Source organism: Ursus americanus, chromosome 26, assembly GCF_024610735.1.
Source record: "Ursus americanus isolate L20-20 chromosome 26, mUrsAme1.1.p, whole genome shotgun sequence".
Classification (NCBI taxonomy): domain Eukaryota; kingdom Metazoa; phylum Chordata; class Mammalia; order Carnivora; family Ursidae; genus Ursus; species Ursus americanus.
The window spans coordinates 38027137-38171315 of record NC_142152.1 but is presented as its reverse complement, the minus strand read 5'-3'; the positions used below and the strand labels follow the sequence as shown (position 1 = coordinate 38171315).

At 43.0% G+C, this 144179-nt stretch overlaps 1 protein-coding gene across 2 annotated transcripts; it reads right to left on the bottom strand.

Annotated features, from left to right (window-relative positions):
* Positions 1–45743: 45743 nt before the first annotated feature.
* VRK1 (VRK serine/threonine kinase 1) lies at positions 45744–122868 on the bottom strand. 2 transcript variants are annotated; one of them, XM_045815773.2, is made up of 13 exons: positions 122778–122868; positions 89161–89325; positions 83684–83739; positions 75503–75572; positions 74617–74704; positions 70510–70618; positions 70299–70391; positions 67909–68041; positions 66994–67114; positions 66637–66695; positions 62603–62781; positions 50607–50694; positions 45744–45910 (listed from the first exon to the last, which is right to left on the bottom strand). In XM_045815773.2, exons 2-13 carry the CDS (start codon positions 89318–89320, stop codon positions 45879–45881), a joined length of 1188 nt encoding a protein of 395 aa, XP_045671729.1. In that variant the 5' UTR covers positions 89321–89325; positions 122778–122868; the 3' UTR covers positions 45744–45878. The 2 variants fall into 2 exon arrangements, with proteins under 2 accessions (XP_045671729.1, XP_087712340.1); XM_087856214.1 differs by lacking the exons at positions 45744–45910; positions 50607–50694; positions 62603–62781 and adding an exon at positions 65490–65742.
* Between the last annotated feature and the right edge of the window lie 21311 nt (positions 122869–144179).

Here is a 144179-nt window from a genome sequence, read left to right as displayed (position 1 = left end):
TCGAAGAAGGCCTGTGACAGTCCAGGTGGGTCCAGGGCCCACAACCGGCCGGCCGGGCCCCAGAGCCTCTGTCCTCGCCCTGCCTTGCTCAGCGAACTTTGCGGATCAGTTCACGTGTCTTTGGGGCGTGCTTTCCTCCCGACACTCAGCCTTCCAGAACACAGGCTTCCTGAAAGGGAGCTCCCGAGTCTGTGTGGAACATCAGAATCAGAGTGGGGGGGCTTCAGAACCTGGTAAAAGCACCACTATGACCTCATGATGTGAGGATCAAGGCTTGGGGGGGGGGTCACATCTTGAGTGAACCCATGGCCCTTACTGGGCCTCACTCCCTTCACTTCTGAAATGGGAATAATGGGCTCTTGGGACAATGGAATGAATGGGAAAGTGTATACACGTGTCAGCTTTCCATTACTTTTGCCCCAGCATGCTCTTGGGGAGGGTGTGTGTGTGTGTGTGTGTGTGTGTGTGTGTGTGTGTGTGTGAATGCACCTGTGTGTATTCAGTGCCTACAGGACACCAGCCACTAAAAGCATCAATGTCCCTATTCTGAACACGGGCATGTGGGGACTCAGAATGGCTACAGTCAAAGGTCCAAGCCCATGCTCTGCCTCCCTCGGGAGAAATAGCCCCTTTCCCGGCCAAGGCAAGCGCCACGCTTGCCGGAGATGGTGGGAGGAGTCAGCCTTCCCCAGGTGCCCCCGAGGGCTTTCTTGGGGTGCTCGGGCAGACACAGGCAGGAGCCCACATGCAAAATGCTTACATGACACAGCTTATCCCACAACTGGGGTCCCACGGCTTCCCACACCACACAAAAAGACATCGTGCTGGGGCACACCCAACTGGCTTTTTCTCTCCTCGTTCAGGGAAGAAATTGCCTCGTGAAAGCCAGTGGCCTTTCTGATTTTCTCTAAATGGTTGGAAGGGTTTTTTGCCTTCTGGTTGACAACGTGGACGATGGAGATGGATTTTCAGAGCATGTATTCGTGTTGTTTGGGACCGTGTTTGTGCAGCAGGGAGCAGGCAGCTGGATAATGGAGCCCCTTTGGGAGAGGGGCTGAGAACCGTGTTTTTTGCACCTTGGTCCTTTTGGGCCATGCCACTAATTGGAACTTACTGTCCCATTAATGAGTTCTCTCTCCAGAGATTCATCTGGCCATTTTGACTCTCAGGTCCCTGCCTAATGGACTATTGAACGACAGAAAACCCACACAGCTTTGTCTCAGAAGCTCTCCATTAAATATACAGCAGTCCCCAATTAACCCCAGGCTTAAAAAACAGAGTGGCAAAGCAACTCTCAGGCCAGCTCTTGGAAAGAGGGCTAAATTGGCGTGATGTAATCACTCTCCCTCCCTGGAAAAGGCCAGTGTGGCCACCATCTGAGCAGTGGACACCAGGCCCCTCAGTGGCCAAGAATCAATTTCCATCCTCAAGATGCCACCTGTCCCTTCCAAGTCACTCGGGGCCCTGATGGTGACCCTGGAGGGTGAGGCTCACAGGACCAGAGTCTTCAGACAGTCCCCTGGCTGGCTGGCTAGAAAGTGGGTCTATGGTAAGAGTGGGGCCAAGCCAAAAAAGGGTCCCCAGGGATACCCACGGAGAGATGCAAAGAAATGAGCCCCTCCCGGCAGGGCTGGCATAAGGGTTACTTTTCCTGAACACCCTTGTTACATCATGAGTGCAGGGCAACAATTCCTAAGACCTCTCAGGCTAGCTAAATGCACATCTGATGGCAGCCTTCCCTGCTCACAGTCCTTCAATGACTCCCTATTGCCCTCGGCATAAAGCTCAAGCTCCTCCAGCTGTAATAGAGGCCTCAGTCTCCACGCCCAGTCTCAGCACCCCCACGTGCCTCCTAAAACTTGATCTCAGGAAATGCTGAGCTGTGGTGATCCTCACCTCCCTTCCCCTTTCACACGCTTGGCCTTGGCTCGGCCACACCCTCTCTCATATCCTTCTGCTCCTTTCTCCCCAGTCCCCAGGTCTCACTGCAGATTCAGCCCCTTAAGGAAAGCTTCCCCCACTGAACCTTCTCCCCCCCAAGTACAGCCCCAGGCCGGGGTTTAAGTCCCTTCACTCCGTCCCCACAACAGCCCATACTGACACCACGTCCACTGCAGAGACCTGACCTCCTTGTTGTGGGGTCTCTCTAGCAGGAACTGGGTTTCTCCACCTTGGCTCTACTGACATTCTGGGCTGCATGTTCATTTGCTGTGAGTGTGCTTCCCGGGCATTATGACCACCAAAATGTCCCCCTCCATTGCCACACGTCCCCCCGAGGGCAGAATGGCTCCTGAGCGAGCATCACTGGGCTAGACTGTTAGCATCTTGAGGGTGCACTGAACAAGGGCAGGAGACCATGGAGCCAGAGACAGGAGGGTGAGATCCTTGCTGCCCCCCCTTGCCAGCTGAGTGTGCCCAAGCAAGCTGCTTCCCCTCCTGAGCCTCAGTTTCTTTGCCTGTGAAATGGGGATCCTGGCACCCAGTATGTACAGCAGCTTGCTGTAGTGGCTGATGTTCGCAACCAGTGCATACTGCTCTGCCATTGGACTGGACGCCATATTTCAAATACATAGAAGGTTTAGTGTTAGATTCAGGCTCCCCTGACTATCACTGAGCCCTGCCATATACCAGGTTCTTTGTCACCTGTGCCATCCCGTTCAGCTCTTACCATTATTCCTGTCATCATTCTACAGATAAGGAAACTGAGGCCCCAGTGTCAGCTGACTCACTCAGGATCAGCTACGTTTTAGAGTTCAGATTGGAAGCCTGTCTTCTGTCACCAAGATTGTCAGGGTCCCTTTCCTCTCCAGAACCTGGGAGATGCTCTCCTCTCCACCTGCCAAGATCCCATCCCACCCTGTCTGGTGACCCCTGTGTGTCCTGAGGCTTCAGTTTCGTGTCAATTCCTCTAGGATTTTGTGCCCACAGTATCTGTATTTCTTATTATGACACCATCACATACCTGCACTAAGATGTAAGCTTCAGGAAGGCTCAGTTAGTGACCGAGTATCAACCACTAGCCTAGCACAGCACTGGCACTTTCTATGTGATGAATGAATGAATGAATGAATGAATGAATGAATGAATGAATGAATTAATAAAAAATAGTTAAGAAAGGTGAGCTTACAGGACTGAACAACCAGGAACATGGCGGCCAGCAGACCAGGGAGAGCCCCTCAGCTCTTGAATTGTCTTTTTCCTTGCAGGTGTCTCCAACTTCTTCCAGGACATTGCTTCTTTATGATGAACCCAACACACCACATAAAATGGGGACAGTCATATACAGGTGATACCAGAGCCGGCATTTTTTAGAAGTGTGGCTTAGGCTCATTGACATATAGTCAAGGAGAGGCCTGCCAGTGGTCAACTCCATTGGTAAAGCCTCCCACAGCCCGTGAGGTCAGTGGATATGGGGGAGCTTCGCCTGAATGCCTGGTCCCTCTTACCTCATCCAGTTTCTCTACTACCCCTGTGGACACCGAGCACCTAGCCTTGCCTCCTACTGTTCCAGCTTATCCCAAACACCCCAGGTGTTTTCATACATCTGTGCTCTCCTACCTATGCTTGAAGTCTCCATCTAGATGTGGCTTCCTGGAAATGCTGTCCTGCCCTCCTACTCTGACTGGGCTCCCATAATGCCTTGCACTTCCCTGGCATCAAACTCCTTCATCTGCCGAACGACACCAACCCTACTCAGTTCTCAGCCCTTTCCTGCAGCATCCCCAGCACTCTGCACTGCACAGGTGCTCACCACATATTTGGTGCATGAATAAATGCATTTTGCACAGGTACTCTCATTTGGGCTGTGGTGCTCTGATGCCACTGGACATTGAATTTCTGTAGGTCCCTTGCTTGGTTCCATGATCACCAAGCAACCCTCTGATGATGATTCTGCCTCTCCCATGAGGTCTGCCCATGAGAGAGAACATCTTGGTCAGAACCCAAGAATTCTGATCCACATGGCTGTTTATGATTCTTACTGTAAACTAGCAAATTGGATTCTGGCTTCCTAAAAACAGAACCAAGTACAGAGGGACCCTCTTGCAGGGCATTGTCTCCTTGTTTGCCTGCTATGATCCTCTCTCCCAGGACAAATATGGAAATTGTTCTCCCTTTGTCTCCTCCCATTCCCAAGAAAGGCAGGCCAGGTGGGAAGGAGAGAAAATCTGCACTAACCTTCCATCTCGTTCTCATCTCTTTTGCAATAGGAAAGCAGTGTTTTTAAAATATTGTACAAAAGGAACTCTCCCCACAGGAAAGAAAATATAATCATCTCTTTGGGGGGAAAAATACAGTTCCTTAAAAACCCAACCATACCCTGCATATGTTCTGTTTAAGTGCATTTTATTAAGTTTTATACCATTTAATGATGGCTTAAAGAAGCACTACATAAACAATACTATTTTAGTGCGAGAGGGTTGGAATATTTCTAATTCAAGCCAGTAAAACCTCACTCCTCGGTGGTTTATAAAACTCGAGTACATTGATGTGGCAGCGCTCAATTAATGTCAGGCCGTATGGATTTCAATCTGGCTTGAAATATATTTAAACAAATGAAGTAGATACAAATGTTGGCTCTTTGGCCAGCCAGAGCTGAAAAATCCATTTTCTATCTCATTTATAATAAGAACTAATTTGAATGTAATTTATCTAAAGCACAATGTTTCCTAATTTTTACATGCGACCATTACTTATAGTTTAAGTAATAGTTATATCCATGGATCTTAGTGCACTTAATTGAAAATGCATGTTATTAAAACGCAAGACTTAATCCTTCAAAAATAAAAGCATTATCCTAAAGAATAATGGAATACTCAGACTCAGAGCAAGAGAGAAGAGGGGGCAAAAAGCTTTAAAAAAAAAAAACCCTCCCCTTTAAATACAGCACTTCTCTCTCTTTACATGGTATTAGAATTATGTCAGAGTGAAATTAGCCACTCTCGACCCGTTATTTCAATTCAGATTACTACTGCCTCTCATCCGAGTGTCAGACTTGGCATCGGAGTCAAATCCGTCTGCCGAGGAGTGACATGTCAAGGGTGACAGTGACAAATTGTCACTAAGTGAGGAATAACACATGACAGGGCATGTGTCCGTAATGAGGCATATGCATGCCAGTAAGCCTCGGGACGCGCGAGGCTGAGGGCGGAATGCTGGGAGCGCTCCTGATGCTGGGAGTTCTCATTAGGGCTCCTTGGATGGGGGTTTCCATCATTAAAATAAATAAATAATAAATAAGCTTAAAATAAAATGAGGCCTTTCTTTGTGACCTCTTCTTCCACATTCATGATTTGCTTCTTTCTTTCTCTTTCTTTCTTTCTTTCTTTCTTTCTTTCTTTCTTTCTTTCTTTCTTTCTTTCTTTCTTTTCTTTCTTTCTCTTCACCAAGATCAAGGAAAGCCACACTGCAGAATGAAATGATTCTACCTCTGTGTGTTTGTACAAATATTTCTATGAGCACTTTGAGAGACGGTCCGATTTACCAAGCGGAGGCCATCACACAGACGTTTCACGAGAGCACCAAAAGAGCAGATTTCATATTGGTCTCCAGTGCAAATGACTGTATTTTTACCCCAAGCAAAATGCAAACTGTTAGAGAGAGAGTGGGTAAGAAGTATCATTATGAAAAATTAACTCAAGAGGCCACAAAAATAGGAAGCATTAAGAAAGGGAGAGAGAATCCCATAATTGTTTCGTTTTGTTGTCTTTAATTTCACACATGGGATTTCCAGAATTGTTTGTCCGGATGAACAGTGATGTTTTTATACCCCAAGTCATGTGGTTACATAAAGACATGCTATTGGATTTTATTGGATAGTTGGATAGATGGGAGGGATGTGAATGGGGATCCAGTGATCCAGATGGGGGGATGCATGAATGAGGGAATGGGGGATGAGGGGATGGATGGGGGGATGGGTGGGGGGATGGAGGGATGGGGAAATGGATGGATGGTGAGATGGATGGGGGATGGATGGATGTGGGGGGATGAAGGATGGGGGATGGATGGATAGTTGGATGGATGGGGGGATGGATGGGTGGCACAGAGGTAAGATAAGAAGCGATGAGTCCACAGGTATGGCTGGGGCAGCTCAAATGACATGTAAGAGCTTGGACTGTCCAAGGTGGTCAATAACTATTGGAAGGTTTCAAGCTGAGAGTGAGTGGCCAGGTCTGCATCGTGGTTTCAGTGTGTGCAATCAATGGGGGCAGATGAGAATGGAGGCAGGTGACCAGAGAGGGAGCTGCTGCACTCTTCCAGGTATGAAACAGTAAGTAGGGGCCAAGATAAGGTGGTGAAAGTGATCCAGAGCAGGAACAGATACAAGCAATGTTAGAGAGAAATAACCACAGAATATACTCAGAAATAACCACAGAAATTGGCTAACTGGTTAGATTTACAAAATGGAGAGACCCTGGATGATTCCCAGGTGTTGGTGGAATCGTGGAACCAGTGGCCAAAGCAGTAGCACAGAGAAGGAGCAGGTGTGAGAAGGCAGTGATCGAGTGACCACTTGGCAAATGCTGAAATCTTAGCGAGGAGCCCGGGTGGGGAGCCCTCAGCACATTGGTGGGAATTGAAGCTGCAAGAGAGGAAGAGAACTGTAATCAAAGACTTTATTTCAGCAAAACTGGAGAGGACCCAAGGGGCAGGGTTCGCACGTTCCTAGAGTACACATTTTCTACACACAGATCTATATTTGTAAGTGGGATTACACGTTAAGTCCTAGTTTGTAATTGCTTTATTTTTTCTCTTAATAAAACTATCATGGACCCATTCCTTTATTTTTTTTCTTTGACCTCATTTTTAGTGGCTGTTTCAACTCATGTCATAAATTCCTGAATATATTCCCTATTGTGGGCATTCAGATTATTTCTGGGTTTTCGCGATTATATACACTCTCCTGTGATTTTGACTCTAATACAACTGATCATCTTGGCAAGAGCTCAGAGCTCCACTGTAATCAAAGGGAGAGAGAGGACGAGAACAGGGGTGCGCGACACGTAGGTGCTCTCAGTGAGGCCGGGGATCAGAGGTCTGGTGGTGAGGGGTCATTTAGGCACCATACTCCCCCTGGGTGGAGTAGGAAGGGGGAAGAAGCAGATGCCCAGGGGCAGCTCTAAGAATTCCTGTCTGCATCCACAGCTCCCTGGGTTCCATGGAACCTTTCTAGAAAACTTCTTGATAAACCATTCATTTAAAAGTCACTTACTAAATTCGACATCACCAATACCTGTATACTGATCCTCGCTGTGAATCAGGCCAGAGCAAACTACCTAAATGCCTAGTGTCTGAGTACCACACAGTTTACTTTCTGCTCATGCAAAATACGACCATGTTCACTGTGGGTCTGCAGGAGACTCTGCTCCACAGGGTCTCTCAGGGGCCCAGGCTGACAGAGCCTCCACCCTCGTGTCATTTCACCATCTAGAACATTCCACGTTTTCAGTCGCCGTGGTGGAGGGAAAGAGATTACGGAATCCCACGTGGGCTTTCCAGGGCTCCTGCTCCAAGTTGTGCACATGGCTCTACTCACAGCCCCTGGGACAGAATGGTCACGTGACCACACCCAACTACAGGGAGCTCGGGCGGGTGGGAAGACCAGCAGATTATCAGGTGAGTTTCGCCAGCTCTGCCACAGCCTACCCTGTAATGACAAAATAAGGCCCCTCTTCTGTTCAATGCCCACTGTATCATGACAAAAGATGAGGAAGAGCCTAAATGCTGCCACAGGGAACTGATGAAGCTGATTGCTAGACTCACCAACAGATTCTTTTTTAATCAGAAAAAAAGAGAAAGCACTTACACATCAATATGAGATCATCTCAAAATATATGATGGAGACATTAAAGCGCCGAGCAGAAGGTACGGAACACTGCCATCAGGTAGAGGGGATCTATACAGCTGACTGTATATTCGTCAAACGTTTCTGACGCAGGAAGCTGGGGACATTGCTTGACTTTAAGAAGAGGCTGCATGGCCAACAAATCGGAGAGGGGAGGGCAAACTTCCCTCTACCCTTCTCCAGCTTTTGAATGTGGAACCACTGGAAACACATGACCTGTTCCAAAACAATCTCTAAATTATTTTATAAAAATCGTCATTAAAATCGACTTTGGGCCCACATATACACATGCGGGAACTTGTACACACACCATGAGCATGCCCCAGCAATTCTGACAAGCTCCCAGCTGCTATGTCATGCATCTTTGGCGTGCACGGGAAGCCACCATGTCACCGCTGTGACTGCCAATAGCACTAAGGAGGTCACTTTCCTCCAGGCAGATGTTTTCCCCTGGTGGCCACTGCTCACAGTGCCCTCTGGCCTCGGGGAGGGGCTCCTGTCTTCATTCCATCTGACACAGCTAATTCCAGGTTTTCGGCTCTTTCGAGGTGTCAGGGAAGCCCCAGGCAAAACAGAGACAACTGAACATCTGCTACGAGATAGCGGGACCTTGGTGCCACAGACCCTGCTGAGTGCTGCTCCCATCTGCAAGCCCAGGGGCCACTCAGCCCACACAAGGGGAGTGCACGCCGGACCTCCAAGGCCAGCCCAACCTCCCAGAAAACCCAGGGAGAGCCAACACCTCAGTGGGCAGCCCACTTCTCCAGCCCTCATGTCCTCCCCAAGGCGAGGGGGAACATCTCAGCAGGATTGCCTGGCTGTGGGAATAGCCACTCCCACCAGGGACACAGCCCTGCCCTCTGGCCCCAGAAGGACGGGAGCCCAGAATCGCCCAACATCTGTACATCTGGCAGGTGTGCGCACACAGGAAGCCTTCCATAGAAGGCTCTCTCCAGCTCCGCAGAAGTGTGGCGAGGAGCCGGCAGACTCACAAGACAGACCAGGGCAGTGTGAGAAATCCCGGGACTCCTGCAGTAGGCTTGCCAAACTCAACCCTGGCAGGGGTGAGACTCCAACCGAGAGAGGCTCGCAGAGGCTCCAGTCCACCTAATTAATTTCAAGTGTTTGGGGAAATCAGAGAAAATTTGCTGAAGACAAATCCCAGACCTCCAATTGGACAACTGCTCCCCCTGCTCATTTCCCCCTTATGCCTAGTTCTCATGCAAATGTACCCCCAGCCAGCCCGTCTCCTCCTGTGGGGGGGCACTCAATCTCCCCTCCCTGCCACCAGCCCGCCCCTGGAGGAGGTCTCCCCTGCCAGGCCTCAGACGTGAAAAGCACAGGGCCCCGGGCTACCCATTCCTCCCCCTCGGCAACAAGGGAGTTGATGTATTTCTGTTGTGTGCCCTGGGGTGGGATGGGATTTACTGGCTTGGAGGCTGAGAACCCGGCAGGACACTGGGGCGTGGGGCTGCCCCTGGGCAACTGGTCCCAGTGGTGATGGGGGATGGGGCGGGCTGTGCCAGGGGCCCAGGGCAAACACAAGCTGCATGCTGGGCACTCTTCTGGGCACTGGGGAAAGAGCAGTGGGCAGACAAAATGGTCCCTTATCCTGGAGCTGGTGGAGGAGACACGCTTTGGAAAACAAGTAACAAGCAACACTAATCACGAGGATGGTGACAAACTATGATGACAGAGAGGCCAGGAGTCACCAGGGGCTGCAGTGGAGGGTAAAGGGCCAAGAGGGTTAGGAGGAGGGTGTGGGCAGAGGTGAGCTCCCAGGAGGAGCGGACCCAGGGGAGAGGGAGCAGGGGAGGAAGGTGGGGAGGAGGGGGGTGCATTGTGCAGGGGCCATAGATGAAAGTGGGCTGGGGCTTCCAGAAACTGAACAAGCCCAGCATGCCCAGGGCAGAGCGAGCCATAGGAGGGAGGAACCGGAGAGATGGGAGAGGTGAGGAGAGTCAGCACAGAGGGGCTTTAGCACGGGACAACCTGATCACGGGGGCAAGTGTGGGCAGAGCGAACTCAGACTGCATTCGGATTTGACATTGCCGGCCATGGAAACATGAAAAGACAAAGCAGACTGGGAGAAGGTATTTGCCACGCATACGACCAGCAAAGGCGAGAATCAGAACTTATATAAAGAACACCTTCAGATCAGTAAGGAAAAGACAGAAACAATCCAAGAGGGAAGACTTTGAACAGGCTTTCCACGAAAGAAGAAACACCAAGAAGCTGCAAGCCTATCAAAAGATGTTCTGCCTCGCTAATAATTAGGCGATGCAAATTTGGTGCCCACGGGGCTTGGCACATGGTGCGGGGAGGACAGGCACACAGTCCGTTAGGAAGCATTTGTGATTATTTAAGAATAAAATAAGAATATATATATATATTTTTTTAATTTACATGTATTATTTCTTTCAAATGATTACTAAGTCGTTAGGACATGAATATGTATCAGGTCGTCTGGACCTAATACTTAATAACCAGAACGGTGGGGTGTTTCTTTGGTGGAAGGGTCTGTGAAGGAGTCCTGAGACACGGAGGGTGCCATGAGCTGAGGCAGTCTGGGGACCTCAGGGTGAGAGAAGGCGGGGCTGTCCCAGAACTGGTCTAAGAGGCTGCCCCTGAATCATGGAGGTGCGGGGAAGGCAGGTGGAGCGCTGTGGAGGGGGCCTCTCGGAAGCGCAGTCTTTTCCCTCGGGGGCCATAAGAGTTCCTCTAAATGATTTGCGTCCCACACCTTCTTGTCCCTGTTTCAGGAGGGTGTGGTGGTATGATTGGACATCGGATGGGCTCAGGAGCAAGGGTCCACGCCCTGTGTGGTGGACTGAATTGTGTCCCCAAAGGGATGTCCAAGTCCTAACCCCCAGAACCCATGAATAGGACCTTGCTTAGAATTAGGGGTCCTCACAGATGTAATTAGGTTGAGACTCTCAATGTGAGAGCATCCTGGATTTGGGGCCCAGCCTAAATCCAGGATTGGGGTCCTTATAAGAGAAAGGCTGAGGGAGAGGCCTGAGACCCAGTGAGGCATGGGGAGAGGGCCATCCTGCGCGGACAGAGACAGATTGGAGAGATGCCACTCTAAGCTGGGGAAGGCCGGGAGCTCCCAGAGTCTGGAAGACATAAGGTGGCCCTCCCCCAGAGCCCTTGTTAGGGAGCTTGGCCCCTGCTGACACCTCAATTTAGGACTTGTAGCCTCCAGGGCCGTGAGAACAAATTCTTGTCGTTTAAAGCCACCCAGTCTGTGGTAAGTTGTGGTGGAAGCCACGGGAAATGAATACACCCTGTCCGACCATTGCAGCGGGCCAGCCAACACGGGACCCACCTGCCACCCAGAAGTGGGGACTGGGCTTTGCCCACCATTCAGAGCTGGCTGTCACGTCGTAACTGCCAGGAAGAGGAAAACCCACCCACTGGACCCAGCCGTTTCTGTGCACCACCGACTCTGACCTTGGCATAGTGGCCTCCCCATGCGGCTTCCCCCTCACGGGAGGGAGGAAGGGGCAGACACACAGCCCGTGAGGCACCAGGAGACAAACAGCGGCCGCTGGGGAGAGCGAGGCTGGTTCCCACCCAGGTCCCCCCATTCTGTGCTGTGCAGTCATGGGTCTGTCATTTCCCCCTCTGGGTGCCTGTTGGCCACGTGTCAGACATCCTGTTGAGAAATGAGTTAGCGTTGGGCCCTTAAAAACCATCTACGAAGGGCCTGTGTGTGTGTGTGTGTGTGTGTTCGGCAAGACGCTCTGAGTCAAGCCACCACTGGGACGACGTTTCCCTCCTTGGCGGGTGGGGCAGGTCCCCGGATGTCCTGGTCAGTTCGCACTGCTCTAGCCACGTCCCACACACCGCGGCTTCAACAACAGAAATGTATTGTCTCCCGGTCCTGGAGGCCAGAGGTGGGAGGTCCAGGTGTCAGTAGGGCTGGTTCCTTCTGAAAGCGGTGGAGGGAGAAAGTATTCCAGGCCTCTCTCCCAGCTTCTGGAAGCCTCCCATCCCTTGGTTTATGGACAGCTGTCTTCTCTATGTGTCTTCACATTGTCTTCCCTCTGTGGACATCTCTCAGTTCGACCTTCTCCTTTTTATAAGGACACCAGTCATATTGGATGAGGGGCCACTGGAAGGACCTCATTTCAGCTCAGTTACTTCTGTAAAGACCCTATCTCCAAACGAAGCTGCCTCCGAGGTCCAGGAGGTTCAGATTTGAGGGGACACAATTCAACCCACACACTGGAACAGCAACCGGAGGGCATGGATCCTTCCAGAAGGCAGTCACCCATTTATCGTTGGGGTGGGTGGTGCGGGATAAAGCGGAATCGGCGGTGGCATTTGTTGGGAGGTCAAGTGCACGGATACTCGGCCTGGGGTTGAAGCGCCAGCTTTGTTCTTTACTTACTCTGTGAACTTAGGTGATTGTCTTAAACCCTGTGAGCCCCAGTTGCTTCCTCTATAAAATGAGAATAAAATCTCAGTAGTTGGCCCACAGGGTGTCCGCGACAATTAAAGGAGACAACCCGTGAAGTGTGTGTGCACATGCCCTCGGCAAGCAGTGCGCGTTATGACTGTCTTATGTCCCCACTTTCTGGCACATCGTGGGCATTTAATTCATGTGTGGGGAGTGAGTGAGGGAATCAGAATATATAAAAACAAACCAATAAGTGAGCATACTTTTGACAGACTTAGGAATAACCACTAAGCTTCCCCCTTTTGGAAAAAAAAAAGTGCCCAGTGAGTTGAAAAGCCAGCCAATGTCCCTGCGTGTCCCCACCAGGGCGTCTTCCATGGGAGAAGGCAGCTTCACAGTTTCTCCCACTGTCGAGACTGGTAAATGTTTTATACTTATTTACAAGGCAGAGCAATTATGTATAATTATTCCATAATGCAAACACATTATGAATACTTACAGCACCATTTTCCCCCCTCCTCCTAAGGAATCTGGCGGAACTGTGTGTTAAAGATATTTTGTGTAATTGAAATTTGGAACAGGTGTAGAAAGGAAAAAAGAGCCTTCCTGACAGAGGTGAGGGAAAGTGCCAGACGCTCTCTTGTTAGAGTAAGAAAGCCATTCCAGGAAGGACTGCGGAGGCGCTCTGCTGCGGGAGGTCCCACAGATTAGACATCAGACTCCCCAGAAGAGGCCAGGTGCCAGCCCTCTCTAACGCAGCACCATTTCTCACCCCCCCAGCCCTCACCACCTCCAAGTACCCTCACCTGCTCACTTGTCCCTGGCCTGCCTCCCCCACGGAAGGGGAGAATTTTTGGTCTTGTGCACCGGTGTGTCCCTGCAGTCAGGCACACAGTTGGCACGTGATAAATTCCTGTTGAATAAGCAAGTGCAAACATGAATACATCACTCCCCGAGGGGAAGGAGTGGGGGGAAAAGGAATTAGCATTCGATGAGCACTTACTATCTGGGACAGTCACAGGACAGCACTTAGCCCTCAGGAGCTCCCGGGGCTCGGTGTTTTACCCCCCAAAGCCCAGATGGCGAGATCACGCAGGGACAGAGCTGTGGAGACGAGCTTGTCGCTCAGGCCCCGCTCCCAGCCCTCCAGGACAGAGGCCGTCTTCTGCATTGAACACCAGCACCCTGATAAAAGGAGCATTTTGTATGGGCAGCCGGGACATCATAAATCACCCCACTGAACAGTGCCGCTGTGATCAAAAAGGAGCCATCAGACACAAAAACTGTTTTTAAAAAATGAAAAGAGAAACCTAGTGGCCGGCGGGGGGGGGGGGGGACCATTCATTAGGCAAGTTCATTTTCCTGACAGCTGAATGGAAACTTGAACCACAGTCTCTCAACCTGAACTTCGACTTGGCCTAATTCCGTATCAAGTGACAAGTTTGCCACCTGCCCTGGGTCTGGCCCGCGGAAGACCTCAAAGGGCACCTCTCCCCTCACTTGGCCTTGACGTACAAATCCTATCTGTTCTTATTTAAGAAACAATAACAGCATTTATACCCCATCCCCGCACAGATGGCTGGACAGTCCCCGGCTCCCATGTCTGCCCCTCCATCTGCGAGAGTCAGCGGTGGCGACGGCCACTTTAACGTGCGGGTGAGGCTGACAAAACCACTGGCAGGCAGAGAAACCACTTTAATGGGAAAAACAGATAAGTGTCGCCCACCTTGGCCCTGAGTGCCAACTTGACACAACGTGAACCTGGGAGTCAGACAGACTGTGGTCAGGACCCTGGTCCCTCACGTACTCGCTGTGTGACCTTGGGCAGGTCACTGGACTTCTCTGCTCGTCTGTCTTAGCCATAAAAAGAACCCCTTTGCTGTGGAGTGATTGTGACAGTGTAATTGAATGGGATAATGTATGGAGATCACTGCAGATCTGACACGAAACAAGCTCCTCAAACAGTAGGTGTCGTTCTCAGATCACGGAGACTCTTGGCAAACGCCTCCTGAGCGAACCAGGTCTCCAGGAACACGGCTGCAAATCTGGTTCCCTGTTGAACTCACTCCTTCCCAGAGCTCACCCCGAAAGTCAGGGCTTCACAGGCCTGTGAGAGACCTTACACGTCATTGGATGGGCCCATTTTACAGATAGGGACAGCAAGTCCCCCAGAGGAGAAGAGAACCGGCCAAGGCCACCCAGAGAGGTGGTGGCAGAGCCAGGAGCAGAGACCCAGGTCGCCGAGTGTTTCCCTGTAGCTCCTCGTGCTCTATACATTTTGTGTTAGTAACTGTTGCTGTGTAACAAACGCCCCCACAATGTAGCAGCCTAAAATGACGACAGTCACCTCCTTGCCTCCGTTAGTTTGCTCAGGCTGCTGAGGGTGGCTTAACTAACAGAAATCTGTTTCTCACAGTCCTGGAGGGTAGAGTCCAAGTTCAAGGTGTTGGCAAGGTTGGTTTCTCCCAAGCCCACTCCGTGGCTTGCAGACAGCTACCTTCCCTCTGTGACGGCCTTTCTCCTGTGTCTCGGCACCCCTGGTGTCTCTCCCCTTCTTATCAAGACACCAACCAGATTGGGTTAGGGCCCACCCACCCTTATGATCTCATTTAACCTTAATTTTCTCCTTAAAGGCCCTAACTCCAAGACCCTCACATTCTAAAGTCCTGGGGGTCAGGGCTGCCACAGACACATTTGGAGGAAGGGGCAAAATTCAGCCCCTGACATTATCTGCCACTGGCTGTGCAGGCCAGGAATTTGGGGGTGCTCAGCTGGACGGTCGGGCTAAGGGTCTCTCATGCAGTTGTAGTCAGATGGTGGCGGCTGGAGTTGGAATGGCAGAAGGCTGGAGCCTCTGGGGGCCAGCAGGACATTTCTCTCTCTCTTCATAGTCTCAGGCCTTCTCCGGGAGGTCTGTCCATGTGGACAGGTCTGGGTTTGCGTGGCCAGTGGGGCTGGTCCCACGACAGCGCAGGGCTCCAGCACGAGTGATCCAGCCAGCACGTGGGCAGGTGGGCGAGCAGGCAGCACATAACTTCCACCGTCTCCTTCGAGTCATGAACTGTACCGGGTTGAAGAGGGTCCCCGCAAAAGCCATGTTGACACAGAGCCTCCGAAGTTCACCTTATGTAGAAATAGGGTCGTTGCAGAATCAGGTAAATGAGGTCCTATGGGAATAGGTTGGGCCCTGGGGCCAGAATGACTGGCGTCCGTAAACAAGAAGGAGAATCAGACACAAGGACAGAGGAGACACAGCGGGAGAAGGCCATGTGAACGTGGAGGCAGAGCTGGGAGCAAGGCAGCTATGAGGAAGGTCAAGGACTGCTGGCAGCCACCAGAAGCTAGGAAGAGGCAAGGAAGGCTCCTCCCCTGGGCCGTGCAGAGGGAGCACGGTCCTGCCAACACCTTGAGTTGTAAGAGAATAAATTTCTGTTGTTTTAAGTCACCCAGTTTATGGTAATTTTGATGGTGGCCCTAGGAAACTAAGACACAAGCCTAGCCAGATTCGAGGGGAAGGGAATTAGACTTCGCCTCTGGAAGGAAAGTGGCAACGTTCTAGAAGAGCACAGGGACAGGAGAAACTGCAGTGACCACCTATGGAAAGTGCAATCTGCCACAAACTCTGAGTTGATGAGAAGAGGGACCTGAAGTCACAGGCCTCCAGACCCTCCCAAGCCAATCCACGCCCTCTGGGGTTGACCACCTCAGCCTGGAGAGCCCCTGCAGGGTTTAAGATGCGCTGGACCTGCAGCAGGAACAGAGCTGGCTCAGGGGGCCAGAGAAGCTGGGGAGGAATGGCTCCTGCCCCAGCAGGAAACAAACTAACGCCTCATTGCCCTTGAAGCCTGAATAGGGATGTTTACCAGGCAATGCCAGGAATCTGTCTGAGCTTTAAGGAAGTCTTGAGTTTCCTAGGTTGACTGGGGCTTGAGGGGACAGTCCTTCCTTTGTTTGTTTTTTAAGATTTTATTTATTTATTTGAGAGAAAGAACAAGCACACGTGTGTGCAGTAGGGAGAGGGTGGGGCAGAGGGAGAGGGAGAGAATCTCAAGCAGACTCCCCACTGAGCATGGAGCCCAACACAAGATTCAATCTCACCACCCTGAGATCGTGACCTGAGCGGAAATCAAGAGTTGGACGCTTAATCGACTAAGCCACCCAGGTGACCCGAGGGGACAGTCCTTCTGATTCTAGAGGCACTCTGCCAGCTGCTCTGCCAGCTACTCCAGGCCACCTAGCCCAAGCCTGCTGTCCTGCCCTCTTGTTGTCATGCCCTTCACTGAGACTACAAGGACTTGTGTCTGGCTTTTCAGATACCAAACTTGAGTCAGAGTGTTAGGGTCGAGGTGCAGGGAGGGTGGTGGGGGACCTCCAGTTTCCCAGGACAGCTTGCTAAGATCACTTCCCATGGATCTTAATGGAAGATCCTAAGAAGCCAATCATTTGGGGTGCTAGGGGTTGCAATAAACCAAAGCTCCACCTTGAACTGCCTTGATCTCAAAGGAAATACTTTACTTCCTTCAAGTAAAGACTGGAAATAAGGTAAACTCCAGGAAGACTCTATTGTTAAAGAAATCCTAGCAGTAAGCAGAAGCAAACTCTCAAGTGACTCATGGCTCCAAGTATAATAGTGGTTTATTGCTCATTCCTGTAAAGCCCAAAGCAGGGTTCTGTGTAGCAGGTGTCTCCTCTCCAAAGTATGACTTAGGGACCCAGGCTCCTTCCACACTGTGGCTACTCTGCCTTCAATGTGAGGCTTCCAATGTTTCCATGTTCAACTGCATCACATTTACAGAAAAGGGAAAGTCTCAGATGATGGGTGAAGGGACTGCTTACTTCCCATTTCCCCTACAAGGACGCATGCAACTTCCATGAGGGCAGAAATTTAGGAGGCATGTCTACCCCAAGCATGGGATTCAGCACACTCAGTGAATTGGCTCTTGTTTTTAGACTTATTCCTCATGGTTGCAAGACGGCTACCATAGCCCCAACCACTACACTACATCTTCACACTGCAGCATCCATAGAAAGAAGCAAAAAAGGAGACTCTAGCAAAAGGAACTCCTCGTACGTACCTCTCTCTTCTTGTCAGAGAGGAAAATATTTCCCGGAAGCTTTCTTGCTCATGTCATAATCCCAAACTGGAACACAGGACTACTCCCTTACATATGATACAAGGGAGTCTGGCAAAGGGAACAACAGGATTTTTGAGCCTCTCGCATAGAAGGTGAGCAAGGGTGCAGGATAGAATAGTATAGAATAGGCTTTGCCGGGGCGCCTGGGTGACTCAGTGGTTAAGTGTCTGCCTTGGGCTCAGGGCATGATCCCGGCATTCTGGGATCGAGCCCCACATCAGGCTCCTCCGCTGGGAGCCTGCTTCTTCCTCTCCCACTCCCCCTGCTTGTGTTCCCCCTCTTGCTGGCTGTCTCTCGGTCAAACAAATAAAATCTTTAAAAAAAAAAATAGGCTTTGCCACACAGCCTTACTTAAAACCAGCCCCACAGTGGGGCACCCTGGGGGCTGCATGATGGAGATGTCCAGGCCGACATGGGAGGGGCACTAAGCAAGGCCAGAAGTGACATGTGCAGCACGAGGCTTGTCGGGAACTAGAGATGGGACCTGTGCCCCAGCCTCCCCCAGCCCCGGACAGCACCGCCAGCCCAGCCATGAGAGGAGTGAGCTGGAAGGTCCCAGAGCCAGCCCATGAGGTCGGGTTAGAGATGCTCCCCTCGCCGTCAGAAGTGCGAGGGAGCAGATGAAGCAGGTGGCTGTGAATACAAACCGTTCCTCTGGATCGAACCCTGCATTTCTGCAGTGGCTTCTGTCTGAAATCAGCAATGCATGGACCCAGGCACAAGGCTCCGTCCACCCACCCGCCATATCCCTGTCCTCCCGAAGCTGTTTTCCTCCTATTTAATTTCCCCCTCTTTGGACCACTTGATAAAATACAGTACAATATTTTCCCCCTCGGAAAGGACAGCTATTTTATCAGTATTACAAAGCACCTTCAATTTGAACTCAACTTGTAACCTCAGCTGAAGACTATTTTGCTTTTAGTCACTATTATGTGGAATGTTATTCATTACTTTCTTTTTATTCCCAGCAATGTGTTTTCTATCAATGTGTATCTTTTGGAACTTTTTTTTCTTTAACATGAATGAATTTTTCTCTTCCACGATATTACAGGAGGAGACGGCATGCATGCTAAACTCCAGAGTGTCTGACTTCTTGGAAAAGAAAACTAACATGGGATGGAGTTCATTCTTTCTCCTGGGCCTGTCCCCAGACCTGCCAGGCCCCTAGTTCTCCGCCGCTCACCTGTCTAATGAGAACGTGCCCCTGCTGCCGCCACTGGGGCCACAGTGCAGGCTTGGTCTTCATGGTCATCCCAAGCATGGGGGCTTGTGGTCTGTGCATGCTCATGTTCAGGACAGACAGGGGTTTGGTGACTCTGGACCTCAGCACCAGTTGTCACCCCCATTTAAGAGAAGGCCTGGTCTGGCCAAGAGAGCAGGGGTGGCTGGGTGGGTGCTGAGGGTATATTTTCTGAGTGAGTGACCTTAGGAAAGTCACTGATCCCCAGAGAGCCCTGGTGAGCCTCAGTGCTATCTCTGCAGAGTCGGGGTCATCCCTCAGGGCTGGGCGTGGGGTTCAGTCTCTCCTGTCCTTGTGCTTGGCCACCTCTGAAGGGTAGGGCTCTCTCTGCATGGGAGTCATTGTTGTTCTTCAGAAGAAGCGGAACTGCTCCACATGGTCACTGACCTCAGGACTTCACAGTTTGGGAAAGAAGAAGGTCAAGAAATGCCTCCAATACTCGAGGCACCAATACTGCCTCCTCCAGGAAGCCTTCCTGGTCCCCCTACCCCTGCTCTGTGCCCTGGGAGCAGATGGTGAGCAGCTTCTTTCACATTATTCTTGGTGCATCTGCAAGCTTCTATCATGCCTGAGCTCCCCCTCCTTTGTCCCTGAAAGCCAGAGCCTAATTTCTACTCAAAGACGCTCAGAAAATACTAGCTGACTTAATTGAGATACCCAGGGGTGCAGACAGAGGTAACTGCAAAAGTTAAATAGCATCATTCTCTGCATTTGCAAGTGGGTCTCATGAGCATTCCCTCAAAACACAGCTCCTGGAAGAACTGACATAGAGGGAGGGGAGGTGCACTGAAGGGCCAGGTCATGGCCAAGGGGTCATTTGGAAAGCTGAGTGTCATCATTTCCACATGTGGAAATTACAGTGAGGACCTGTAATTGACTATGCATGCCACCATTTCCAAAGAGCTCCAGGGGACAGGTGGAAAACTACATTCGTAAGGTCTAAGCCTGTAATGGGTTAGTAGCTAGAAGGGGCAAGAGACTCCTGAAGATCGAGAAGAAAAAGAGAGCAGACCCAATAGAAAATCGGGCAAAAGGAAAGAACAGGCAACATACACAGGAAGAAAACAAAAGGACCAACAAGTATGTGAAGAGATGCTGGAACGTACTAGTCATCCGAGAAGTGCTATTTAAAACAGCACACTGCACATACTGGACTGGCAAAAATTAGAAAGCCAAGTTACGTCAGGTGTTGGTGAAGATGTGGGCTGTGGCACCACTTATCAGATTACGGGCCTCACAACTCGAACACACCCCGTGAGGGCACCAGCCAAGGCCTCACAGTATTTTCCTGAAGCCAAGCCTCACTACACCATGAGGAGCACCAGTCTTGTGTCTAAGAAAGGGCAAATGGCTGCCATTGATGACAAAATGCTTTCTTATCACTTGGGATTTTTATCCTCATTGAAAGAGTTCTTTTCGATTTGTTTAGACACCGCTCTTTTTAAAAATCATTTTCTGCTCTTAGGCTCACATAAGAAGATTAGTGAAACAAAGGGAGTGGAGTCTTCCCAGCTCTCCTTCCTGCCGGGGCCCAGCAATTACGCACCAGCTTTTGGTGTTGGCAGAGCCCATCCTTCCCAAACCGCGTTGCCCTCATGGCATTAATCATGGGCGTTTCTTGAAAGAGTGCTTGGCCATCAGCCCCTGACATTCTTCCAGGCTACAGTCGCCCTGCACAGGTTGTCCCAGAGCCCGTGCTGTGACGTCAGTGGAGGGCAGGCAGGGGCAACATGTCACAACAGTCAACAGCAGGCACAAGGGGCCAGCCAACTTCAAGATGTAAGAATAACTAAGAACACGTCTGTTAGGATCCCTGAGCCATGGTATTTGTGGACTGGGAACCCATTTGGGAACGACGGGGAAAATGAGGCAAAGACACCACAGAGCACCACATGCCTAGAAGCATCAGACAGGGTGTGCACACGCACCTGCTTATGTAAATCAAAGCAGTGATTCTCATTAAACCTATGGGAACAGTTGTCTACGTGGAGGGAAGGACAAAGGGAGCAGGGAGAAAGTGGAGCAGCGAACTAAATACATAACGTGAGCAAGAGTGAAAAAGCGAGAGGGGTCTTGAAAACAGACAGGTCACATGTTCAGCTCTTTTAATCCTCACAGCTCCGACCATTTCCAGGAGGCTCTGAGAAAGTGGGAAGGAGAACGGGGCCCAGCAGAGGGAGAATTTCCATTTACTGAGCACCTAGTGTGCACCAGGCACTCACTCACTCAACCTCGTAACAACCTGCCAAGGCAGGCATGATTGCCCTTGCTTTACAGATGCAGAAGCTGAGGCCCAGAGAGGGAGCTCTCTTGCTTGGGGACACACAGCTGAGAAGGACCAGGCTGAGACTCCAGAACTTAGTCTTCCCACAATTTGCCTATATCCCCGAGTGCCCATGAAAGGCTCAGGCTAAAAGAGGGAGGCAGAAGAAATTCCAAGGACTTGGAGCTCAAGGCCAAGCCAGCTCTGCACATCGGTGAGGAGGGGAAGGGGTGCACCTGCGGGGGAGGAGGCAAATCCCTTCTCACACGGTGAAACTCTGGGGCTATCAGATGGCATCACTCGCCCAGGCTAAACAGGAATGGCCACATGAGCAGGCTTGGTGCACAGACCAACGGGAGCGTCTTTGCCACATTCATCCTTTGCCTGGACCTCCAGGCAGGGCTCCAAGCATCCGTACCTGAGCCCTCATCCATCCTTCCTTCCAGCCACCTGGACACGAGTCTGTGCCCCGTCTAGGGGGAAAGATGGGGCAGAGTAACCACTGGGGCCAAGGTGGCTGTCCCAAAGGCAAGCAGTCTGGGAGAACCTCAGACCTCCCTCTGGCTGGAGCTCAGAGGACAGAGGGAAGAGGGTGGAAGTGAGGCCATGGCGGGCAGGGGTTGTGTTCAAGGCTCTGACAAGGCCCCTGCCCACCCCACAGGAACTACAGCCCATCTCCCCTCCTGGCGTCTCTGGCTCCACTTGCAGGCAGTGGGGTGGTGAGGTCCCGACTCCCGCCATGAAACCATATGGCAATCAGACAGTTTCACTCACCCTTGGCATCTCTCTCCTTCCAAAGTACTATTTGCTCCACCCCAGCCAACTGTAAGCTCCATGGGGGCGGGGGCTTTGCCTGCTTTATACTCTGCTGCACCCCCGGTTCCCAGAACAGGGTTTGCATACCGCAGACCCCAGTAAAAGCGTTGCCGAATGAATGAAATCGAGAACGTCTTACATCCCACGTCAAGGAGTGCAGTGGCTTCCTCCCTAGGGTTCTGGAGTGGCCACTGGAGAGTCTGAGCAGGGCAGTGATGGGCTCTGGATCTGCAGGGGAGCAGCAGGGGGGATAACGGTCAGGACAAGACTCGGGCCAGGCCACCAGGGTGTGACTCCCGCTCCTGAATGGGCCGGCTGTGTAATCTTGTGCAAGCCACTTAACCTCAGCTCCCTCGTGCGCAAAATGGGGATGACAACAGCACCTCCTTCATAGGGTTTTGTGAGGATGAAAGGTGTTTGTGCCTGCGGTGTTCAGAGCAGTGCCTGGAACGTAATATGTGTTCTGTGCTAGCCACGTACCAGGTAGTTTGTGCTGTGTAACAAAGCCACCACAATCAGGGACTTACAAAGTGTCCATCATTGATCCAACTCATGACACTGTTGTTTGGCAATCTGGGCTGACCTCCACTACAAGGTTCTCCTTCTGGTGGTAGCTGGGCTCACTCTTGCGTGTGCTCTCAGTCAATGACCTCACTCACATGCCAGACAGTTAGCTGGATGTAGCTGGTGACAGGGTTACGGGGACCATGTGTCCCCCCTCTTTCAGCAGACCAGCTCAGATCTGTTTGTATTGGTGGCAGTCGCAGTGACCCCAAAGCAGAGAGGGAAAGCAACCCCAACGAGCAAGCACTCGTCAAGCTTCTGCCTGCATGGTTTTGCTCATAGCCTACTGGCCACAAGTGGCCACACTGCCAGCCCAACTTCAAGGAGAAGAGAGGTGGACTCCACCTCTTGGTGAGAGGGGAAGAATTTGTGGCCATTTGCATAATCTACTGCAGCCCTGGTGTTTTTCAGAAATGCTGAAGACATCTCAAGAGAATTCAGAAAGCCTCTGCCAATGGCTGGATTTGATGGAAGACGGGAAGCCCTCCCGGGGTGAGAAATGGAAAACCAGCCTGTCCCAGCCCATATTCCTGCCTCCAGCCCTCTATGATAAAAACCAGTCGTTTCGAGCAGGAAGTGAACTGATGCCAGGAATTCCATCTCAAATGGTCCTTGAACTTTTAAGGATGGGGAGGGAGCCCAGGCTTAGGGTGTGGGCAGAGCTCTGTCTGCCTGAGGCATCCTTCTGAGGGTGGCGTTCCCACCCCTCAGCCTCCACAATCCTGGCGGTAAAAGCCTGATCTCACTTGCTGCCTCCTCAAACAATAATTTGAAATCAACGAATTCTGCTCAGACGTCCTCCTCCCCCATGATTACTGAGCTCTAGACATGGGGAAACGGACATTTCTCAACTGAGCCCTCGATCAGTGATTACCATTATTGCATAATTGGGGACATCAGAAGCAAGAGTGCCGCGAGCTGCCAGGCCCAAGCTCCCGCTCAAATGACACTCCGAGTTCAGCTGCTGGAAGACGGGGAAATGTGGCTAATTGAGACTAAAGACTGCTCTGCATAGCTTTCTAATTTTCCACGGTTAGTTCTTTTTTATTCTGCAGTGGTATCCTTTTGGTAATTGACTTTCAAATACTACTTGTTACATATCGCACTTAAATGGGAGTATTTCTGGCAGGGTTGAGCTGCACGTCACATCTAGAGGTGGATTTCATTAGAGGAACCAGCGCTGTAGACCTAAGGCACCCCCCAGAGTGCCTGCCACACATCAGTGCTCAAGAAACACAAGGATCAGTGTAAAGAAATCATGGTGTCACGTGCGTGTGCACACAGCAACCACACACGTGACCACAGAATTCCCACATCTCTTCTCTCATTTTATAAGATCCTGTGAGTTTAGAAGGACACGTGAGAAATGAGGCAACGCGTTCATCCAAGTTGGAGCGGTCATTCGGAAAGCATTTTATTGCACATCTACTATAGGCCAAGCATTGGAAATAGACTTGAATAAGGCAGCCCTGCCTGCCTTCTGATGTCCAAGGTGTGGGGGTGGGGGTGCGGGGAGACAAAAGGCAGACAATTGTAACAATGCCCTGGGAAAGTCTACATAACGAAGATCTACGCAAATGCAAAATGAGGCAAAGAGGAGACTAACTCTGTGCAGGTTGAGGAAGGGAAAGTCGAGTCTTGAAGCATGTGTAGGAACCAACCTGGTGGCAAGGGGGTTAAAGCACCCCGGTGAGAGCGAACGGTAGGCTGCAGGGGAGGAGATTTTCCAGGACCATGTGCCAGGGCCATGGCAGAGTGTAGACTGACCACAAGACCCTGGCCGCGACTCGCCATCCACCAGTTTTGTGGTTGTGGGCTACCTAACCGCCTGGCAAATACATCCCCCTCTGCCTACATGGGACCTTTTATGATGGCCCCTGGGGAAGCCACATTCCCATTTGATTGGGACTGTCACTGCTCCAACCTCATTTGGACTCTTATATTGGAATTGCCACTGGAGCCCGTTTGTAAACCATATAATGGCTTTGTTTTTATGGCCATACATTGTTTTTGATTCTCCAGAGCTGTACTCCTCAGTGACTGCCCATTCCATTGCCAGATCTGCCTCCACAGCATCCGAACTATCCCCAAACATCCAATCTGCCCCAAAGGTCAGTGATGGCCTCTGCACTGTGTTCAAAGAAACCCCCTCTTATAGACAAGGTGTCCCTGTGTGCCACCCTCTTCATCCCTGCCTGGGGGAAGGAGGCTCTGTCTGACCAGTCAGCTCCAGGACACGGGCTGGGCTACTATGGGCAGGGGACCCAGGGCCTAGAGGCCAAGGACCTTGAGTACACATGGGTCGCACCCTGTCCCCAACCCCACAATGGACCCTGGGATTTGGAATATAGAAGGCTCCGCTAGGGCATCTGGGTGGCTCAGTCAGTTACGTGTCTGCCTTTGGCTCAGGTCAGGATCTCAGGGTCCTGGGATGAGCCCCACATCAGGCTCCCTGCTCAGCGGGGAGTCTGCTTCTCCTTCTCCCACTGCCCCTCCCCCTGTTCATGTGCTCTCTCTCCCTCTCTTGCTCACTCTAATGAATAAAATCTTAAAAAAAAAAAAAAGGCTCTGCTTGTTTTGATAGACAACATACTCATTAAGATACAAATAATGTGGAATGTTTGTTTCAAAACTTCAGATGATTAATTAAAAGCCACACCTCACCCACAGTCAATGCTAGGGAGGGTAGCAAAGCATTTTCCATTAAAAATGTCTGCAAAATCCTTTTCAAGGGAGCATGACTCTGAATCCAGACAGACAATGGGAACCAAGAGTCCATTCTGTAGACCAGTGTGCCAGTCACAAGGTTCTCCTCCGGGGCATCGGGTGCCGGTCTTCATGCCCGGAGCCCCTCCCCCCAGCTGCTGGGAGCCCCCAGCCCGCATCCATCACCTCAAGGCGGACACTGTGGTCCAACAACACCCACCTTGGCTCTTGGAATTACATGCTGTGAACTATTGAAAACAAAACCCCGGACCCGCACAGGGCATCTGAGAGAAGGGCTGGCATTTCTGGGCTGGGAGTTACAGACGGAGGTGCCCTGGCAGGGTCTGTGGTTCCTGCTCCTGAGAGCGACCAGGGCAGCTGGCTGCCCTGCTTTCCACGGGAGCTGGCGAGCAGTGTGACACCGTCACTCACCAAGAAAAGTTCACTTCCCAAAATACCACACGCTGCAGGTAAACGGAAGAAAGGTCAGAATGATGTAGGTGTGTGTGTTATAAACCACCTCGTACATAAAAATTGCCTAATTACTGAGAAGATATGGAAGAGCATATATTACTCTGAGCAGCGAGCCCCCAGGGCTGTGTGTGAGGGGGAGCACGCCTCGGAGCTGTGTAGACCCACCAGACCTCAGCTTGCTCCAGTGGCATAGAAAATAGCAAAATTTTTTAGCTCCCACCCCCACCACAGTATTACATATAAAGCAATCTCTGTAAAAATAGCATGAAAACGTCATGTATATTAGAATCTTCTGTATTCCTTTCATACTTAAATAATGTGATTAATCATTGTTTTTTACTCTTTGTCCTTGAATTTCATTATGAAAATTCAGAAGGCATAACTTTCACCCATTTGGTTTGGAAGCATACATATTATGTTATTTGAATGAATTAAATTTTGTTGATTTCTATTTCATCAGATTTTGAAATAAGAGATGGGTAAACATCGTGTCCACCATCATGTCCTTCTGTGTTGCTTGGTATCCAATCTCTCTGTGCCCCAAACTCTGCAAATAGGGGTTCTTTATCATTCAAGGATCAAATGATTTTGGAAGCAATCGATTACGATTCCCTTAAAATAACCATAATTCATTTACCCCACTAAAAATTAATTTGTTGGGTGTCCCTTATGTTCTAGACATTGGGCATTAAGGATTAAGTCAGTAGACAATTATTGCTCCAGTATGTCTGTAAGCTTTTAAGAAAAAGACAACCTACAGATATTTAATTATAAAAATAACTATTTAACAGAGAGCAAACCAGCGGGATATCTAAGCCAGGTTCGTGGTATCAGGGAAGGCTTCCTGAAGGAAGGGGAATCGACTCTTAAAGGATTAATAGGAATTAGTTAAAGGGGAAAGAGGATAAAGGGCTTTCAGGGCACAGGCAGTTCTTCTCGAGTCTTCCTTCTTTTTCCCTCGGTATAATCAGTGTCGTAAGTCTATACTTTTTTAGAAGATAGCCAGTAGGAGAGAGAATCCCGAAGCCAGGGTAACAGAGATTTCTAGAGAGATGGATGGGGAATGAGGGCAGTGAGGCTCTAGGACATCCTGGTGAAATACGGACCCACAGGCCACAGGAAGCAACTCTGATCATCACAGGCAGAAACGGTAGACGCCAAGTCAACCTCTAAAAAGGGATGGACTCTGCACACCTCCCTGTGTGCACGTGCATATGCACAGACGTGTGCACGCACACACACACACACACAACCAGAGGTTGTCTGGGATGGCCCTGGGTCATTTATTTGGGTTGATCGGACCAGCAATAGTGATTGCGTGGCCTGGAGGAGAAAACCCAGAAATAAAGGCAGACACTCGGTCAGAAAGGAATGACTGCAGAGCAGAGACGGAATTGTCCATGTCCCAGGAACCACCAGTCACAGACTCAAGAGTATCCCCAAGATCCCACATGTCCACTCAGGAAAGAAAGTGTCTGCAGGGGCAGATGACTTTGACCTCTCGAGGCCTTCCAGAAACGCTGCTTTGCCCACCGACACAACAGACAACGCAAATATCCTCCAGGGCTTTCCATTCACTGGAATTCCGTAACCCTGTAGTAACTTGGAACTGTTTTCTTAACTTCTTAATTTCCCAATCTTTTTCCAAAGGGAAATACAAAACCACGCTTCCAAAAAGTCAGTTTGCCCAAAGGCAATTCCTTATCCAGTGTATTGATCCCGCCAAGCCACCGGTTCCCACACTCAGCCAGTCTCTCCTGAGAGTGAGCGCTTACGGACTGCTCTGTGGATCACAGAAGAAGGCAGAGGGCTCGGGTCCAGTGCCAGGGGCTCACGGTCTCTGGTCGGGGAGCAAGATTTTGCACAGGAGACAAGACAACATGACAGAATCCAGCCAGGAGCCTGGAGGCTGTGCTGAACACATCTAGTCAGCAGACCTTTACCGAATGCTCACCGGATCATACATTCCCCCCATCTATCTGTCACCCAGTATTTGCCAAGCGCCATCCAGGTGTCACAAAATGTGGGGAAAACAAGGGTGAATCAGAAGCCAGGTGTTTCTTGCCAACAAAAGGCAAGAAGAGAGTCGGACATGACTGCCACGAGCCTTGGAGCTCGCGGGGGCCACAGGTGCGGCACTGTGGGCACCTAGAGGAAGAGCGCCCCGGCCTCGCCCAGTAAGCACTGTGGGCAGCCCGAACCCAGTAGCAGGCTGACGGAGGAGAAGGGCATACAGAGGCGCAGCCCTTCCCCTGAGTGTGGGACTGCGCTGCAGAACAGTCCCCACTTCCCTCCATGGTGCCTGCACCTAGCTGAACGTCCCCTCTGGCCCTTCAGTGTCCCTCACTCCCCCCCACACAGTGGAGTACTGAAGCCTGTGGCCACCAGCTACCAGGAGCCAATTCTGGTCCCCTTTTCCCAACTTGGGTGTCAGGGCAGGTTGGTAGCGAGGAATCGGCCACCGTGGGGAACTGACACCATGGAAATTGGCAAACCACAAGTCAAGACTCTCTTCCCCACCAGGAAATTGCTAGGAAACATTCACCAGCACCCTGCTGCCCATGCGGCCGATCCCACGACACGCTCCCGTCAGCTTCCTGAACTCAAGACTCCTTTCCATCTCAGGGTCTGTTTCTTGGGGACCCAACTGAAGACTCTAGCTGAACTCAGACGGGGCCCCTCTTCAAACCAGCCCTGCCTCCACCATGGGGACTGGGTATCCCACCTAATCTCACTGAGCCTTAGTTTCTGCATCTCAAGTGAGAGACTTGGCCTGCATCTGTGAGTCTGGGCTGTGTTACATGGACCATGGGTGCGCAGGGTGCCGTCGGTTAAACGTTATCTCATCCCGGCATGACCAGAGACGTCAGCCCTAGGGTCCTCATCTATATGATGGGGACCCGTCTCGGGTTGTCACAGGGAATGAATGAGACCAGTGAACAAAGGCTCCAAGCTGGTACCCAGCCTGAGACGGTCTCTCTGCATAAGAACAGAGGGCTCCCGGACCGTGTTCCCACGAGAACAAGGTTCCTTACTCACCCAGAGCCTGGTGGCTCAACAGTGTGTCCAGTGAGCACACGACACAGCCAGAGCCCGTTGTCTGTCCGATGAGCACACAGCATGGAGAGAAAGGACAGCCAGGCACCCACGCGGTAAGGTCTTCATTCACACTGCTCTTCTCTGATGCCTCCAGAAACAGAGGACAATCAAGAATTAGGAGCAGCTTGTACCAGACAAATAGTTAAACTAAACCACGTCCTTAGAACCACTGTCAGGCTGCCGGCTGATGCACCGGGAAAGGTCTGCCTCGGGTTTGGGCGTCACACTCGGGCTTCGTTAAAGAGATTCACTCTGCCCCGTCTACCTTCGTCCAGCGTCGGGGGAGGGCTGGGTGTCACCTTGCAGTGCGTTTGCTACGGACTTCTCTCCTTGTGGAGGGTCATCAGGAGGATTTCCAGTAACCCAAGAAGCAGAATCATGCCTTCTTGGAAGCAGATGAAAGCCATTTGTCTTTAGGTTTCTGTTGTGTGCCTTACCGATTCCCAAATTACGTGCATCGGAAATGCCACCAGAAACACTGCTTCCATGTAGCTCTTTGGCAATGTGCTTTCCTGAGCTGTCTCAGATTATTTAAAAATTAGCAACACTTGCGTTTCAGGTGGGGTTTAGCAAGCAGAAATATAGGACACCCAGTTACACTTGAATTTCAGATAAATCATAAATAATGTTTTTAGGATAAGCATGTCCCAGCAGTATTTGGGACATAGTTATACTACAAAATTATTTACTGTTTATCTGAAATTCAAATTTAGCTGGGCATCCTGTGTTTTTACCTGGCAACCCAAATTTTACAGAACTTTCAGAAATCAGAGAGAGTAAGAAAAATCTGTGAGCTTAAACTCAAAGCTGTGTCAGTCTTACTTTGTGTCACCAGAGATGCGCATTATTGTTCGCGGTCTCCCTGGCCGACCCAAATCCCTGTACATAGCAGCTGGCGGAGGCCCATCGGTGAGAGGGGATGGAGTATAGCAATATTCTAAAGACTTGAAATTGAACTTCCCAGCTTTGAATCATAAATTTTGAAGGAATCGCTGAGCAGGGGGAAAAACAAAGGAAGAAGTTCCCCCAACTCCATGCAGTGAACACAGCTTGGGCCATCTGGAATGTCCTCTAACTGACCTCAGCTCCTGCCCCATGAGTAGTTAGTTCCTGCCCTTGTGTGCACCTTATTTTTAACTTCCTACAGGCCTACGTGAGAGCCTCTTGTTGGTCACCAAGTATCTCCAGATCTCCTTTCCAGTGCAGCCTGAGTCCTAAAACATGGGAAAGGACAAATCCCTGTGATTTTTAAGCCACCGGGATTCTAGAAGGATTTGCTGCTGCAGGATAACCTATCCCGCACTGACACAAGCAGGGTTGAAAATATTTGGGGGGTGCAAGGCCAGGGTGCAATGGCTGAACATGGGCTATCAAGTTACAGAGAGTGTGGCCACCAGGGGCAACAGCAAAAAGGGTGGCTCTGAACAAGGTTCACCTCCTACCCCATTGTAGGAGTCCTACCTGTGACTTTGGGTGCCACCTGACCTACGCATCAAATTCCTGGAAGATCACACCACCCCTGTCACCGCCTCTTCAGGAGGATCACACGGGATAATGCATGTACATAGAGCACTGTGCCTGGAGTACCGGACACACTCAATTCCTCAAAGTGAGTTAATATTAGTATGTTTTTATACTTACTATTTCGAGATGGAGGGTCTAACAATAAACCGCTCCCCTCCCACAATACAAGTGGCGGGCGTTAGGGGACACGCCTGAGGGCTGCTGGTTCTAGTTGAACTGCGTTCTCTCAGTTGTCTCTCTGCCCTGGGCCAGCTCCGTTTAACTTCCACCTCCTCAGCCTCATTCTGCTTCTCTGGTGACTCAGTGAAGCCTTATTCTTCATTCACAGGACAGATTTTCAAATATTCGCCCACACAGAAGTCCACCACACTCCAATGACCACCACTGTCCTCTTGTCCAGACTAAACAGTCCTGGTTTTTCCAGTGTTTCCTCATATGACATGGCTCCTTAACCATCCTCCATCCCTCCCACCCTCCCCTGGAAGCCCCTCCATTTGTCCAGGTCCATGCAGGTGGGGGCACCAAGATGGGTTCTACTGGACGCAGACTAGTGAGTCATAAAGCAGCCTCCCTATGGCCATCCCCCTCTGCTGACCAAGCCCAGGAGATGGTGACCAACCCAAACCCCCGGCCCTTCCCCTTGATCTGCTACTGGGCCATGTCTCCTTCAACCTCTTCTTAGGTAACTGGTATTTCTTTCCCTTAATACAAATGCTTGGCAGATTAACTTCACTTCCCAGTTTTCCTTGTCTTCCAACCACTCATTCATTCATTCAACAAACATCTCTTCCACATCAACCACGTGCTAGACACTGTGCTCGGTATTGAGACCTCAAAGACCGAGACGACAAGACGCTCACAGGCAGCTGAGGGAGACTACTGAGTAATCAACAAGACTGCGCAGACTCTTGTCCTAGTAAATGATTTCATCTGTAAATATGATAAGCAGATTTTTATGTCTTTATATAACACACAATAAAAATGTGGAGAGAAGGAGAGAATCGCAGCAGGCCAGTGGGGACTCTGGGTGAGCTCCATCAGCCAGCTATGACTCTTTCTGACGGTACAAGGCCCATCTTTCTGCACTTTTTTCCAGGACCCTCTCCCTTGCTAAAATAAAGTTCCACTCTGTTTATTCCTCCTAAATGCTAGCAAAGTCAGTAAAGAAGGAAGGAAGGAGGGAAGGAGGGACAGAAAGCAAAGAAAACTTTTTAAAAAAGAAAATGACAGTTTAGCATCATCAATTTGAATAACTAAAACCAAATTCGAAGATTTGCCCATTCCAGGTTTCTGACATTTTTCACTTTTTCCATTTCTCAAAAAATCACCAACAGTGTTTCTGCCACCATGCATGAATACATCCTAACTGGCCCCTGGGGGGCAAGAGGTCAGTGCCTGGGCACCTAGATTCAGCTGAAGGGTATCCTCCCAAGTCTACACTTCTCTTCAGCTTGGAGCATCCCTTAAGAAAAGTTTTCCTCCTAGGAAAACTGAAATGAATTAACACACAAACAATTCTGCTTATCCTTCCATTGGAAAAGACAGTGGGTACCAAAGAAGCATTTGTTAAGTAAGTGAAGTTTTTGAAGAGAGGATGATGGGTGGTAACTGACCTAGCAGAGCAGGGGGGCCCCTGGTCAGCACAGGACAGGTGCCTGTGGAGAGAGGGGCTGGGCTGGAAACAAGGGTGCTCACTGGGACTCTGGCCTTCCTTCCCCACTCAGCACAGCCCAACGGCTCCAAAAAAATTTAAAGACATCTCTCAACACGATGAAGGCTAAAACAAACTTCTCAAAAAATAGAGTGAAAAAGTAGAGAAAAAAATAAAACAGATGTCTAACAACATAAGTGCTAAGACATCCAGAAACACAAAACAGAGAAATATCAGAAGGGAGGAAACAATCAAAGCTATAATGCAAGAACATTTCTCAGAACTAAGAAAAAAGTCCTCTGGTCTAAAAGGGCCACCAGGCCACGCCAGGTAGAAGTCTGAGACAGTCCACTCTTGTTCCTCTCCGGCCTGTCCTTCCGGGGCAGCTGGGGTGTCTTATAAAGGGTAAAGTAGAGCCTATCACCCTCTGCATGTGACCCTGCCAGGGTTTCTCCCTGCAAATCAGATAGAACACTAACTCCCTTCCACAGCCCTGAATGCGAGCTACGGCTTCTGACCTCTGGGACTTCACTTAGCACCCCTGCTTCCTCTGTCCACCGCTCCCCAGCCACAATCCGCTCCCCGCTCCTCCTCAAAGGACCTCTACGCTTGCTTTTGCCTCTGCCTGGAACTCTCTTTCCCAGGTGGCTTCCTCCTTGCCCTCTAGGCCTCAGCTCCAACATTACCTCTTCACAGAGAGCTGCCCTGGGCACCTAACATAGCACCCACTGTCCAACAGACATCCTTCAACATCCTTTTTCTGTGTTGTATTCTTCATTGTACTTGTCACTATCAGAAATTATTGAGTTATTTTCCCTCTGCTGGATTATAAGCTCCATAAAGGTGAAAACCCTGTCTTATTCACTGCAGAATCTCCAGGGTTTAGAACAGCACCTGGGACAAAGTAGTGTTTAGTATTTGCCAAATAATTGAGTTCCCAGTACATCAAATGACAAGAAGCCTCACCAAGGCAAGGATAAAGAGAAGATCCTAAGAGTTTCATAGAGCAAAGGGAATCGGAATGCGTCACACATCCCCTCAGCGACATTAAATGCTAGAAGATAGTGGTGCAACACTAAAAAAATCTGAAGGAAAAGAATTTTCAGCCTAGGCTTCTATACCCAGCCAAACTTTCTCTTAGATGGGAAGTAGATTAAAGATGACATTTTCAGACATGCCAGGATTAAAAAAATTAATAATAACCTCCCACGCATGTTTTTAAGGAAGCTTCTGGAGGATGTACTAGTGGGAAACAAGAGAGAAAATCAAGAAAAGAAGCTACAGAACTAAGGAACAGGAGACACAATACAAAGTGGTAAAGAGGAGCCAGTGGTACAGGGAGGGGAGCTCTGGGTGGAGAGCCATTGGGGAGCCCAGGGACTCACTGACATTCGAGGGAGCAGGAAGGAAGCCTCCAATTTAAAAGAGGAAAATAAAGAAATTGACAGATTTTCTAATATGATTGAGCATATAAAACAAAAAAGCTACTAATGGATCTTATAATTGATCGATGGAATAACTAAAGAATCAAAACTATGCAGGAAAGTTTGAAAATAACAAAAAATTAGAGAGGTCCTTTTTAATGCCAGGAGAAACAAAAAGTTTTACCAAAAAAAAAAAAAAAAAAGGAACTATCCCAGTACGTTGAAATAAACAATACCTACCTAGTCAGAATAATGTAAACACCAAGTACCAACTTATGTAAAAACACATAACTGTGTTGAGAGGATGGAAAAGAGAAAAGAACGAAGATCTCACCTACCACAACAAGAACTCAATACTTGAGCGTTAAATTTGACAATGAGTTCATCAATGTCACAAGATTCAAGATGAATGCACAAAACTCAACTGCACTTCTTTATACTCACCATAAACATGTGGAAACCAAAAGTAAAAACACAACACCACTTACAATTGCTTCGAGGGAAAAAAGAAGACCTAGGTATGCCCTTAAGAAAATAAGTAGAGGATCTGTATTCTGGAACTTACAAAATACTAATGAAAAAATCAAAGAAGACTTAAGTAAACGGAGAGACATATTGTGTTGAAAGAGCAGTAGAATCAACATACCAGAGACGGCAATTCTCCCAAATTGATCTATAGTTTTAATGCAATTTCTATCAAAATTCCAGCAAATTATTTTTGAAGATACAAATGAGTTTATTCTGAAATTTACAGGGGTGCCTGTGTGGCTCAGTCAGTTGAGTGTTCAACTCTTGGTTTCTGCTCAGGTCCCATGGGTTGTGGGACTGAGCCATACAACGGGCTCCTTGCTCATCAAGGAGTCTGCTTAAGGACTCTCTCCCTTTGCCCCTCCCCCAACTTGTACACACTCGCCCTCTTGCTCTCTCTCTCTCAAATAAATCTTTAATAAATAAATTTTACATAGAAAAGCGTAAGATAGCTAAAACAATCTTAAAAGAAAAAGGACAAAGTGGAAGGAATCACTCTACCTAATGCTAAGACAGACATACGGCTACAAGAATCAATAGTCTGCAGCTGTGAAGGGATGGACATATAGATCAATTGAACAGAAGATCCAGACACAGATGCACCTACAAATACGTCCAACTAATTTCTGACAGAAGTGCAAAAGCAATTTAATGGGAAAAGGGTAGCCTTTTCAAAAACTCGTCCTGGAACAAATGGATGTCTATAGGCAAAAAAATTGAAACCTGACTTAAAAGTCAGACCTTACACAAAAATTAACAAAATGGATGACAGATGTACATATAAAACACAAAACTATAAAACTGCTAGGAAAAACAAAATCTTTTCCATCTAGGGCTGAGTTCTTACACTTGACACCAACAGCACAATCCATTCAAGGCAAAAATGGATACACTGGGTGGGTGTTAAGGGTGAATGCTTGTGTCCCCCCAAATTCATGTTGAACTCTACCTGGCACACAAATCTCACAGGCCCTCTTAATTACCCCCAATGAAATGTATCTCACAACACCCTTTGTGACAGTATTAGGAGGTAGGGCCTTGGGGAGGAAATGAGGGATAGATGAAGTCAAGGGTGGAACCTTCATGAATGGGATTAGTGCCCTTCTAAGAGTCGTGAGAGAGCTTATTTTCCCCTCTCTGCTCTCCACTATGTGAGGATACAAGTCAGCAGTCTACAAGCCAGAAGGGGGCCCTCACCAGAACCTGACCATGCTGGCCCTCTGATCTCAGACTTCCAGCCTCCAGAACAATGTACATTTCTGTTATTTATAAGCCACTCAAGTCTACGGGATTTTTGTTACAGCAGCCTAAGGTAAGACAATTGGGCTCTCTTAACAATTCAACCTTCTGGGCAAGGGATAGGAAGAATCTCTAGGGAAACTGACCAGTCCAAGAGGAAAGACTGAGATAACCAGACGGCAGGGCATGGAGTACCTCTTGTACACTGCTTCAATCCTCTCATTCCAGCCCAAGCCACAGAGACGGACTCTGCACAGGCTTCCACCCGCTCCCGACTGTAACCTCTTATTTCCTTCTCTGGAATTTGCATGGAACAACTGCCAGGAACAGTGGGCATTTTACATGCGCAACTCAGAATTGTGGGGAAGTTAGCACTCAAAGAAAGGCCGTGAGATGCATCTCACTGGGTTATTTAGAAGGTCCTGAAGGTCCTGCAAGATTTGAGTGCCAGTCATTCTTGTTCACGGCCAACTTGATGATGCATCCCTGTAACTGTGTTCCCTTCTTCCCTGTCCCTCACTTCTCCCAGGGACCACATTCCCAATAAACCACTTGCACATAAGCCTTTATCTCTGGCTTGGCTTTCTGAAGGTACCAGGTTAAGAGACAGGGTTCTTCTAAAAACAACCCATGCTACAGGGAAGCCAAAAAAATGACAGCTCCAAACCCCTCCCCATCACACAGACTCAGACTCCCAATCATCTTTTTAGTGGCTTCTGCATAAACAGACAACCAAGAAAACCAGACATTTGAGAAAACCAACTCAAATGAAAGACAAAGACCAAAACAAACAAACAAGACAGGGGAGTGGGAATGTAACTTGGGAGAACACGTAGGGACAAGAAAGCTTCCAGATCTTAAAATTATTGTCCTCAGAGACAGAAGATCCTGCATCCATAAATGAAGACCAAAATGACATTTTAAAGAAATGAGGATAACTAAGGAGCTCCTGGAAAAAAAAATTAAGAACCAGAAGAACAGAAGAAACACTGAAGAAATCTCCCAGGGAGTAGAGGGAAAAAAGACAAAAGCGACAGAAAGCAGGTGGGGAGGGAGGGCGGCGGGAGAAGGAAAAAGGGCTGAGATCAGCCCAGGATTCCCAACATCTGAATAACAGAAGTTCCAGAAGGAGACAAGTGCTCAACAGCAATTCTGGAACCCAGAGGTCACCAGAGTGATGCCTTCAACATATCAAAGGAAAACGATTTCCAATCTGTAATTCCATGTGAGTCAAACCATCAGTCGAGAGGAAGGGGAGAACAAAGACATTTTTAGACCTGAAGATTTCAAAACAATTACCTCCCATACAACTTTTTCCTTAAGCGACTAATGGAGGATGTGCTCTACCAGCTAAGAGGAGTAAACCCAGAAAGAGGAACACACTGGACCAGGAAACCAGAGATCCCACACGGGATACGCAGAGGAGGCCCCAGGGTGGGGGAGAAGGGGACCAAGAAGACTGGTGCAAACAGATGTGGCTCTGCAAATCTATGCCCGAGGTCTGTGCTGGGCTCCAGAGCCAGAGCCACTTGTCTCCAGTGTGAACAGGCAAAGCCAATCACCTCTGTTGATGGGTCATCAAGAGATCTTCAAAGATAATGATGTAAAACGGAGACCAAATGATGAGACAAATATGTCCCCTAACCTCATGAAGAGTTACATTAAAATCTGGCATTTGGTCCCATACCCTCACTTGAGGCTTTATCCAATAAACCACAACACAGAAAATTTAAGAACTTTCCATGTTCCCCCAACCCTGCTTTGCTCTCTTCCACTCTGTCTCTGTCTCCCTCTCTGTCTCCCTCACACACACAGATATATAGACAGTGGCTTTGGAAAGCTATCTAAACCTGTAACGGAGGGGAACTGGCACTAGGGGGAAGGAAAGGGTCTGAATTTTTCTGCCATAGATTCTTTCACAGTTTATAATGCAACAAATAAAACAGGATTATTCTCCATCCAGATGCCTTGGAAGCCTACGATCTTCAACTGAAAACTTCTATTTGCTCTCTCCCTACTGATTTCTGTATCATGTGCCATGTACACGTACTATTATTCAAAAAATGGGAATTTCCTAACGATTAGTTTCAAATGATGTATGGGCGGGTGAGGTTTGACTCAATACATTGCAGACATTCACTTAAAGCCATCAAGGTTCACCCATCAATAGCGAGAGGGGTCCCTGAAAAGCCACGGCAGGGCTGGCCCTGCCCTCAGTCTTCCATGGGAGAGGCCCTCAGGCCCTGACCTTTTAGAGAGTTTGTGATCTGATCTTCAGAGCCAGTTCCATCTTTATGAAAGGCCAATTAGTCACATACACCTTTTTAACAGTATGTTAATTTTCACTTTAACGTATAATCTAACCCTGGAGAAAATGGCCTCTCTTGCCCTCTTCCATCAGCTCCTGGCAAAGAACAAAAATCACCAGAGAGAGCCTCCAGCATTTCTGGTCTGTCCTTTGCTCAGACAAGCGAAGTTCTTCACCTCTGTCACTGAGGCCACCCTTTCACTGATGGCGCCTCAGCCATGTAGCCAAAGGCTGGAGAGGCAAGTCAGGACGAAAGTTGTTACGTGAGCCTGGGCTACTAGACCTTTTCATGCAGAAGCCTAAGTGTAAGGAGCCTAGACTTCACTAGAATGGGCCTGTCAGGCGGCCTTCGGTGAGGAAGACGTACCATCAAAGCGGAAGCTGGACAGCGGTCCCTAGGGCCTCAGAGAAGGCCAAGGAGAAGAATGGCCAGACACTGCGAAAGGAAAAGTACTCAAACCCACTCACCGCTTTAAAAATTTACAGTTAAACTACAACTCCCAGTATCTTCTGAATGGGGAAATAGAGTCGCTATTGGGAGTTGCTGGGTGTTTTTTAATACATATTTCTGAAGCAGAAAAACTACCTGTTCATTTCACAACAGGGCAGTGGCTGCATGGGCAGGGTGGGGATGGGAAGCATTCAAACACATCGGCTCAGTCAAGGTGACAGACTCATTTGCTTGCTGGTTTCTCTCCACATCCTCATTCCCAGGGTTCCAAGGATTCAGAGATGAAATGTCAACTGAACACGCCCCATACCAGTCTAATTTCTCTTGACAGCCTGCCTCACAAATTACACAAATTTTTGAAATCAAGTATCTTTGAACATGGAACACAGACCCAGCGTCCCGATCTGCAAGAAGGAAGACTCCACGTAGAAACTAAAACCACGATGAACTAATCTGCAAAGGGCGGGGGTGTTAGCGTTAGAAATGGTCTTCTGAATTTAAAAATAATGACAATGGGGACTATCAATTAGGCAACGGGTGCTCGGAGCCTATGTGCTGGCTCGGCTACAATTTTTTTTTTTTTAATGTCTGGCAGAATGTTTTACAAACTAAACCCAGCAAGACTACAATTCTACCAGAAGGTGCCTCAGATGGTTTTGCTAATAATTTTGATCAGCTGAAATGGAGAAAAACATCATTTCAATTATTCACTTTCAAAAACCGTCAATTTTAAGTTGGAATACTAAATGCCCCTTTCTTCCCCCCCTCTGTCGCCACCAAGCAAATAAAGCCCAACCCCAAAAGAACCCTCCCCAAAAGGAGCCAGGTGTAAGCGATGACATTTGTGAATATGCGAACGTAACAAAAGTCTTGTCGACATTAATTTCTTGCCACTCGGAAGTTCAGTCCAGCTTGTGTGTAACTTTGCGCGAGGAGAGTGACTTCCTTCAGAGAACTGGCGGGAGGCTGGCGGGGCTGCGGCTGCGGAGATGCAAGTGCGAACCACCATATATTGGCTTTTGTTTTAATAGCCTTTTAACCAACTTTGTTAATGGACTGAATGCAATTTAGATATGGAACTTGGCTAAAACGTAGCTTCAATTGGCTATTAAAATTTAAGAGCCAACTAAGATAGCTAATTACAAAAAAAGCTCCAGTGATAATGCTAAGCAGAATTAGTAATAGCAAATGACAGTCTGTCTAGTCTTATTCCCATAGGGAAAGAAACTCTTAACTGAGAAGTCAACCAGACAATGTGCAGCAAACCTAATTGCATTACTGGTATTATGGCATACAAATCTGGCAGCTCCCTGGGACAAAACCGGGAGGAAAGTCTGTCAAACTCGAGTCAGAAAGCAACTGACCCTCTTTTACATCCCAGTTAGAGCAGATTCCGGGAAATTTTATTTTTATTCACAGTAGATGGGTAAGTGCTGTTTTACTGAGGAAAGTTCCTGTATAGCCCTGGCAGGGGCTGAGGACGGAGGATGGAAGGAAGAGGCCCCCCAAAAAGCAGAGCTCGAAGAGAAAAGATCCTCCCCCTAGCCAGAATGAGAGTGTCCCTATAGATAGTCAGGTCTGAAAAAGACAACAATAAATATCTGACTGCTAAAAAGTTGAGCTTAGGGAAACAAATGTTCTACTTCTTTGCTTCATTACAGACACCCTCATTATGGCATCAGCTGAAGTGCAGACTAGCTCTCCTGTGAAGATTTATCATGTGTGGTGGCCACTTTGAATCGGAGGTACTGGAGTCTTTAACATTCCCTAGTCAAGTATCTCCCTGCTGTGCCTGTAAATGTCAGTCCAGTTTTTTCACGGCTGTGCGCACAGATTAGAAACAGCGGGAGAGCTTGGGAGTATGACTACAATACCAGTAAGGACACTTGTCTTCGTGGCACTGCTCAAGTGATTCTTGGAATGTAGGACCCTGCTGTTTTCTAATATTTACACACAACTGGAGTCATCAAGAGCAGTAAATGCAGTCTAAAGGCAGCTTGCTTCTTTTGTTAGGGACTTTACATTCAAATAGGGATATCAACAATAACACCAAAAAAAAATTTTTTAAAAACCCACCATTTTAAAAAGTTTCATATTTCCCCCCAATTTTGCTGCTAAAAGACCAACCAGGTATTATCATGACTGTTCACTTAGCTCAACCCTCGCTTCCAAACATTTTCTATGTGCATCACACAGTTCACTGGGAACAGCAGGTGTCTGGGATTCTTGACCTCGAATTGTGTTTCTGCAGGCTGTGCTTTCTCTGACCTCTACAGGAACAGACAGGGCCTTGGAAGCCATTTTCATGTAATTTCAGCCACCTTTGCTTTCTGAACACTTTGCATGGCATAGCAAAGACTTACTTGGGGGCTGCAGCACCTGGAATACAGACAACTTCTTTCAAAAACCTGGTTAGGAACTTGTAAAAAAAGGAAGAAAAAAAACCCCACCATGACTATATGTGTATCTTAAGAAATGTCTAAATGATCCTTCTTTAAATTACAAATGGTAGGGCAAAATACATATCTTTGTCATAACCTTTTCAATCGCTGCCAAGGACTTTTGGACTAGAAACCTGGAGGGGCAGGGGCTGGGGGAGGCTGCTGCAGGGGGGACCAGATCGCACAGCTTTGCAACCAGTGTTAAACCCATTAGGATGAGCACAGTACTTCTCCAGCTGAATGGACTCACGCCTTAGCACCAAAATGTTCTGTATGAGTTAATGAAACAAAAGAAGACAAAAGAACATAGCTTTCCTTCCCCTCTTTGGGGTGGGGGTGAGCTCTCCTTAGGGATCTTAGGCACACTTCTGTATCTAGGAGAGTGCAAGAACTAGTCCTCTCTTTTCTCTTCACCAGGCAATGGAACAGAATCAATAGAATCAATGTGTACTACCCCACTATAACACTCCCTGTAATCTACTGCCCTGGAACTTTCCAGTGTTCAGAGTTAGCAGACCCTTCAGTGGCTCAACTCTGACATTTATACAGTGCTGGCACATACTGAACCCTCATGAAGAAAGTTTGGGAAAGCGTGTAGGAGCATCGCTCCCATCTGAGAAGTATACCAAGAAGGATCAGTGTGAACTTCTGTACTAAGATACTTGTGTCAAGGTCAGAAAGAATACTGAATGAGCAATTTTTCAGTTTTTAAACAAAGTAGCCTGGCTGTTACAAGGTTTTCATTTATATGACTGTGATCATGCCCCACTCACTTCTGAAAGATATTAGCAGCAGAAAGACAACCTATAGAGAAGCAGGAAGAGATTCAGACTACTGTCCCCTCTCCTTCCCCTGCAAACTCTGGACTGGCCTTTAGAACTCTTCCCACCCCCAAGTACCAGGCACAAAAGTTATCTTACAGATCATCTCCAGTCATCCTTCTGAGAGTTCAGACTTCTAAACGAGTGCTGCACTTTAAATCAAAAAGATGAAAGAATTTTTCAAAGATCATTTATGGCGACTCACTTAAATAAAACCATAATTTGCTCAATGCAGAAATTTTACAGGTGAACATGAGCCAAAATTACAAAAATTCAGGAACGTCACTCACAAATTGCAAAACACTACTGTCATAATAAAAGAAAACTCACCACTATATGAATAATACATGCTTAGTACAGTGGCAATGTTAAGTATTTTATTTGCAAACCACACCCAAGGAATACAGAGTTGCCTAAACCACCCAGCCAGCGGTAAAGAATCACTGATGCAGTGTGTGAGGCTGTTGCTCTGTTTCCAAAGACCCTCTTCCGGTATTGATTCTTCAGTGTGCCTTGTCCTCCTCATACCAGCACAGCTTAATGAATGAGGGGTATAGAATACCTGTGGAACTTTAAAATAAACCAAAATTCACAAAACCATATCTATGCGATGTTAAGAGAAATTACGAAGGCATGAAAACAGGACTTAAAAAATAACATAGCCAAAGAACAAGAGTTTGATTTTTGTAGTGTAGTAAGCTCATAAGTGAATTTTTTCTTTCATTTTGATTTCTGTTAATGTAGTCTGGGCAACAAATAAGAATTAATAAGTAAAACGGCATTAATTAAATCAGTGTGGTGCTGGCATAAGGACAGATCAATGAAAACGAACAGACAGTCCAGAAACAGACCCTGGTATAATAACTTAATATATAATAAAGCAGGTATCACAAGCCAAGGTATAAGGGGCCGGGGAAGAAGATTTATTCAACAAAGGTACTAGCGCTACCAGTTAGCTATTTGGGGAAAAAGTACATCATGATCCCTACCTCCTGGCATAGATAGGCCAAAATTAATTCCATATTGGATGAAAAATTTAGGAGCATTTTAAAAAGCCTAGAAAAAGCCATGGTAAATATTTCTGATTTCAGGATGGAGAATATTTTAAAACAGTGGTGGAAATTACAATGAAAAAGATCAAAAGATTAAAGCCACAAATACTAAATTTCACAAAAATAAACAATATTACCATCAGCAAAAAACAAGTGGGAAAAAGTCAGCAAAAAACATAAGCAAGGGTTAAGATCGTCACTATACAAACACTACAAACAAATACACCAGGGAGAAAACAGAGAGATTAGTTCACAAATAAAAAATTGCTCAGGTTCACTAGCAATTTAAAAAAATTTACCTTATCAAATTATAAAAATAAGTAATACTCAAGGATGACAAATCTAAGCTGTGCGCTCTGATTTGCTGGGCAAAGTGTTGGCTGGTGAATTTTTGCAAAGCAACCTGATAATATGCAACAGTAACCTTCCATTTTCATAGTCTTTGACCCAGTGGTTCCTTTCTGAAAATCTAAGGAAATATTCATACGTGTAGACAAAGATTTCTGCCTAGTTTCATCAAGAATATTACTTATAGGAGCTCCTGGCTCAGTTGGCATAGCATGGCAACTCATGACCACAAGTCGTGAGTCTGAGCCCCATGTTTTGGGTGTAGAGATCACTTGAATGAATTAAAAAAAAAAAAAGGGGGGGCGCCTGGGTGGCACAGCGGTTAAGCGTCTGCCTTCGGCTCAGGGCGTGATCCCGGCGATCCGGGATCGAGCCCCACATCAGGCTCTTCCGCTGTGAGCCTGCTTCTTCCTCTCCCACTCCCCCTGCTTGTGTTCCCTCTCTCGCTGGCTGTCTCTATCTCTGTTGAATAAATAAATAAATAAATAAAATCTTTAAAAAAAAAAAAAAAAGCCTTAAAAAAATATTACTTATAATATCCCAATACCAAAGACAACTTGAACGTCCACTATTAGGGAAATGGTCGGGAAGTGTCATAAATCCACAAGAAAAAATATTATAGAAATATAAAAATTATATTCATGAAGTATCTATAATAACATGGAAAGTATTTAATTCTAGCTTTAAAAAGCAACATATGAAGTTTTATATGAAGTGTAATAATTATTTGAAGATAAAAATGCAAAGAAAAGCCTGGAAGAAAATGTGTCAAGACATTCACAGTGGTTGCCTGTGGGTGGGAGCAGTATGGCTAATTTGTCTTTTGATACTTTTCTGTGTGTTCCAGATGTCCTACCGCGACCAGGTATTATTAATAAACTTTGGTAATCACAAGGATATAGCCAACAAAATAGCATTTTAAGGGATAATCAAGCACATATTGCTCAACCAAATATAAACACATACACAGAAATATATATAGTTTATTTGTATTTCCACCACTAATTTATTGCTATGTAACGTAGGCCTTTATATGCACATTTAATTCAGTAATTCAAAAAAATAACTGGGGTTTTTATAGCTCTGGCCTATTAGCATTTTATTTGTCTTAAGGGATCACTACTGAAGAATACCTAGAAGCTACTTTACTTAAGGGCTGATTTGGTTACCAAAGATGTATTGGCTGCTTTCTAGAACATCTAGACCATGTATTGCCGCCACGGCATGAAGGACAAGAGCCTGGCACAGGTGTCGATCCTCAAAGACCAGAGCATCTCAGCTCACTAACGACCGAGGAAAACAGCAGAGAAGGCAGGACCACACGGTGCCAGGAACACCTGTCAGGACACGGACGCTGGGTTATGAAGGAACAGAGACTGGCAAAGTCCACTGAAACACGGACTGGAAAGGAAACAGAAACGATGCAAGATAAAAACAGTAAGTACAGAACTGAAAAGGGTAAGAAAAAAAAAAAAAGCATAACTCTGAATGACAAGGCTATTTGATCACGGTTTCAAATAAAGGGAGCCAAAGAAAACCAGTGTAAGGTAGGAAGAAGAGCAGCAGAATAAGGAGATGGAGCCAATGACTCCAACTGGCTACTATGGCTACTAGTTTTTAATTTCTGCAGCCCTGCCAACAGAGTAACATTCGAGAAAATGCCAGCACTTGTTAAAAACAATATGTGAGGAAATATTTGTTTTCTTAATATTTAACCAACAGGTTTTGCTATGTTTTTGTGTTTTGAAAAATAAAAAAGGCTAAGGCATATACACAAAAACACACCACACACATTTTATCCTATTTTAAGCATCAATGTGTTTGAAACAGAACTTGAGAGTTGATTTAGGTGTTAAATAAACTTGGGGCCATAACACTGATGAGCACGAAAATCCAACATTCTACAGAAAACAGGAGGAGACTCTGCCCAAAATCTAGTTCTCTCTTCAGCAAAGACACACAGCTCAAGAACTTCGGAGGCATTTAAAAGATGAACTTTCAAAAGAAAGTCTGCAGATCTAGTCTCCACTTTTCAACATCTGACCACCACAGTGATACGCGTTCCAAGTGACAACTAAACACCCACATTAGGGGGAAAGTTTTAGAGTCTCAGTGTTGGCTCGGAGCTGCTGCAACGTGGTACCACCTTGACAATCTGGGGTATGTCGACATTCCACCTGTACTATTACTTAACATTTTCTTTAAATCAACTCACTTTTTTAAAAACAGAAATACCTACTTGAGGCTTGTCCTAGGCAACAGAGAAATCACCAGCTTCATGTGCTACTTATGTTCTGAATACGTATTAAAATACATGCTTAATGCTTAAATGCTGAAATAAAAGTGTGTCTCTATGCCATCTACAAACATGGGACACGCCATTAAGCGGTAAGGTGTACCACCCTTTAGGAAATCCAACCCAATTCCAATTTCTTTTTTTTTTTTTTAAAGATTTTATTTATTTATTTGGCAGAGAGACAGCCAGTGAGAGAGGGAACACAAGCAGGAGGAGTGGGAGAGGAAGAAGCAGGCTCCCAGTGGAGGAGACTGATGTGGGGCTCGATCCCAGAGCACCGGGATCACGCCCTGAGCCGAAGGCAGACGCTTAATGACTGCGCCACCCAGGCACCCCCCAATTCCAATTTCTGCAACAAAGTAAACCCTGAAATTGTTCATAAAGGTTTAAATCCCAAGCTTTTATTGCCAGGGCAACTATGAAAAGTCCAAATCTGAAAATGTCTGATCACTAAAACTCTCGTTTGCTTGGTTTACTGCACAGACATCATAGGCCACAAAAAAACATACTTATAAGAAAAATAATCTGTGAACGAGCAATAAGCTTGCTTTGTTTTGTTTCACAGGATCTCCTTAAAAGAAGCTAGTCTATAAATCTGTAATCAGGCTACCACTTGATACTTTATCACCTGTTTTCTTTACCACTTGCATGCTTAGGGAGTCCTTCTGCAATCTAACTTTCAAATACATGTGTTTGGTCTCCCACAGACCTACTCAGTACCCCACTTTTGCTTTCATAATCCTCTCCCTTTATTGCTCCTCTTGCTTCATACAGCAGGTGCTCAATAAATGCTTGTGGAACTGAACAGTACCAATGAAATCCAAATCTTACGGCCACAACAAATGGTGTATTTGCATCACGCAAAAAGAGACTTTTATTTTAAGGTTTGTGTAACTGCCTAGAAGTGAGGAATTTGCCAAGCATTTCTATACACTCAGGGCAACGGACAATGATTAGAAAGTAACATCATGGTGGTGTTTCTTACAGCTACTTCAGACCCTCAAACACATACAGCTCGGGATGAGCTTAAAGAGTATGACCTAAAGATTTTCAAGTTTATAAATTAGCCTTTAATAAATTGTACAAAGTATTTACTTAATAAAAAAGTTTGTATTTTTCAAAGACATAGGTATTTCATGGTTAGCCCCATCCTCAAAGACTCACATGAAAATATAACATTTAAAATAGAAAAAGAGGAAAAAATCAAATGACAGGAAGAAAAGAAAAGTCGGTTGACAGCATTTGATTTACTTCTGGACTCTCTTTCTGGTTTTTGAACCTTGAAGAGAAAAAACAAAGAAATTCAAATCATTAACTTACAAAAACTGAAGAACAGAAATATAAGCATTTCCATATATACTTATTTGTATTTAAAAATCTAATTGACTATGAATACTTGTGGAAATAAAATTCATACACAAGGGTAATGGTTAATAGCCTGAAAATCTTAAGAAATTGTGTCAACTTCTTAATATGTCCAAAAATATGCTAACATCTACCTTTCAGTCTTAAGTCACCACAGAACTCTCCCACTGGTAAAACACATCCAATTTACAAGGGCACTGAAATATTTCTCCCCCAAATTTTTATTGTGTGATGTAAAACAATAACTCCTAATGTAAGCTATAGCAACAAGACAGGCATTCACTTCTTGGAGGGAAGTGATGAAGTAATGCATATTCTCAAAAGCAAGGAATAAAATGTGTTGTTTTTTAAAGCCTGTTACCTATACTCTTTAGGCAGGAAAGCACTGGGCCATTCCAAAACACGAAGTCTTTTCCACTAGGAATTAGAGCCCCAACTGAGCAGCCTTCTAAAAAGGCACCACATCTGACGCTGGACTAAGTACCTTATGACAGGTTCTATCCACTACTCCTGAGCTGGAATAAATCAGTGATTCTTTACTGGGGGCAGAAATCTTCATGGGAATCCCACCTCACCAAGCAGACTCCTGGCAACCCCACCTGGCACGCCCACTCTACCTCCAAGGCAAGCACAGCAGTCGGGAGGGTATAAAGCCTGATCACGGCTGCCTAGCGCAGGCAAACGAAGTGTGCCTTCCTACTGCCTCATGCCTCCCCCGGCCAGGAAAAGAGCAACAGTACCAGGGTGCGGGACAGCGGGGTCGCCCATAATTAATCAATGAATGCACTAAACAACAGATCAATACTTCTTTTCTGAAATGTACAAAACATTCTTCAAATCTAGGACAAAATATTTACCACACAATAAATTCTAAAGGTTTTCTGTTTACGGGCTTAGTTAAGTTACTTAATGTGGAAGATCAGTTTAAAAATTGTTTTTTATTTTTCCAAAAATAAATTGCTATATACTTCAATTAAAGCCAACTTCAAATTTACATGGGTATCTTTTTTTTTCCTGCCATTGATAATGCATAGCCTACACTATGGCTGGTTTAAACTTTTGAGCTTTTTCTTCAATTTTTGTGATAGATAAAAAATATCCCATGGTAGATTTTTAATTTTTTATTTCAAGAATTTTGAAATTAATTTTGCACAGAAAACTAAGAATGTTGTGATGGAATGAGATGGGGTGTAATAGGGTATCACAAAATCCAGGTCAATAATCAGTACTATAGTACATCTTCCTTTCAATAAATTTGGAATCTATGGTCACATTACAAAGGACACCTAACAATAGTTATCACTATGTTCAAGTAGTGTTATTCTCATTAACATCCCAATTTGTCATTTTACTCTTAAATACCACTGCTGCTTATCCCCTTCAACCTAGATATAAAATTTTTCACTGTAACTAAAAACACTACCTGGAATTTATTATATAATCAGGATTCTGCAATGCAGAGTCTCTGCTGCAGGTATCAATTCAGTATTTTCCCTAATAATAAATTCTAACTGTGGCAGAAAAAATATTTTTCCTCTTCTCATTCTCTTTAAAAAAACATACCCATTTTAATAATACATTACCACTGGTAAAAGGTGCAATCCTAAGATTAATGTGTAAAATTTAATATCTGGAAAAGGAAAAATAAAAGTCTGGGTACTCTTCTATGATTCTATTAATGCAAAAATTTAAAACAAGTGGAACTTTCTTTGTAGTGTGCCCTCAAAAATATCCCCCTTTTTTTTTTTACTAGATCATAGATATTTAAGAGGTAACTGTAAATCCTGCTTCCCTCAGATTTCTCAAGAATGGACCAAAATTCAAGGTTACTTTAAATATAACACTAACAAGAGAGGGTTGTAGAGTACTGTCCATTTCATGAAAGGGAGGGACAAAGCAGCTAGCCATAAATATCATGGCTACATTAACTAATTTTTAGTACAATTCTGAAGTACTGGGACAGTTCTGAAATGCCAGAATATGCATGGTTTTTTAAGGCTTATCATTTTGTGGGGGAAAAAATTACTTGCAGCAAATAACCAAATTTTCTCAATTGGTAAAAATTATGCCTTGCATAAAAATAAAAGGATTAGAGGCCTCTGTTCTTCTTGAAAACCACCCCGTCACCCCCTCTCTTTCTTTGCGAAAACCTACACAATACACATTTTGAAAGCTTTCAGAATGTGTTCTTACACAATAGACCCCCAACTACTCAAAATGAGTTTAGGTGTATCAAGAAAATTATACACGTTTTTAAAATGGTCTAAATAGATATTAAAGGAAAGTTGCTCCCATTTTGCCAGGCACAGCATTCTGAAAGATCACACAGTGAGAAAAATCTCTTACCATATTGTAAACCATAAATTGTGTTTGAAAATAAAATTGTTAATGAAGAAACTGACATTTCTAAAGCTGCTGTTAGAGGTAACCATTCTTGACACACGTTTATGACACAAAATCTTAAAGCTCTAGAACACAGAAGTCACTGAATTGTATTATATATTTCTTTAAAACAAAATTCAAATGTAATAATGTGCCTCCTCCTTCAAGTTACTTTAAAATGATGAATACAAATATATATTTTCATGAACACTTGGCCTTCTTTTTTTGGGGGGGGAGGGCCAGAAGCAGTATCATTTTACCATCTCAGGTAATTTTTCTCTCATTTAGGAATATTTAGACAGTAAAATACGTCAACTAGCCCTATACTTTAGGAGAAAGGATAAATTACAGTAAGAAGAGAAACAGCGTTTAAATAAAGCAATTTGGAGTTTATATAAATAAGGGAGAATGTGATTATTTTCTAACTTATTTTTTTTAACTAAAACAAAAAATCTGGATTGTTCTCCCTAAATATGCAATCGGGTCCACACTCTTCTTTTGTTATTAATAAATAAAACAAATATACTAATATATTTTCTCCCAGTAAAAACCAGCAGTGTTAAGGACCTTAAATTAAAATTTTAGGTATAAAAAACATTTTTGCATAATTATAGTCCAATGTAAAATCATTGATGTATCAAAACAAATAACTCTGATGCTCATTAAGCAAAGTCCAGGTAACAAATGACCTTCAGGCAGTCAAAAGAGGCATGAGTCTTCTCCATGCACGGCTGTGAATTCACTCTGCTCTAAATGAGTTGATACCCTGTGTATCAACCTTACTATCACAACGTGAGCCCTTCGCTGAACTAAAACTGCCCGTTTTAAAATTTAAGGGATTTTTAAAAGGAAGAATATTGCTCTATCTTTACAAATGCTCCTTAATTTTGCTCCCACTCACTGTCATAGCTGCTGCTGCTAGCCTCTGGCTGAGACAGGCTTCCATGCACTGCTCCTCGGGACTCCTCACTTCCTAATAACAAAATGAACAAGACGGGAGGCGGGGAGAACAGTAGGGATCGGAAAATGGCTGCAGAAGAGAAAGGAACTTCTTCAAAACCTTTAGCCTCCAGGCTAAAGTTCTATCCTCCCTCTCCAGACACCCCCAGTATTCTCTTGGGTGAATTCACGTAAGCCTAAGGATGTTCTATCCATACTATTCAAGAAAGACCATGTTAACAGAATCGAGTGCAGAAGATTCTCTTTGAAGGTCAAATGTTTGCCTTCCACAAACGTGCACAGGCAACACTATCAAAGGAAAGGTAAAATACCTCCCTGGCCTGACTCAACAGGACACTTGGGCTTTAACAAAAAATGCGCCTTTTTACCAAATGAGCATTTTACCAAAAATGAGCCTTTTCTATTAAAAAGTGAGAAATGTTTCAGAACCAACAAAATAATAAATAAACAAAAGGTAGCAAGATAGGAGAGAAATCTGGAAAAAGAAAAACATGGTACTGTAGCCAGCACCGAATCTCTTCACTGCATCAAAGAAACCATCTCTTGTGAAACCTGGAATCTGTTTTCCCTTTTCTGAGGCACCCAGAGGCGTGCCTACACATCCCGCACTGGCCGTCTACGAAGCGGAGCACACGGAAGGCCATCCCTGTTGTGCCCTTTGCAGACGCGGCCCTGCTAATGTCAGTGCTGGCTCGGCTCCATACTGGAAGAGCCTTCAGGCCCAGTTTACGAGCCATCTCAGAAATGACTTTATACTCTGCTTTTTGCTTCAAGAGCTTTGAAAAGTGATGATTGAGGCTTTAATTCCTTATGTCCCAAATTGTTGAGAGAAAAGAAGAGTTGACAGACTTTGTGGGGAGCACTCGGGCAGCTCAGGCCAGTGGACCTTGGCAGCCGCGGTAAACCCAGGTACTACTTGCCTGATCCGGACCTTCCCTTGTATCCCGTGACGTAGATCAATGTGCGGGAATGGAAAGACAGTAGCCTGAGAGGTAAGAGTCTGCTCTGCCATTGAAGTGCTCCATGTCCTGGGCTCCCTGGATGCAATATGAGAGCAGCTCCCCACCCCAACTTCGTGATGTTGTACAATGTACAATGTATGTCCAAAGGACACTGTGATAGTACTATACAAATAGAAGATCTTCTCGTATGATATTTTATTATAAAATCAAAATACTACAACCATAAGTTAACCTCTTACTTAGTGGAAGGAAATGAAATCTGTGTTTATATATGGAAAAAGCTAATAGCAAGACTGTTCAACTTACGAGTTTTTATGGCCTCTTCTGTCTGGATCTCTGAGCATTCCATATCTTCAACACTGGATTCAGTGCTCTCCTCAATTCCTTTCTTGCGCTTGTTACATATAAAGATTTTTTAAAAGAGAGAGATGTGGTCTGACGGTCAGATAAGTAAATACACAGACTTACCAAATACTAGTATATATGCGCATTTATCCAGGTGTGGGTGTATCAAAACATACAGTAAGAATATACACAACTTCAGGGTGGTTGTTACCTGAGGGGAAGGGGCTGAGGATGGAAGAAAATGGGATTAAGAGAATCTTCAGTGAGTCTGAAAATCAGTCTGAATGTCGGCTTGTTTGTTCTAACCACCTCAAACTTTTTATGCTTCTTATAGCTCATCATTGAAAGTCTAACCAACAAGATTGGTGATACAGAAACTCTATTGTAAAAGCAAAGCATTTAACAAATTTGGTTTTACCACTCAGGCCAATAACACTTATTCTCCCCATTTTACAATGTGTGTGGCGTACGTGGGGGGTGGGACGGTAATCCACTTGATAAATGGGAAAATAGACACCTTGTCCGTACAGTATATCACTGGTTATACCCTATCAACCAGTGGTAAAATCTCATTCAAACTTCCAATAAATGTTTTCTTTTGGTATACTTTTCATTAAAAGTTTAAGGGGGACACCTGTCTGTAAAGGAAGAGTCTTAAAAGACAGCTCTCCTAAAATGTCAAAAATAGGTTGGATTTTCCACCGTCCCCTCAAGCTTTTCCAACTTCCTATTTATTTTTCTAGTTGAGGGTTACTTAGGAGTTAATGCTTATATTCTGTCACCAGCCGGTCTTCCCAAATGTTCGTTCAGTTTCTTTTTATTATTTTCTATCACTATGACATTTTCTAACTAGTTCAGTCCTATGTGAAGTTTTTAAATTACTCAACACGTCCACATGTAGGAAAGACTATGGAAGGACTTAGTAATAACTTTATAACTTGGTATTTCTCCTATAACTTTATCCCACGTAGTCTCAAATGTAAATGCGTTAAAATCCAAATGATAATTCAAAGCTTCCCTGCGTTGCCTGGATTTCGTTTAGGAAATCCTCTCACCTGCCCCCAATTTCAGATTCACAATGCATCACAATGCCCTCGCTTATATTTCCTAACAATTAATATTAAGGTAAACTTCATCTGAGAATTTCCCTTCCTTCGGGCCGTTCTGCACACTGCATGCTGACAGCACACCGCTCTCCTGCCTGATGGCAACCACGGGTTCTGTTCCACAGAGAGCCGCATGGGAAAGCTCCACTCAACTCAAACCACATTACCTTAAAACCCCCAAATGGTCAGAACTGTTATTATCTACATATTACAAATAATCCCACTGTTTCAAAATATTCTTAAGGTGGCCGTGGGAAGATCAGAACTCTGAGATCCCCGCATGATCCTAAAGAAAACGCTTCCCACAGACAAAAATAACTTGACTAAACCTTAAGAAACTTCCAAAGGCATTCATTTAGCAGATTTGTATATGGAGGTATTGCCTCTCAAAAACAGCTGTTAAGAGTGGCTGTAACTTCATATAACTGATGAGAGAAGGGGAGCGTGCCTTACATCTTTCTTTTCCAAAGTGTTGCTTCATGATTACCATCTAGACCCTGCTGGGCTGAACAGATTGGTTCGATAATTACATACAATAACTGCAGTGGGCAGGTAACCCTCAGCTGGCACGGGCAGCTCCCCTGTGAGGACTTCCATATGCAAACTGCACTGATGGACTGCATTAGGTACATCTTTCCTGCCGGCGCACAGGCCTGATTAACGCCAGCCAAGACTCCAAGGTTAGCATGTCAGCAGATCTGTGATGCATTAGGCAGGAATAAACACAGACACTTTTGTTCGTTCGGACCAAAATTAAGGAGGAATATTTCACTACTATATTGCTTTCCATACAGGAAAGAATGCATTTTCTGATTTTAAGGAGGCAGATTTGTAAATGCTCATTATAAAGGGAGCTATCCAATACATTCTACCCAAGAACCTAGTGCATTCATCTTGTTCTCAAGCTTATGTAATAAAAAAGAGCTTTCTTAATCTCCATGCAAGTAAATTACATAGGAATGAAAATCAGCCAGTATTCAACCAACAACAACAAAAAAAACCCTGTATTTTAAGCATCATGCGATAGGTAAAGCACTGAATTTCATTAGTCCACACTTCAGCTGGTTATCTCCCGCCCAACTTTTCTGAGACTGTATTTAGTTTTGACAGGAGGGGCCAATGGTCTACGGAAAAGACCAATTCAAAAAAAAACAAAAAACAAAAAAACAAAAACAAAAACCACCAAACCTTCACGCTTAACAGCATCTAAGTGTGTTATTGATTCTATAAGGCAATGAGTAAAACTCCAAACTATCCACTGGCAGCTTCTTTCTCCTGAGTATCTCCAAATGCCTCATTTTGTTATTTGTCAACATCTTGGGCTTCAGATAGGGCAATTTTGGTTCTCCCTGAACAGACAACGACTTCACAAAGGGACCACGCTAATCTCTGATTCTGTCATATTCCACACCAGGTCCCACAAAGTGCCTCTGCATTTATAAATGATATCAAAATATTGTACGACACACCAGAATGATTTATAAACTTAAAATAGAGTTTTCTTTTAATTCAGCACAGCTAAAATATCTGCAGAAAATTAGGTTTATTTCAAAGGGCATTAGCGTATGTATTACACATTGTATTTTTGAAGTGTTCAGATATGCTAGGCTAAAATTTAGTTAATTAGCAGCTTCTCACTTCCAGCTTAGAAACGGGAAGACAAATCAGCTAGATGCATTTGGACTGATAATTTACTAATAGTCTAAACACTGACTAGAGACCACTTAGAGACTTAAAGCTGTTTTAACAGGACAAAGAATAAAAATCTTGCCAGGCAAAAACTAAAGACCCATTCATTCTTTGCTTCCCAGGTCACACATCAAAAGATCACCTCTAGATGCTTTCAACAGCCTCTAAGAAAAGCCAGTCAGATCCACGGCTATTATCAAAGGTGAGGAGTATTCAGGACTGTTGTTGGTTTTTAACTCTTTATTACAAAAATCACAAATGTTTATTACAGGAACTTAGAATATACAGCCTAGAATTTCTAAATGTTTGGTACTGTACTTGTGTCCATGAACAAAGAACTCTAAATACAATTATTTAGAGACTGACTGCACCAATCAGTTCATCTTACTTATTTCCTTAAGGCCACCTGAAGTCACTGTGCAAATGGTACATACTTTATAAACTAAGAGCATTATTTATTTATGCTCCTACATTCATTAATAGCAACCCAAAAAATAGGTTATCTGTTACTCAACAGTAAAAAACACAGAACACATATCTTCTATGAAAGCAAAGCGGACACGTGTGTTACACAATACTTATAAAACCAGTGGAGTTAGTTAAAATTCACAATACAGACAGAAAACGCTGAGGCTGGAGACAGAAGAAGGCTAAGAGAACTGGCTCAGTGTTTCTCAGCTGGGGGTGGGAAAGACTAGAACTCAGAGCTCCTTGTTCCTACTCCACTTTCCGTCCCGGGAGCTACACTGGCTCCCTGACAGTTCCCGGCTGCTACGCTCTCACATGAGCGCGCCCCCTCCTAAAGCGTGAGAGTCCGCAGAGCTGTGTGCCCGGGAAAGCCTCGTCCACACCTCTGTTGCTCCCTTCTGCACGTGCTCCCAGAGGGCAGGGACTATGGCTCCTCATCTGGGGAGCTCCCGTGGAGCCTAGCATGGTATTTTACACAGAAATATCTACGGGTCTGCACCTGTCGAGTAACTATTTAACTAGTGTTGTAATAATAAAGAGCTGACTTCCTATTTTACTCCAAGCCCTTTATAAACTATGTAATGTTTAAGTGGACATTAAGTAATTACAGATATATTTTGAGAAAAAGCAGGAAAAGGTCAGATATAATCAGAAAAAGAAGAAATGAAAAGATGGGAAGTGGGTCAGGAAGTGAGTGACTTAAAAAGAGGGGCAGATTAATTTGAAGAATAATCTAAAAATATTCTGCCAGAATGCATTAAAGTGATTTATTATTTTAAATGAGTTCCAGTGATAAAGGCTGTAACAAGAATCATGAATATTACAATTTCCTTCTGCAATAACACAGGCCTTCACTTTATCTAGGGCAGAGAACCCACCACATATCTACTAAGCACCTACTGTGTGCCTGGCACTGTTACAGGCTGCACCCTCAAGTAGAAAAATACATGCTAAAAAATAGATTAAAGAAAAGAGTAATCTTAGCTTTTACCAAACATTAAACACATACATGTTAAGCTTCTAAAACTGTAAGTCCTAGAATAAACCACTTCAGGGTTCTGTAAACTGTCTTAAGTAAGTGTCCAATGTAACCCCATGTGCACGAATACCATTTGGTGAAGTACTGCTGCACTGTAAATGGAGCTCATGCAGTTCTTCGTTTTATTGTAGTTGCTGTTGTTATTTGCTTACGTTCAGATGTCCTGTCGACACATCTAGCTATCTACTTCAGAGATACGAAAACCAAGTACAACTCGTGAATTTTGCTAATTATTAACAGGTCTGGGGGAAAGGGTTTAGCAAAAGAAAATGTTTCAACATATGACTAACAAAGTTTGGAATACTGTGTTCTTCACTAGTTCAAGTTCTCCACTCTTAAGATACCATAATGAAGAACTTAATATCATTAACCGAAGATGAGTTAATGCTACCACGTGTACAAAAACTGAAATGTCAGGTGACTATAATGTGAGAGACGGTCTATGAGGAGCTGAGAGGGTGACAGCACAACCCATGTGATCTACTCTTGTGGAGGAAGGGCAAAGATTTTGATGACCCCGAAATGTTCACACCCACAAACAAGCTAAACTGTGAGTAAAAATAAGGGACATTTTGGGGGTAATATTTCAACCTCTGCCCCATCTAAACTCTGAAGAAATAAACACAAAATAACAATTAAGAACCATTTCAACAGCAACAGTGACAGAGCCTCTCACCATAACCATTGGGAAGTGGTGGCCAAGAAGAGTCAGATGCTTCTAGAAAGCAACATGCGGCTCCTACACACCACTGAACCATACTGGGGAAAAGAACATAGGTGAACACCATTCAGAAATTTTTCACCACTGACTTTCAATTTATAAAATATAAATAGGAAGACTGAAAAGACAGACTGGAACAGCCCCTGGAAGGGACCTTCCCTACTCCCACAGTCCCTCACTGAAAGCAGGACATAGGATTCTGTTCCTTCCCTGAAGAAGAAACCTGGAGAAAGAGGGCAGAATAGCCACAATCATTCAAGACTAATTATTTTCAACAATAAACAATGATTGACCAAAATAGATGACAAAAGAGAAAATGAGTAAAACATTGCTAAAGACATAGAGAAGAATCACCGTGGATTTAGATTTTACCAAATTTTTGCCTCATTCCCAGGAAGGGAATGGAGCAGGTACTAAATAAAGACAGGTAATCTGACCTACAGTACCAGCTGAGCTATGGCCCTCCAGATCCTCCCAGAGTGTGAGCTGCAGGCAAAGAAAGTCCCCTAACAACGCCAAACTCTCAAATCTAAACTCTGAAGAAAAGCAAAACAGTTTCATCTAATGGGAAAGCCAAGGATTTATGAATACAATAATCTGTTAAGCCCAGGTAAAGCTATTCTATTCAATATTAATACAATCCAGAGAAGAAGCATGCCAACAAAGTTAGAATCCTTGGGGACAAAAAGAGAAGATGAAATAAATGGTCATAGCCTGCAAAAGACAGCAGAAGATTCCACTCTGAAAGAAAACACAGTCCTCCCAAAAGAAGAAAATTTTATGACATGCACTAGAGGCTTAAAAAAAAAAAAAAAAAAAGATTTAAAAAACTGAGTAAATGAGAAATAATTTATGAAAGAAAATAACAGATAACAAGGAAACTGCACAATCAATAAATAGAACAATAATCACTACAGAACTTATAAATACATTAGAAACATAAAAAATAGCAGAAAGAGCCGACAACCAAATGACATGAAGGAAGTTCTGTGGTAATTACAGATGATACAAAAGAAACAGATGAAGAATTAAGCACTGAGAAGAAAATAGACATGGAAGATGCATATGATCTCTACACAGCCAGAGATAACTGCAAACATGACTGAGATAAATGAAAGACCACCTAAATAAATACAAGGGTGTACCATATTCATGGACAGAAAAGAATATTGTGAAGATGTCAATTCTCCCCAAAATGATAGAGTCAATGCAATCTCTATCAAAATCCCAGAAATATTTGTGTAGAAATTAATAGGCTGATTCTGATATTTATATGTAAAGCTGAAGGGCCAAGAATAGCTAAGACAAAAAGAAGAAGAACAAAATTGGAGGACTCCCAAACAGTGTGGCTTGGCAAAAAAGATAAATGGGCCAATGGCACACAACAGAGTTTCTAGAAGCAGACCCAAACATATATGGTTACCTGAAAGTCGGCTACATGCTGTGGGGACATTACAGACTTTTCAATAAATGGTTCAAATCAACTAGTTATCCACAGGAGGTAAATAAACACAGACTTACACATGCACAAAATCAGTTGCTGTTGAATCATAGACCTAAATACAAAAGGTAATATTTCTTGATAATAACAGAGTATCTTCATGATCTTGGTAGACAAAATTTTCCCAAAACAGAATACAAAAAGCACTAACCATAAACAAGAAGACTGATAAATTAGGCTTCATTAAAATGAAGAACTTTCTGTTCATCAAGAGATATTACCACATTAACAGAATGAAAAGATAAACTACCAATTGTTTAAAAAAAAATGTGTGCAATACATAGATTGCACATATACAAAGTAAGTAGTCAAGTCTGCCAAATCAAAAGAAAGCTGACAACCTCCCCGCTTTTTAATAAACAAAAGATCTGAAATGCACCTCACAGAAAAAGGGCAATGGAGACTGACAGGCATATGAAAAAGTGTTCAAAATCAATATTCTAAAGGAGATTAAATTAAAACCACAAAGAAACATCAGTACACATCTACCAAAAGAGATAAAATTAAATATAATGTAACAGCTAGTGTCGATAAGCAACTGGACCTCTTGTAAGCTGCTGGTGAGAGCATCAACTGGGAGAGCTGCTGGAAGAAACTGCCTGGCAGCACCTACTACAGCTAATCATAAGTAAGCCCTCTACCCAGTACTCCCACTATGTATATACCCCACTTGAAATAAATATATGCAGTTCCCAAAAGAAATTACAAGAACATTCTTAACCAGCATTTCTACAACTGCCAAAAGCCGGAAACAGTATAAACGTCCATCAATAGAAGAGATAAAGGAATTATGATGTACTCATATAATAGCCATACTATACAGTAAAAAGAAATAGAAAACTTCTGTTGCACACAACAGCATGGAAATTCAGACATATAATGAATAAAAGACAGACACAAAAAAGTATACATTTCATGGTGCTATTACTATGAACTTTCTTTAAATGGCAAAATTAATTTATGGTGTTATAAGTCAAAACACTGGTTATTCTTAATGAAGGGATAATGGCTGAGAGGGGGCCTGAGAGAGGTTTCTGGGGCTCAAGTGATGATATATACCTTGATCTGGGGGATGTTTAAATATGCATGTTCACTTTGTAAAGTTCAAATTCCACATTTACTTGTGCATTTTTTTCTGTACATATGTCATAATCTTATTTAAAAATATAGAGAAAAGGGACGCCTGGGTGGCTCAGTTGGTTAAGTGTCTGCCTTTGGCTCAGGTCATGATCCTGGCGGCCTGGGATCAAGTCCCACATCAGCCTCCTTGCTCAGCGGGGAGCCTGCTTCCCCCCTGCCTGCAGCTCCCCCTGCCTGTGCTCTCTCTCTCTGACAAATAAATAAATAAAACCTTTAAAAATATGTATACACATAGGGGAAAAAAAGCTACCTGACAAAATCCAGCCAAATAAGACAAGATTTAAAATACAGAGCTCAAGCACCTAACGAAAGAATCATTAGTAAACAATGAATCCAGTTACATAGAAAACTAAGGCTAGGGGCTCCTGGGTGGCACAGTCATTAAGCGGCTGCCTTCAGCTCGAGGCGTGATCCCAGCATTCTGGGATCGAGCCCCGCATCAGGCTCCTCCACTAGGAGCCTGCTTCTTCCTCTCCCACTCCCCCTGCTTGTGTTCCCTCTTTCTCTAGCTCTCTCTCTCAAATAAATAAATCTTAAAAAAAAAAGAAAAGAAAAGAAAACTAAGGCTAAATCCCCATCAGAAAACAGAGAAACAGGGGTGCCTGGGTGGCTCAGTCATTAAGTGTCTGCCTTAGGCTCAGGGTGTGATCCCAGCATTCTGGGATCGAGCCCCACATCGGGCTTCTCTGCTAGGAGCCTGCTTCTTCCTTTCCCACTTCCCCTGCTTGTGTTCCCTCTCTCACTGGCTGTCTCTGTCAAATAAATAAATAAAATCTTAAAAAAAAAAAAAAAAAGGAAAAGAAAACAGAGAAACATCTCAACTTCAACCATCTAAATTTACCTAAGGAAAATACATTATTCTATTATTCTAGCATGCTAACCAAGTTAGACAGACTTCCGCCAAATTCAGAGGGTTTATTTGGGGCTATCTAACTGAAACTATAGACTGCAGGGGGTGCAGTCACCTCAAGAGACAGGAAGCTGTCCACCAGAGCAGATGCAGGCCACTCATTGGCAACGGAAGGCCTTTACTCTTACTCGTCTCTTTGTACCATGTTCCAGGCTGAGTGCCAGCAGGGATTTATTTAATGGTTAATCATTTTTCAGAGAAACTCTGGGAAGCCCAACTAGCATAATATAACTTAAAAGAACTAAAAAATGTGGGAGTGGAGAGAAGGCTATGTGCGAGTCATTCAGAGGAAACAACAGTATATACTGTCTGAAAATGAAAAAATGCAAATCACAGGGCCATACTCCAGACCTACTCAATGAATCTCCAGGGATGAGGCTCGAGAAATTCTAATGAACAGCCCTTTTTGTTGGCTTGGGCAAGCAACTTAATCAAAACCTTACAAGAAAATAGCTAATGGAGGTATTAATGTCCTTTTAACTTGCTGAGTTCTTTCCAGTAAATTAAGCTGTTCTTAACCCAGATGGGACAGGGAGGAATTCTTTAAGGATGGAACTACATGCTATTGATCTTTATAGCCCTGGGGACCCAGCCTAGACCAGGTACATAAATTAGACCTTTCTATTGTTGAATGTTGGTTTAAGAGTACACACTGAATCCAATAACTGCTGGGACTGGACTGCCCGATCCTAATGCAAGTGTCCAGTTCTAATCAACAATGAAAACCTGGGGCTGTGTGCTTCCTAAGGGTAGATTGATACTTTGTTTTTTTCTATTTCAGCCTTAGGTTATCCCAAAATCCTTGCTTTAAAGAAAACTCCTGGGCTATTGAGGCTGAACATTTTCAAGTGGGTAAATTCATATTTTACTCTAGTTTCCAAATTTACTGTACCATAATCAAGCATGGCTTTTTAAAAATGGATAGAAACCTTGTTTCATTCCACTGCTAATCAATTCTCACAAGTTTTTACCATAATGGACAACTCTCAGGAACATAAAGAGAAATACATATTGACCTGATTAAAACTATCCCTTTCCAAAAGAGCTTTGAGTGTCATAAATACAAAGAACATATACTTTAAAAGCTTTAAGAAATCATGACAAAGGGAAAGGAGAAAATATGCTAATTATAAGGATTAATATAATTTCTATGATTAAGCATCGTAATTAACTCAGAGCTTCCTAGGAACCAGAGCAAAAAATGACATCTTGATTATATGCCCCTTGCTAAAAAAAGAGATGGAATACTAATTTATCAAAGAAAAAGCTTTTCCTTGTAGAGAGCCCCTAACTTTTCAATTGGTGGAGCTTTGTTCCTATCTGCTTTAAATGTGGGGTATTTACAATTTATTTGAAGAAAATGTTCTGGGGCTTTAAAAAAAAAAAAAAGAATGAATGAAAATCTTAAAAAAGAAAACTGGCCTGGTCCAACTCTTTCACATTAAAACACAAGACAAAAGGCCACCAAATTAACAACTCACCTCCAGTTACATGGCCATTAGGCAGCTTCATGATCTTACCTAATCTTAACTTTTATTAACTTCTTTTTAATACAAGTGTCAGTTATGAGGGAGGGGGAAAAATGGCAGTAAACTAATGAAGGAAATCTAATAGTTTGCTTGCTATTCATTTTTTTTCCTTCTAAATAAAGCTTTATACATGTAGGGGATGATCTAGCAGGAAATTTCCAGCTTTCTGAACTACCCAAGGACACATGAGAATTGTAAGGTCACAGATGTTAGCTCTGCAGCAGACTGACCTATTCAGCTATAAAGTCAGCCAAGCTGCAGAAACCAAATTTTCTCCAGCATTTAAGTCCAAATAACACTGATCTGCAAAGTAAGGGGGTATGGCACTGGACAAGTTCTCACTGCAACAGAGATCTTTACTTCTCAATCAGCAAAAATTTAGAGAAAAACACTGCAGAAGCTATCCATAAATATTAACGCACAGAAACCTGTCCTGAGCAGGAAGATGCATGTTGAATGTTTATACATACATGCAAACTGTAAGTTCACTACCTTACTGAAAAATTCCACTCGGGCTGCCATTTTATCCTCTTCATTTCAAAGCTGGCTCTCAGCACACTTGTTGACCACAAAAATGGAGCGATGCAATTAAGACAAAACTTACAAAAGAAAAAATATGTATATGTAGATGCATGTGTATAATTTCAGATTTTGGAGTGAAACTACAAAGAGACCTACTATTTGCCAAAAAAGTCAAATTCAAGATACATTTTCAAAATTCCCATCTCCTTTATAAGTTAAAAAGAATTACAAAAACCTTTTAATAATGCTCCTTATTTTAAAGAGAGAAAATTTGTTTTTAAACCCTTTTGCTCAGAGTTCAGAATATGAGATTTCCAAAATAATCTACTGGAATTTACAGTCAGTGACAATAAAAATAGTCAGTATTGTAAAAAAATACATTTTTTGGTCTGCCTTCAGTTCAGGTCATGATCCCAGAGTCCTGGGATTGAGCCCTGCATCGGGCTCCCTATTCAGCAGGGAGCTTGCTTCTCCCTCTCCCTCTGCAGCTCCCCCTGCTTGTGCTCCCTCTGTCTCACACTCTCTCTCTCAAATAAATAAATAAAATCTTTAAAATACATATTTTTTTCTTCTAAAAGTAGTTCCTGTCCACTTAAAAGCAGCTAGCACATTTTATTCAATAATTTCAGACTATAAAGGAAATCTGAGTTAATCAATAATTTAACTATTAAAAATAAGCAATAAGTTAATGCATACCTGTAAAATCTAAATTTTAAAGTGATACCAGAAGTTATTTACATGCCTGCACAATACTTTGCCCATAAAGTTCACTGTTAACCTATCTCTCTGATAAATTAACCTCTTCAGATGCAGATACATAGCTTTACATAATGACTTCTTTAAAGAGCAAAATAACGTTCCAATGGTAAGCACTTCACACCAGCAAACAAGGAAACTTTCAAACGTTAATTTTCAAATAGTAATTTTCAAACACCAATTTTCAAATGATAAACACTGACCACACCAACAAAGGAGGAAGAGCTAAGAGACAAGACCAACCCTTCTAGGTGGCCTGGGAGAAAAAAAACACCCACACTACGAACGAGTGACCCCCATCCAAATCCCCCTGCCAGATATCAGTACCCCAAGTCAGAACCTTTCCAGGAATTTACGAACTTGCTACTGGACATAAGAAATAGATGTCTATTCATTCTTCTACAACTCTACATGTTTCATGTCTCATAAAGAGTGTCCCTTTACCTAATGGTGACAGATACTTAATTGCCAAGCAATCTGTTACACTTTTCTTTACTGATTTACTTCCCTAAAATTAATGTTTGCTGCAATTACCATCACAGGAAGCCAAAGGATAACTTAGGAACAAAAATTCACCTTCGTTATTGACTTTGCTCTCAAGCCCCCGTTCTCCACGAGGCTGAGGTCCAGCTTGCCGTCATCCTTGCTTCCTATAGCTCTCAGTCCTTGCAAAAGAGTGTCTCGCAAGTTCTGATAAAGAGGTTTCTCGGCATAGTCCAGTAATTTCACTGTTTCCAGGTATTTAGCAATCTCATCTAAAAGAGTAACACAATTATTCTGTAATTTTTTAATCACAAACACAACATATTTATCTCTTCTAAGAAATAACTCCAGGTTATAGCAACATTAGAATGCAAATGTGTATCCTGTTAGAATATGTTTTTTTACATAAATCACTTCTTCAATGGAAAGTATGCTTTTGAAGTCAGAAATAGTCCAGAAAGTGAAGTAAGAAACTTATTTCGAGATATAATGTAAAAGACATTTTTGTAATTGTAAGGGACAGAAGATAAGAGACATACCAGAACTTAAAACATGCACAAAATAACTGCTGTACTTTTAAGGCTACAAAAACAAAACAGGAAAAGACCTCAAATAGATTAAAAAGTAAAAGGTATTAAAAAGTACAAGGAATATCACAGCCCATAATTTTTTTTGCCACGAAAGCCATTAGTTCTATAGAAAATAGCTGCATTTTTTGCATAAATGGGAAATAAAACATACCAAAACCAGGTTGAAGAAGGAAGAAAGAAGCAAGACTGAGTTTTCCCATAAAAGGGAAAATCAGCTTCTGAATGACGAAAGGCTTACTGCACACTGAAGCAGGACCACTCCCCTAAAAAGACATCTTACTGGTCAAGATCAACACTCAACACCAGAAATTCACCTTTAGGCTAATGACTCCTCCCTTCCCCAGCCGCTCCTCCCAAGGCCTCCAGGAACTTGTGCACCCACCGCCTCGTACACTGGCTCCTGGATCTCTAACTGTCCTCTGGAATCCCAACAAATTCAAATCCAAACTCCTGACCCTACCCCTAAACCTGTTCCCCTGTGGTTTCCCCTGCCCCAGTTACTGAGAATTCCATTCTTCAGCTCCTCAAGCCAGAAATCTCTTCCCACGCCCCACCTGCGATAAACCCAGAGATCCTGTCAGTGCTACACACACACATATACACACCTCCATTCACTCAAACACTGAGTAGCTAGCACTCACTACATGGCAGGCACAATTCTAGGTACTTGGGAAATGTGAGGAAAAAAGAAATGAAAATCTCTCCCTTCAACTTTCTGAATCTGATAAATGGGATCTATGGAAAACCTAAAGCAAACATCTCCTGATATGGTCTCATACGGAAAACTTTCCTTCTGAGAGGGGAAAATATCAAGCATGTCCACGTTCACCACTCTGTTCAGTGTAATAGTCATATATGTTTTTAGTCGGTACAGTAAGGCAAGAAAAGAAACAGAAGGCATAAAGAGTGGAGTGGCTTATTCATAAACACGGCAGTGTATGCAGAAAATCCTAAGGAATCTATAAAAAACTAGTGGGACTAATAGGTAAATTTACCAGGGTCACAGGATACAAGGTAAATATTAAAAAATCGTTTTCTAGGTACTAGCAACAAGCAACTGAAAAATAAAATAAAAAAAAAAATAGATCATTGGGGCTCCTGAGTGGCTCAGTCAGTTAAGCTTCCGACTCTTGGTTCAGCTGGGGTCATGATCTTGGAGTCATGAGATCTAGCCCCATAGCGGACTCCACGCTCAGCAGGGAGTTTGCTTCCCCTCTCCCTCTGCCCCACCTTCCACACACACACACACACACACACACACACACACACACGCTCTCTCTCTAAATAAAATAAAATCTTAAAATAAAATAATAGATCATTTACAATGGCATCAAAAAACCATCCAATACTTAGCAACAAATACAATGAAGACGGGCAAGATTTTCTCTGGACAAAATTATAAAACACAGTGAAAGAAATGCAGTAGAGAATATACCATATTAGTGAACCGGAAGACTCAATAGTATAAGGCTGTCAGTCGATCTAGAGTCAATGCAATTCCACTCAAAATTCCAGCAAACTGGAAAGGGAGGGGATGTGTGGAACTGTCAAGGTGGCTCTAAAACGCACACAGATACAAAGAGGGTCAAGAATTGCAAAACAGCAAAGACAGGTTTAAAGAACAACAGTGTTGGAGAACTTACACTACCAGATGTCAAGACTCAAGATAAAGCTAGAGTCATTACGACACTGCGGCCCAAGAACAGACAAAAAGCATAATAAAAAGAAAGGAGTCCAGAAACAGATCCACAGATCCACACTTGATTTAAGACAAATGTAGCACCGTACGGAAAGAGAAGTTGGTTGGTTTGTTTCAAGAAAAGCTAAAAAACTGGCTCAACTGTTTATAAATATGGGGGTGGGGAAGAAATCTGGCCCCTCCTCATATAAGGCACAATAATCAGTTATAGGTGGACATCTGTATTTGTAACTGGTGATCTATGATTGCCAACACAGAACAGATAACATGTAATAGGATTTAAATACAACAGAATACTATCAGAAATGAGAACACATCACTGTTAAGCGTGGAACAACGAGGTCCCATGAGGATCTAACGCACAGCACGGGGACTATAGTGAATAATTTGGTACTACAGACTGGAAAGTGGCTGAGAGGAGATCCTGAGCTTTCTCACCACACACACACATACACACACACACACAGAGTTAACTGTGAGGTAAGAGAAGTGTTAATTATCTTGATCTTGTTAATCATTCCAAGATAAAAATGTATGTCAAATCACCACACTGTACACTTTAAATGTATACAATTATATTTGTCAATAAAGTTAAAAAATAAATAAATAGAAACACTAAAAAAAAAAAAACCCATGTAATAATGGGAATGAATTTCACAGATACAATACTGAGTAAAAGAAACAGGACTCTTAACAGAGCTAGAAGTTAATGTCACGAGGGCAGGGATTTTTATCTATGTTGTTCACTCCATGATTCCATTTGTAAGGAGCTCAAAGACAAATCTTTGGGGTTGGAAGTTAGGCTAGTTATTTATCAGGCCAGCAGGAGAGGCTCGTGATTGGTAGGAGGCACAAGGGGGATTCTGAGAAGCCTGTAACGTTCCATTTCTTGTGTGGTTGGTAAGACTGCAGTTTCAAATAGCACAAGGTCAGGGTGGACTTCCCTGAAAAGGAGACAAACGAGCAATGGCTTGAAAAGACATCGAAATATATGCAAAGTGAGCAGTTCTCACTATCCCCTTGCCTGGATTACTGTGGTAGCCTCCTAGCCTGCTCCCGCTCAGACCTGCCTTTCTCCCTTGGCAGTCTATGCTCAAAACAGGAGCTCGAGGTCTCCCTTAAAGGTAGACGTTGATGTCACTCTTCTACTCCAAACCTTACACTCCTGCTCAGAGTAAAAGCCAAAGCACTTATGATGGATGGCCTGAAAGAACACACTCCACAAGTACACCAGGCACTTACACTGCTTCTGCCCACAACACTGTTCTCCAGACTTTCACACAGCTCGCTCCCTAGCTGACTGCTCAAACATCACCTCCTCAGTAAGGCCATCCTGGCCACCCTATTTGAAATTCCAACTCCCTCCCACTCTATTCCCTACTTCATCCCCACACTCACTAATTCTGTTCCCTGCTTTCTTTTTTATCCATAGTAATACACTGTAACATTCCCTTATGTGTTTACTGTCTATCTCTCCCAACTAGAGCACGAGCTTCATAAAGACAGGAATTTTGCTTTATTTTGTTCACTGGTGTATCCCTAGTGCCTAGAACGGTCTCCGGCACACAATCAAGCCTCAATAAAAAAATTGTTGAATTAATGAATGAAATTTGGTTCCTCTCCTGAAAGCTAAATAATAATTTAAGGAAGCTCAAGTACCCCTTTAGCCCACCTTTGGAAAGGGAACTGCTGTCGTGATGAGAACAGGCCCCACTACAATGACCACACTTGAAAATACCTAAGCTTTTACATTACGGGATATGCCGTAGATGTCATGACACTCAGTCTTTCTTCCCAGAAAATGAAACCCTATGAACATTTAAGAAGTCTTTTCCTACCTGGCTTGCTTCTCTCAGGAAAACATTTGTCCATCAAATCTGCAATATTTTCTCTATATCTGTTAAAAATTAAAGAATGAGTCATTGTTTGAAGCTTTATGCCATGGAAATTTATTAATATTTAATAACAGTAAATAGCACAATAAGCAGCACTGTGCTACATCCTAAATACCCTTACAGACTTTCTTCTAAAACAAATTGAACAGAAGACCAAGGACTCTTCCTATTTAGCAAGTACTTTCTTATTTCTACCTTAGTAGCAGTTAAAACTATAGTCTCTGTCAAGAAATTCTGACTTAAATACATGTACCTTAACATGATTTTGCCCAAAATAATTTATTATAAGTTTTCCTTTACCTAATTTTGGAATCTTTAACATAGTTGGGATCTTTCAAATTATCCTCCCAAGGAAGATGGCCACTAAGCCACTGGATCATGCAATAACCAAGGATTTCCAAATCACCACGTCTTGACGGGGCTATGAATACAAAGGAAGCAGGTTAAGCACCAAAATCACTTTGAGGTATAGTTTCAAATATACACAAACCAATAAGGTAAAACAGTCAATCTTACGGTTTATTTTTCATCAAAACTTATCACTGCATTTAATAAAAGTATTGAATAAATATTGGGAAATATGAAAGAAATAATTTACATCCAACTAACAACTTACTTTAAAACCCAAACTGGCAAACTCTAGAGTTTCAAACTGAGACTACTGGTCTAGGAAATAAATTATACAACAGAGACACATTTAATACTGTCCTTGGAAAGCCTGAAGACACTAAAATGCTATAAACTATGGTGAGGCCCAGAGAACTGGGGGGTCTTGGCTCCTCCACAGTGCTGGGCACAGAAAAGCAAAATGCCTGCTAAAGGAACAGGCTGACTTCAGGGGTGATGAAGTTAGTTTGCCTGCTACAAACTCGTGGCTGCATAAGAAACTTACAGATTTTTAGGGGGGATAAAACACCCCACATTTGACTAAGCTAAAGAGAACTAAAAAGAAATCCTCAGTGAGCTGACCGAACCACCTTCCCTGCTATAACCGTAGTGTCTTTGACGGACAGAGAAGACCACCGGGGAAAAGATCCTGGTGGCCCCGTTACACGACTGTAGGAGTCTAACCTCCTTCCCCAACCCTCTCCCCACCCTACCTTGCCTCTGCAATTCTTATTTATCTGCTTGTTTATCTGTATGAAATTAAGAACCATGTAGGAATTCAACTGAAATACTAGCAGTGTATTTCTCGGTCAGGCGCCGTTGACATACCAACACCATTGTGCGCATCAATGCTGGTGAATTCAATAGTGCCATCGTGACATCTTTTGGGGTCTTCTTTGTATTCTTTATGAATTCCTTCTGGGCAATACCGGTAAGCAAGGCCGTAATCTACCAAGTACACCTATAAATATCCAAGCACCAAGAAAAATCAAAGCCAAAATGATTGCACATATACTCCTTTATGGCTCAGAGACAAAACACTGTCATTTGAGGGTGAATTCGTCTGCAAGGCCACACCACTGTACCCCAAACAAGTGAGATCCAATATGCTAACAACAGCAAAACTTAATCCTGAAAGACTTTTTTTTTTTTAAGATTTATTTCTTTATTTTGAGAGAGGGAGAGTGTGTGCAGGCAGGGAGGGGCAGAGGGAGAGTGTCTTAAGCAGACTCTGTGCTGAGTGCAGAGCCCAATGCAGGGCTTGATCGCAGGCCCCTGAGATTACAACCTGAGCCAAAACCAAGAGTCAGACACTTAACCGACTTTGCCACCCAGGCACCCCAATTCTGAACGACCTTTTACTTCAAGCAAAATGTTGAAGGCCCATGTCACTATGGTCCAGATAATGTGACCTGACTCTATGTACTTTTTTAGGTAAGCCTGTTACACTTGTAATTAATCCTGTCTCCTCAACTTGAGCAAAGACTACAAATCTTATACTTGCTCTTGCAGAGTCCAAAACAGAACTGAGCACAGAGGAAACCCATCAATACTTGTTGCACTACAAGTGCCCCACACCAAGTATGAGACTAGCGACTTAGATGACACATGATACTTTAATTATTTTCTATTCCTCTGCTCTTCCACTTATGAAATAATCAATTCATCAACTCATTTCATAAAAATATTTCAGGTTAACAGTAACGATCTGAAGAAACTTCAGATAAGGCTCTTATCTCCATTTAATGTTATATATTAAAGTCAAATTTCATAATTAAAACTAAATCTTACTATTACAAAGCATATATCCGTGGGCATGTACATGTGGGTCTGATGAGCATACAAAGCCAGTAAATTTGGCTTTCTTCTATTCCATAGCCACATATCACATCTCTAATTCTGGGTAACTGTCTCACAAATGTATGCATGTGATCACAAGAGGAAACTGAAGTAAAAATATGGGGATGGATCTAGCACACACATCTAACACTAGAAAAATAATCCCATCCAAAGCATATGCCGGAAGGATAACAGAGCTGCAAAAATATTTTCCTATAAACAAAAGGCAGCATATTTTAGCTAACTGCAAACTGAACTAAACTGTATTTTTATTTAATACATTGTACAAGTCCAGTTCACTTCAATTAATGGAATCCTTATGGTTCAGGTTCTCAACTATGTTCTGTTTGTTTGTTTGCTTGCTTTTAACCTTTTTAAAAACATCGAACACAAGACGTCTGGGAATGCTGTGAGTGCCTGTAAGATTGCCCCACGAGCACGCTACAGTATAGCGATTTTCCTCTGTTGTACTTGGAGATCCGTGACCACCACCGTGACAGAGACGGGGATGGGGCAATACCTGAGATGGTAGAAAATAAAGGGAAGGCGAAGGAAAAAGGGAAAACTAAGCAAAAAAAAGTTAAAAACTGGTTTGAGAAAAAAAAAAAATGGAGTGTCAACATAAACACACTTAAAATATTTAGATAGTCCTTTCTCACACACCATCAGTAAGGCACGAGAACACACATGGGACATATCCCATGTGGTGGCCTGACCAGGAGTGCCAACCAAACCTTACTTTAACCGAAACTGTGGAACAGCTTCCAGAAAATTGCATAAACCCCTCTACTCCAACTAAACTGATCCAAATAAAGGTATAATAACGTTAGCTTTTCTCTTTTCCTTAAAGAGTAAAAATTACAAAGTGAATGTAATGAACTAAAAAAAATGCACATTTGAATTCTAAACACTAAGGGTATACAAATTTAGACAGCTAAGATATTTCTGTAAACCAGTTGATTTGAATAATCAACATGTTAAAGACCAAATTTTCCAAGTAACAGAACACTTACATTTGATGGATTTCTTGAACAAAGGAAATAAAAAAATGACAAAGCAGACAGGCAAACATAATTCATCGGTGCACTATATAATTTTAAGCTTCCACCCCCAAATAGCTATTTGAAATTCATTTTGTATCACAAGCACTTCTTCTGAATATTATTTAGGGCAAAATAGCCAACTTGATAAAGTGCCAACAATTCTTTGCATCAAAAATGTAGAATGTTAACAAGATAAAAGTGTCAAGAAGAAATATTATTATTATCATATCTACTCCAAAAAGTAAAACTTCTTCATAGGTTCAAAAGTTCAAAGCAACCATATTTGTTTTCAAACAACAGCTTTTAAGTAGTAGAAATTAAAGTTAATAAAGCTACCTGGTCAGGATTCTTGTAGCTCAAAAGAAGATTTGAGGCCTTGATATCTCCGTGTACATACTCATGCTCGTGAATATATTCCAGAATATCCAGCTATGAAAGCATCATATAGAATAAATTAATGCAGTACCTAACACCAACCAGCAGAGGACCGAGCTTCAACACAACTCGCCTTTACTGGATTAAAACAAGAGGAACGAAGCTCACATACAATTCTCAAGCTTAGCTGCAAGACAGTTTTCCGAGAAAACCTTCTGGCATTTGCTTCATATATTTTCTGAAGGTCACTCCCAAAGCGATCCATTATCATAAACCTGTAACTAAAGACAAACAAGAAAAGTCAATGAACAAAACAGAACTCCGGAAAACCTACTTTGCAGTGACTACTCTCCCTTCACAGTAATTTTTTCAAGGCCATGTTTAGTGAGAAAGCAGAACAAAAAGGGAAGAAAGAAGAAAGGAAAGAAAGACAAACCTCTGAAACCCCTTCTTCCAACTAGAAATCTCAAAAGAGTTGGGAGTGCTTCCCTGTGCTGCCCTGAAGGCCCCCTCCTGGTGGCAGCCAGGTAGTCTCCTGAGCTCTCGTCAACGTAAGGTAACAGGCCCACAGACAGACACCGGCAGACTCATTCCCAGGAAAGACAAGACAATCCGTGTAAAACCAGTATCACAGGTTTTCCTCACACTGAAGTTAATTTATGTTTCTGGATATTAGCCTGTTGTCTGTGACTGTTTTTTTCTACTTTTAGGGCACATTTTAGCAGTATTAACATTTTATTAAAATCGAGACTATCAAGAGATGCTGTAACAATAGCTAAATTCAATAAAATTGTTTAAATGGTATAAAAGGGCTGTATATTAAATACTCAAAGCACAAAAGCTAGGGAAGAACAAATATCCTGGGGAAACTGCAGATTTTTAGTTTTGCCACAAACCCACTGTCACCTTGGCCGAGTCACATTACTTCTTTGAGCCCCGATTCCCACAGGTATCGAATGAGAGCGTGGGGCCTCATGCATGCAGAGGTCTTTTCTGGCATCAAATCCCAACATGTGACAACCGTAAGTGACATTTCTGTGTGTGCCCAAAAAGCACCACCTCACTCCAGTAACACAGTTCACTGTGCGCTCTGAGGATCACTTTTATCAAGTCTTCCAGATTCTGACTCATCTGGTTAAATCGCTCCATAAATCAGTAAAAACCAAGATCACACTCACAATAAGACTAGTGACGAACGTCATAACAACAGCGAGCACGTACTGAAGCCTTGGTCTGAACAAGGCACTATTCTGAGGACTTCAGAGGCACTCATGTGGATCAACCTCGCATCACCCTCGCAAGCTAGGGGCTCCTATTCGTCCCATTTTACAGCAGAAGAAAACTGATGACTGATCATTTGTCCCACAGGAAGTGGTGGCGCCATGCTTTTTCACCTCTACACTAAATATATCCAAATAAGTAAACATCGGTGGTACACAAAAATCCCCTTATTTTTTTCTGAGAAGCCTACAACACATACCATATGACACGTTCAACAGGGAAGGAAAGCTAACATTAAAAGACAACATGCCAAATTAAAAAAACAGAACAGGATTCTATCCATTTTTGAAGTGGAAGAGATTGAGAGATCATCTTGTCTAAACATCTTTTAATGAATCAATTAATTAAGGTCTACAGAGGTGGAAGTGATTTGTCCAAAGTCATGCAGTTAGTCAGACAAAATGTATTCATTCATATAAGATTTTCCAGTACACTAAGATCTCTATCATCATAAAGAAGGAACAATAATTCTAACTTCCTGATTTCCTTTGTACAACAGGTTTTTTTTTTTTAAAGATTTTATTTATTTATTCGACAGAGATAGAGACAGCCAGCGAGAGAGGGAACACAAGCAGGGGGAGTGGGAGAAGAAGAAGCAGGCTCATAGCAGAGGAGCCTGATGTGGGGCTTGATCACATAACGCTGGGATCACGCCCTGAGCCGAAGGCAGACGCTTAACCGCTGTGCCACCCAGGCGCCCCTGCACAACAGGTTTTGAAAGGTTGAGGGATGAGAACAAGACACACACACACATTTGTTTTTACAGTACATGATGTAATTAGTATAAAATAATACAGGGGTTACAAAAATACAACCTCTGCTAAGAGTCTAAAAGAGGGCTAAAACACAATTGCTTAATTCAACACGAGATCTATTAATACATCACACTGAGTACATCTTTGTTTTTATTCACAGACCACTCCACCACGACTGTAAATAATCCCCAAATCGCCTGTTTTACATTATACACATCAACTGATTTTCCATCATTCGCGTCACTTTATTCAAGTCTCCAGGAAAGTGCAATTGATGGTTCTCCCTTGAAGGAGTTACTTAGAAATAACTTTCATTTTACTACTCAGTGGTAGAAGCATCCTTACAGAAGAAGGGGGTGAAGATTTCCATGCTTCCACAATGCTCTTCCCTTCCCACCCCGGTCTTCATGACTAGCCTCAGGCTCCTTCTCCCTTCCACACACACACCCTGTTCCTTGAGAAAGAGCGATGCCAAGTGCCACACAGCAGGCAGGAGACCTACCCTGCCCCTGCATTCTCGATACTCTCCCGCCTGAGACGCTATCCTGTTCCAGTGGATTTCTTAATCAGTAGTCGTGAACATTTAAGGGATTAAGACCCCTTTGAGAGTAAAAGCTAGCACAATATTTTACATATATTCTAACAGCTTTGTGTTTCATCCCCCTTATTAAGTGGGTAGCTGTTCTTCAATTTCACAGATGAGGAAATCGAGGCCAGAAGGAGTAACTTACCCAGTCACATACATTTTAAGGAGCAAAACACAGATCTGAAACCAAACAGTCTGGTTCTATTATTCCTTGCTCGATATTGCTTCTCCAGAAATTTTCATAAAACTATCGAGACTTGTCCCAGCAAAACCATATGTAACAAAAAACGCTATCATTTCAGGAAGTTCGCCATTTTCCCTAAGAGATACACAGATCCCAGGATAAGAACTTCCAAGCAAAAAACAGCACTGGCTGCCCACCCAACAACTACCTCTCTTCTCCATTCTTTCCAACAGAGCACCAACTGGGCTCAAGCATTCCATCCGCTTCCACATGGCCACGTGCTTCGCCACGCTAATCACTGTGATCACTCAGCCCTTGCCACTGACTGGTTTAAGAATGAGCACTGATATGGGGCGCCTGGGTGGCACAGCGGTTAAGCGTCTGCCTTCGGCTCAGGGCATGATCCCGGCGTTGTGGGATCGAGCCCCACATCAGGCTCCTCCGCTATGAGCCTGCTTCTTCCTCTCCCACTCCCCCTGCTTGTGTTCCCTCTCTCGCTGGCTGTCTCTATCCCTGTCGAATAAATAAATAAAAAAAATCTTAAAAAAAAAAAAAAAAAAAAAAAAAAAGAATGAGCACTAATGAAACCCTGACCAAGAAACATGAGAGGAAGGGAGGTTCCTTTTCCAGGAAAGTGAAACACACAACAAGCAATACCTTCTACTGCTGTGGGCTGCTGTGTCTGCATGTGATACGTAGACGCAGGGCAGCCACCTTGAGGCCACACGATGGAGAATTAACACAGCACAAAGCCAAGGAGAGAAGGGCAAAAGGGCAAGATAAAGGAACCTGGGCCCACTTCAGAGAGCGGAGTCAAAGTTTTCCTTTACTTCCAGCTGAAAGCACCCTAACCAATATACCCCCAGGGCTGAACTAAATCTACTCCTCAGACAGCCACCAGCCTTACTCCAGGAAGTCCCATTCATTCATCCAAATATTTTTAAAATGTCAATCATGCACCAAAGTATGGGAGGTTTTCTCCAACTCAGCGGTGCCAACAAGGTTCTCTCTCCAACCGCAGAACTCCTAAGACACGAACAAATCAGTCACACAGTTTAGTAGCACTTAGTAGTTATAACTGTCTCATATGTGTTTGTTTTTTCTCACCAACTAGACTAAAACGTCATAAAGAGGAGGACGCTGCTGCGGGCAGATCACGTACCTAATATGGAACACCAAACGGAAGCCTGAAGGGCTCCCTTTCCCATAAACAACACGGAGTTTTTTGTTTGCTTGCTTGCTCATTAGTAAGGGGAAAAAATGCAGGGTGCATTTGCTTTGTTCCTACTCGTCAGCTGGGCTCTAGTCGGTTGCTAGTGCTCCAGACTAGGGATAATGTCCTGTCCATCTCTGTCAAGTGCACGCCCCGCACCCCTGATGGAGGCCCGGCAGAGCTGCAGGTGCTCAGTAAACAGTGGACAGTAAACAGACGTCAAAACAGGCAGAAGAAACACAAAACATGCAAATTTTTACCTCTTTCCATTTTTATCATGTAGGCCCGACCCCCAATACTTAGGAACACCCAGGTACTTCAGTTTATGGGTACGAATCCACTTCTGAACTACAAGTTAAAAACACAGGCCTGTGATTTCACTTTTGTTTTACATAATTTTTAAATAATTAAGAGTAGAATGAACTTATACATGCAATAAGATTTCATGTTTTTTCATAAAAAAGTGAACAATACATGATAATAACAAATAACAAGTACCTTGCAATCAAGGCATTTTTATGAACACGCAAAATTTTATCCTGCTCTAAACATTATCTTTAAAATGAAAAATCTGAGAAAGGCATCAATCCAGTCACAGTATGCCAGTTGCCGTTACTATCTTTAATGATGTAAATGGTTACTCACTTCTCCAGAAAGACTTACTTTTTACCCAATCTGGAAGTTGTTTACCTCATTTCTAAAGGTCGTCAACCAGGAAATAAAGCTCGAGGGCTGGGGGAGCTTGAAGAGGTTCTGCTCTCTTCCCTGCAGTCTGTTCTAATTCATCAATTACAGCATCCCCCCTCCGCCCAGGTTACGTTCTCCAGAGTTCAGAAAAAATTCTCAAAAAGATTGGGAGTCCTACGCATGAATTAGCATTACTTCTCAATTTTTGACGGTATTTCCTAAATCCTATATCCTCTACTAACTTTATTCTATATATCAATATAGGTGAAATCTTATCATATCAAGCCCAGTAAGAGATCAGAATTCTTTCATACAAATCACATTAAAATGAAATTTACTTATTAAGTAAAAAATAAAAATAACAAAGCATCGTAACATCGATCCAGTGGTCTAGTCTTGACTTCACACAGCAAGCAGCAATCACTTCAAGAGTGTACGTATGTGTGCTGTATTCCTTACTTTGCTCTGGTTTGGCAGCTCGCTGGTAGAACTTCAGTTCAGTAAAGAGAGGTCCGTTGTCACTGGGCTCCTTAAAACATAAGAGGTAATTGGCGCTAGCAGTCGTTAACATTATGGAGTCATTTTCAATGAAACTTCAAAAAGCACTAACATCAGTGTTTCTTTCCAATGTAATTGTGATACTTAAGTTTGTAACTATGTTTAAGGCACACACTCTTTTGAAATGATTTAGATATTCTCAGAAGAGTCCATGAATCTTATATTTTTCTCAAGGTCTGCTTCTGCAGTGATAAAAAGTTCAACATCAGATATACAGCTCTGTCTTCGCAGGAGTTTAAAAAAAATATTTAAACTCATTTTCGTCTTTGTTAAGCTTTCTCTTAAGTAATGATTGGCAATCACGTGAACTGTTTCACCAAGGGGCTACCAGATGTTTCTGAGATCTAACAAAATTCCAATACCTGACTTAACCAATCAGTGGCGAAATCCAACTCTTCTCCCTGTTTATCAGTACAGATGCATCTAGTTGATCAGGACTTGTCACAAAGGGAATCTTCTAGACCTCCAGAGAGAGTAAGCACTGTCCACTTAGTGGCATCCCTTCCTTGCTGATAGATTCCCGCCTTTTACAAACTAAGGAGCCCCAAAATTTACTTCCCACGTGATAATTCAAAGTCAAGAGGAAACCAGGTCTTAGTAATAATTGTTTTCCACCAACTTCACTGAACTACATTCATTTTACATTTTAAGGGATAGGAACAGTTAAAATGATTTGTAAAAGGTATACATGCACAAAAAGGCATGGACAAACAAGACATATCAGCCTGTTGGGAGTTTTGCCTTGTTAAATAGACATGGAAGGGTAAAAAAGATCTTACAATTTTGTCTTTTTAAATAGCAAATTGTGTCTGAATCGAAAGTGGTTAACATGTCATGTTTGATCATTTCTGTTGGTATTATCTTGTTTATCGAGAACCTAAGACAAATTCTGAAAAGCAGTGAAAACGTCAAACAAGGAAGCTAACATTTCCAAACTAATTTTAGGGTTGCTTTTCCTTTAGGAAATATGGGAAGAAAGTTATTTTGGACAGAACATCTGTGTAGCTGGAGTTCCAAGGTCAGCAGAGCATTAGAAGAAATGACAATGAGGCCCACTAGCTTCAGGAATCCCCAGTTAAAGCACCTATAGAAGACTAGTGGGGCCAATCTGCAAAGAGTCAGGCAGCACCTAGTTAAGAATGAGCACTCAACAGCAAACAGGCAACATATATAACCAACACGTGGATCAGAACCTGAAAATAAACTTGCCTTGTTCCAGGTAAGTATGCTTGTCAGCCCAGCCTTGGAACAGAATGGTACACAGGGCTTGGCATCTCATCACCTCTTAAGAAGTAGAAACTAACCAACATATCAGGTATCAGTCCAAATCGCTAATTTTTGGACTCAGTACCTCAAGGTTCACCATAACCTGTGGCTCGTCTCTTGGCATCAGTGCTCTCTGGACAGACACCTGCACGTGTCCAGAGCCCGCGGCCACGCCTCCAGCAGGAGTAGCAGTCTCAGCAGAAGAAATGAAGAAAGTAGTGGAAATTCAAGAGAAGACATTCTGGCGAAGTTACTCTCCAAAGGCTAACTTTTAGAATAGCTTATTAATATAATTCAGGTTTGAAAGGGGTTTTCCTAAGACAAATCCTGGCTTATTACCATTGGTATAAAATTCTGATTCATTCCATTTCAACCTATGTCATATCAACTTTAATTTTCAAGCTTCCCTTCGGGCAATAATTTATTAAACTTATAATAATAAGAATCAACCTATATAAATCAGACTATTATAATGAAAACCCCCACTACAATGAAGGCTCTTTGAGCTCATTTCATACTTTTTTCTAATCCAATAAGGTTCCATTATAACAAAATAAAGGAGCTACTTCCTTGGCACTGCACTCTGGCCAAAGCTCGCTATTTCTGTGGAAGAAAATACCTTAACTCATAACTAAAATTTTATTAACATATTTCAAATCTAAAATACTTTGCCAACTCTATAATAGCCAAGATTTAGAAAAGAAATTGGGACTGACATTTTAACTAGAATATCACTAAACGTTTCTTTAAGACTTCTAAGTGTCAAAATGAAGATGACAACAGAAAAAAAATTAAAATGTGATATATTTCAATGGCACCCTCTAAAAGCAACTGGCTGCCATTTAAAAATGAAGCTGTATAAAGTTTCCCCTTCCTACCAAAAAATTATGATATGTGAATTGAAAATTCAGGTCACTTCTCATAAAGTCAGTGAGAGAAATTAAACATCAGTCTGCAAACTTCTTGCCAGGCAACTTCGAAACACAGACTTTATGTCGTTCACACTGTAAAGTGACCACAATATAACAAACTGTTAGGCTACAAGACCCAAAAGTCCACCCTCCCCCTCAGTTCTGCTCTGAGCTCACTGGCATGACTGCAAAGGGGGAGTGTAACGAAAACTAATTCGTTATCAAGGCTATTAACCAGAAAACACAAAAGAGTATTTTTTTCTCCTTGCATTAGCCAACTTAATTACCAATTTCCCATTTCTCGCTGCACATCACCTTTCCTGAGATAAAATACAGATAGGGTGTCCCAGTTATCTAAAGGCAGAGAACACAAGTTTACCATCTCTGGTGACCCCAGTACCACGACTCCAAAGCTGCTCCCCTAAGTCAATAAGAAATAAGGCCCTAAACAAAACCAGAACGGTCATTTGGTAGGAGAGAGAATATATTTAGTATGTACCTAAACATCTATCTTGAGTATGCCTGTCTGGGTTAACTATCCGAAGCTCTTTCATGGAGCAGGGATGCGTATTAGCCGCAACCACATTTTTTGACAAATCTTCCACACTGAGGTGGAAGCCCTACCAGAACCACAGGGTACCTGGCCCCTTACTGAATGAAAGAATCCCCAAAGGTAAACATGAGCATGCATGATTCCACTGAAAATAATTAAGGTGCTCTGTGCACCGCACTCCACCAGTGGTTCTCAACCTTGAGGCACAAAAAACTCCCCCGGGGAGCTTTACTAAAAATACCAATAACCAGGCTCTGCACTCAGAGATTCAGATTATACCTCACAACCAGAGTGGAGAACCACCGTTTGCTTTGATACGCCATTGCATTATTAAGTCTGATTTCACATTAAAAATCAACTTGCCTTCGATTATTTTTTTAAGATTTATTTACTTATTTGAGAGAAAGAGAGTGAGAGAGAGAGAGGGTGTGTGTGCGCACACAGACGGAGAGGCAGCAGCAGACTCCTAGCTGAGCAGGGAGCCCGATGCGGGCTCGATCCCAGGACCCCAAGATCATGATCCAAGCCGAAAGCAGACGCCTAACCGACAGAGCTACCCGGGCACCCCAGCCTTCGATTATTTCTTAAATAACATTTGCTAGGGTGATTTTTCTCCAAAGATAAAATACGTGCTTATTTTAGAAAATTTGGAAACATTTTGACATATTTTCTTCACATACATGGCTATTTTATAAAATTACCTCCATACTACACATAATTTTGTATCTTGCTTTTTTTTCAATAATTACTTATGACATTTCCCCAAAGAATAGTACTTCTTCTTTGAAAACAAGATTTTTAATAGACCCTAATGTTTTAAATGGCAAATGTTCATAAGCAGCTGATTTGCATACTGGAAAGATCTGATACTCATTTTACAGGTTTGCGTTTGATGAACGATTTCCATCTTTCATATTATAAAGCTCATAGAGCAAAAGACTTACAGAATAGTAGTGGGCAGAGCTATGGCACGGCAACTTACCAGTGAAGGCAAATGATGCCACTTGAAAAGACAGAGACCAGAGATGAAAGTGGGTGGCCCCAAGAAACCAAAAGGTGGTGGGAAATTATGGCTACAAAGTTTGCAGAAGAATAAAACAGGCAATTAAAAACGTCATAAAGAAAACAAGTTTACAACAAGATTCTTATCATTAAACAACTTGAAATCCAGCTAAGGAGAAAAACACATACAAAACGAAAAGCGACTGTGGTGTGGGAAGGATATTAGCATCTGAAATGGTAAAATAAATGTAAACAGAATGAATGCTACTGGAGTTTCAAGGAGTTCAGAGAGGACGAGGATCTGGGAAGGAATCAGCAGTAGCAGCTAGTGGGCTCTCCCTGAGAGAGGAAAGGGAAAGTAGCAACACTGACTTGTTTATGGCATTCTTCCAGGATCACAAACCACCACACTGAAAATGTTACTATGATATTAAATGCAAAAGAGAAATCAACTGAATATTTATCATTGTTCTAATTACAAAGAGAAGGAGTAACACAGACCAATGGAAACAGAACTAAATTAGGAGACAGGAGAGATGCAGAGCGCTAAACAAGATTCCATAACAAAAGTCTTTAAAATTAGAAATAAAGAGTAATTTACTACCTTATTAAGCAGTTAGGAAATGCTTGTTCCTACCCATTTTTTCATAACTCTGTAAGTAAAACAGGTAGTACAAGTGAAGTTACATTAAATAACAACCAATATACTTAGAATGACCCATAATAGGGGCGCCTGGGTAGTGCAGTCCTTAAGCGTCTGTCTTTGGCTCAGGGCGTGATCCCAGCGTTCTGGGATCGAGCCCCACATCAGGCTTCTGAGCTAGGAGCCTGCTTCTTCCTCTCCCACTCCCCCTGCTTGTGTTCCCTCTCTCTCTAGCTGTCTCTCTCTGTCAAATAAATAAATAAAATCTTTAAAAAAAAAAAAAAAAGAATGACCCATAATAAAAGAAGAGCATCTTCATTTTGAACTACAGCACAGCTGGAAGAAATTTCAGGCTCTCCAGAATAAAGACATGGTGACGCACAGCCCCGCCCCCTCGTAAGGTGTGGTCCTGGCGCTGTCCTTCCCACGGTGGGGGGGGGGGGGGGCGGGTGTAGGGTAGTGCAGGGTAGGGCAGTGCAGGTTAGCCCGCTGTAAGGTGGTCACGGCCAACCACATTTTCTGAACCTCAAGGTTATGAGAAGTCCTAAGTGGACTTGCTCTCTTCTCACAGTGGAAACTTTTTATTTATTTTTTTTTTTTTAAAGATTTTATTTATTTATTCGACAGAGATAGAGACAGCCAGCGAGAGAGGGAACACAAGCAGGGGGAGTGGGAGAGGAGGAAGCAGGCTCATAGTGGAGGAGCCTGACGTGGGGCTCGATCCCGTAATGCCGGGATCACGCCCTGAGCCGAAGGCAGACGCTTAACCGCTGTGCCACCCAGGCGCCCCACAGTGGAAACTTTTTAAATATCCTAAGAAGAAAGTAGTCCTGCTCATCGATTTTAATTTTAATCTGTCATATCAAAGACAAATGCAGATAACATTCTGCATTTCTATACAAACAACCCAATTTAATAGTAAGAACTTTCCTTCCTCTGACATAGCAACAAACATTTCATAAGAAACATATTTCAAAAGAAATATTAGTCCACCAAGAGAGAAAAATCCAAAGTGAAAGGGCTTAAAGAAAAGCAAAATGCCAGGACACGCCCATCAAGGTATCAACTTTACTTACTGGCCTGACTGGAGTAACTGGGACCCAATTAGCCCCCTGCTGTAAACAAATATAAAACTTGGACAAAACAGATGGAATCACTCCTTTTAGACATTAGAACAGGCATTACAGACTGTGACCTCTAAAAATCAGGAAACAAATCAGGGCATGTGGGTGGCTCAGTCAGTTGAGTGACTGACTCTTGGTGTCAGCTCAGGTCACTATCTCAGGATCCTGAGATAGGGCCAGAGTCAGGCCCTGCACTCAGCAGGGAGTCTGCCTGAGATTCTCTCCCTCTGCCCCTACCTCCCACTTGCACACACACTCTCTCCCTCTAGTAAATAAATAAATAAAATCTTAAAAAAAAAAAGGAAACAAACACAATGAGCCCCAGGCCAGCCTCCTCTTTCCTCACAGAGGCACCAGGAGTAAAAAGGAGGTGATTCAAGGTTCTGCAGCGCAAGGAGACGGAGCATCAATAACCCCGACGCCAAAACCGAACGAGATTAGACATTTTCAACATTTAGAAATATTAGAAGAAAAATTAAAGACCAATATCCCTCACGAACAAAGATGGAAAAAATCCTTAACAAAATACTGGCAAGTCAATGCCAGCATTACGTATAATGCATAATACATCATAACTAAGTGGAGCGTATGTTAAGAATAAAAGTTCTACACTCAAATTACCAATCAATTATTACTGCCACATTAGCAGAATAAAGGAGAAAAATCCTATGACCCATCCCAAAAGATGCAGAAAAAGCATTCAAAAAACAAACAGGCAAATACAAACTGGGAGAAAATATTTACAACGCATACATCTGGAACAGGACTTGCATACAGAACAACTCTCTTACTACTCAATTATAAAAAGCAAAACAACCCAGTTATTTAAAACAAACAAACAAAAACTGAGGAGCCACTTCACGGAAAATACCTGAATGGCCAATAAGCACAATTACTTGGAAAAACTAATCAAAATCAGCCATCGGGTAGAACTCCGAGACACTGCTACACACCCACCACCGTGGCTGTGAAACAAGCCAACCCCCCTGACGACCACACATTCAAGAGGATATGGAGCAGCCAGGACGCTCCCACGTCACTGGTGTTGGTGTAAAATGGCACAGCTACTTTGGAAATCTGGCTGATACTTTCTTATAAATCTAAATATACACCTTCCCTATAAATCAGGAATTTTCCTTCAAGGTATTTATCCAAGAGAAATAAAAACCTTGTACAAAAATTTTATAAAAGCTTTATTCATAATAGCCAAAAATGGTCCATCAATGGGAAATGGAAAAAAAGACTATGTCTATATAATATTCTGAGCAGTAAGACTAAGTGAGTCATTGATACACCGACAATATGAATGAGCCTATTAAACATTTTGCAGGGCATAAGAAGTCAGAAACAAAACAGTATATACTGTGTAATACCATTTATATGACGTTCTGGACAGGAATAGTCCACAACACAAAAAAACAATTTTTTAAAAAAGAAAAAAAGAAACTCGGATAAGTGTTTACCTCGAAGGGTGCAGGATATAGGGGTCTGACCAAAGAAGGATATAAGAAATCTTTCCAGGGTGAGAGAAATCTTATCTATTTGGATACAGGTGGAAGCTGTACAGGTATATGCACTTGTGAAAAGTACTCAAATTATTTAGTATCTATGGATTTCCTCGTAAAAATTATGCCTGAATAAAAAAGTAATAAACAATCACTAAAACAATTCAGGTCCAAAAAAGTTAATTCACGAGAATCAAATACATTCCTCATTGTAAAGAAAGTGAAATAAAACAAACCAAAACACAAAACTTCAGGATAATTCTGACTTCTGTAGCCTTTAGGAAAAAAGGAGTGGTGGAGAACTTACGAGAGTAATTTGCCCAAAAAACAGACCCTGTTACCTCTTCTATTATTTAACAAAAGTATGTTCTTCATAGAGTAAAGAACTTTGAGAGAGGAGTTAGAAATATAATTTTGTAGGCAGAAAGATGCAAAATATATATTCTTAACAAAAAATGGTAGTTAAATGCCTTTTAGTGCACCAGTGCATACTTGGACCTGACCATTCAAAGTATGCTTGTATCAGATGGGATGCTGTCAACCTTTACTCATTACAAACTAATTTCACCATTAGTTTAGCAAAAAGAAAGTTCAACATGATCACGATTAAATTAATAATTTATTAAAATAGATGGGGAAGGGAAGAAAACTGGAAATAAAATGAAAAAAATTGACCAAGTGGAAGCTCAGAAGTAAATGCAAGATAAACTATAGTAAAATTTCATTTAAATAGTAGTCTTGTGGGATATAAATAAAAAAGTATCTCATCTATTGTAAATATAGCTGAAATTAAAAGAATGAGCTGAATATTTTTATTCTACATTTGTACACCTCCATACTTTCATTCATTTTTCCCCCAAATACCAGGATCCCTCTAATTTAAAAGAGAGAAAATGGACTTTTTGGAACTCAAATTATTTAAAACTATAAAGATACTTTTGTGCCTTATTAAACATTTATTAAACATTGTTAAAAATGTAGTACTTATGATTAATTCTAGTTATCAAAAAGGATGTCTTACAAAATAAATACTATTCCCATTCAACAAAAAAGGAAATCAGCTAAAATATTTTCTTACCACTTTTACAACACAAGGTGCATCGCTGCCCACCGATTTTGAAGAATTCATATCAGCTGTTTGAAAAAGTGACATATGTAATATCAGAACAAGAAGTAGCATTATTTTAATTAGCCTGTTACTAACCCTTTGTTAATATTTAGGTCCATGTATATCTATAACTCCTTGATAGAATAAATTTCAGTTCCCAAATATGTGTCTCAGGATATCATTACAGTATATTTCATCAATTTGAAGACTTTTTTTTTCATGATTTAAAATGTCTGAAATTGGTTGTAGTAAAGAGAAGGGCCATATGCACACCAATGTTCATAGCAGCAATGTCCACAATAGCTAAATCGTGGAAGGAGCCGAGATGCCCTTCAACAGATGACTGGATTAAGAAGTTGTGGTCCAGATATACAATGGAATATTACTCAGCTATCAGAAAGAACGAGTTCTCAACATTTGCTACAACATGGACGGCACTGGAGGAGATAATGCTAAGTGAAATAAGTCAAGCAGAGAAAGACAACTATCATATGATTTCTCTCATCTATGGAACATAAGAACTAGGATGATCAGTAGGGGAAGAAAGGGATAAAGAAAGGGGGGGTAATCAGAAGGGGGAATGAAACATGAGAGACTATGGACTATGAGAAACAAACGAGGGCCACAGAGGGGAGGGGGGTGGGGGAATGGGATAGGCCGGTGATGGGTAGTAAGGAGGGCACGTATTGCATGGTGCACTGGGTGTTATACACAACTAATGAATCATCGAGCCTTACATCGGAAACCGGGGATGTACTGTATGGTGACTAACATAATATAATAAAAATTCATTATAAAAAAAAATAATAATAAAAAAAAATAAAATGTCTGAAATTGGAATGCATTTTATAATTGCTGGTATCTTCAATACGATCATCAATTAAGTATGGAAAACTCTGAATTAAAGATTTCTTTAATTCAAAAGTCCTCATGGCCTTTGATATGCTAATGTAGGTTGTGAATTTCCAAGGGGATGATAACTGATGACATTTCTTAAATTACACAAACCAGGGAACCTTTCTAAGAAGGGGAAAAAAAAAAAAAAGAGGGAGCTGAAGTTCCTAAAAGCACTAGTTTGGAGGGAAAAGAAATTTCATCTACATCAATAGTTCAGGATGTCGGCACTAGAACTTTGAACTGCCATCCACAATAATCATCATGTGGCTGTCATTTTATTTCATGCAAATAAAGCACAGATGCCCTGGAATACTGAGTCAGGAATATAAGGCTGCCCACATTCATGGAACAAATATTTTTACCAAGTACCTACGATATGCCAGTTTCTAGGAAATTGATTTACTAATGAACAGGAAGAAATAATCATTGCTCTTATAAAGCTAACATTTCAGTGGCAGGACACAGACAACAATTAAAATATAAAGTGTGCTTGACGGTTGGTGAAAGTGCCTCAGCAGGAAAACGAGGCAGGAAGGCAGACAGTGTTGCAAGCTCCTAAGAGAAACCTCACTGACAGGGTGTCCCTGGAGCTGTGGTCTGAAGGCAGTGAGGGAATAAGCCATGTAAATACCTGGGAAGAACACTCCAGGCAAACCAGCACAAAGGCCCTGACGTGGAAGCCGCTGCAAGCCTGAGGAAAGCAAGGAGTCCAAAACAGCTGGAGAAAAGTGAGGTGGAAAGTAAGAAGGGACAGATCAGAAAAGCAGAACGGGGGGGGGGGGGGGCCCGCCTGGGTGGCTCAGTCATTAAGCGTCTACCTTCGGCTCAGGTCATGATCCCAGCATTCTGGGATCGAGCCCCGCATCAGGCTCCCTGCTCAGCGGGAAGCCTGCTTCTCTCTCTCCCACTCCCCCTGCTTGTGTTCCCTCTCTCGCTGCCTCTCTCTGTCAAATAAATAAATAAAAATCTTTAAAAAAAAAAAAAAAAAAAGCAGAAGGGACCAAACAGCAGCATGACAGGTGACATAAAGCTGTCACTATGATTGAGCTGCAGAGCCACTGGAAGGTTCTAAGAAGAGGACTGGCAAGATAAGACTTGGATTTTTTAAGAATTCTTCAGGCTTCTTAATGGAGAATGGAGTGCAGAGGACAAGGGCAGAAGCAGGGAGGTCGGCCAGGCTATGACGAGATGTGGTTGCAGACAAGGTGGTGATTAAGTGGTCATATGTTCATATGTGGCCATATGTTCAAAGAAGAGCCAACAGGATTTGTTGATAAACTGGATATGGAAGGCAAGAGGAGGAAAAGGAGGTAAGGAGGCCTCCAAGTTTTCAGCCTGAGCATCTGGAAAGAGGAAGTTGCTACTTACTAAGGTGGAGAAAGCTTCAGGAAGAGCTGGTGCTTTGAGGAGCCTTATGTCTGAGATGCTTAGTAAACATCCAAGTTCACATGGTCAACAGGCAGTTGATATACAAGCCCTGAGTTCAGAAGAATGGTCCAAATTGGAGAAATAAATCTGAGAGTCACCAACATCGAAACACTACTCATTTAAAGCCATGACCTGGAAGAGCCCCGACGGCATGAGTATAGCAGAGAAAAGAAGAAACCCTAGGCCTGAGCCCTAAGGCATTTTCACGTTAGACGGTGAAGAGATGAAGAAGGACAGGCAAACAAAAACAAGAAACCACAAATCAGATGGGAACAGCAGGATTTTGAAGAAACCACAGCTCCAGTACTGCAGAGTGAAGACGGAACGCTGAGTCACAAAAACAGCTATCATGGGTAGGCGGAAAGTGTGAGCTCCAAGACACATCACTCCCATGCTGATTCATAATAAAGCAAGATTAGATCTTTTTAAACAAGCATTTAGTGTACAAAATATTAAAATAAGGATAGTGTCCCAATAATACTGCACAGTTCAAATGAGGAAAGGGGGGAAAGGAAGCTCGATAATTCATTCAAGCATTATGTGCTACAAAATATGCCAGGCACTAGGAACACAGTAAGAAGAGATGCCCTGCTGCCAAGAAAGAAATTTCAATACAGCATGGAAAGTACTATAAAAGGGTTAACACAACAGACAGTACCTGCCCTAACTTCAGCTTGGGAAAAATGAAACAAGAGAAGCATCACATATGGAGATCAAGAGGCAAAGGGCAGCAGGACAGCTGAAGTGCAGATCTTGAGGAAGTTAGAGGGATGAAGATTAAAGCTACGCAGGGACCAGACGAGAGGGAGGGTGTCATATGTCATTCTCCTATGTCTGGCACTTTATCCCCAGGGCCGGGGGGAGCCATTCTGGAAATTTAACTAGGCTAGATCACTCAAGTCACAGCGTGAACAATGGGATACAAGGGGGCAAGACCGAGCAGAGAAGAGTCACTGCTGCAGTGAGGATCCAAACGAGACCTGAAAATGACCAGCACCAAGGCAGGGTCGGCAAAGATGGAGAGAAAGCCACACAGTTAAAGCCATAGGCCTAGACAAAGTACTAGGTTCGCTGGTGAAGGAATACGTGAGAACGCCTTCTGGTGTCTGGCTTGAGATACGCCTCTCTTGATCATGAGAGAGCCAGGGGGGCACCCACAGAGAGGGCCCTGTAGGCCCCTGGCCATGGGCCCGTACTTCGGAGATCAAGCCCCAGGCCGCAGATATAAGATGGGGAAGTCAACAGTAAAAAGACAGCAAGAGCAGCCGTGAAATCGATGAGAGCACTCAGAGAGAGTGCACGGAGGGGGAAGTGAGCTAAGGAAGGAAAGCTGGAGAACGCAGAAGGTGCTCTGAGGGGGACTATGCACCTCCAGAAGCGGCAGGAAAGCGAGAGGGGACGTGCTCCTGTGAAAGACACAGGAGCAATCTTTCTGAGAAGGAAAGATAAACAGTGGCAAATGCTGCAGAAAATATCCAAAGAAAATTCAAAAGCAATCTTTTTAATTCATCAGCAAAAACCGCTGATGATCCTGAATATGGCTGCTTTTGTGAATCAGTGGGCACAGAGAGACCGACTGGAGGCAGCAATACTAAGGCAAACTCCAGACTGATCAATCCAGCTTTACGAAAGCAAAGCTTTATCATGGCAATCTGTCAAAACACTGGATATTAAAAAATAGTACTATTAGATGGCACTTTCTAATGATAAATATAAACACCAATAAAATAGCACAAAGGCAGTGCGAGTTGCAGATGTTCCAAAGGTTACAAAAGCAAATTAACTAATACAAAATGAAGAACCTACTTGCTTCAAGTTCCTGTTCCTAACATGGGATGTCCTAAGTCCACACAGTCTGCAGTACAGATAGCTTATGGAATCTACCATCTCTAACTCACAAGGTCAAAACCTATATACCTGGCCAACACAGCCACTAACCTTTCTTGATTTATGAGAATTTTCACCTTAACAGACAGCCTAGTTTACTGGAATGGGCTGGGCCCTGAACAAAACTAAAGAATCAATACGTGTCTCCCAAAGGCAGGTGCCACTGACCTAGAGAAATCATATATACAACATACAGTAGAGCACTGGGCTTCAAGCTGCCTCATGAACATACCGCTAGAAGCTGCAGCTAACCCCACAGCCCGCCGGTCCTGGAGGAGTCGGAGTCGGACCCTCCTAAGAGCTCTTGATCTCCGTCAATGGCTCTCACAAATCAGCATGCATCTGAATCACCTGGGAGACTTGTTCAGTCGCATTGCTGGGCCCTCTCCCTACATACAGTGTCTGATTCCTAGGCCTGGGGCAGGACCTGAGAATCTCGGTGCTAAGAAGTTTCCACTAACGCTGACCTAGTAACTAATATTAGTATCCTGAGTAAGATGTCGCTTCAAAGAAAAAAGGGTTCCATTACTAAAAATAAAATTTTATAAACCTCATGGCAGAAATTAAATAATTAAGTAGATAACTAAATCGAGATTAGAGGTGGAATAAAGGCCTATCGTGGAAAAGTTAGAAATTTCAAAAGCAAACATGAAATATATTGTATACTATTAATACTCTGGGTGAAGCAGTCAGCTTTAGAAGCAATCAGTTAAAATATTTTTATATCAACAATTTACTTAGCCTATAAAATCTCAGGGTTCCACATGGGTCCCCCAAAATTTCAGGGTATGTATCTTAATTAATAGCACATTTAATCAGGCAATTTTTAGGTCATTCTCCCAACTCCACTACAATAACTACTAAGGTTATACAGAAATAAAAACAATCTACACCTGTTATTTGAAAATTAAACCAAAACAGAAGGAATAAAATCCCAGCTGAGTGGAGGTGGGGAAAGAAAGATGGCCACGGCTTTCTCTGGGTCTCAGAAGAGGTTAAGATTATACAGAGTATCTTAAAAATTTAAAGCACAATATTACAGATATATCACCCTCTCTTTCTACTGTGACTAAATCAACTATCGTCTTTTCCACTCCTATGTCAGAGATGTGTTTTTGCCAAATCATACAGTATATTAAGCTGAATGTAGATAATTAAGAACATCCTGTAAAAGCTCCTAACTGAGAAACTATTTTGATAAGAAAGCATGTAAATCTTTGGACTGGTACACTTACCAAGATATATACAACCGAAGCCACCCTGGCCAATGGGTGATCCTAGTTTCCACTCCTTCTTCGTCAAGTCAGTGATTATCTCCCCAGCTGCAAAGTCTTCTGCAAGTCGCCTCTTTCCAGGGCCCTGTCTTCCAGCTTGAGCTGCTTTTACACGAGGCATTTTCACTATAAAATCAAAGAAAGCAACGCTCAGAATTATAATCCTCAAAGTGCTGAAAACATTTTCCACTAAGGAAAGCTCTGTGCTACAAAGGTACTTTTCAAATGTGGAATTTATGGCACATATGGATTTATTACATGATAGGAGATACTTCACACATAGGCCCCGAATCCATCCTTACAGCTCTGTGAAGATTACATTATCATCCCCATTTTACAGATGAGGAAATGAAGGCTCGGCAAAGTTTAGCAAGCTATCCAAGGCTATGTACCTAGAAAGTGGCAAAGCAACAGAAATCTGCTCTGAGGGCTAACGTGACTCCAAAGCCTCAACGCCATGGCCCACAATCACAGAAGTCACCACAGTGAAGGAGAGGACCTTTCAAAACAGTGACAAGGAATGGTGGCTGTTTGGTCATTTGGCTTCACAGAAAAGTCAAAGCTGGTGACACCCAGCACTCCATGCTTCCCTTCTCACCCACTGCTTTTGGCAGTGAATCTGGATTCACCTTTCTCACAGTCAAGTTTAACATAACATTCAGAGAAACCAGTGTGTTATAGTGAAACCCGCCTGGGCTAGAATTAAAAGCCCTGGATTCCAGCACAGCTATGACACCAGTTAGTCTGGTGACGGTGATCAAGACACTTCTCCCTGGGCTTTAATTGCCCTGAGATGTAGCTTACCTCATGGAGAAAAAGAACCCCAGGGGCGGGGGTCAACCTCTCAGTTCTACAACTACTAATTGAAAAAGATTTAAAACAAATACTGTCTCAGGTGCCTGGGAGGCTCAGTCGGTTAAGCGTCTGCCTTCAGCTCAGGTCATGATCCCAGAGTCCTGGGATCAAGCCCCACGTCTGAGGGCTCTCTGCTTAGCAGGGAGCCTGCTTCTCCCTCTGTCTCTCCCCGCCCCCCCCCACTCATGCTATCTCTCTCTCTCTCAAATAAATGAATAAAAAATTTAAAACAAATACTTTCTCAGGGGCTATAGTCTGCAACACCTGAAATGGCTGTTTAGGTGAAAGACAGGTTTGTTAAGACAGGACAATTTACATTACATAAGGTAGTTTGCTTTGGAGCCTAGCTATTCTAAGTACATATACACAATGCTAGATGGGGATTTTTTCAGCAAATATCCACCCACTATCACACCACAGTAAACTCCATGTATACAAATGCTCTTTATTAACTTACTGGGATTTTTAAATTTAATTTTTTCTATAGAATACCAATCCCTACTCATTGTCTAAACCTTCTCTAACAAAACATATTTAAAATGAATGTGGCTATTCTTTCTTCCTATCAAACAATTCTCTTAATGTGTATTTTTAATCATTATACAATCTTCCTGAATGGAATTTCAGTGTAAACAGTGACAGAACAGATTCAATATACCAGACAAGGTAATTCTGACAGCGATGGTTGTAGACTGAGTGCAAGAAATAACCAAGACCAAAAAAAGAAAAACAAAAAAAAAAAGGAAGAAGAAGAAAGAAAGAACCAAGGCACAGCACTTCCAAATACTAAAATGGATGCCTTCTAAATTTACCCCACTGTAACAAATCATCAGAGTAATCTCCTACTTGATGATTTCCTTACAGTAAAGGCAATTTAAAATGAGTTAAAAAAAAAATCTTTTCCTCTTTCTGTAACTCAAGATAGTAACCAGACTATCTTTTGTGTTTTACTCAAATTCCTTTCCAAAAGTGACCATATTTCAAATGAAATACGCTAGCTCACCTTCTACTCAATATAAACTGGAGTCAACAAAAAGTGGTTTTCCTCCAAATTAAGTGGTTAGCTTCTACTCCGGGTTTTATTCCTATAGCCTACTTGTAACAATTAATGCAGTCGGGAATGACTTTCCTTCCTTCCTAAAAGCAGTCCCACAGAATCAGCCATCACTGTGAGTCTCTTGGATCCCTGAGCAAACCACTGCTTCCAAAGGTTCCCTGCTACGAAGATGATGGGATCGGCAGCGCACCTGTTTAATCTCCCTAAATTTCCCCATAAAACCAAACAGGACAACTGGAGAGCAGGACTCAAACCTGATGCACAGCGTCTACAACAAAACTAGGCGACAGTATTCCCTACATCCACAAACTTCAAATGGGAGTGGGTGAGGAGGCCGCAGACAAGATGACCTACAGGCTACCAGCAGCTGTGAGGGAAGAAGTCAGGGTGGTGTCTCTGATGAATCTGAGAATCCCCAAGTTACCCCAGGTTACTCCTCAGAAGCATGGAGACAACGTGGGAACAGCAGCCGGAGTTGGGAAGGGCCATGCGCACTCCAGCGGCGGGCTCCTGCAAGGTTCTGCTGGAGGCACTGGAGCAGGCTGGCCCCCACAGCCAGCCCAAATACTCTCCAATCAAAGCCTCCCGAGGTAGATGAGAAATGGCTGGGAACTGAATCCACACTGAGTATCACAAAGATAATACAAAGAAAGGAAAAAGAAGGTTCAAGCATAAAAGTAGATCTGTAAGTTAGCCTCCATGTTTTAGAACACGACACCAAAACAAAAGAGCAGAGCAGACTCCAGAAAATGACATAAAGTCAACCTGAACTATACCATCTAGAATTGCACAAAGAAGAAAAATAATTGCTTATAAAACTCAGCAACAAAAAAGGACCAAGGCCTAGTCCCGTGCAAATTGAATTTTTTTTAAAGTCCCTGCAGAAAAATACATAGAACATGCTTGCCAAAAAGTTGAGAGCTATGAACCAGTATTTCAAAACAAGCTTAAAGTTTTTATATAGAAAGATTAACAGAGACCAGAATTAGAAAAACTCAGAGACTAAGCGATAGAAGGAAAGAACTGAAAAGTCATAATCATCTGAGAGATGGAAACTAAGCTATAAGAAACATCAGACTGAAGGCAATTTAAACACAGTGACTTAACCGAAACAGAAAGTGAAAAGGAAAAAATTTTTAAAATCAGAAAGGGTGAAAAAGATAAACATTTCAAGAGAAAAATCATAGATTTAGAATACAGAAAAAGAAAAGCCAGTGAACATATAACAAAGAAAATCAAAGCAAGGGAACAATACTAAAAATGCTTTAATCTAAGACTTCCCTAAACTTAAAAAAAAAAAAAAAAAGTGAAACTACAAAATGGAAGGTCACACCTCACACAGTACATGGAGAAATCAGCCCAGGACAACCCACACTCCGACACCACCTAATAAAATTCTAGAACTCCACGGAAAAGAAAGTATTCTTTGAGCATCCAGACCAAAAACAGATCTTTTATAAGGAAAATAAATCAGACCGTCATCACTCTGACAGCGACACTTATGCCAGAAAAAAAAAGGGGGGAAGTAACATAGTTAAGACAAAAAAAACCAAGAACTGAAGATTTTATACTCAGTTAAATTTCAAATATAAAGACCAGAAAGTGTTCTCAACATGGAAAAAGGGAGTAAGAATCCACCAGAGAACAAGCCTCAGATATCCAAAATGTCGCTGTAAGAATGGACAGTGAGCAGTAAGCAGACCCTGATTTGTAGAAGCGAGACTCAGCGAGGACTATAAGGAGAGGACAGAATATATAATGGGCATATGTTCTGACGAAGTAGATACGGTACAACTGTAAAAAAATGGGAGAACATATGCAAAAAAACCTCAACTCTGCAGTAATCATACAGTGCGATACTTGGTTTTGTAAACTAGGGTTACTGTACACATCGCTGTGGAATAATGCAAATGAGTAATTACGTGATATTTTAATTCCGTCATCCCCTTGTATCCTTAAAAATCGAGATTCAAATACGAAAGAAAGGTGATACAAAAGGAAGACAGAAGAGGTAAGGCTAAAAATGCTTTATTTGGAAATATTTTTAATTCAGAAGTTATTTTATCTTTTACAAAAAGCACACGTACACACACACATACACACACACCACCTTTGCATTTTCCAGCCCTAGCCACAAAAAAGCTTAGAAACAATTAACCAACCCAGTAGTAATGAGTATCTCTAGGATACAAATTGTATTCTTAAAAATACTGTTTCTTCTCAAAGAAACCAGACTGCTTGAAGAGAGGGCTGATTCCAGATGTGGAGCCAGAAATGTCAAAGACAGACTTGGAACACCGTGTCACTTCTAGGTGTCAAGGAAGCTATCAAAAACTACCAGAGTGATGTCAGATATGTCTAAGGAGCCAACTTAGGTGTTCCCACTGACCAAAGATGGGCCAATTTGAGTCAATAAAGATAATAACCACTATGGATTAAAACACATAAAATGGGTAAATCCAAGAGTTTGTAATAGTAAGAAAACCTAAGTGGCCACCTCTAGAGAATAACAGGAAACCACTCAATTTTGAAAGCTGCTTTAAAAAAAAAAAAAGGGAAGGAAAAGAATAAGAATCAAGCATTTATCCTTTCTTTCTTATATGAATTGTACCACTGGGTAACCAAATATTAGATAAAGAGAAATTTCTCCTTATGGAAAAATTTCAGCTACTAAATGAATAAGAATGGTTTTAGGTTAACACCATTTTCACCTCCTACTGAATTAATGGATCCAGACACTGAGCACTGATAGCTACCAACATCAAAATATGAGAGATGTCCAGACATATTGTATGCCTCCTGATAAAAGAGCACGCCACTACCCATGAAGTAATCTTGCCAAAAAAGAAAAATAAAAAATTAATAGACCCCGAATCTGATCAAGCCTATCAATGCACAGGGTATGAAAAGAAGAGCATGATAAACTATAGCACAGGAAAGCAATCAGCAAAGTCCCAAGGGTGAGAAACCCCAGAGTACATATAATCCCATTTCTTCAACAGATAAAGGGGAAAAAAGAAGAGATGGGGGAGAAGAGAACCAGGTGCAGAAAGACTTAAAACAACATATCCAAAACAAAACCGAATCAGGCCAATCTACACCGCAGTGTTTAGGGAAGCACATCTGCGTGGTAACCAATAAAGAAAAGGGAGCGACTGCCATACAAGACAGAAGTTACTTTTAGGAAGTCTCAGAAAGTTGTTATGAGGACAGGCAGGTGGTTCTATCTCATGATGCTGGTGGTGGTTCTAATAGTTCCTCATAATTCATTAAGTCTGTATCTGCTTAATAAGGTCTTTTGTATTATGAAATATTTTATGGTTTTAAGCATTCAAAAATTACTGTTCCTATAATTAACAATCACCAAGGGACCGAAACTGAGAATCTTTTCATACTCTATGAGCTTGTCCAATCAGACACACACACACCCCCACACCCACACACCCCTAAGTAAAATCTGCACTTCATTGCCTAAGAACTATGGGTTGCCTTTTGCTTTTATTTATAGGCACTTCTTACATATTCTCTAGTGAAGAAATTAGCTCTTTATATTGCAAATGATCTTCCCCATTTGTCTTTTGATATTGTTTATTTTTAGCTTTTGGACTTTATGTTATCCTTGGAAAGTCCCCTCCCAGTCAGATTACTCTTTTCAAACATCTCCCGTGTCTTCTTTTAGTTATTTTATGGTTTCATATTTTGCTGATAAAATTTTGATTTGTCTACACTTATACTGGTATAAGATAATCAGAGGTAGGAATCCAGAATTTTCCAAATGGTTATTCAGTTTCTTGTCTTTTCCTCGGTGATGCATGCACATTAGGGAGATCCACAGGGTTCAAGGAACTTAAATATACCATACAGCCTAAGTAAACTAAGAAAAAAAAAAGTTCATACAAAGTTGTTCTTTTTTTCTCTTTCTCTTTTTCATATAAAGTTGTTCTGCCAACACCCATTTTCTGCTCTTCTAAACAAAGGCTTATTGGTTGTGCCCCAATTGGTTGTGCTCCACTCACTGGAGAACACTCCTCTGCCAGCTTGGTCTGAGATCTGTGTCTCAGCCCCAAGAGTGTCCTCTTTCCATGTCCTGCCACGCCCCCATTCACAGCATTTGGCCACCCCTCTTATTTCCTGGTTCAGGGTCACAGAAGTCTCCTAGTTTCAGAGAATATGAGAGCTGTGTTTCTAAATCTCCTTGTTCCTTTTCAGGTGATTTCTGAAAAGAAGAAAAGTAGAAGTATTTAAAACTAGAAGCCCCTGCTCAAAAACTGTTAAGTTTTACAACCATAAGCATTTGCCTCAGTTACTAAGTGACCTTCCTAAAGAACTTAAAACATTAATTTGAATTCAACAATCCCCTCAATACATTATAGATTTCTCCTAATGATGAAACCCATACCTACGTTAGGTTTCTGTGAGACGATACGCTGGAGGGCACAAACCTCAACCAAATTCAGCCTTTCTGCATCACTTCTGCCCACCTGGAGCAAAGCAAATCCACTCTTACGGTTGCTCGCAGAGAGGTTTCAAAGAAAAGGAAAACTTCACTGTCACAAACTCCATTACATAATCTGACCATTTCCTTTCCCCGTGATATTAAATGAAATGCAGATGCAAGTGAGAAGCACATCAAGATGCAAATCAGCAGTGCCCTTTGCTGAAATCACTCACTGCCATATTCCATATTAGCATATTCACCAAAATTTAATTGTAAACAGAGTAATTATGGTACTAAAGTTATTAAATACACAAAGCAAGCTTGGAACTATACATATTCAAATAGAATTTCAGTGGCAGATCAACTTTTATATCTGAAACAATACCCTAATTAATAGTCAGCTCTGATAATAAAATGGTCCTGTTTCTCAGATAACATTCCCAAAAAAGTTCTGCTGTGAATATTAAAATAAAGTTTTGTGAAGAGATTTTTTAAATTTCAATGGCTATATTTATCACAATATGGTACTGTATTTAGACAACTGACACTTTTCAAGTCCTGGATTCAAATTTGGAATAATTTTTTCTAATCTCCTGCTCAAGATAGAAAAAAAAGCTTGAATGGATAGAAAAGTATCACTTACACTTGATGAGCTCTACAAATTCATGCAACCCAAACTGGGAATTTACAGTGCAACAATAAAGCCTGTTATATACTGGATGTCTAGTCTACCTTCCCCTACAACAGATATGCACGTAAGCTCCCAGGAGGTGGGGGGTCCACCCACTTTTACGGAATCTTCTTTAAAGCCTAAGCTTCTCTGATATGTTTTTAAAGTGCATGGAGACACACTGACTCAGGGAAAATTCTGAACAAACTGGACTATTCCCCATTCCATCCATTAATGCGGTACCTACGGATTCTTCTCTCCACTCAGCAGTTGTAAAGCTTTTTCTCGCCCTCCCCCATCTACATTGACTCAAGTCTTTTCCAAACCCAAACATCTCTCTCTTCTTCATCAGATCCGATCTCTGAAGTTTCAGGACTGTTCTCAACTCTTATTTTACGTAATAAATGTTAAGTTTCTAAGCTCCCTGGGTACAAGAACTGTCTTCCAACACACACAGTAGGTAGGAATTCAATAAATGTGTCAAATCAAACAGCAAAAAGTGTTTTTCTTCTCAAGTATCTGATGTCTAACTTCATGCTTAATGTACCTCATTCAACTGCAATGGACACTGTCCTCCTACAAGCCTGGCAACTGACATCTCTTCCCACTCTCTACAATGACTATTCCAACCCTGTTTATTCTCCTCAACACCATCATTCCCCTTCTTGAGTCATAAATTTCAAGAAATGACCTCATCTCCCAGTTCAGAGAGAAAACTGAAGCTATAAGTGGGAATTCTTTCATCTTTCTAAGACCCAAACCTACATACCACCTGCACCTACATCAAGCCTACTTGGGCATCCACCCTATCTTCCGTCCCTCCTATCACACTTCAGGGAAGCTCTGCTGCTCTACCAAACATCAGGTCCTTCACCTCTGCCTTGTACCCCATCCCCTCCAACCTTCTTAGGACTTGGTCCTTCACCTCTGCCTGGTACCTCATCCCCTCCAACCTTCTTAGGACTTGGTCCTTCACCTCTGCCTTGTACCCCATCCCCTCCAACCTTCTTAGGACTTGGTCCTTCACCTCTGCCTTGTACCCCATCCCCTTCAACCTTCTTAGGACTTGGTCCTTCACCTCTGCCTGGTACCTCATCCCCTCCAACCTTCTTAGGACTTGGTCCTTCACCTCTGCCTTGTACCTCATCTCCTCCAACCTTCTTAGGACTTGGTCCTTCACCTCTGCCTTGTACCCCATCCCCTCCAACCTTCTTAGGACTTGGTCCTCCACCTCTGCCTCGTACCCCATCCCCTCCAACCTTCTTAGGACTTGGTCCTTCACCTCTGCCTTATACCCCATCCCCTCCAACCTTCTTAGGACTTACACTACTAATTAGTCCCTCCCCATTATCATCCTAACTTTCTTCTTCCTTTCACGCAAATGTCTCAATAATCATGTGCCCCTACTAACCTCTCCACTCGCCTCCCTGGCACCAGACGTCGCTCTGTCCAGACTTCACCTTCAGGATCCGCTACTACTGCTCTGGCTAACGGCACTGAATCCAAATGACACCCCACCCTCCCGATCTGCCTGCTCAGGAGAATGTGACATTGGTGTTCATTCTTTCTTTCTGGAAACATTCTCTTCCTTTGCTACCATAACAAAATACGATCCTGGTGCTCATTCTACAGTTTAGCCCATTCACAGTCTAGGTAATTTGGGAAATACAACAATGAGTAACCGATTGTTTTTTCAAGGAGTTTGTCCTGCTTTTTGACATACAGTTTTGCAGGAGTGAGGCATGTTAAAAAGGAAGACCACCTACACTTCCCCAGCTTACGCCAAAATACACATTTTATCATGTGAAAGTAAATAAAAGAAAAAACATGCTAAATAAACTTAAAATCTTGGAAATAAAATTAAGAGCTTTGAAATTAAGATGGAGGCACATACAAAAATAGAACTGGTTGATATGCTTTTCCTGTAAGCTAACAGAGCTCAAGAACAGACTTTATAGTCTCGAAGAGACAGTCGCACCTCCATGTTCACAGCAGCACTAGTGACAACAGCGAAAAGGTGGAAGCAACCCAAGTTGCTTCCAACTGCCCAAGTGTCCGTGGGCAGAAGAATAAATGCGACGTGGTGTATACATACAATGTGGTATTATTCAGCCTTAAAAAGGAAGGACATTCTGACACCAGCTACAGTATGCGTGAATCCTGAAGACACTATGCTGAGTGAAATAAGCTAGTCACAAAAAGACAAATATTGTAAGATTCCACTAATACGAGGTATCTTAGAGCGGTCAAATTTATAGAAACAGAAAATAGAGTGGTTGCCAGGGCTGAGGGGAGGGGGAAGAGGAAAGCTGCTGTTTAATGGGTACAGTTTCACATTTGCAAGATAAAAAGAGTTCAGGAGACTCGTCACACAACAATGTGAACATACCTAACCCTAGTGAACTGTACACTAAAAAACGGTTAGGGTGGTAAATTTTGTGATTCTATGTTCTTATTTTTCCATCACGATTAAAAAAAAAAGAATGAAAAGGGTTTATAGACCCAACAGAAAAAGAGAGTATAATACCAACAGATTCTTGGTGACTATGGACTCACCCTTCCCTTACGCATGTGCACACCCACAACTGGAAAAGCATTACAAGTGGTATTATTTCAAAGGTGGTCCTTACGAATGCTAATTACAGGCCTATCGCCTTTTACTGAGCTTTGCTTTATTACATTTCACGGATATCGTGCTTTTTTACAAATTGAAAGTTTGTGGCAACCTTCTACAGAGCAAGTCTATTGGCGCCATCTTTCCAACAGCATTTTCTCACTTCGTGTCTCTGTGTAATTTTGGAAATTTTCTCAGTATTTCAAACTTTTTCATTATTACTTTATTTATTATGGTTATCTGTGATCAGTGATTACAACTCACTGAAAGCTCAGATGATAGCATTTTTTAGCAATAAGATTTTTTAATTAAGGTATATAACTGTTTTTTTATCCATAATGCTATTGCAAACTTGACAGACTACAGAACAGTGTAAACGTAATGTTTATATTTGCACTAAGAAGCCAAGATACTCATTTGACTTGCTTTATTGCAACACTCACTTGATTATGGTGGGCTGGAACCGAACCTGCAGTATTTCCAAGGTATGCCTGTATAGAAATCTACTAGTTATCACAGTAATAAAGGCTAACTGTGAATTATGTGAATTTATTATATGAATTACGTTCATTCATTCACTCACTTAACAAATATTTACCGAATATATGCCATGTGCCAAGCACTGTTCTAGATACTTACTTGACCTCAAGAAACAAAACAAAGGTCCTGCTCTTTTGACACATATTCTAGCAGAAAGAGACACACATTAAAAGAAGGAAAGGAAAGGAAAGGAAAGGAAGAAAGAGATAATAAAAACAAACATAATGGGTAAATTATATAATATTTTATAAAATGTAAGTGCCGTGCTTTAAAAAAAAAGATAAGGAAAGTAACAAAGATCAGGGGGGTAAAGGACAGGGAGAGGAGGTTGGCAGCGGGCACATGAGCCTCACTAAGAAGGTAGGTGAGATCTGAGCAGACTCACAGGTAGTGTGTCTGGGGAGATACTGTGGGCAGACGGACAAGCAGTGCAAAGATCTTAAGGTAAGAGCACGCCAGGCAACTGAAGAAGGACGCCAGTGTGGCTTACGTGGGGGAAACAAGGGGAAAGTAGGAGGGGACACGGTAACACAGGAGCAACACATCAAGCAGAGCCCTGCAGGCCACTTCAGGACTCTGACTTTAGCAAAAGGGGAAACATACTTCTACAAGATTTGGGGACATGTATTATGCTTACATTTTAACTCCCAATACTTCAATCAAAATAAAAATCATACTCTGAACACGAGTCAAGAATTCTTCTCCCACTGATCTATTTCTCACCAAAGTCTTTTGGTGAGATATTTTCATATTTTTTGATAATGTATGTTACTCCATTCTCAAAATCCACTCCATCCATTGGCTAAACTATGTAAGCCTGATATAAATTCAAAATCTTCAGTGCTTCTGTAGTGCCTTTGTCACTAATGTCACCTCAGGGTAGGAATGGGTTTATAGTGGATCAGCTTCCATTCCTAAAAAGTACAGCCTAGGAGAGGCCCTAGTCTCCTTTTAACTTATATAATATAAGTAATTTAGTAGTGCTATTAGAGTGAATGGTTTGTAACTTTTTGAGAGGAAATATAAAAATTTCTACCATGCTACACCCTCTAACTTCAAATAAAAATAATACTGAGTTCCATGCAATTCTGTATTACTCCAATGTATAGTGCCTTCTTCATTAATTTATTTGCTTGACAAATATTTATGTTGAGCATACTCTGTGCCAGGAACTGTTCTAGAATACAAGGATAAAGCAGTGAACAGACAAAAATTCCTGTCCTCATTTAGTTTTTTTAAATTTAAGATAGAGAATTTGTTAAAAAAAATCAAAACATGCTCAGCATCCAATGGTAATAAGTGCTAAGGGAAAAAATAAAGCAGGGAGAGGGGATGGGGGTGAAATTTAAAAGATGATCTGGTAAAGCCTTACAAGAAAATGACACTTAAGCAAAGATCTGAAACACAGTGAGGGAAGCTGGCCATGCACCTGTCTAGAGGAAGAGCATCAAGGCGGAGCAGCAAGTGCAAAGGCCCTAAGGCGAGAGTATGGCCAGCTTGTTCTGCAAGCCAAAGCGGCAAGGAGGTGGGTGCAGCTGGAGAAGAATCCAGGAGGGAAGAGCACTAACCAATGTCAGAGATATGAAAGAGCACACGGCTGGTGGTCACGCCCAACACACAGGCCACTCAATGTAAGGACACTGACTTTAGCTCTCAGGGAGATGGTAAATCCTGGGAAGGTTTTGCGCAGAGAAGTGCATGCTCTGGCTTACATTTCCAAAGGCTCCCTCTGGTGAATCCATCAAACAGACTGGAAGGGGGCAAAGCAGAAACAGCTACCACTTATTACAATGGTGTTGCTATTGGAAAAACCAATGACTGCATTAATCCTTCCTGGATAATAAGAATGTCAACTTTTTAAACATTGCACTGACTTTTAGTCACCAAACAGAGGGATGCAGAATAACCTAAGAGGTTTTTTAGATTTTTTTAAACTTTACACAAGCTACCGTCCCCCACCCCCCCAAACAAGTCTTCAGTGCCAAGTAGAGACAATTGATATTAGTGACAGATGGTCTAGGAAACATGCTAATCATCTCTTACTCTAGATTTTCTAAGCTCTATCTTTAAAACAATTTAGTTCACCAGAATATTAAATATTTGAACTACTTTATTCCAAAGGCATTTATAAAACACCTCCAAAATATGTGCCAGAAACTGATGCTTGGAGCTCGAAATGCACATGGATAAAATGCAACCTTTGGCCTCAAGAAGCTGCTCTTAGCTTCACGTAAAAACACCCTCATACAGTTAGGATTTTTATATCATCAGCTTCAAACAAGGATCAATAAAAAGCCCTTCAGGTAAAGAATGTTTCTGAATCCTCTGATAAAACTATTTATTAAAGACAGCAAGCAGCTGTAGACATCTACAGAACCAACTCTGTTGGTTTCAGGGCAGGGAGAAAGTACCTGTTCCAGGGGGTGCAAGTTTTTAAGATAGCAAGAGCTCTGAAACTCCAGGTCTCTCATTTTTTCAACGAGTGCCAGCAAGTTCAGAGCAAAATTATAAACTCAATTACATAAGTATCACGGTCTGAGGCAGTAGCTCTCAATCCTGGCTACGCATGGTAATTACCAGCAGAACTCCAAAACTAGAAAGGCCTCTTCCACAAGAGTCCCGGCGTCCGTGTGTTGAAATGCCGCACAGAAGAGGTGATGCTCAGACTGGACCACCGATCTAGATACGCCGGCACATGTTCCTTTTTTCATTCAGTCACTCATTTTCAACATACTAGCTCTGTTACACACAACTCTACTGTATTAGAGGATGTCAATAAAAGCTCCCTCTAGTTCATTTCAGAAGTTGGAAAAAACTATATAAATTAGTGAATAAATGATTCAAGAGGAGCCCCCCAAAAACCACCCTTTTCCCATCCCATCATATCCCAGATCAAAAATCACTCATTTACATTTCAAACTTATTTTGGGATTAAAAAGTAATTACATGTTTTGGTATAAATGGCTTCCTGCCAAACTACAGTAAGTCAAAGAATAAAAGCAAACAAGAGATAATCGGTCAACAAAGAACTTCATCACCTCTTTTGCTAAATTACATCAGGAACAATTTGAAAGCAATACATTTAAAGACAATTCTCTTACAAATGAGCCAGCTAATCAGAAGTTGATTAATGCATTTGATTACTGCTAAGAAATCATCTAAAAAATAAAATACAGCATCTTGAGTTTATACAGCCTCTTCCCAATTGCACCAAGGGTCTTCATATACTTACTTTTTTTATTCCCACAAATCCTACGGTTGAGACTGAACTGTAAGGATATCCATAGAATAAAAATATACTTATCATCAATATCATTTAACATAAAAACCTGTGACACAGGAAGGTTAATTGTGAGTTCCTATTAGGGAGACCCGATCAATCAGTCCCCTGGTCTCACTCTGAGAACCAGGCATATCAATTTAAGCAGGAAAAGCATTCACGGCTGTATGGTACCTATAGGGACATTAACAAAACTAGAGTCAACTACAGCACAACAACCCATGAGCATACAGAAGTGAACCTCCAGAGATAATGATCCTATAAATTCATAGGCTTATTCCTGAAAAACATTAAGCTAAACTCAAACTGTGACACCATCTTTGGAAGCAATTGTCACACTAGTCAGGTTTTCACACCTACGCTGGGAAGAACTAGGTGAAGACTCACGCTTCTAATTCTGAGAAAGAAAGTGGGTATTTTCAGAGAAGAAAAATTTCTTCCTAGTCAGAATGTTTTCTACTTGTATTGGGAAACTGATTTACATTACACTATAACATTTTTTGGTATAGCGAATAAAATGTTTAAAATACAGTATATCAAGTGTACTTCCCCAACTTTTATTTCCTTTAAATGATTTCTGAAGGGTCTAAAAGAGGAGCACTAACTGCAGAATTAATTTCAACTGCGAACACACAGGATGGTCCAATTTCAAACAGAAGCTCAGGATGCCGCGCTACCACCACCTCCCCAGAAAGGGGAAGCATCCCATGAGGTCTCCCTGTGCACCTCTCTTTCTGACTTCAGATGTGATGGTTAGAAGATCCACCCCTGGAGTCATAACAGATCTCCGGGAACCAACCATGAAGCAGACATTACAGTAACATTCATTGGGAACTTCCTGCTCTGCCCATACAAAGGCATCTAAGAGGGGCGCAAGTCTGAAAATGCTGACTTCAAAGGGAGGTGACCCATCGGCCCTATGAAAGGAGCTACAAGGAATGCTTCTCTATGCTAAGCAAACACTGAAACTGTTCTAAAACTGGAAAGGCTGAACTATACTGGTAATATGTTTATACAGCACTTAGCATGTTTTGGCAATTTTGTAAATGATAGATTTCCCATTAGCTCTCCTATTTGGGGGCAAAATTAACAACCAAACTTTGTTTACAGTAATTCTCTGGTGTTCATATTTAAATCTACACAGGATAGCAACTGCACAACATTTTTCCTTACATGTTCCTGTGGCAGGGCTCAAGGGGAGAACAGCTCTAAATACTTGGAAAGGAAATTCGGATGACCAAATAGTCCGAGAATATCAGAGGTGTACTCCAGCCATTAAAGTCTTCACAAAAACATAAAAGAAAAACTTTAAAGACTCCCAGAGACAAGAAGGTTTTTCGAGAAAACAAAATAAAACAGTCAAGCCATAAAGAAAATGGATATATTTGACAAAATAAAAATTCTCCACAGGTTAAAAGTAGCATAAACAAACCCAAGAGACAAATAAAAACTATAAAACATGACAAAAGGCTAATTTTCTTAGTGTTCAAGATTCCTTTCTAAGAAAAAAAAAGACGAAAACCCAACAGAAAAGCAGAGAAGTGAGGTGCAGACGGAAATTCACAGAAAAAGAAATACAAAAGGCTTCTGGAAACTCCTTACTAGGAGAATTTTCAAATCCATGCAAAGTAGAGAAGCGGTATGATGAACTTCTGCATACATGTCACCCAGTTTCAACAATTATCCGCACGCAGCCAATCTCTTTTTTTCCCTATACCCGATGCACTCACCCCGCCAGACGGTTTCAAAGTAAACCCCACACATCATATCGTTTCATACAAAAATTCTTCTAACAGTTACTTTTTTAAAAATATAGTCACTAAATATCATCACATCTAACAAAATTAACAATCGTTCTGTAATATCGTCTAGTAACAAGTTCAAAGACTCCTTAATTGTCTCAAGAAATGTCTCCTTATAGCTGATTTTTTACTTGATGCATGTGGCAGATGTGTCTTTGAATCTCTTGAATGGACAAATGCCACCTCCCTCTTTTTTTTTCCTTCCCTTGTCGTTTGTCTTGTAAAATTTCCCCCTTTGTGCATTTTGCTGATTGGGTCCCTCTACTGTCACTGAATGTGTTCCCTGGTATCTTTTGTTACTGTCGTCGCTCAGACTGTTCGTTCTGTCTTCTATCTGGTGTCAGTGCCCCTCAGTGAACACCAGGGACACACCTAGAATTAAAGCAGCTGGAGAACACATTCCACAGGGAACAGGAGGGTGGCTCAGGAAAAGAATGTTATAAAGAATCTATTATAGGATTCGGGCTTTGGTTGGGTAATTTGGGGGAGGACCTAAGGAAGCAGGAGTTTCCCTAAATTAGCTGTCAGAATGTGGGGTAATTCTATGAATGGGTATCTCCATAAATCCTATGTCAGGGAGGGGAGACTAGAATGGAGATCAAGCTGTAAGTGGTAAAGAAACAGCCATCACTCATTTTGGTCACGAATTTTGTGGACGACACAGAGACCTTGGCTTCATGCCTGGTTTCATTTTATCATAACGTGAGTGAAACCCCCATCTGAGGTGTTCTGTGAGATTGCTTACATTTAACTGGAGGAAACCATGGCCTGTCTATAAATGTCAGGCAGCTTCTGCAGCCAGGGCTACTCTTTTCTCTTCTGCGCTGAACAATGGAAGCCCTTCGGGTTGGCCACTGTACCTTCTGATTCAACCCCAACAGTCCCGGATATTTTCCTTGCTTTCTAGTATAAGATGTTCCAGGTTCCTCATGCACACTTTCCTGTCCCAAACCTAAAATTAATCACTTCTACAAAGAGCCTGTCTCCTTTTAGTGGAAAACGGATTAGAGACCAAAATATCATAGGCCCCAAAATCTGGGCCCTATGATATTCAGTGGTCCCAGGCTGTCATTATTTTTGGATCTTTTGAGTGGACAAAGTTCCAAGAATTTTTTTCAAAGAGAAAATACCTCACAAGTTTATACTGATATTTCCTGTTCCAACTTAGGATTATAGGGTTTCTGGTTAACTTCTTTACCTTTATATTTGTCTCTATTCTCACGTGTTAAAATTCTTGGTTCCAAACATTAACCTAAATATTTAACTGATACATATTTCTTCTCTCTGAATTTTTATAATTTTGTAAAACATTTACATTTCCAAAACCCAAACAACACAAGGTGTGTTCAGAAGTCTAGCTTCCATTCCCCAGCCTTCCTGTCCTTTCCCTCCATGTAATTGTTAGTTTTTAGTTTATCCTTCATTTTTTCTTTTTAAACAACAAATAGGATACATTTATCTGCATCACCTGTGTCTTAGGTAAGAGGTAAAATATTATATACCTTGTTTGTCACCATGATTTCTTTCACTAACATCATATCCTGAAGATCGACAGCAAATAGGCTCAGCTTCATTCATTAATAAAATGCAAAATAAAATTACAGTAAGACTTAACTTATCATTAAAATCACATTTTTAAGCTATCAATTAGCCAAATTCAAAAAGTTAGAAAATACACTGGGTTGGTAGGAGTATGAGGCCCATCAATTTAGCATTGGTTACCAAAATGTTACATACGCAGCCCTATGGCTCAGTCCACTTCTGGCAATTTGTCCTATAGGTACACTCACATCCTATCAAATGTTTGTAAAAATTAATGAAGGGAAGCCTCACTAAAGTAGAGTCAGGAGGCTAGACCAGGGAGCTATATCACTCAACATCAATTACGGGAAGAACTGTCAATTACAGACCCAGCAGAAGACTGGTTAACAGAAAAGAACCATCAACTACAGGCCCCACAGGGAAAGATGTACTTTGCATCTCCCACAAGAAACAGACCACCTGCCCAGCTCAGCCAATGAGAAACCTCAGCACCCAGCATCTTTGTTTCTCTCCGGTGGACTTTCACTCGGAACACCCTCTCCCAGCTTACTCTTTCTTCTCTGTAAAATAATGTTCCTCTCCTTTGTCTGCCTAGCCTCTAGTTTTGCCACAGTTTGCTTGTCCTGAATTACAATTCTGTTATTTCTGAATGAATCCATTTCTGCTAGTAAAATAATTGTTATTTTAAGGTTAACATGTACATGGATAGTCACTGCAGCATAATATAACAAAAGGCTAGAAACATCCTTAATTTACATCAAAAGGGAACTTATTAAGTGAATGATGGCATATCCATAGAACGAATATGCAATTTTAAAAATGAGGTAAACCTATATACATCAATATGGAACAGTCTCCAAGATACAGTTAAGTGAAAAATGTATGTTTGAATATATACGATCAGTACTCCCGGTGCAACAATGTACCATGCGTATATATAGCATATTACTGGTATCCTACATAATCAATTGGTAGCAAAAGATGCCTTTGTGGTAGGTTTAGTTTCCATTCTTTATCCTCCTTTATCATCTAAATTTCTTTTTGGTGCATGTTATTTTTCAATTAAAACATTTTTAAAGAATTCCTCATGAATAATGAAAGAACTTGTATTACATAAAATACCAAGTAGCTCTTTCCAGTGTTGTTACTTTGGAATCTGCCTGTGCTCTTTTAACATCAGGATCCGCCCAAGTCAGCCCAGTCACTGCCTCAAATTAAAAACAGAACAATCAACTATGTAGAAAAACAATTCTCGATGCCTACATTTGCAGACAATACTTGCAGAAAAGACCATACTTTTATGTTTTGAAGTAAAGCCTACATCAGTCTTTAAAGAGCAATACAATCCGAAAGAGTATTAACTGAAAGTGAATACTGACATGAAGTTCATAATATCACTTATTTTTGCCCAAATAATCCTAAATGAGTAAAAATATAGATGACTGAATCTATAGGAGAATTAACCATTAATGACAGCTCTTACAGATGAATGAACTAACATATAACAACAGCTACCCTCACTATTAAGCACCTATATGGCAGGCTCTGTGTTGGCTAATTTAAATGCATTATCTCTAACTCTTAAAATAACCCTAAAACATAGGTGGCATTATCCTGACTGCATGTAACAAAACTGGGAATAAGAAAAGTTAAATAATTTGTCCATGGCTTTTACAACCAATAAGTTAGCAGGACCAAGATTCAAAACACATGTATGGAAAATAAAATTTTTGCAAAAATGCCTTTTTGTTATTTAACACAAGCATTAAAAGACAGCACATACTACAGAATAAATCATTTGCAAAACAAGAAGTCTTAAGGTGGTAAAATATTTGCTTTAATATTACAATCTAATACTATTATAAACACCATTAAAACAGTATGAAAGATAAAACAGAAATACATTCACATGTTACTATAAATACCCAGCCCAACTCTGCTGAATAAAGAGAATGACTTCCAAATATCAAAAGAACAAAAGAAGTAATGAAACGAACCACTGATGTAAAGATCTTCAAAAAGAAGTTTTTAGTTGTTGTTTTTTAATATAAAATATCGACATAAATTCAGGGAAAAAACAATGTAATAAACCACTGCAGAGTATTTGAAAAAACAGGTAATAATGTATGTATAAAAGCACTGTACTTGATGAGACCATCTTCAGATTCCAGTGCAAAACCCCAAACATTCTAAGGTCAGTTTCTTCCACAATCTCAGCATGTGAATGATGGCACTCTTGTTACCGTTCTTTACTAAGTGGTCCAGACAAAATCAACTACTCAAAAATCTAATTTTGCCTACATGCAAAGGAAAGTAAAGTGAAAATTTCAGCATTGAGTAGTGTTAAGAGCACTAGACTCTACAACCTTGCCCACATTTCACAGCACTGTGACACTGTATTACCATTAATTGCATATATGTCACTCTCTTTTGACATATTTTGTGAGAATCTGGAAGTTAAGGACCCTGTCTAACCCTGGTATCCCAAGTCTAACAGGAAGATGTCACCTTGTGAGAAACCAACAGATTTTTCTTAAGAATGGACTGAATTAAATCTATGCTCCAGGTCTACCTGCTGTGAAGCCAGACATGGTCCAACTTCTCCCGGTCTTTTTTCCTCACCTGTAAAATTACTTAGATTAAAGTCTAAGGCAGGAGTTTTACCTACTGATTTGTAGAGAAAGAAGCATGGTTCATTTTAGAAGCAGTATGAACTATAAAAGATCTATTCCAGTAATCAGGAGATGTACATTTTCCAGTCTAAGGTATTCCACAATTATGTAGGTTGCCAAAGGAAGCTGTTGCCAAGAGAATGCAAAAGGCTTGAAAACTTTAACCCTCTCCCTTACTACAGAAAGAATAATCGGTCCCTGAACTAAATAGAAGAAAAACAAAGGAAAGAAAACCAAGGCAAAAGAATATTTCTAGTTGAAAATAAATCAAACTGAATGTTAAAAGGCTAATGAACTCAATAATAAAAAGACAACCCAATTTAAATATGGGCAAAGGATTTAAACTGACATTTCTCCAAAACAGATGTACAAATGGTCAACAACACGCAAAAAGTTGCCCGAGGGCAGCAGTCATTAGGGAAATGAAAACCAAAACTACAGTGAGATACCACTTCACACTCACAAAGATACAAACAAAAAGACAATATAACAAGTAGGGGTGAAGATTTGGAGATATCTGAACCCACCCACAGTGCTACTGGAAGTGCAAAATTGTGCAGCCGACTTTGGAAAACAACTGGGCAGTTTTTAAACAGTTAAACACAGAGCTACCTCATGACACGGTATGTCTACTGGTAGGTACACACTTAAGGGAAATAAAAACATACATCCACACAAAAACTTGTACATAAATGTTCATTACTCTTAATAGTCAAAACTCAGAAACAACACCAATGCCCTTCAGTGGATGAATGAATAAACCAACGTGGTCTATCCGTACGATGGGATATTACCCAGCAATAAAAAGAAATGAAGTACTGACACCTGCTACACCATGGATGTGCCTTGAAAACATCATACTAAGTGAAAGAAGCCAGTTACAAAAGACCCTACATTTTACAACTTCAATTATTTAAAATTCCTCGAAATAGGCATTATAGAGACAAAAGCAGACTAATAGTTTCCTAGGGCTGTGGGGGTGAGGAGAGAATGGAGTGACTGCTAATGGGTAGGAGACTTCTTTTAAGGCTGATGAAAATATTGTACAATTAGATTATGATGACAGTTGCAGTCCCGGGGAGATGCTAAACACCACTGAACAATACTCCTTAAATGAGTGAATCGTAGGGTATGTGAACTACATCTCAATAAAGGTGCTTAAAGAAGTTAATGAGAAGAAAAATGTGGTATCAAGGATAATAAAGGAAGGAACAATATAGGTATCCTGGAGTTATACTGTTTCGTGGAAACAAAACTTTACCTTCTGAAAGAAGGGTAGAAGTTACCCCAAAGCAGGCCTCTAAGAACGCAAAGGAACCAGCAAATGACAGATTTCCTGTTCTGTCATACAGGCGGTTCCTCACTACTCTACTTAGGACACAATTACAGTGTGTAAACCTGATATTCAAAAGCACACCACTTTCCAGAAGAACATATGCAAGATGCTTTGGAGGGAGACTGCCGAGATTAGAACTCACTGGTCACGAACGACTTCTGATGATTCATGAAACTCTACACCATATCTGTGACTCTTAGAAGTTCAAGTAGAAACTGAAGGGTCAAGTATAAGGAATAGTATATGCAAAGGCCAAAAATTGCACCACAGCTTACTTAAACAGAATAATGAGTTCCTGGCAGGGGACAAAAAATACCAAGAAGATCAGAAGACCATGTTTGGGCAGTGACTTGCCAATGTGATCAAAAAAGCTGTGTTTCATCAGTAGCTTAGATGAAGATCTAAATGGCATACTCATCACTATTGGCGAAAGCAGAAAGCTGGGAGGTATCATGAACACATCAGAGTCTGACAAGCCTAAATAAAACTGTAGAACTAGATAGAATGATCTAACAAACCAGAGCCAGAATGAAAATCAGAACACATTTCATTCAAATCCTTCCTTTTACAGATGAAGCTGAGGCCAGAAGGGTTTAATAATGAGCCCAAATTCAGAAGGTGCATGAAAGGTAGGTTAAGGCTAGGAATATAGGAACCCTAACTTCCAGCTGTGTCCACATGACCCAATGCTACCTGCTACTACTCGTATGGATACACATATGGGGGGGGGGGGTAGAGAGGATCCTGACCTCCCTACCTCACAACACACAAAAATCAATTCCTAGAGAATCAGACCTAAATATGAAAGGTAAAATAATAAAGCCAGTAGAACATAAAAAAAAAAAAATCTTCATGACTGTGGGGTAGCAAAAGTAAACAGGTCACAAAAAGCACTAACCACAAAGAAAAGACTGGTAAGATGGAACTGATTAAAATTTAGAATTTTAGTTCATCAAAAGACACGTTACAAGAGTAGCATGCCAAGCCAAAGGACTGGAAGAGATTTTTAGAATTCATATATTCAACACAGAATTCATATCCAGAATATATACAAACCCCAATATTTCAATAAGAAAACGACAACCTAATTTGTCTAAAATGGGCAAAAGACTTGAACAGTCACTCTGCAACACAGAATAACCAAATGGATAACAAGTATATGAAAAGGTGCTCAAAATGCCTGTCAAGGAAATGTCAATTAAAATCACACTGAGATCGTCTACACAACCACGGAATGGTTTAAAAAAAACTTTCAATGTTTAAATGACAGTACCAAGTAGAGACAAGACTGCACAGCAACTAGATCTCACATACATTGTTAGGAGTAGTATAAATTGGTACAACCACTTTGGGAAACTGTCTGGCAGTATCCATCCACCAAAGCTGAAGATACATACACACTATGGCCAATAACTCTACTCCTATATACCCAATTAAAATCAATATATATGTGAAGCAAAAGATATGAACAAGAATTACTACAACAGCATTATCCATAACTGCTCCAAAGTAGACATTACTCAAATTCGTCTGCAATACAGTGGATACATTGTGGTACATAATTTGTGAAGACTTTTAGAAATGGCCACCCTCTCCCAGAAAAGACATGAGGTCTATGTTCCCTCCTCTTGAATCCAGGGAGGCTTGCATCTATTTCAATTATACGTATACATTATACGACTTCCAGGGATAAGTCACTCCCAGGAAGCTTCCTCTGAAAACCCAGCCGACATGCTGTGAAAACCCAAGGCCTAGTGAAGAATTCTACATGCAGCTGCTGTGGTCAACAATCCCAGATGATCCTCGTCTTTGAGACACCCCAGCCAAAGCACCATGCATGTGAGTGAAGACGCCTCTAAATGATTCTAGACCACCACCACTGTAGAGCATGGACAAGCTATGCCTACCAAACTCCTAACCCACAGAATCCATGAGCCAATACAATGGCTGCTGTTTTACCCCACTATGTTTGGCGTGGTGCATTATGCAGTAATCAAAAAACAAAACTAATGGTTACGCAGTAACAGATAACCAGAACAGAGCTATAAAAAACAACAACAAACTACATGCAGCAAAGATGAACCTCAGACACAATGCTGCATAAAAGAAGCTTGGTAAAAAGGACTGTATACGGTAAAACTTCACTTAGTGGGCAAACCTAAGCTATAGTTACATAAGTCGGAATAGTGGTTACCTTGGGTGGGAGTAATTACTGGAAAGAGGCAAAATAGGAGCATCCGGAGTGCAAGAACAGTAAATGTCTTGCTCTGGGTGGTGGTGATTTTAGTATGTTCACTTTGTTTAAAAAAAATCACTGAGCTAGATCCTTAATATTTGTGCTTTTTTTCCAGTATGTGTATTATATTTCAGGAAAAAAAAAAACATTTTTTTTTTAATCAGTAGAACTTGGTAACTCATATAGATGCAAGAGTGTGAAGAAGAAATGAAGGATGACTCTAATTTTCCAGGCATAACTGACTAGATAGTGCCATTAACTGAACAGTTAAATGATAGGGCAAATAAAACGGGCAGAGAAAACAGATCACGTCCTATTCATTTTGTATTCAAGTATCTACCACAGTACTTCACACAGTCACTCCAGCCTCCAAGACACTCCTCTCATTTTCATCCTACCTTCTGCCCACCTCTCCCTTGGTATCCTTTTTTCCTTCCTTTCTCCCAGATGCCTCTTGGCATCAGGGTTCCCCCAGCTTCCATCTTAATCCCCTTTTCAATCTCCATGTGCGCACACACACACACACACACACACAAACACACAGCTCAATCTCAGTTGATGGCCTCATCACCTACTTCTTTTAAAAGAAACTTAGAAGTCAACCAAGAATTAATACTGCAGTTAGCTAAATTCAATTAAAATAAATTTAACAGGATACACATAAGCTCCCATGTTGGACCCCAAAACTAATGTCTGAGAACAGGATGAAGAAGATACAGCATAGATATATCTGCTCAACATCATCCAAGTTCAATGTATGATGTGGTCACCGAAACCATTATATAGCTGAAAATAAGAACACAGTATGTAGAAGTAAAGTATTTTTCTTCCCTACACTAATAGAAGAAAAATGCTACGTCCAAAACAAGAGATGTGACTCTATTTTTTACTAATCAAACCAGCCCTAGAGTACTGCATTTAATCCTAAACACTACAGTTTAAGAATGGAATTAAATTAAAGGAAAGCCACCAAAGTGGTGAAAGGACATGAAATCATGCCTTGTAAGGAATAGTTAATGAACTGGAGATGTCTCAACTCAAGAAGACTGAGAAAACTTGATGACCATCTTCAAGTATTTGAAAAGACGTTATACAGAACAGAGACGCCACTTGTTTGTTCTAAGTGTCTCCAAAAGACGGAACTGGGTAAGAGAGATAATAAAGAAGACTTCCACTCAATATAAGAAAAAGCTTGCTAACTGGGTTAAAAACTGGAGAGGCCGGGGCGCCTGGGCGGCTCAGTTGGTTGGGCGTCTGCCTTCAGCTCAGGTCATGATCCTGGAATCCCGGGATCAAGTGCCATGTCATGTCTCGAGTGCCATGTCATGTCAGGTTCCCCGGCTCAGCAGGGACTCTGCTCTTCCTCTGCCCCTCCCCCCTCTAGTACTTTCTCCCTCTCTCTTGCTCTCTCTCAAATAAATGAATAAAATCTTCAAAAAAACAAAACAAAAAACAGGATAGGCTGTCTCTAGAGCAGTGATTCTCAATCTGGGATGATTTTGTCCCCATGGCCAGGGATGCTACTAAACATCCTACAATTCAAAGAACCCCTGCCTCAACGAAGAATGACCCGTCTAAAATGTCCCTAGTGCCATGGGTGAAAAACCTGCTCTAAAGGTACTGAGATCCCTATCACTGGAAGCATTCCGTTACAGACCAGACAATGTGCTAATATCCAGTACGTGACTTTCAAAAATGGTGGGAGAAGAGCTGAAAAAAGATTTCCCGTTTAAATAATTCTCCAGAGAAAAATCCCCTCAGGTACGTTAAAGCAACGGTGATGGTAGTGATGACGAACACTTACTGAACACTTACTGTGGGCCAGACATTACACCAAGTAATTCGGATACACATCTCACAGTTAATTCTCACAGCCACGCTGAGACAGGTATTATTTTACCTTGATCTGACGGTAAGATCAGGTTGCCCTAATGTCATACAGGGGTTAACATTTGAACCCAGATCTACCCGACTTCAATCATATACATAGCACAAATATTAAATGACTCTCGAAGCTTTTGTACTCTAGAAAACAAATGAAGCAGCACATACTCTAGAAGTATAGGGACGGTGTCTGAACAGGTTTGTACGCACTGAAACCTAGCTGGCTAGAAGAAAGAGGAAAGGATTATTTGAAGTAGTCCTGTGATGAAGGAGAGAACAATTATCCTGATTGTCCCCAATTGCCTACTTCTGTAAGAGCCAAGAAGCTCTTATATACCCATGGAATCTCAGTCAGAAGCTGAAATTAATGATGACATCCCTTTATCCATAGGCGTGAAAGCTCAGGATGGACAGACGTTTGAACATCCCCGACTGGGAATCCTGCCCTTAACAAATACACTAGATGCAGATACATGGTTTCTTGGCTGCCTATACTCCCGCCCATCTGTCAGGATGGCAGTGTGCCTGCTCACATGTTGGTCAAACTGTCACTAGGGCATAGGTGCCAAGCAATGATAGTTTTAAATGGGCAGCTTGCATAGCACTGTAAGAGCTTGCTCTTCTGCAGAAAAAAAAAAAAAAAAACAAACTCTGTGATAATACTGAAGGGTTGCAATCACAAATGAAATATTCTTGGTCAATCTCAACATTTCAGTGGGAAAAAGATCTAGACTGATAGAAAAGAATCAGACTAAAGAAATTAAATCAAACAGGAAAGGTACTTTGAAGACAAGGGGTTGCACTAAAGCTTTTCACACTGCCAATCTTTCATTAACACACGTCACGGTGATCTCTTAGACAGTAAATCCTTGCTCAAAGAGTCATCATTGTTTTAAAAAATGGGATGACATGCTTTTCCATGTTCTAAGTAAAAAAGCAGAAATGCATTGATATTTAGCAGTCTGCCTGAGATTAAGTTCTACTTGTTGGGTGATTATTTTTTAAATGACAGAAGTCCAATCGCTATCCAAGATAATCTTTTAAATGTAAGAAAGCAAGCAGAAACCAAAAGAGATCCCCACAGATGAATGGGGGAGGGAGGGGAGTATAATTTGTTCAGAGAAAGAAATCAAAAAATGAAACAGGTGCTAAGAACCAAAAACTGAATAATTTGGGTCACAAACAATTGGGTCACAAATTAACAAATTAGGATTCAAGGCATGTCCCTGCCATCCCCCTGACTAAAGCAAAACGTCCCAAAGTACATGGAGGTTCCTACCCTGGCCTTAAAGATCTTTTGGATCGCTTGCGTGAATTATCTAATGTTCTCATTGTCTGGAAATTCTTCCAGATTCTGACCTAAGACTCATCCCGAATACTGCAGTTTGAAACTTGTGTCCTTGTTTAGCCCTCAGTAATTTAGAAGGACTGCTGGCCCTCATTCTCTGCAGAGTTCTTCACATACAAGCGGCAGGACACACTGACGGAATAACTGGAGTCTCCTCTCTGCCATGATAAATAAGGCGGTGCCATTAGCTTTCCTTATTGGACCAATTTATTAACTATTTATGCTTCCACCATTTCAGCTGCTCACCTCGAGGACCTTCAGACTTGGTAAGAAATGTCAACCACGTCAACAATGAGTCAATAGAAACTACTCTTCTTCCCACATGTAAAACGTACTGAAAGTAGCATTAATTTGAAGGAGTTTGGAAATGCAGCAGAGTTCTGTTTGCCAAAGACAGTGGCAAAAGTCTGAAATCTACCATGATTCTTCTAGAAAATACTAGGTTTTTAATACTCTGACATTACACCACTTTTCGAGCTTTCCAGTAGACATTCGCAACACAAAGTGCTAAGTCAAGGGCCATGGTTACACCCTGTTCTTCCTTGTGAACCTGTTATCGCCACACAGGGCCTACAACAACCTCTATGAATGCCATTTCTACTGTATCATTTTCCTGTTCAAGAACCTGCAGGAGCAAATGAAACCCAGTTAGAGACTCTATAATCTAGGCAACAGTTATATTCGTGAAGCAACTATCCTTCATCTCCCTCCTCCCCTTCACTCACGGGCTCCCCAAAACAGCCAGTTCTTATTTTTTTATAGGGCTTGTCTTTGCTCATGCTATTCTCTAAAACGTTTTCCCACTCCTCTCAAATCTATACATACTTAATTTAAGACTCAAGCCATGTCACACTTTCATAAATCTGTATTAATTTTCATACTTCATTGCACACTCACTTCCTACCTTCATTTTGGTATGAAGTTTACCATGTATGGCCAATTAATTTTTTTATAAAGGTAAAATATCATTCAACGGAGCAAGAGTAGTCTTTTCAACTAATGGTTTTGGAACAGTTGGACATCCACAGGCAAAAGGAAAAGAAAAACAAAGACCGAAGACCTAAACCTCATATCTTATGCAAAAATTAACCCGAAATGGATCACAGATCTAAATGTAGGGCATAAAATTATCTTTCTGCCCTAAGATTAGATAAGAGTTCTGACACACACATGATGCCAAAAACACAATCCATATATCAGTAAGTTGGACTTCATCAATTAAAAACTTTTGGACTACAGGGGCGCCTGGGTGGCACAGCGGTTGGGCGTCTGCCTTCGGCTCAGGGCATGATCCCAGCGTTCTGGGATCGAGCCCCACATCAGGCTCTTCCGCTATGAGCCTGCTTCTTCCTCTCCCACTCCCCCTGCTTGTGTTCCCTCTCTCGCTGGCTGTCTCTGTCTCTGTCAAATAAATAAATAAAATCTTTAAAAAAAAAAAAAAAAAAAACTTTTGGACTACAAAAGACAGTATAACAGACGAAAAGACAAGCCACAGACTGAGAGAATATATTTACAAATCACTTATCTGCCAAAGCACTTGTATTCAGGATATACAAAGGACACTCTAAAATCAACAGTAAGAAAACAAACAATCTAATCACAAAATGGGCAAAAGATATGAACAGACAAGTCACCAAAAAAGATAGACATACCAAAAAAGACAGAAGATGTTCACAACATCATTAGCCATTAGGAAAATGCAAATTAAAGCCATGATGAGATACTACTGCACACCTATTATCATGGCTAACATGAAAAATACTGCCAACCCCAAATGCTGGCGAGAATGTGATGAAGCTGCATCTCTCATAGAGTGATGATAGGACTGTAAAATGGTACAGCTACAGTGGAGACGTTTGGCAGTTTCTTAAGTTAAACATTCACTTACCCCACAACCCAACATTCTCACTCTTAGTCATTTATCCGAGAAGAATAAAAACTTATATTCACACTAAAACCTGTACATGAATACAGGCTTCCAGTTATGGAATGAATGAGTCACAGGAACAGCACAAAGAACGGAATACAGTAAATAATGTAACAGCGATGTATCCTGACAGATGGTAGCTATACTTGTGGTGCAGGTAGCAGAATGCATAAACATGTCCGTAACTTTTGTACACCTGAAACTAATGTAACATTGTGTCAACTACACTCAAATAAATCAAGGAAAAAAAAAAAAAAACCTGAACATGAGTGTTCATAGCAGCCTTACGTGGAATAGCCAAAAACCAGAAATCCACAGCTCCTTCAGTGGGTTAATAGTTAAATGAAATGTGGTTGAGCCATAACCTGGACAAGCATAGTAGCAAAACTAGGAAACTGCACTGATACAGTATTAGTAATTAAACTACTTATCCAAATTTCAGTGCTTACATTCTTTTTATGAGTGTATGTACAGTCCTAGGATAGTTCATCATGTGTAAAGATTTGTGTAACCATCACAACAATCAGGATACAGAACTGTTACTACACAGAAACATCTACGCCAACCCCCCAGCCCTAACCCCACAGAAACTGATCTGTTCTCCATTTCTACAATTTTATCACTTCAAGAATACTATATAAACAAAATGATACAGTCACACACCCTTTTGAGATTGGCTTTTGTCACTCAGTACAATGCCCGTTAAGCTCCACCCAAACTGAGGCAGGCCCACAATATTGTTCCTTTTTTCTATTATGAGTGGGTGTTCCATTATATGGCTAGAACACATTTTATTTAACCATTTACCCACTGAAGGACAGGTGGAGTTGTTCTGGGATATGGGTTCTTATAAAAAAGGCTGCTATGAACATTCATGTACAGGTCTTGGTGTGAATAAGTCTTCATTTCCCTAGGATAAACACCCAAGAGTGCAATTGTTAACTGTATGTTTAGCTTTTTAAGAAACTGCCAAACTCATTTCCAGAGTGCTGTACCGTTTTACATTCCTACCAGCAGCATGAGAGGTAATGTAAATTTGAAAGTCACAATTTCTAAAATATTTTCTAAAGGCCTGAAAAACCAATAAGATTAAGCCTCTAAAATGTCCTAACCTGGGGCGCCTGGGTGGCACAGCGGTTAAGCGTCTGCCTTCGGCTCAGGGCGTGATCCCGGTGTTATGGGATCGAGCCCCACATCAGGCTCCTCCGCTATGAGCCTGCTTCTTCCTCTCCCACTCCCCCTGCTTGTGTTCCCTCTCTCGCTGGCTGTCTCTATCTCTGTCAAATAAATAAATAAAATTTTAAAAAAATAAATAAAAATAAAAAATAAAATAAAATGTCCTAACCTGAGCTTAGTTGGTAAAAAAATGAATTTTTAAAACTTTTATCTTGATTCCCAAATAACAGAGTTTTCCTTACTACCTCTAACAAAAAATGTATACTTAAATATAATCCCCTTGTTGCTAGCTCTGTTGCCATATTATATAGTAAACTGCAATAAGAAGTGAAAAAAGGCAATATTGCCAACAGAAACAGTACAAGTTTGTTTCTATGTCTTCCAGACATAGCCTATGAAGACTGGAGGTTTAGCAGCACTTTCCAACTCAGAGTATTGTAAAATGTGTTCACAATGCATTTATACATAGTATCATCAAACAATGGCACTTGTTCAGCTGTGACTTGGTAAAACAATTGGAGAAAAGCAATTAATCTGAAAGAAAGCTGTAGTTATCTTAGCTGTAAAATTTCTAACTTCATGATTTTTTTAAAATTTTAAATATAATTGACAAAGACAGATAATGGAGTCTCTTTTGGGTTCTTAAAACAAGGAGCTAGCTGTGGAGCAGACATACACGTGCAAACAGCAGCAAGACAGCCAGTCTGCGAAGAAAAGAAATAAATGCACGAAAAGAATTCTAACTTCCCCCAAAAGAGTGGGAGGGAGGGCTGGTGCTGCGGTCCTTGTTCCTAACGACTTTCCAGTTCTTCAGTCCCTTGTGGGACCTACTAGACAGTGAGGTCCTAAGACAAATGTGTCTTTCCAATAAAGTATGCTATTTGTTTAAAAGGTAGAGGACAGAACGCTCCTAAATCTCCCAACTAATAACCTTGCAATTTAATTATATGAGCCCACCTACTACATCATCCCACTTAATGTATATGGCTTTACTGGTAAATATCCTAGTATGTGCATATGTTTACTATTCCTCCTAAATATTAGCCAGTGTGAAAGTGTCTATCTTAATTTTCAAATCCTAGAGTTCTGGTTCCCATCCAATGGGCCAAAAACCTATGGAGAGACAGGAATTATTGCAAAGAATCATCAAAATCCATGTATCTACATGAAGACAAAAGAAACAATATGATTCACACTCTATTTTTCCAAATTGACAAAGATGTTGTGGCTAGTAAATTTCTTAATAAATTTACTGGAGAATGCTACTATTAAGTAGAGTACTTTCTTGTCATTAGTATTTATTGATGAATAGTAAAAATCTAACTCTTCCTGGGAGGGAAGTGCGCACCTCATCCCTCTCTAGGCTCTCTAGAGAGTGTTCCTTTTTGAAAGGGTTGCCTATGTCATACAGAACAAGAGTAGTAGAGTATGCTTGGTTTGAGTGCAGAGATGAAAGACAACACTGGGAGAGGTGGAGCAGAAGGAATCGGGAAAGTGCATAAAATTACTTCAAAACAGCAACCTCAATACTAGGTAAACAGCATTCAGGAACCAAGTTGGGGAAAAATTAAAGGGCACAGCCCTCTTCTCATATTTACAACGTCAAGTAGGAACATATTCACAGGAGTTTCAGTCCAGGGGCCAAACATATTTTAGAATACAAATATATCCTAGCTAAGTGCTTTGTCAGGATTCTGTCACCTTTCTAAACTAATATATCCTTACTAAAAATTTCATATTTTCTAAATTTATCAATAAATAGTACAGTTTTTCAAATGTGTCCTATACATATATTGACTTCTTGTGTGCTGGATGCTAGACAACTGAAATCAAAAAGAATGACCTCTATTAATTTAAAACACAACACTCCAATGGCAAGAATAGACTGTACCTAACCAAGTTCCTGGCAAACACATGATATCTGGTGAATAAATGAGTCCATTTCTGCTCACTCTGAAAAATAACCTCAGCAAGCATGGAAAATATCCTACCAGTCCCAAAAATACTCTCCAGTCCTATTCAGTTACCAATCCATTCTCATAACCCATCAAGACCAATTTGCATGAAAGCCTCACCCCCACACACAGAGGCAACACTTAATTCCCATTAGGTTCACTGCCTGATATATGGTATTATCGGTACTTGCACACTGGCATAAATTCAGGATTCATCCTTCACTTGATAGAAGGTAGATTTTAAACCTTCCAGTAAGTTTTATTTTGCAAATCAAAAACCCTTTCAAAATTTTATTTTTCAATTCAAAATTCTATCCATTGTACAATGTATCTTATTAGGGATGGCTTTAAGGCAAAAATATACAGTTGTCAAAATAAAAACCTAATTTTTTCTTTTCTAGACATCTAAGACATTCATTTATATATTTATTATTTCACATTAGTTCTCAAATAAAAAAAGTGGCCTATTTAAGAAATTTTAGGGTCTGTCAACATTTGGAATGTACTGCTGGTTTTATATATATACACTTGCATCCTGAAATAAAACTTAGCCTAAGCTTTCCACAGAACCATTTCCTGGGCACTTAGTAACTTATTCTATGCCAGGTTCTATGCTTGACACATTACTCCATTATCCCATTTGTTTAACAAATACCCTCTCATAATTTTTGCAGTACTCAACAAGAAGCCACTACACTATAAACCTGGTATCTGTACCAGATACTAGCACTAAATTTACAGTGATATTTCACACAAGTTTTTTGTTATTAAATTCAAGTTGTTTTACTGTATTAAAACAGAATCGGATCAGCAACGTTGAGATGCACAGAAAATAACCATCTGTGATCGCTTCAGCAGAGAAAGCTATTATTAGGTGACTATTTAAGTTACATTCCTTCTATGGGTAGATGAACATAACCTTATCTATCCAGAAATTTAATTCCAATTACTACACGCCATTTTGAACAGCATAATCTAAATAAAATGATTATATAAAGAACCCTAGCTTCCCTCTGAAATTGCTTTAAAATTGTAGATTAAATTCTCTCCAAAGATATGCTCAGCATATGGTAAAAAGGTGTCTTGATTCTGAACTCTGAAAAATAAATAGTGACATTTTTTCCCTTTTGTGAATTCAGACTCAACAGACAGGCAAATTCAGGGAGGGAAGGAGGGAGGGAGGAAGGATGGAAGGAAGGGTGGATTGATTAATGAGGCTCTTCAACAGCTTCCTAAAACCGCCACCCCAACAGCAAAACTGGTATTTCCAAGTTGTTCCAAGAAAGGGAGATGGGAGAGGGAAAGGGAAGAGTCGATACAAAGAAAAACAAACATGAGTGACTTGACAAAAAAGAAGTTAGAAAAATGGATGGCCTCAACAGGAACCTGGTGTCTGCCTCTCTCCCTGCCTCTCAGCCCAACGACTCTGGTGCTGTCCGTCGAATTTAACTACATCACCTTAAGAGTTTTGAGACAAGAACCAAAAACTATTTCGGCGGTAGGAAAAACTATGTGTTGCCCTCGGATACAACTGCATCAGTAAAGGGTACCACCTTGTCAGCCAGGGAGAGAGACGGCATACGAAATCCCTTAGCATATAAACGACCCACGGAGCCCTACGCCTTGCACCATGTCCTCCAGGGCAAGCTCCTACCCGGCCTCACCCGGACAGACAGGTTGGTAAGGGGACAGTCTCCTACCCTAAGGTTCCCGGGCCTGGAACGCTATCCTCAGAGGGCAGGCTCCTTCTCCCCTCTCAGTTTTCAAGTCAAACGTCACCTCCTCTGGGATACCCTTCCTCACCCCCAACACTCCGGCCTACAATCGCCTGTCCCGGTTTCAAGGGAGCTTTTCAGGGTCTGCAAACTGTAGCATTTGCTTCTATTCGGTGTCCCCCCCGCCCCCGAATGTGAACTTCACGATGCCAGAAGGACCTCGTCGGTCCTTGTTAGCACGCGGCCCCCGGCCCTGAGACCGGGCCCCGAGTGCCCAGGACGCGAGGCAGGTCTGAGCGCGAGAGAAAGAACAACCACGCCGGGGAGTGGAGGGCGGGGAAGGCCTGGCAGGTGCAGGAAGCCCGGGCCGCGGCTGGGCCTGAGGGGAACCAGCGAGAAGGGACGCCCGCGCGGCGCCGCCCGAGGTCACGGCCGCCCGGCCGCCCCGCGCCGGCCCAACCCCCGGCCGCCCCTCCGCGGCCGCCGCTCGGCGCCCGCGCTCTCGGACGGCGCAGCCCGCGGCCTCCCTACCCCGAGCCGGAGACGCGTCGCCTTCTGCACTGTACGAACTTCCCGCCGCTTTCGCCGACTTGCAACTCCACCGCGGCGTCTGCCCCGTCACACCCTGCAGTATGGAGACTTCCCATTGGCTGAGGGAGAGCGGGAGAGGCGGGGCAGCCACAGAGAGGGGCGGAGCCCGCGCCAGCCCGCACCGCCTCTCCACGCATGCCGGGAGCTATGGGCCGGCGCTCCCATTGCATGCTGGGAAATAGAGTCTTTCCCAGACTCAAGATGATCCGGGTCCCTCCCTCCGGCTTCCGGGAAGTGTGGTTTACTGCTTGCGAGTCAGTCCTGAGCAGTTACTGTATCCTCCAATGCTGTTGGAACCGAAATAAGTGTTGCCGGTGTTCGAAGTAGCTTGATTTATTAAGTAAGTGTGTTGGCAAAGGGTTGGATGTGAAATAAGCCTATAGTCCCATGGGCTAAGGGTCTCCTCTGCCTACTTGCGCTCACGTTTTCCCAACTTCTACTCCACCACCCTGGAAGGCTCGTCCCCCAGCAGCTTGGTTCAGCACTATGGCCTGGGTCTGGAAGCAAACAGCCCGCAATACAAACCCTAGCTCTTTCACTTCATAGGTTTGCGACTTAAGGCAAGTTACTTAATCCCTGTGAGTCTTGCTTTCCTGTTTCCGTCAGAATTAAATGAGATGGTCATTTAAGACAGTGCTTTGTACATAGTAGGTGCTCAATAAATAGTAGATAGTATTAATAATATTCTGCCCAACGATTGTCATACATCTAAATCCTGTCTTTCAAAGCCTACTTCAATGTCTACCTAACCTTCTGTAGCATCTCATCTATAATTATCTTATGCCATGGTTTCCTTTGTATTTACAATCGTTTAAACCTCCATCAGCCATGCGGCTGTAAGCTTACTGTGGACTGGAACAATGTTCTAGCTCAAAATCACCAAAGCCATAGGCAGAAGGATATCAGTGAGGAGGGTCATTGATGAGGATGGGTATTCCCCTGGATCCTTGTTTTGGCAAGGTCACCTCCAGTTGGCTGGGTCCCTCAGCTGAAGGTCACTGCTCCCTGGCCCTCCCCTCCCGTTTACAGTGACAGGCCCCTTCCTTTGTGCTTCAGATCTGCTGACAAACACCACAACTACTCTGAGCCATAAGTTACTGTTCCACCCCTGTGGTTCCCACACCCACACTTTTGTTAATAGTCTCCTTGAAAATAAACCCTCCTCAGATCATCTTATCTCCAATGTGTCATCTGCTTTCTGTTGATACCCCAAAGGAAATACATGCACAAGGTGAGCACCCGATGAATATTTGTCAGCAAAGAGGTCTCAAGATTCACACATCTCGTGGGTGTAGAATTTCCCAGCAAGACAATGTGTCCAGAATCCGTTGAGAAAAAACACTCTACACACACACACACACACACACACACACACACACTCATGTGCTATGGTAAGAAGACTTGGAACGGGACTTACCCATCACATTGTGACCATGTTCCCCTAACCCCAACATACACATGCAGAAGAAATGTCCCTGCTTCCAGGCTGGGTTGACAGTTGGCTGGCCTTAAAGCACAATTAAGCCAGCAGCAGTGCATGGAGTATTCTAAGGTGAGAATGGAACATATTTATTCTGGAGCTCATGGTTATGTCACCCTCAGTTGGATGGCTTACTGTTAAATGCTGCTTAAGTGAAGCTATGTTCCAAGGCAGTTGTTAACACCTCCAACACCACCCACACATGGTGAGATGTCCTACCAGTGCAGAGCATGGCAGGAGACTAGTCCAAGCTGCCGTCATGGAGACAGTGTGTCTGAAATGCTGTAGATGGGAATAAACCCCTGGGACATAGGTATCCCAAGAATACACCCTTGGGATACTCCCCTGTAGATGGGGATACACTGCTGGGACATCCATGAATTTTGATGAGTTGGTAGCTTGGTAACAAGATCAGGGTTGTGCAGAAAGCTGACCAGTCAGAACTTGCTATGGCTGGGTTTTAGAACTTATGAATTGAACTAGAGAGGAAAGGTCCATGAATATAACCCTGCCGTCTCTGCAAAAACATCTACAGTCCAAACAAATGTTTACTGAGCACTTACTCTGAGCCAGGGTATGAGCTAACCTCTGGGAACTCTGGGGATTCTGGTTTAACTAATGTTTAAGGAGCCTCTATGGTGGGTTAGACACTGCTTTTTCACATACATTATTTCAGTTCTTAAAGGGGAAAAATATCTCAAAGACTTTAAATTATTCCAGGCCCCCTGAATCTACTAAGTGCTGTTTTCACTGTGGCTTTATGCACAGCCCCAGTTACATTAGGAAACATCTAATAAAGAACTATTTTCAATGCAGGAATAGAGATTTGTACACAAGGCTGTCATAGTCAGCTAATGGGATTCCTGGATAACAGATCATCATGATAAAGCAGGGTACCCATAAGTGGGTTCAGCTAAATGAATAAAAACTTTCCAGCTTCCTAGCAAAGGCTGACCAGCCAAAAATCTATGTATGGGATCTGTATTGATTTGCCAGATAGCGAGGCCCCAGATAGCCCTTTTTTATTTCTAGGAGCCCTACCAGCTCTTGTAACCCTAGTACAAAGGCACAGAAAGGTAACAATAGAACAGTGTACTTTGATGAAGAGGGAGAATGTTGGTATTGGCTAGACCATGGCAGAAAAGGTCTGCAAAGTTCAAACAAATAGGATAGTCACCAAGAGGCAACATTGCCCTGACAGGCTGCCCAACAGTCGCTGGTTCTGCTCATGAGTCAGTTCATGAGTCCTGGGCCTTGTTTTCATCCGTAGAATGGGAATAATCATCCTGAACCAACCAGTTCTCTGTCTTCCCCAGGGCTTTGAGAGGGCTTTGATCTACCTGGAACAAAGCTGCTAGGGTGTTATTAGTTTAAGCAACCTAACAACAACCCCAGAAAATATTACCTCCTGGGAGGAGAGAAAAGGGAGAAGAGGGAAGAGTAGAATGTGTATTAGGGTCTTCTGAGTCCCCTGCCCCTGGTTTCAATGCCTCCTTTCATGCCAGGTGCCCAGAGCCATTATATCCATTTTAGCAAGGACTTTTGAGCATCTACCTTGTGCCAGGCACAGTGTCCTTAAGAAATTTATAATCCTGTGGGAAAGCCAGATATGTCTAAAAATTCTAGGAGCTGTGAATTTTTATGAACATGTATTATGTGCTGGAAAACTACCCCCAGTAACCCTAAGAGGTGAATAATGTTCCTGATCTTAAGGGAAAGGCTTCCAGCTTTTCCCCATTGAGAATAATATTTGCTATAGGCTTTTCATAGTTGGCTTTTATGAGATTGAGAAATGTACCCTCTATTCCTACACTCTGAAGGGTTTTAATCAGGAAAGGATGCTGTATTTTGTCAAATGCTTTTTCTGCATCAATTGAGAGGATCATATGGTTCCTGAGACTTTTCTTGTTGATATGATGTATCACACTGATCAATTTGCGAATGTTGAACCACGCTTGCATCCCAGGTATGAATCCCACTTGGTCATGATGGATAATCCTTTTAATGTACTGTTGGATTCTATTAGCCAGGATCTTGTTGAGGATTTTGGTGTCCATATTCATTAGGGAGATCGGTCTGTAATTCTACTTTTCGATGGGGTCTTTGCCTGGTTTGGGGATCAAGGTAATATTGGCCTCATAGAACACGACAAGGATGCCCACTCTCGCCACTATTATTCAACATAGTACTAGAAGTCCTTGCAACAGCAATCAGACAACAAAAAGGGATAAAAGGTATCCACATCGGCAAAGAAGAAATCAAAATGTCTCTCTTCGCAGATGACATGATACTCTATATGGAAAACCCAAAAGAATCCACTCCCAAACTATTAGAAGTTATAGAGCAATTCAGTAATGTGGCGGGATACAAAATCAATGCTCAGAAATCAGTTGCATTTCTATACACGAATAACGAGACTGAAGAAAGAGAAATTAGGGAATCCATCCCATTTACAATAGCACCAAAAACCATACGTTACCTTGGAATTAACTTAACCAGAGACGTAAAGGACCTATATTCTAGAAACTATAAATCACTCTTGAAAGACATTGAGGAAGACATAAAAAAATGGAAAAATATTCCATGCTCCTGGATCAGAAGAATTAACATAGTTAAAATGTCCATGCTACCCAGAGCAATCTACACTTTCAATGCTAACCCGATCAAAATACTGAGAACATTTTTCAAAGAACTGGAACAAATAGTCCTTAAATTTGTATGGAACCAGAAAAGACCCCGAATCTCCAAGGAACTGTTGAAAAGGAAAAACAAAGCTGGGGGCATCACAATGCCGGATTTCGAGCTGTACTACAAAGCTGTGATCACAAAAACAGCATGGTACTGGCACAAAAACAGACACATAGACCAATGGAACAGAATAGAGAACCCAGAAATGGACCCTCAGCTCTTTGGGCAACTAATCTTTGATAAAGCAGGAAAAAACATCCGGTGGAAAAAAGACAGTCTCTTCAGTAAATGGTGCTGGGAAAATTGGACAGCTACATGCAAAAGAGTGAAACTTGACCACTCTCTCACACCATACACAAAAATAAACTCCAAATGGATGAAAGACCTCGATGTGAGACAGGAATCCATCAAAATTCTAGAGAACATAGGCAGCAACCTCTATGACATCGGCCAAAGCAACCTTTTTCATGACACATCTCCAAAGGCAAGAGAAACAAAAGATAAAATGAACTTATGGGACTTCATCAAGATAAAAAGCTTCTGCACAGCCAAGGAAACAGTAAAAAAAACTAAGAGGCAGCCCACGGAATGGGAGAATATATTTGCAAATGACACTACAGATAAAAGACTGGTATCCAAGATCTACAAAGAACTTCTCAAACTCAATACACGAGAAACAAATAAACAAATCAAAAAATGGGCAGAACATATGCACCCCAATGTTCATAGCAGCAATGTCCACAATAGCTAAATCGTGGAAGGAGCCGAGATGCCCTTCAACAGATGACTGGATTAAGAAGTTGTGGTCCAGATATACAATGGAATATTACTCAGCTATCAGAAAGAACGAGTTCTCAACATTTGCTACAACATGGACGGCACTGGAGGAGATAATGCTAAGTGAAATAAGTCAAGCAGAGAAAGACAACTATCATATGATTTCTCTCATCTATGGAACATAAGAACTAGGATGATCAGTAGGGGAAGAAAGGGATAAAGAAAGGGGGCGTGATCAGAAGGGGGAATGAAACATGGGAGACTATGGACTATGAGAAACAAACTGAGGACTTTAGAGGGGAGGGGGGTGGGGGAATGGGATAAACCGTGATGGGTAGTAAGGAGGGCACGTATTGCATGGTGCACTGGGTGTTATACACAACTAATGAATCATCGAGCCTTACATCGGAAACCGGGGATGTACTGTATGGTGACTAACATAATATAATAAAAAAATCATTAAAAAAATAATAAATAAAAATAATAAAACAACTTCTAGCATTCCTGGAAAAAAAAATGGGCAGAAGATATGAACAGACACTTTTCCAGTGAAGACATACAAATGGCTAACAGACACATGAAAAAATGTTCAAAATCATTAGCCATCAGGGAAATTCAAACCAAAACCACACTGAGATACCACCTTACACCAGTTAGAATGGCAAAAATAGACAAGGCAAGAAACAACAATTGTTGGAGAGGATGTGGAGAAAGGGGATCCCTCCTACATTGTTGGTGGGAATGCAAGTTGGTACAGCCACTCTGGAAAACAGTGTGGAGGTCCCTTAAAAAGTTAAAAATTGAGCTACCCTATGACCCAGCCATTGCACTACTGGGTGTTTACCCCAAAGATACAGATGTAGTGAAGAGAAGGGCCATATGTACCCCAATGTTCATAGCAACATTGTCCACAATAGCTAAATCGTGGAAGGAGCCGAGATGCCCTTCAACAGATGACTGGATTAAGAAGTTGTGGTCCAGATATACAATGGAATATTACTCAGCTATCAGAAAGAACAAATTCTCAACGTTTGCTGCAACATGGACGGCACTGGAGGAGATAATGCTAAGTGAAATAAGTCAAGCAGAGAAAGACAATTATCATATGATTTCTCTCATCTATGGAACATAAGAACTAGGATGATCGGTAGGGGAAGAAAGGGATAAAGAAAGGGGGGGGTAATCAGAAGGGGGAATGAAACATGAGAGACTATGGACTATGAGAAACAAACTGAGGGCTTCAGAGGGGAGGGGGTGGGGGAATGGGATAGACTGGTGATGGGTAGTAAGGAGGGCACGTATTGCATGGTGCACTGGGTGTTATACGCAACTAATGAATCATCAAACTTTACATCAGACACCGGGGATGTACTGTATGGTGACTAACATAATATAATAAAAAAACCATTAAAAAAAAGAGGTGAATAATGTGATCCCCAGTGTCCAGATGAGGAGACAAAGCCCCAGAGAAATGAACTGATTTGTTCAAGTTCACTGCTGGTGACCAATAGAGCTGTCTGACTCTATATCCATCCTGACATCAGTTACAGCGGCTGATGTTGGAAGAGGTAATGATGTAAAGCCTAACTGGTGGCACACAGACTCTATGCAATGAGAACACAGAAAAGAGAGCAAGTTGTTCTGCCAGGCTTCGTAGACAAGGTAACAGACATTGACCTAGTTACTCTACTGAACTAATCTGGTGACTTCCACAATAGTAGAAACAGGTCCTTTTAGATTTACTGACATAATAATGGATGATTATAGATTATTCTGAGGTCAGAAGTGGATGAAGGGGGTTTTGAAGGCCTAGGAAAATGTTTCCTCCTCTTCCTTTTCTTCATCCTGATAAGGATGGTGGTGATGATGATGATGATGATGATGATGATGGAGGTGATGGTGATGAGGACAGCCTCCATTCATGGTTTTAAGCATTTTCCAGGAATCGTGCTAATATTCTCCCAGCAAAATTTCAAGAAACCTTCACAATAGCCCTTGGAGGTTGGTATTACTACCCCCTCCCCCACTGCAGAGATAAGGAAACTAAAGCTCAGAGAAGGTAAGTAACTGGCTCATAGTCACACAGCTAGGAAGTGATGCAGCTGGACTTGAAGCCAAGTTTTCGACCAACTCAGAAGACTGAATGTTTAACCACTCCCCCTGCAGTGCACCAACCATTCATCATTTCATGTATTTCTATCTACTGAGCCAGTTTTCAAGACGCCATAGTTATTTGTCTTCCCTAAGTTTTGAGAGATTAATGGTACAGGAAAATTTAACATGTGCCCCTCTAAGAACGACCGTGCTGTTTCTCGGTGGGGTGGCTCACCAGCTCTCAGTGGAGGATGCTGGGAGAGGCGTCGCTCTCTGCCTACTCAGGAACAGGGACAGATAGGATCTACTGACACTCACCACACATTTCTACCATCTTCTACTGCCCCTTCCTACTGCAGAGGCTGCAAAGCTAAAACCTGCATTTCCCAGACCCCCTAAGTGCTTAGGGCTCTACGTGCATATTAGGCTCCATCAGGTGAGATTCCTCAGGCAGATTTGGAGGGCAGCAATACAGTCATGGAGCCTTGGGATTTTTTGCCACCATGTTCCAGCGCCATGTGCCTTATTTCATAAGTGTCAGAAGGCAGTTGCGCTGGTGGCAGGAGCAGCTTCCTGATCCCTGGGTGGCAGGTGCAGTTGTGAGTATGTGTAGTGAAGAATCTAACCTTGCCCAGGTGCAGTTGTGAGTATGTGTAGTAAAGAATCTAACCTTGCTCTGACCTTTGTCCCAGCTTCTGGGAGGTGATCTCTAAGACCTTGAAATGCCACGCTTGATAGGAGTGTCTCTGTGTGCCTGGGAGCCTTGGGTCACTAGATGGTGCAACAATCTGATTTAGGGTGGGGACTGGTCTCGTGCGAAGAACCAAGAACTTGATTTACGGCAGGTGCTTTGGGTCACGCAGTATCAGGCAACCTCCAGAGGGACTAGAGACTGAGATCAGCCACGTGGGCCATCAATCACACACTTGTGGTAGAGCCTCAATCAGAACTCTGGACACTGAGGTTTGGGTGTCTGGTTGGCAATAACAACAGTATTGTCACATGTTGATACTGGGAAGTAACGCTCTCCTAACCCTGTGGGAAGAGGACAACTGATGCTCTACACTGGGAATCCTGGGCTCTGCTCGTTCCCTTGGCAATTTTAATCTGTATCCTCCCCATGAGTATACCGTGAATTGGCTAGAACTCTCACACCTTTATCTCAACTTACAAGTCCCAATGGCAGCCTCCTCGTCCTTCCTCACTTTGACTGTGGCAGAGCAACTGGCTTTGCTGGTAAGGCAGCTGTGCAGAGTTCTGCCAAGTTCCAGCACGTTCTGCTAGTCTAGCCCTTCAGCAATCTTTTAAAGCACTAACCTCTTATATTAAATCGCTTTGTGCTTAAAATACCTCGTATGGTTGTTGTGTCCTGTGTTAAACTTTAAGACAGTACAGGAGCTGGCCTTGATACAGAACATCTCGTATTAATTCTAACATGCATGCTTTTCACTCTTTAATGTCTCTGAAATCAGGATATGTCTCACAACCAATGCCAATCGTATAGGCAGTGATTTCATCTTTATCAGGAGCACATAAAATAATGGGACATGTTAAGATTGGTGGATCTGAATAAATTCCAGGGTACCTGGTACCTGCTTCATTAGAACTTTTCTCCAGATCATCTCTCCCACTCCCTACACTTCCCACATCGCACACTCGATTTGACACTCCCAAACTCCCGGGGGCATAAGCATTCCTCCTTTCTCCCACTCCACACTTTCTGAAAGTGAAGACAAACGTCCTCAGAGAAAGAGAGAAGCACTGTGTTAATATGAGAGCAGTGTGGGTTTTGTGAATGAGACAGACCTGAGTCTGGAACCTCCTTCTGCCACTTCATTGCTACGTGACCTTGTAGAAATTACTAACCTCACTGAGCCTCTTTCCTCACCTGGAACTGCTCATAGTTGTTGGGATTAAGTGAGACAGTGTGTGCCAAATTCTTGCCCCTTTGGCCACTCAGTAAAAGTTGCTTTCTTCCTTCTGTTCATCCCTCTGTTTCTTCTCTCCTTCTAAACACCATGAGGTCCGCTTCTCACATCACTCCACCTCCAGGAGCCAACTGCCAGAGGCTGTCATTACTGATCGCCAGCGACTAGCCATAGACTCAGGTCAAATACACGTACACGTTCATACGAGCTGCCAGGTTGCAAACCAGGAAAGGAAGGAATGCTCTTCCAAAACGAAAGCAAATTGTTGCTTTTCTTTTCAACCATCCAGCTCTTATTATGTTTTGATTTCAGGGCTGCTCCAAGATTCCGGAACAAAAGGCACTATTTGTGAACATTGTTATGAGACTCTAAGGGACCCTGAGCAAAACAAAACCATTTTATCACCAGAGAATTGGAGAGACTTGTTGCCCAATATAGTCATTGCATGGAAAATGCATTTTTCCCATTTTCCACAGACCATTGCCATCACCACCACCTTGCTTTAACTAAACCCATAGCCTATCAATTAATCTATAGGCAAATATTTTTCAGTAATAGTAACTAAAAGATGGGGAGCCTGGGAGGCTCAGTCAATTGAGCAGCTGACTCTTGATTTCAGCTCAGGTCATGATCTCAGGGTCCTGGGATCAAGCCCTGCGTTGGGCTCTGTGCTCAGCCGGGAGTCTGCTTAAGGATTCTCTCTCTCCTGCTCCCTCTGTCTCTCTCCCTACTCACACACATGTGCACTCTCTCTAAAATAAAATAAATCAATCTTTTAAAAAAATAACTGAAATATTTTAGCAGTTACCATTGCCAGGCATGGTCCTAAGTACATTATACCTACATCTCATCTGGTCTTCCCAGGAGCTCTGTGAGGTTAAGTACCATTATTAGCCCATTTTACAGGCAAGGGAATTGAGTCTTGGAGAACTTGGGCAACTTGCCCAAAGTCATATAGCTAGTAAGTGGTGGAGGCAGATTTGAACTCATCTGTACAATGTCAATGATTATGATCTTCCTGTATGTCAAAGGGAATGTGGGATCTCATAGCATAGACTGGCACATGGTCCCTGACCTTCAGAAATCTGGGATCTGGTCATTGAGCTAAGAGTCAAGGTCAGCTGTAGGAGAAATCTGAGTGAGCCAGGGCTCTTTGAGAAGACAAAGTACAGTGGGCTACATTTTGTTAATATGAATTTCTTTACTTCCCTCACCTTCCCTCTATCAATCTCTCTGGGCCCTGTGGTTTCTCCACAGTTCAGGCAATAAGGACATTCCAGTCTTGTGCCTCAGGGGCAGGAAGCCACTAGGAAGAGAGCCAAAGAACAGAGATGGCAATTCTCAGCTTTTTAATATTAAAGTACACTTTTGAAACTCATGGCAGAAGCAATATAATTCAGAAAAGGTTTGTGAGTTTCAAAAGGTTGGGTTTTTAAGTGTCAAAGGTCAAGGTCTTTGAGGTAAGGCCAGAGCATAGGAGAGGTTTCAGCAGACCAACACTGAGGGTGGAGGTAGGGGAGAAGGAAGAGGGAGGCAAAAGGATGAGGTGCCAAGGTGTCCCTGAGAAGGGTCCTGTGTATGTCCTGCCCCTTCCCAAGGCCAACCCCAGACAGCAGGTGTCCTAGAACCCCGTGTGGGACACATCTCAGGGAATGGGATCCCACCTTGTCTCCCAAATGCCGGGCTGCTGTTGGGCCTTGGGCCCTGCTTCCACAGTGCTCTGGGCTGAATAGTGTCCCCCAGAAAGTTCATATATGGAACTCCTAATCCCTGGTATCTCAGAATATGCCTTTATTTATAGATAGGGTCTTTAAGAGGTGACTAGGTTAAAACAAGGTCATATGGGTGGGCTCTGATTCAATATGACTGGTGTCATCCTTTTTTTTTAAAGATTTTATTTATTTGATCAATAGAGAGTGAGCAAGAGCGTACACAAGCTGGGAAAGAGGCAGAGGGAGGGAGAAGCAGACTCCCCACTGAGCAGGGAGCCCAATGTGGGGCTCGATCCCAGGACCCCGGGATCATGACCTGAGCCGAAGGCAGATGCTTCACTGACTGAGCCACCTAGGCACTCCAACTGCTGTCCTTATAAGAAGAGGAGATTCGGACACAGACAGGCACAGAAGGAAGACCACGTGAGGGCACAGGGAGAAGGGGCCACCTACAAGTCAAGGAGACAGGCCTCGGAAGAAACGGTCTTGCCATCACTTTGATCTCGGGCTTGCAGAGAAAATACCTTTGCTCTGTTGAAGCCAGTCTGCAGTGTTTCGTCCTGGCAGCTCAAGCAAATGCATTCACACGGTGACCAAGCCCTCGAGCTGCAGACCCGGGCAGCTGTGCACCCAGACCGACCCCACAGCGCCAGTCTGCTCCTCCGGCCCGCTCCTGAGGTTCCGGGGCCAGCTCTGGGCTGAGCGCTCCGTCTCTACTGGGCACCAGCAGGTGCGGCAACCCAGCCGTGCACCCAGCCGGGTGCCCTTGCTTCTTCTGTTACTCTGTTTAGAAGGAAACTTCTATGAAGCCAAAGGCATGAATGGAGGGAGAGATGTTGGCGCAAGTGTGTTTTCAGATGTAAGCTAGACAACAGAATCAGGGAAGTAGCAGAAGGGCACAGGAATGGAAATGTGCTGTAGGTCTGTTAAGGGAGACTTTGAGAGGATGCTGACCTCTCGAATCCCTATTATCAACCCTGAAAGGCAGGTCTGATCATCGTTACCTTGCACATGAGAAATGGAATCTTTGACTATGCTTGCCGGCTACTCAGAGACAGAATGGGGCTTTATACTCAGGACAGTCTGACTCCAGAGCCGTCATGACTCCACACTGCCCACTCAAACAAGGTAAGTGGACTTTCTTTCTTCTCTTTTTCTTTTTTCTTTTTTTTTTTTAAAGATTGTATTTATTTATTTGACAGAGAGAGACAGCCAGCAAGAGAGGGAACACAAGCAGGGGGAGTGGGAGAGGAAGAAGCAGGCTCCTAGCAGAGGAGCCTGATGGGGGGCTCGATCCCAGAACGCCGGGATCACGCCCTGAGCCGAAGGCAGACGCTTAACGACTGCGCCACCCAGGCACCCCTCTTTCTTCTCTTTTTCTGCATAAATGTCTCTGGCTAATGCCTTGAGAGAGATGAATACTCAGCAAGTTGATAAATTATACTCACTTCAAGCAAACAAACCAATTGTTTTGCCGCTAGCAGGTGTGGCTTGATTGCAGACCATTAGTGACCATTAATAAAAGAAACTCGGGCTGCAATCCATGGGTATGTTTGAATTTCCCAGGATTTGCATTTCACACCAGAGAGCTGAGCTCAGCCAATATTTTCATAAGCTAACACCTGCAATAGAAGCGTAAAGCCTGATTTAACCAAGGTAACATGTATCTCTGGGAATTAAAATATAAGCCAAAGGACAATTTGTGAACTTGATCGTTCTTTCCCCTATCATTGGTCTTAGGTTAGCATAGTGATAAGGCCTCAGGATGTCTTAAAAATTTGTCAAGCAGCTTTAAGTGGATTCAGGACATTTGGCATCAACTTGAGATGCCTCCTTTGATGCATCTACATGCTTAACAATATACATGTACTGTTGAACAAAGGTTTACTGAGCACCTACTATGCCCTAGGCACAGTGTTGGTTCTCAGGATGGGGAGGGACAGGACGAGATTGCTGTCTCCAAGAGGCCACGCTCTACTGGGGCAGATGGACACAAAGTGACTGTTACAGGATGGTGATAGCTGCATTATGAGAAGGGATTGCTGTTCCTTCCCTCAAGTTCCCACGAGGAAAATTACATCCCTCATCCCAGGGAAAGCAGTAATAGGAAGGAATTTCAGCCCTTTCCCACTGACTGCTCCCAAATAAGAAGGGACTTGTCAGATGGGTAGACTAGGAGAAGTCACTGAGCATGGACATGGGGTGGGGGCCTTCCTCTCTGATCTTCCTGCTCCTGCCTCCAGGTGGGGTAGAAAGCTTGGGATCCAACCGGCCTTGCCTTCCTGACTCAGGTCTGGAAGCACGAACCTCTCTGTTGAGGTTCAAAGGCGTGGGGCCTGAGACCCCACATGGCTGTGTTTGGCTGAGCTCAGGGGGCTCATCCTAAGGTTTAGATTGGGGGCCAGAGTCTCAAGGAAGCTCACGAGTCCACAGGTGAAACCTGCAGGGAAGCTTTATCAATCATAAAGGTGGCATTCTGCTCTTTATCTGTTTGATCCCAGGTCTGTATTTCAGTTTACTTCAGAGGAAAGGAGATGGGGTGTTAGTTCACTGGATTCCTGGACTCCAATAGCTGTGACCAGGGGTAAGCAAGAGGAGATGAAGGAGAATAAAAATGAATGAATGAATGAATGAATGAATGAATACATGAGGAGCAATATCTAACCAAGCAGTGGGGGGAATCCATTAGGCATAGCCAGACCCTCGAATGAAGTCTTGAAGAAGGGGTAGACATGAATCAAACAGACAGGGCTGGGAAGGGCATTCCTGGCCGGGGGAAGGGCATATGCAAAGACATGGGAGTATGAGGCTTGGTGCTTTTGAGAAACTGTAAAAAGCTACCCTTGTCTTGTGATGCTCCATGGGGTACACCTCCCTTAACTGTGGCCCCCTCTCTACACCTATGTCTTTGTTCCTTCATCGCCTCTTTGACCCTCTCTCTGACCCCTCCAATGTGCCCTCGGCCTCCTTCATGCCACCAAAAGCATTCTCTCAATGGTCACCAATGACCCCATGTTACTAAGTACGGTGACCATTGCTTAGGTCACTGGCCTCCTCGAAGCAGCCCCCCCACACACACGCCTGAGCTTCTCCTCTTCTTGAGGCACTTTCTCCTCTTGGCCTCTAGAACACACTTCTGGCCTGGTTTCTGTTTCCTTTTCTGGAAACTTTTTTCCTGTGTCTTTTGCTAGCACTTCTTTGGCTCCAACTTCTGAGTCTTTAAGGCCCTTTTCTCTGTGTCTCTGTTCCAATCCACACAGATTTCAGAGGGTGCAGATAAAAACTTGGGGGTCATCAGCACATAGTTGGCTTGTTAGAAATGCGGGTGGGTTATTTGTGAGAATGGAGGAACTAACCCAAGGAGCAAGTGTAGACTGAAGGGAGAAGTCAGACAGTTCTGCGGATAGTGGGGGAGGAGCTTATAGCATACTAACCTTCCATAGGATGGCAGCCCAAAGTAGGCAGAAACTGAAGAGGATTTGATCCTTGAAAGAAGAAGATCCATGTTTATCTGACTTTTCCACTGAGGACACTCCCCAGTCTACACATCACATGGTGGCTAGAAACTCAAAAGGAAAGTCGCAATCTCACTAGCCCGAGGAGTCAGAAAATGGGATCTGAACTGCTAGAGCAGTTGGAAATGGGAAAGGATTGCAGAATAGAGCCATGGGGCAGCCCTAAGACCCCCATATAAACACCCCTGAAATCTTTGGCCGATTGATGAATTGCACCCACATGAGCAAGACTCCAAGAAACCCAAGGGGGACACATTTGGCAGGCTGAAAGAGCAAGGCAGAGATCTCAACTGCTGCCCACCATAAGGGAGACTGAGTCAGGAGTTTGAGTCCTACCCAGTTGGCAGAGCTTGATTAACATGTCAGGCTGTCTACCCACCGAAACCCACAAAAGACCATGACTTGAGAAGAAAGGCTAGGCTCAAGGACTGGGGAACTAAGAAACACCGTGTCAGTAGCTTGTCCAGGCAGGGCTGGGATTCAAACCCAAGGGCCCCAGCTCCAGAACTCAAGCGCTCAACCTCACCCACGTGCTCAACCCTCACTCAACCCAAGCAGCCCACATCCTTCCTCTAAAGCACTCGTCACCAAATTCAACACCCAATGGCATTGCACATGGAGCTATTTGTCTCTTGCACTAGACTGGAGCTCCATAAAAGCAGAGGGCTCACATGGTGCCTGACACACAGTCCAATAAATATCTATTGAATGAATAAATGACTCACCAAAGCCTGCGTGTGTATAATACATTAGTATATTTGTTATTAGTGAAGACATATGATTAAAAATGCCTTCCTGCCATATAATTTTGCACACCCCCTTATGATCCTGGAGTGAATTAAATCACCAATAATCACTCTGGTTTGTAGCTGGGTTTATTTGTACATATCTGTTACTGACTATTTTTAAGCACGATCAGGAATTTCTAAGGGTAATACGAACGACTCAGTATTTTGATTAATCAGCTCAGTAGGGAAAATTCCCATGGGTAATCAGGCTGAACATAAAGATAGGGCATGCTGAGATTGAGTGGGGTTGGGGGGTGAAAAAGACAAAGATAAGAATTTTATTTATTTATTTTTTAAGTCAGAAAAGCGGTTGAGTCACTACTACAGGACTTATGAAGTCCCTGTTTTATCATGAACAGGTTAGCAGCTGTTTTGGTTTCTTCCGGCTGCCATGTGAATGACTGCAAACTTGATGACTTAAGAGACATTTCTTCTCACACGGTCCTGAAGGCCAGAAGTCCAAAATCAAAGTGTTGGCAGGGTCATTCTCCCTCCGGAGGCTCCAGGGGAGAACCCTTCTTTGCCTCTAGCACTTCCAGATGCCCTCCGCATTTCTTGGCTCGTGGCTGCATAAACCCATTGTCTGCCTCTGTCTTAATGGCCGCCTTCTCTCTGTGTCTGCAAAACCTCCCTCTCCTTTCTCTTTTAGGGACACCAGTCATTGGACCTAGGGCCACCCTAAATCCAGGATGATCTCATTTTGAAATCTTTACCTTGATTACATCTGCAGAGACCCTACGTCCAAACAAGGTCACAATCACAGGAGGGCGTTGGGACTTGGATGTATCTTTGGGGGGAACACTATTGAACCCATTACGACAGCCATGGCCAATGTTGCTGCCATCATTCCCTCTAATGGCATCAAGAGAGGAGCCTGCGCTGACAATTGCCCACTGACCCCAGGTGCGGTAGGGCATGTCTCCTGCTGTGATGCAGCCTCCTCAGATTGGAGCTGCTCTGGCCCGAGTACATCCATTCTGCAAAATTCCCACTCTTCAGAGAAGGAAACATAGGCCAAAAAAGATTAAATCAGCTGCTCAAGGTCACACACATGGAGAAGTCAAGGTTTGACCTTAGGCATGTCCTCTCCAAAGCCAGCAAGACAGCCATCCCACACTGCCTGAAACACTCCTGTTATTAGAGAGTCACCATATTATTTTTCTTTAAGATTTTATTTCTTTATTTGAGAAAGAGAGAGACAGCACGAGTGGGGCAGGGAAGGGACACAGGGAGAGGGAGAAGCAGACTCCCCACTGCGCAGGGAGCCCGACAAAGGACTTAATCACAGGACCCCAAGATCATGACCTGAGCCAAAGGCAGACCCTTATCCAACTAAACCACCCAGGTGCCCCGAGAGTCACCGTATTCTTTAAATACCTTTGCTAAGACTCAAATACTTCCTGAGAGAGGTTACCCAAGCCTTCGTAGAACCCCAGATTGTAGAGATGTGTATTAGACCACTTTTTTAGAACACAAGAGATCCCAGGGGTACGCATGTGGGGAAAGAGGCAATAAGGAGGAGGGTAAATTTGCAAATTGAGAAACCGATGCATAGAGAGGTTAAGTGACTTGATCACGAGTACGCAGCAAATCAGCAGCATAACCAGAAACCACTCCTGGGAGTCCTGATTCCGCACAAGGAAACCTGGAAGGCATCAGCCAGTTTGGCATATCCTGTATTGGCTGTGCCAAAGTGTTGCTGTTGGTGGAAGCAAGTGGAAATAGTGAAGTCCTTGCCGGACTCTGCCAAGAGGCTCCATTGGGCTGACCCTTCCCAGGATGCCTCCCTCCCTGCATAGTCCAGAGAGGGAGCTGAGGGTTAGAGACCCGAGTCTTAGTGGTAGGCCTGCTACAAAAAACTCAAGCAACCTTGAGCAAGTCACGTCTTCCCTCAGTCTCCTCAACTGGAAGCCAAAAGGTTGAATTTAATCATCTCAAAATGGCCTTTAGCACTAAGCACCTGCTGTCTATCGGCTTCTAGAGCTTGTGCAAACCTCGGGGTCAACTAAAGCTAGTTCAAACCCCCAGTGGATGTCTGGTATAGGCTCTGCCTCTCATCCTTTCGCCCTTCCACGGAGTGTGGCCTCTCTCGAGTCCAAGGGGGAACCAACCTCTGTAACTTTCACTTTACAGTTGGGAGGGACTGACCCCATTCCTGCTTCCGCCCTCGAGTGGGCCTGTGACCCAGATCTGGCTCCCCAGGGCAGTTTGCACCCTGAAAACCCGGACTCATTCAGGGACAGCAGTGTGGTTCCATCTGAGCCACTGAGATCCAATCCTGGGGCTTTTACTGAAAATGTTGGAAAAAAGAAGTTCTCCTTCTGCTGGTGTTGCCATGCCGTGAGAATGTGAGCCTGGAGCGAAGGGAGGGCAGCCCACGGGGCGCATTTGAGGAGTTGAGATGTCAAGAGAGGGAGGGAAACCAAGTCCTGGGAAGCCTGTTGGAGCATTAGGATGCTCCTGAACCCACAGCACTTCCAAGGTTCGTGGTTACAAGAGCTGCTTAGTCCCCGCATGGTGTCTGAAGCCACTTTAAATTGTCATTGCAACTAAGTGTCCTGATTGATACAAAAGCCTTCGTTTTAAGGATGAGGAAGGGAGGCTGGGAGTGGAAAGTGGCTTTTCCTTGTAATCTGACAGCAGGAAGCACCTCAGGACCCATCAAGCCCGATTCCACTCTTTACAGATAAAGAGACTGGTATCCAGAATGAGACGTGTCTTGTTATGTGTAGACAACGCACACACACACACACACACACACACACACACACATACACACACACACACACAGCTGTGTGAGTCGTCTTATTACAATGCTGAGAAACTCTGTTTATCATCAAACATTTCATACATCCTATTACACGTGAGAGAATTATTATCTAGCCCGGTGCTGTGAAATGCTTTTTCCCATAATGGAATTTTACTCTGGAAGTGTATTTTGGTATTAAAAGGCTCCACTTTATAATGTCGATGGTTCAATCTGTGATCTAAAAGGCACTTAAACGCTTTGAACAAGAGGCATAAAGAGCTTTTATTGCAAAAGCCTTTGCTGGATCCACCAATTTTGCCATTGATCCTTTTCCCCAGAAGACTGCTCTGGAAGCAGCCCATGCAGTAGCAAATCCCATGGCGGGGCTGGACCTCCAGCTAGGGAGGGAGACACATTTCCTGTGTGCCCATTTGCAGATATTGAAGCCATTCTGCCTGGACTATAATGAGCCTCTTCAGGCACCCCACTCAAGCAGAAACATCCAGCCCTGCAGAATGCCCATGGGGCTAGTTCTCAGTCCCCTTTACCCCCAGCTGCGTCACTTCATCTACAAAATAAGTTCAGTAGTACCAGCTCCCCGTGTCCTTGTGAGGGGTCAGTTAGTTACAGTTGCTAAGAAACCTGGGACATATAGGTGCTCTGTGAAGGTGGGGTCCCTGTCCCTGGTGGATAGTGATTCTTCAATAACTGAGGGATTCAGGGTCCCGCTAAGAGCAGTGGTGTAGTGGAAAGAACCTCACACTTGGAGCCCAGGGAGCACCCATGTCTCAGCTTTACCCTGGGCGGGACACTCAGTTCTCTAAGGTCCGACTTCCTTGTTGGAAAGGGACAGTTGAATATGTCACAGAGTTGCTGTGCATAGACCAATATGGCTACTTCCAACCCTGATTCCATGAGACCTTTCAGCTCAGTCACCTGACATGGAAAAGAGGAATATGATTAGCACCTCTTGGTCATTGACCCACCCTTTGCCAATAGCTGAGCACCAGGGATGTTTGGCTCACTCCCTGGTTGTCAGGGGCTAACGGCAGGGGTATCCCTTGAAAGGAGCTGTGGTCAGAGCAGCAGCGAGAAGTCGGAGCAATTGAACAACATTTCCCAGAGAATGCAGCATGGACCAGTGGCCCTACCAGAGTTCCAGGGTGAAATAAGTTTGGGAAGCATGGCATTCTATACTTTCTGTGAAATTTCCAATGCACATCAGAATATGTAGCTTTTCTGGTCAAAGGGAAAAAATTAATTTTGTTTAATTTAGGGCTTCCCAAATTCTAGCACAGAACATCTGTCACCAACCCATAGCTCTCCTGGGAGGAAGAGAGCACTTGGGGAGCAAGGCTCCAAGATTCCAGAGGCAGAAATGGAATTTTTCAGCTATTTCTTAGTTGTGATATTCCTGCCAATACTTCATATGCCTTCATTCAGGTATTCCAATATGAAGCCATTCCTTGGGCCATGCCATCCATCCATCCATTCCCAAAGCATTCTTTCATGCATGTTTTCCATATTCAGTGGGCATGCTCTGCTTCCCTCGTGTCTCCTAGGCAAAGAGAACACCCTCCAAAATACAGCTCCTGGCTGCAAGGAACTCATTGTATAAAAGGGAAGACAGACACCTGAACAGATAATTACATGCAAAGTGACAAGGCCCATAAGATAAATGTGCACCTTGTGGGGGAGGTTGGGGTGGGGTGGATGTCAGGAAAGCCTTGTTTGAAAGATGAGTTGCTGCCCAAGGAAACAGAGGAGGCAGGAATATGGCAGAGAGAGCACGTGCAAAGGCCCAGGAGGAAGATAAAGAGATTTCTGGAATTACAAGTAATAAAATTAGGATGGAGAACAGAAGATGAGGGGAAAGGAGTAGAAAAGTAAGGAGGGGGCAGGCCATGAAGAATTTACTGAGCATGTATGCCAGGGAGTGTAGGCATCCTTTAGAACTGAAGAGCTATATGTTTGTGAGTGTGTGTGTTCGTGTGCACATGTGTGTATGCATGTGGGGAGGGGGCAGGAGGACCACATGGTTAGATCTGTGGTTAAGAACAATAGCTCTGAGATCCCATGGAGAAGGGCTTGGGGAGACACGTGAAGCATTGGACAACGGCTAAGAGGCAGGTGTGCTTGGAAGGTTAAAGATGGCGGCAAATTCTCTGTCAATCCCCTGACTGAGTGGTGGGGGTATTTCCCCTCCTCCTGAATCAGGACTGCCCTTAGTGACTTGCTGGCCAATAAAACGTAGAAGAAGGGAGAGTGTGTGAATTCTAAGTCTAGGTCATAAGAACCCTTGGTATTTCCACTCTGCCTTCTTGGAATACCTAGTCTGGAGGGAGACCAGCTGTCCAACTCCCCTAGGACCACCATGCTGTAAGGAAGCCCAAGCTAGCCACATGGGGAGCTGTGTATTGAAAGCACGATGCCTGGCCACCCCAGCTGCTCTAGTCACCCCAGCCCAGTCATCAGACATGTGAGGACAGATGCCATCTTGGATAATCCAGCCCAAGTAAACACAACGTGAAGAACCAAAGGAGCCCAGCCAGCAGCCCGGACCAAGGCCAAGCACCGCAGCCCCAGCCGAGCTGCTCTGCTATCTCCAGTTGCTCAAGTCATCTGGGCTGAGGCCAAGCCACTGTGGAGCAGAGACCAGCTGTCCTGCGTGCCTCTCTGCCCCAATTCCTAACCCACAAAATTGCACATGTAATTAAATGGCTATTGTCTTATGCCACTAAGTTTTGGGGTGGTTTGTTACACAGCAAGAGCTAAACAGAACACTGGACAAGCTCAAAGCATCAGGTCTAGTAAAAAAATATATTCCTGTGAACAAATAGGAAATAGTGCACACATGTGCACACACACACACACACACACACACGTACACGCTCACACTTCTCAGACACACCTCCTATGTTATAGTCCATTCCCACTCTGGCCTCCACTCTAGCAGGAGTCACTTTGGGGCCACAATTCTGAAGGTGTAGGGACAGTGACCCATTTGACAAAGAACACAATGGAAATATGCAGAGTATTATTATGAGGTGGGTTTTGTTTATAAGAATTTAATGCAATTCCGGGAGCCAAGCAAGAATACCACATCAGTCGGCATTTCGTTCCCACGGCAAGATCATCTTTGCAGCTATTTCTTATATTCCTGGGTCAAATCCAAGACCTCAGTGCAAAGCCAGCAAAAACCTCCCTTCAAGGAAGGCATTTGGGGGAATTTCAAGCCATTCATCTCCTCCCAAGGCTCAAAGTCAGCCTAGAATAGCCAAAGGCAAAGCTCAGCTTCACCCTGGCTTTCTGTACTGGAAGTGCAGGGGCTGAGAGAGGACTTGGGGGTGGGGGGTGGGGTGGGGGAATGACTCTGCAGGAGGGAGAAACATAGTCCCAGAGCACCCAGCAGAGAGCATCCTCACCAGGACACACCTGGAGATGCCCTGGCCCCGCTCTGTGATCAAGAGACCTGTGCTCAGGTTCTGGTGCCGAACCTGAGGGTCCCTGTAACATGACAGCTGTTTATCTGTCTCGGGGACTATTGTGCAAACACAGTGAGGAGGCAAACTTGCAAACTGTTATGTCTGGGAGAAGCAGCCTCGAGACCA

What these genes read in the sequence shown, in the direction of transcription:
- VRK1 (XM_045815773.2), bottom strand. Translation starts at nt 89,320, where the DNA reads ATGCCTCGTGTAAAAGCAGCTCAAGCTGGAAGACAGGGCCCTGGAAAG. An exon ending in AGCTGCCAAACCAGAGCAAA is followed by an intron (nt 74,705 to 75,502) that starts GTAAGGAATACA and finishes TTTAACTTGTAG; the next exon opens with TTCAGAAGTGGATTCGTACC. An exon ending in CATGATAAAAATGGAAAGAG is followed by an intron (nt 70,619 to 74,616) that starts GTAAAAATTTGC and finishes GTTTGTCTTTAG; the next exon opens with TTACAGGTTTATGATAATGG.